General features: G+C 41.7%; 4 protein-coding genes and 1 long non-coding RNA gene across 5 annotated transcripts; 2 read left to right on the forward strand and 3 right to left on the reverse strand.

Moving 5' to 3' along the window:
• Nucleotides 1-59,706: 59,706 nt before the first annotated feature.
• LOC119031755 (GTP-binding protein 1-like) lies at nucleotides 59,707-74,083 on the reverse strand. The gene is made up of 14 exons (XM_037120473.1): nucleotides 73,944-74,083; nucleotides 73,430-73,620; nucleotides 72,828-72,939; nucleotides 69,092-69,272; nucleotides 68,526-68,709; nucleotides 68,096-68,260; nucleotides 67,857-67,980; nucleotides 67,357-67,471; nucleotides 66,452-66,596; nucleotides 65,537-65,719; nucleotides 64,872-65,007; nucleotides 64,549-64,727; nucleotides 64,320-64,466; nucleotides 59,707-61,709 (listed from the first exon to the last, which is right to left on the reverse strand). The coding sequence occupies exons 2-14, from the start codon at nucleotides 73,616-73,618 to the stop codon at nucleotides 61,596-61,598; spliced, it is 1,974 nt and encodes a 657-aa protein (XP_036976368.1). The 5' UTR covers nucleotides 73,619-73,620; nucleotides 73,944-74,083; the 3' UTR covers nucleotides 59,707-61,595.
• Nucleotides 74,084-75,510: 1,427 nt separating this feature from the next.
• lgals2b (lectin, galactoside-binding, soluble, 2b) lies at nucleotides 75,511-78,999 on the forward strand. The gene is made up of 4 exons (XM_037120830.1): nucleotides 75,511-75,586; nucleotides 77,099-77,172; nucleotides 77,351-77,522; nucleotides 78,556-78,999. Exons 1-4 carry the CDS (start codon nucleotides 75,584-75,586, stop codon nucleotides 78,700-78,702), a joined length of 396 nt encoding a protein of 131 aa, XP_036976725.1. The 5' UTR covers nucleotides 75,511-75,583; the 3' UTR covers nucleotides 78,703-78,999.
• Nucleotides 79,000-79,944: 945 nt separating this feature from the next.
• On the reverse strand, nucleotides 79,945-82,779 carry LOC119031895 (urotensin-2 receptor). Its single transcript, XM_037120712.1, has one exon. The coding sequence runs from the start codon at nucleotides 81,629-81,631 to the stop codon at nucleotides 80,561-80,563; it is 1,071 nt and encodes a 356-aa protein (XP_036976607.1). The 5' UTR covers nucleotides 81,632-82,779; the 3' UTR covers nucleotides 79,945-80,560.
• A 384-nt stretch (nucleotides 82,780-83,163) lies between these two features.
• Nucleotides 83,164-102,762, reverse strand: zgc:92360 (uncharacterized protein LOC436988 homolog). Its single transcript, XM_037120598.1, has 12 exons — nucleotides 101,044-102,762; nucleotides 100,786-100,907; nucleotides 98,135-98,265; nucleotides 97,177-97,268; nucleotides 93,563-93,645; nucleotides 93,357-93,469; nucleotides 91,433-91,579; nucleotides 90,868-90,951; nucleotides 90,541-90,603; nucleotides 87,057-87,128; nucleotides 85,124-85,355; nucleotides 83,164-84,243 (listed from the first exon to the last, which is right to left on the reverse strand). Exons 2-12 carry the CDS (start codon nucleotides 100,871-100,873, stop codon nucleotides 84,215-84,217), a joined length of 1,134 nt encoding a protein of 377 aa, XP_036976493.1. The 5' UTR covers nucleotides 100,874-100,907; nucleotides 101,044-102,762; the 3' UTR covers nucleotides 83,164-84,214.
• Nucleotides 85,251-87,050, forward strand: LOC119032058. The gene is made up of 3 exons (XR_005078767.1): nucleotides 85,251-85,387; nucleotides 85,514-85,670; nucleotides 86,906-87,050. It is a non-coding gene; the product is annotated as an uncharacterized LOC119032058 (long non-coding RNA).
• Nucleotides 102,763-127,279: the final 24,517 nt, after the last annotated feature.

Raw genomic sequence — 127,279 nt, forward strand, 5'->3', positions numbered from 1 at the left:
TTTCCCCGACTGTAAAGTGTGTGACCACTATGTGAAATATTTCTGATTGTACACTTACGCCCAATTAAATCAAAATGTAGCTACTTCCCCTTCACTCGGCTGTGTGCCGCTGATTTCCTTGCGCTGCTCAGCTTCTAATTCATAGAGCTATAGAAGCACAGCAGGCACTTCCTGCCTCCTTTGTTCTGCTTCATGAATGCGCCAACGCTGTGCTGTTAATTTCATCAGATGCTGTAACACCTTTTCCAAACAGATTCATAAAGTCCCTCAAACATAGTTCTATATATCGCAGAAGTCAGTGTGTATGCATTATTTTATATGATGTGATATATTGTTGGGGGGGGGAAGTGAATGGAATGAAGGAGATCTTGATGAAGCCATATTAAACAAAACTGATTGTGTGCATGTTGTTGCACGACGTGGAGAGATTACAGAGGTGAAGAAATGACCTCGTGTGTGTGAGAAATTAATGTGTGGCTCACACTGCGACACAAGATAATCCTAAAAGTATCATGCTGGATGTTATATATGCAAATAGTTTCCTGAGGCTTGTGGCGTGAGCACGTTTGCTCAAGTCTTTAACATCTCACGCATGTGATCGGGCTGGATTTCTTTCTGGTGATGTGAGAGACCATGTCTGAGATTGTTTCAACCAAAAACAAACAAACAAACAAACAAAAATTCAGTGTTGCTTCCATCTTGTGAAGCTCAGAAACTTTGACTTGCAACCTTCAGGTGGAAATTGACGCTATGTCCCATTTTTGTGCCCGCCAAGGAGGTTATGTTTCCAACCATGTCAGTTGATTTGTTCATGTGTTTGTTGGCTGGGTGGTTTGTCAGCAGGATCACACAAAAACTATCGCAAAGATTTCTGAGAAACTTGAATGGAGGACGGGTATTAGCCCAGGAAAGACTCCATTTATTCTGGTGCAGATCCAGATGAAGCGACAGGTCCATTAATGTGCTCTGACTTCTTTTAAACATTGCAAAATAAAAAATAAAAAAACTTCTCCTTAAACTCTTACGCACCTCTTCCTCAGCCCACCCTTTGTGCATCCCTCCCTCTGATTGGCTGCCTGCCCCTGTCAACTTTCACCACCTGTAAACCTTTTTCTCATTTCGCTGTTTTCTCAGATCAAGCATCCTCTGATCTCTTCCCCTCAAGCTGCATCATGTCTCGGATTCGCTGGACGGAGACATGCTTGATGTTTAATCAGCTACATTACTGCCCACTCACACAACACGCTCTCTTTGTTCTGTGTTGTTCGTCTCCGCCCGACTCGCAGCCCTGCACCTCCTCTCTTGCCCCCCCACACCTCACATTTCCTCCCTCCTCCCTGCCCTCCCCGCCTCGAGACCTCGTGGCTTTGAGCTGTTCGTGTTTGTCAGGTCCATTAAGACGAAGGCGCGGCGGAGGACGGGGGGAGCGGCCCCGACGCTTGACCCACTTTGCCCTCCCTGTCACTGGGCGGCCGCGGCAGAGCCCTCCGGGAGGTTCTGGATGTCTGCCTGGGTCTTTGCGGCGTGCGCCTGCCTAGACAGTAATTGGCTGGCTCGGAGCTCCACAATGGGGCCCTCTCCTGACAGCTGGTGGGTGGATGCTGCACACCAATTAGAAAAACAGAGAGAGACACGGGGTGAGAGAGCGATGTGCACTGTTTCTGTGATTACGCGACAAAGTGAGCGATGATGAAATGGTGGCGAGACAAGAGAGCACAGTTTGTACCTTTACCTTTCCAAATCCATGCTGGTTGATTGCCACAAGTGAGAAACTGACAGACACACGGAGACGATTCATATACAAAATGCCTGCACACACACTTATTTTCTCTCCAGGGCAGTGAAGTTCTTCTGTAAGTGCATCATATTTTTTTCTCACTGAGGACTTTTCAAAGCACAAGCAGCAGAAATTGCTGGCACTGACACAAACAGTGAAACTCAAAGACATAAGTATTGTGTTGCAGTATATCTACTGAAGTTAGCATGCTAGCCAGCTAGCCCTGGCCCATACTGTCTTGAAAAAGACACTTCGGAGGTGGACACTGACTTTACAAATGCCGGGTTTGATGATGCCTGACTTCCCTCCTGCTCCTCTCCTGCCTCACAGCTCTCGTCCTTGTAGTCAAAGTCAAAATTGAACCTGCTGCAAATGACTTCAGTTGTTTACCCTGTTGACAAACTGTGTTGGTAGGTCCTTGTCCGGCCTTGTTGACCTGGAGGCTGCAGACCGGTGCTGCTGCCCGCCAGTGTTCCCCCCTGGTTCCCCTTTGCCCTGATGTTCAGATGTTCTTGTGCTAACGGTGTGAGCACCAGCACTCCCCTGAGATCCCAGTCTGGCTAAGAGATACTAGCTGCATGACTTAGGAAACCAGCTCGCTAATGGCAGCTACAATAAGGAGCAGCTACCACTGTGACACACTGCTCCCTATACGTTTGGAGCATGAATGTAGCTGTTGGCCATTTCCTAAATATTGTACCTTTTTAATGACAGTCATTAAAGACACAGGATGAGTGTAGAAAGGAAAAACAAACAGCTTAGGGAGAGAACAAACACAGATGATACTAATTTAACTTTGAGTTACTGTAGCGGTGATTATGTAAATCCAACCTTAGTTAAACCATCTTGAAAATGAAGAAACAACACAGCAAGTTAAAAAAATCTCGATCCCTTGTTGCCTCTGAGCCTCAGCTGTGGTTGAAGGGTGTTAAATTTGGACGATATGAACAGAATATATACATCCTTCACACCTTGGACGGTGCCTGTTTTTATCTTTAGGAACTGCAGTCATCACTATGAGAACACATATTCCTCAGTCCTAATTTAATGAACAGATCTTCTGATGGAGAACATGTTTAAATGTGTGTACTTTTCACCAGCTTCTTGCATTCGATGTAGCAAATCATTTGCATGTTAAATATTTACAGATGTTTCTGGGTCAGATATCTTCCCCTGTGGGCAAAAAAAACCCAAAAAAAACTGAGCTGGAGATCAGCTCCAAATAGAAAGATTACAAACATGATAACGACTACATGAGACTGTGCAACATCTGCACAGAACAGTTAAACACATCCAGCACATTCACAAGTGTCATTAAGAATATAGTCTGCGATCCCCTGCAGCCAACATGATATCTGCTGGAGTAAACCTTGTTTGCTGCCAGAGAAATGTGAATATTCGTGGCAGTTCTTCCCACGAAGAAACCCTGAGAGGTATTCTACCCGACATACAACGTGTGGGCCTGACAGTATTTTCTTGAACCTGTCTTTGTACAGCCTGTCTGAGGAGTAACCTGGAGAGCTGGATAAGAAATGCATGAGTTCTTGCTTTGTTTTCTGAAAACAACACACAAGACAGCTTCAGTCAAACATGCTGCAGTCTGTCCAGTGTGATCATTCCAGTAATTGGGGCTCATTGGCAGATAAACAGTGGGAAACTTGCTGCAAAAATGAACTTGTGAAACACATTTATAAACAGAAACATGCGTTGAATGATCATAATTTACACAGCAAGTGAGAGAAAAGGATGCTGAACAGGTAAATAGATCTTTGTAACTGAACTTAAATAACGTTTCTGTGATCCCGTGATAAAGAAAAGTGAGAGTTGCTTTTGGAGAGTGAAGAGAAGCGAGTGCAGATTTTTTTTTTAATGCTTACCAGACCTGTAGGACTGCCATCTGTACATACAGTGAAGCATCATGACAACACTCACAGTCACAAACAGTAAAGTTCTGCCCCCACAGAGTGTTTCCTGCCGCTGAGGAGCTCGTCATACTTCAAAGTGCGAAAGACACTTTTTTTTTTGCATGGTGCAGGCAGACTCAGCACACAACTCTGAGTAAAGTTGCTCCCTGCAGACACACTGTTTTCTGTCACTGAGGACCTGAGATGTATTTCCAAGCAGACTTTATGTTTCTGCACACACTCACAGTCATGCAGCGGCTGTAATTGATTACCCAGCATCCCTTTGCTCTCGTTCGTCCTCTCTGATGTGTGTATTACAGATCTGAATCTGCTGCTTTAATCTCCGACTAAATTCCCATTTTTCTCTGATGTAAAGCTCCGGTCTGCTCCGCTCAGGAAGAAACAGGCTTCGACATTGTACCGCCGCCGAGTTGCTTTGTGATCATGTGGCGTGATACAGACTAGAGAGCGTGTGAATCTTATCAGCACACCAAAGTCTCCTCAGGAGCGTGAGAGGGTGGAAAATGCAGTTGTTTTTATTTCCAATGAGCTGTGTCATTACTTTTCCCTTCATTCAAGAGTCAGGCGAGTCATTAATGTTGACAATGAATTATTATTTTATCTGCGTCATACAGCTGCACATGCAGGCTCAACCAAGAGTGAAAAAAAATAGCACAAGCTGACAGACAACTTTTACTTAATTACCTTTGGACGAGTTCTGGTTTTGTAGCAGTGGTATGGCCTGTAGCCAACTCACCTGACATTTATCAGCCACAAAACTGAAAGGCGTAAGAGGTGAAGTGAATAACCTGGGTCATCTGGATACAGTACGTCGTTCTGCTGGGAAGCCTCGGGTCCTGGGATTCATAAGGATGCTACGTGATACATCACAAGTTCTAATGTTACATTTCTTTACTTTCTATTTTCTGTTCCTCTCTTGTCACAACACTGTGTTTATGCTCTGGTTAGGTTTTTAGCACAGAACCACTTGGTAAGCATGGATCAGCTTGTTTCCAGCCGCAGACATGGCTGGAAACATGGCCCCGGCTCTCCCGAGTTGAGGAACTGCTCAGAAATGGCCAAAAAACAATGTGACAAAGAGCTTTAGGCATCGACCTGGCCGTGTGGGGCGTGCAGAAAACAAAAGTCCAGTGGAGGTCCCACCACTTTGATCTAGGAACCACTAGGAACCTCTTCAGGTGTCCTGTGGAGTCTGGCACTAGGTTGTCGGTGGTGTAACCTTTGTGTCCTGTGGGTTACGAGGTGGGCCTCCACATGGATTAGAGTTGTTCCAGCATGATCTACAAATGCTTGATCAGATCGTGACCTGGGAAATTTGGAGGACAGGTCGACCACTTGAGAGTTTCTCGGGTCATCTGGATGACTGTTGCCATGACGGGTTGATTTGGACTGCGATAGCATTTGGGTGGATGGTGCAGGTCAAGCGTTTTCCATTTGGATGCCACGTCCCGGCAGAACATAACAAGATGATCAATGTAACTCACTTCAGCTTTGAGGACTTTTAATATTGTGGCAGATGGGCGTACATTTGGATGAGAATCTGTCTGTGTAAAACAGGAAAATGAGAAGCTGAGTTCAGGTCAAAATGTGTGGAGTTATGTTTTGAATCAGTTGAAGTGTTAAATGTGTTTTAGAGAAATCAGTGATTGACAACATGGAATAACTAAACGGCATCATTTTAAGAGCAGGTGTCACATTTTCAAAATGTTTCTGGAATTAAACGCTGGCAGGAGCGTTTACTGACACGTGCTTTTGGCTCTGGCAGCCGCTGTTAATAAATAACAAGGGCAGCAGTTTTTGGATCTGAATTTAAAGTGAGAGAATAATCCTCTCATTTAGAGTGGAGGACTTCATTAATAATCATCAGTTTTACAGTATTCTGAAAGTTACACCACACGGACTGGTTGTCTTCAGGCATTAATTTCCAAGTACTACAAAAATGCTGTCTCCTGGGATGCATTCATTATAATACGATTTTATTTCAACAGTCAGATTTAGATGCTCAAGTTAATATTAAGCAATAAAGATGTTCAACGAAGGTCCACTCTCCAGTTTACTGTATCACTGTAGGCTGTGTGGTGTTATGTCAGTCCATGAACCCAGTTTTTCACTTCACTTTATTCATTATTATGCTTCTTCAAAGTCAAACCACATCTGTATTTGCTACATGGTCCTTCGAATCCCTCACGCACCGATTCTTCAAGGATGTGGACCTGTTCTCCATCCTTCCCAAATCCCATGAACTTCATGTTGTAGTTACTGCACTTGGCTTACAGTGACAAGTTTCACCATGTCAATAAACACAAGTTCAACACACTGATATTACTGAAGACAACCAATTCGCCACAGTACATGTCAGCAAACATGGATGGTGAAACTTTCTTTTCTTTATGTTACAACTCTCCGTTTATTGAAGGTTCAACTTTAAATTTGATGTTCTGACAGCAATTTGCTTTGGTTCTCTGGTTTGGTCAGGTTTAGGCAGCGACACAGCTGAAAACGTCTAAATTTTCAGTGGTTTTACACTTACGAACGCCATCAAAACTGTAAAATGTTGGAAACACTGTCTCGATCAGCAGTCTCTCGCTTGGTAGTTTACTTGCTTGTAAATTAGCAAGTAAACTGTAACGCCACCGCCATGACCTCCACATATTCTAGCACGGGTGATATGAAACATAAGAGAAGTATTCTTCATTTGCTGATTAATAAAAGGCCAACATGTTATCATGGCAACTGGGCTGTTCAAATCCATCAGTGATTCAGACAAGCATAAAATCCTGTTTTGGACCAACAACAACTCAGTCAGGACACTTTAAAACCCTGTAACTCCCTTCCAGTTAGTTAGAACTAAAGAAGCCTCTTGGATGAGAGATGTCTTCAAGAAACTTAAAGTCCAGTTTCCTATGATACAGCACCTAGATTTACTATGACCTGGATTACTGAGAACCTTCATCAACATAAAATCTTGTTGAAAGTCTTCTTTATAAACCTCCTAAAGTAAGCCTGAGCAAATTCTCAAAGATTCACAAAAAACAAATAAATTACTAGACTTTTTGAAATTCAGGCAGCAACACCATAAAACACTCGAAGAAGGTGAATTCCTCTTTGTGCTACTGTGCTTTTATTGTACTTTAAGTGCCCAATGTGCAACTTAAATGCACATGTCCAACAGTAAACACAACAAAATGGATTTTTTTTTTTTTTATTTATTTTTTTTTTTTAAAGCAACAATATGCTTTTAGGTGCTTTTATCATGTAGAGAGCAAAAAGAGAACACTGAGTCAGGTTTAACAAAAAAAAAAAATAATAAAAAATTCAGATGAGGCACTCAAGGTGACCATGATTGCATAAAAGGAATTTTCATATCCAGCAGAATAGAAAAAGGTCAGAGCGAGAAGCACTCAGAGCTGTCATCATTCCTTTTTTCTGATCAGTGTAATTACTTTCTACCTCTCAGTCTGAGTGATGTACGTGTTTGCTGTTCTTTTCTCTGCAAAAGTGAAAGTGTCAAAAAAGTTTTTGCACTTTCTCCCACTTTGTCAACATAACTTTACAGTACAGTGCCCTTTGTTATCTATTGCTTTTCTATCTTTGTATTTATAGACTTTATAATCTAACTTATTGCGTTGAACCTATATAAATGTTGCCTCGCCACCTGGTGCAAAGGATCTTTTCCTAATGGTTCATAAAAGAGCTGAGCAACTCTTGTAATTTAGCATTTCGGCAGTAAAAAGCATCATGTGGCTACACAGATGTGCTCTGACACGTCAGTCCAATTGTGAGGCAAACATTTCCGTGATGGTGGACTTTTTCTTTTGCCATGAAGACTAATACACAAGACACAATTAACTCTCTGGCAGTGATGTGTGGACTGAAAAGTATCAGTACAAAGTTTCAATCCTAAAAGTTTCTGTTCAAGGATTGATTCTCATGTTTTAAGATTGATATCTGAACTCAGTAATGTTGGTTAAATTGTAGTCTATCATCAAAGGGGACACAGTGCAAAGGAATTACCTAATTGCCAGGTCTCATCTAAATAATACCCATAAACAACACGACCTGTACCCATACATGAGCAAAGCGCTGCTGACAGCTTGTATGTGAAGTGTGAGTGACGACTGTGAGCGACTGTGGCAACACCACAAACCTCGTTAAGCATCAGAGATTTAATCAACACAGAATATGATGAGGTTAAGCAGTGGATCTGAGGAAGAGGAGAGGAAATGTGCTGCTGGGTCGAGACGGACTTCAGTCACTGAGTCCTCTGGCCTTTCAGCTGCAGAGAGAGAGAGAGAGAGGCTGATAACAATGTTTATCACTGTCACCGACTGTGAGAAAGTGATTCTAGTGATTCTAGGCTTCAGTTTGTGTGTTGATGTTCAGTCAACAGGAATTCCCTGCATTCGTACACCTACAGAACGCGGCTTTATTCAGCTGTTGCTCAAAGTGTTGGTATTTTTTTTGGGGGGGGACAAAGATTATCAGAGTCACACACCCACAGCAGAACTCTGCAGGTGAAGCATAAGTCACACTCCTCTTCTGTAAATCTACACTAATGAAATCCCAGAGAAGGCATGCAGGATTTTTTTTTTTTTACACGTGTAATCAAGGTGACACACACTCCAACTACCTCAAATGTGTGATAAAGCTCAAAGGCTGTCATCATTAATTCCTGAGTTGAGAATATAACTCTGGATTCTCGCTGAAAGTCAGCATAATATTTTAATAACGAAACCCACCCACCCACCCACCGTCGACTGGGCGGCTTGAAACAAGGTGACACGGCATGTTTTATACACCAGGCGGCGTGAACAATACAGCAGCTTGGGATTGGGCTCTACATCGGAGGGCTGGAAAACAAAACGCTCACACACGCTGGTGTAGGAACGTGTGTGTGTGTGTGTGTGTGTGTGTGTCCGACAGTGTACCTGCTTAAATTGAAAATGTAAGCGACGAGGACAGCTGCCCCGCTGCTCGTACTGCTGCTGCAGCATCACTCAGCCAGAGCCCGAGGCGACAGAGAAGGAAGTGAGAGGCGGATAGAAAGAAAGAGAGAGAGAGAGAGAGAGAGAGAGAGAGAGAGAGAGAGAGAATGGAGCCACACAAATGAAATCCAAAAAAAGCCCCTGCATACTTTGTTATTCCTCCAAACTCAGGTCAGAGGTCAGAATGTCTATTTTTCCTACATTAATATGGGAACTGAATCGAGAGGATGCATTAGATGAATACATTTAGAGCAGCAAAACCACAACAATACTATATATTAAAGAGTGTACCCAGGCGGCAGCTAAGACTCTGGAGCTTTTTCTTCCTGCTCTGCCTGGCTGCCAAGTCGCTTCAGGAAGTGGGCGAGGGCGGTCTATTCCCGCAAAATAAGTTCTGCCAGAGGCCCAGTGACGACTCGCAGGGGTGGTTTTGGAGCAACTGTAGCTGTCTGACACGGCGAGCCAAACATGCACAATAAGTAGTTTGTTGTTCTGAGCCATTTCCTACAGACTTGTGTTAAGTCCTCAGAATTGCACGTCATTTCATACAGTGCAGAGTCTCTTAAGGGAGGGGAACATGACAGGACCATCTTGTAATGTCCCTAACACAATGTCTTTTAGATGGAGCCTTTTATTCAGGAGGACACTGGGTAAGAGTGGACCGTGTAACACAGCTAATAAGCTACGATTGCTTCCTGAAGTTCGCCGTTCCCTCAAATGTCAACACCGTCGAGATGTCCTGCACACTGTCAGAGGTGCAACTTGGCTTGTCACTGGCTGAGCTTGACCTAAAAGATCCATGAACTTGCCTCTCCAAATCCACTGACTTATTTTCCAGTGAAATAAATGGAGTCATTTAAATGTGACCACAAGTGTTTCTTTTTAACTGATTTATTCTTCTTCAAACCAAACAACACATGTTGAATGAGTTCATGTTACATGAGGACCTTGTTAGAAGTGTCTCAGCCCATCACCAGCAGCAGTGAGCACCAAGACTTCCTGACCTTTGACCTGAATGTGACCGAGCGCTCACACTCGTCCAGTGTTGTATATGAAGGCTTGAGTGAAGCACGGACATGTTCACTGACTTTATGACAGTGGATTACAATCATTGCCATTGCCGGGTGCTTTAGGGAGGAATATGTCCTGCAGCAGGCTGGGAAGTGGTCCTGGCATCCTGTCAGGAGTGGATGTAAACAATAGTGACAAACAGCTGACAGGAAGTCCCTCATGAGCCAAAACTGAGCCAAAATCAGATCACGGCCGGGGAAGAAAGATCCTCTCAGGTGCTGTGACACCCTCACTACCGAGGTTAAATCGCAGGGTGTTTCTGGAATATGAATAGGAAACATCAATGCCAGGGAAGATGACCCACAGAAAATGAGAGTCACTCCTCCGTCTCCCAGAAGCCCAGCGTCAAAAACAAAAGTGCAGCGTCTGCTCGCCTGCACAGGTGTTGTCAGTTGTTCTGATTGGACCTCTGCTCCGGCTGACGTGTGCAGAGTCGAGCTGACAACGACTTGAAAATGATACAAAAATGTTCAGACTCTTGATTGGAGCTGCAACAAATAAATTAGTTGTAAACTTAAAAAAACAATTGCCAACTATTTTTGAGAATTTTTATGTTTTTTTTTTTTTTTAGTCTTAAAAACTTCTCATATTCCAGCTTCTTAAATGCATTAAATGAATATTTTCTGGTTTCTTTCCTTCTTCTTTGACAGTAAACTGAGTGTCTTCGGGGTCATGGACAAAGCGGGACATGTGAGGACGTCATCTTGGACTTCATGTTCCACTGACACAAACAACCATCGATTGGGAACATAATCGACAAATGAATCAACAATGGAAATAACTGTTAGTTACATCCCTAATGTTGATGTCATCATCTCGCAGGGGAAGATCTGCTGAGCACAGCAGCTGTGACGAATGCACCGCCCTCACCAAAGCTTAACAGCATCATTAAATTGGTTTTCAAGCAACCTATAATTAGGTTTTTCCCGACAAATTACTTAACAGTAGTCTCTCTCTCTCTCGAACTACCAAAGGACAAGTATATCGACAAGCGTTGTAAATTCTAAAAATACGTCAGGATGCGATGATGCGACGGATGGTCCGGATTACAAATTGTGTTGCAGGCGGTTTGCAACATTCAACACAGGACCAGGAGACAGATTCATTCTGTTGATCCATGGTAATTTTTTTTAGGCAAGTTGTTTCCTGTTTTAAATCTTGTCATCAGGCAGAGGATGCACATGAGTGACCTTTCCTCAGGCTTGATCTGGGCTCCACACCAGCCCTTTCCAACAGACTCTGCGTGCTGTGTTCAGTATCCAGACAGTCTCATCAGTCTATTGTGTCTTCCACCAACAGAATTGATGATATTTCATCTTTATATAAAATTATGGATCGCCGTGAGCGTGGAGGCCATCTCTTACAACATGACATTACATTAAGTTGCGTCCTCCTCTTTTTTTTTTTTCCTCCCCCACTTGTACCATCTCCCTCTCCTCTTTCTCTCTCTCGCTTCACTGACCAATCACTCTCCCAAATTACATTCAATGGCCCCATTATGAATGATGACAAGGCACCGAGAGGACCTGGGCCTCAGAACAGCTTTAATCATGGAGAAAACGCACAGAGCAATGCACTAAAACTCCTGTCTTGTGCTATAGGCTCTCAGCTGAAATTAGGTTATCCACCCTGTAAGTGACAGATATTGATAGCTCAGACCATCCTGGCACACAGCTGGCTTTGGGTTTGTGTTCAGGATCTCTGATCTTCACAGTGTTCGTCCCAAGTATTGCTTTTTTTTTTTCTTCCCTCCTTCATATTTTCAGCCACAGGGGATGTAGGGATGACAATATTAGGGAGTTGGTAGGTCAAGCCCACCAATCTGGGGCTGGACAGAAATATCTCAGCCGGTACTGGATGGATTGCCATGAGATTTTGTGAAGGCAGTTAATGGTCATGAGAGGATAAATCCTGCCTGGTGACACCAGCAGGTCCAAGTTACTTCACAAGCAATCTCAAAGCCCATCGTCTGTCGTTGGGCGATGATTTAGCCAATGTGGGAAATTGCAAAGGCTCTGGAGGAGATATTTGGATAACAGGTATCGTGGTAAAACTTCCTCCTCTGTGAGCTGGTCATTTTTTAGTAATGTCTGTTTAATGTCTGATTGCAATTTGACAAGTGCATTCTGACTCTTTCTCTCCATCGGACTGTTTACCTACATGCATCCAATGCCCGTTCAGACGTGATTGGTCTACAAACCGCCTATAAATGAAAACCAGAACACCTCTAATACCAAACTGCTGTCCACTTCTTCCAGATTCTGCATTGCACGTGTAGATATCTGCTTTAAGTGATTCCTTCTCCAGTGAAATATCCCACAAATACAGCAAACAGTAGCTCAGAATTGGATCTCGACATGGAACAACGACTTCGGCCTCACGAACACAGAATCATGTCAGATGAAAGTAAATGTTAGCATGTATTTTGTATAATACAACATAAATTCGCTGACCACCTAGATTGATCTTGATTAATTACAAAAGTGATCCTCTTTGTAGTGTCCATGGTTTGTCCACATTATACTGAATATTCACAAAGTCAGAAGAATGACTTCCCTACTGAAGAAATGGGACAATCCTTCAAGCATGTGAATGCACCATAACTCTGTTTGCCATGTAAAACCGGAATTATGACTTTAGCTAACTTACAGTAATGATAAAAGCAAGCTGGGACAAAAAAAAGAAATATCCTGTGTCAAGAACATTGATTAAAACCTGACAAAATTAAAACTATTATTTTTCAGTGCATGTGCATGTGCATCTCTGAATCTGTTGAAGTTTTCATTCACATACTCTGGAGCAGAAAAGTTAACTTGTCTTAGAAGACTTAAATGCTTAAAGTCAAAGACCAAATACCTCCAGAGGTAAAGACATTCCCATCAGCCTCAGCTGTCCTGTTCTGCTAAAGTGCAAAGACAATAAACAGCATGTTAAACACTGTTAATGTGAGCACTGACATGCTGATGTTAAGGGGTTTTTTGTTTGCTTTTTGTTTTGTTTTTTTGCAAGATCTGCTGTGTTTCCTTTGTCACCCATTTTGATTGAATTTCATAATTCGAAAACTCTTAAAATCTGATTTTTAAAAAAAAAAAAAAAAAAACATGATATAGAAAAACTACTTATGGAACCCTGAAGATCCTTATTCAACCCCCAATCATGTGAAACAAACATCTTTATAAATCTATATTTTCCATCTGATGTAGAAGCCTGACAGTCTGAGCAGCTGGAAACAAAGTTCCCAGATAACAATCTGTTCACCTGATATAACTGAAAAGTTGATGTTTCAATATAGAAACACTTTTGGTGCCAAAAAAAGGTATAAATGCTGCATATTCAAAAACAAACAGGGCTTGATCTTCTCCAATTATTTCGTTGGGTGGAGGGTTGGCTGCCATTTTAAAACCGATAACAAGCCTCGTGCCAGAAAATCACTTTGTGTGAGAGAAAAAGTGACGTTTGTTTACCTGTTTAGTGCCGCCGTGGATTTAGAAATGAAATGTTTAGTTTTATATTCATCATCTGCAAACGCCGACTTGATGGACAGCGAATAAAAGCACTCCTCCTCTCTGCGACGGCCTAAAGAAGCTCCAATTAAAAAGGTAAAGCTCCGTGTTTTCAGGCTCATTAGCTGTAGAAAGAAAGTGTCATAAGAGAGGGATGGAGCAGAGAGGAAGAGAGAGATGAATCCCTTTGAAACAGCAAATCTTTCCCCCTCCCTGTCACAACAGTGTCTGTCCCGTCTCCAAACTATTTTTGTCTCCTGCCGGGATGATATATGCAGCGTGTTTTTTTTTTGTTTTTTTTTCATAGGAGGGTTTTAATTGAAAGCGTTTGTCTGTAGCAACAGCAGGTATCTTTTATACTGTCATGAATCAGTTTGATTTGAGTGGTTTTTTTTGGTTTTTCTTAAATACTGAGCTATAATATGCCATATGGATATGAGCTGAATAAAGTGTGTGCATGCAAAAGATGGAGTCAAGTTTTTATATTTGTTTTATAATCATATGTTAAATTAATTTGTCTTTGTTTGGTTCCTTTCACGTTTGTTTCTTCTTTAATGAATAATCAGGACCAGAGTGATCTTGATTTTCCCTTTTCTAGCTGTGATTGGTTGATCGGATGCTGCTGTTATTACACCAGGTACGCTCACCTGTGACTGAGGTGGAGGTGAAGACAGATCAAGTCGTGTTCTGTAGACTTCCAGAGCGTCTGCTTGGGGAGCGGACTTCGTTGGTGATCTAATTATCATTGCTATGTTGTGCAGCTTATTGTGAATGTTTAAAACAATTACTTTATTGAGACGTTATTTGATTGACTTCATTTTTGTGTGATTTTATGTGTCTAGTCTTTAAGCCCGTCTATCAGCAGTATATTTGTCCACTTGCAGACTTGATGTGATGACCGCAAATCTCAGTCCACAAGTCCGGAGGAAGGAGATTTGGATGAAGCCACCGTCGAGTCATCTGTGATCGTCTGTTCTGTTCTGTTGACTTTGTTCCTGTCGTATATATTTCGAGGAAAACTTCATCAGTTGATTTGGCGTCTCCTGCATTTGGGTCCATCCTCTTCCCTCACAGATTACAGGCACAGCAACGACAATGAGTATCCAGGCAGTTTTCAAAGTAAGACACCTCATGCAGAGTCTGAATCTACAGCTGACAAAAGTTGGAATTGCCAACAATAAACACAACACAACAGGATGAAGGAGGAAAAAAAAGAGTTCCACTTTGATAAGTGATGAACTGCTAACAATGCTCTTCTTGTTTAGCAAGTCAAAGTTATTCTAATGAGTAACAGTGATTAACTCATCTGCATGCAACAATCTGCAAGAGAGTGAGTGAGTGACGACTGCTGTTGGATGAGTTCATCAAAACATCATGTTCATCACATTAAAACTGCGCCTCCGTGTTTGTCTCCAAACTTCTTTTTAAATCATTATTATTCCAAAAATAACAATAAGTTATTCACAGCAGCGACGTACGCTTTACAAAGTCTTTGAACACACTTTAGGGATCGGCCATGTTAAAAGTTTTAAGCATGGGAAGGCTTGCATGAGTTGAGCCCACGAGACAGTTCCCACACGCTCGTAGTTCAAAGATTGTAAAAAAATAAAGCTACTGTAGGATCTGCAAAGCTCCGTCCTGATGCCCACCTAGGGCTGCATCATTTAACTGATACTGTATCATACCAACATGAAGTCCATTAAAGCTACGCAGACACTTTTTTGATTCCACAGCAAACTCCAGTGAGATTAAAATCTGTAACTGTACGGCTCTAATCATCGGACTCGACTGGCTTCCTGCTAAAACACTGGTGATCTTTGAGGCTATGTTTAATTTGGAGAGTAGCTCGCTCATTAAAGGTAAAGCAGTTTATTTTCAGGCTCGTTAGCTCTTTGAAATCTGAGCCGGAAGACATTTTGTGTGTGTGTGCGTCTGTGTGTGTGTGTGGAAATAAATGCTTTTGAAATGCGAGCTTCTCCTCCTGTCAAACAACTTCCTCGAGTTCTTCTTAAGTGTTCGATCATTTCAGATTTTTTTTTGTTCGTCTTTATTTTCTAGCAACGTCTGCAGACTTCTCTTTCAGAGGATTATTATAATTGAAAGTGCGGCGCTCTGATAACAGCAGGCGTCCCTTATTTTATCTCATTGATCATTTTGATTTGAGATCCTGTTTTTGAGAGCTGATGGTTAAAAAAAAAAAACATGCTGATGCTGAAGATTCGTGTCGGCAGCTAAACATATTTGTTTTGGGTTTTTTTCATATTTTTAAAGAAGGGAAGCTCGGTCCCAGCTGTCAACTTGCGCTTGCTGACTTTCCAGCTCAGACTCCACATTTTCATCAGATCCACCTCCACATGTACGCTTCTATTGTGCTGTGTTCTTACGGGACGTAATGAGGTCAGAGCCTACATGCTAGATATGACGTATGCTTGCTGTACGTTTATGTGTTGCAAGCATTAAAGAGATAAAATAATCTCGGCATGCTGGATGAGAAGGAGGAGAAGACTTTCAAAATAAAGCTGGGTGACAAACAGTGTAATGGCAGTGTTGTTAAACGGTCACTGTTTGGTTTGGTTCAGACACAAACAATACTCTGTTAGGTTTAGGAAATGATCATACAGTCAAAATAACTCAGGTCATTTACGTATGTTAGCAGTAATGAATCACTCTTGGTCACACATAGGATGCAACCAGGCTTCCACATGTGAGAACGGGCTGCTTATCCTTACCTCACTGCACGTGGCAACTGCAGTCTGGTTAAAATAACTTAACAAAGAAGTAAATAACACACACGGGATACAAACCCCGGTCTCGTTGGTAAAAGTAATGCATGCAGCCTCCTGTATTCAACGCACTTGGTAGAACAGGCTGAAAGTGAAATGCAGCTGATGGATACACAGAAAGTTGGCGCACCAAGGTTGTGCCTTGCGAGGGGAAATGGCTAACAAAAGGACCTGTTTTCACTCAAAGGAAGAAAAGACAGAGTTCCTGGTGAGAATCCGGTGTGTCCTCGTCCAACAAGTTAACACTTGAATGCTAAAACAGGACCGTATTCTTATCGCGAGGACCACATTTATTAAATTCTACTTTAATGAAGAACTCTTTAAACCAAATTTTAATTAAAAAGAATAAAATGATGCAAAATTCACATGCTTCAGGGGAAGAAAAAAGGACTGAAACAGATGAGATATTTGGATCATTAGAGCAAAAAGAACGAGAGCTGCCAGTGTTCAAATGGACAATTATGTGGCTGCGGTCATAATTACCTTCTTCTTGCTTAGTATTCAGTCTTAACACCAGCCGAGCCCTGACTGTGTCATTAATGTGTGTATATGCGTAGTCTGTGCGGGAGCTGTCAGTAAAGTCCTGGTTAATGGTCTGTTAAGTAACTGTGCAGCAATAAGATTTATAAAATCACAGCCCATCACATAAAATAAGAGCAAAAGGAAAGGAAACGGCGAGAAGAAGCATTGCAGTTGATGTAAAGACATTGTATGTGCTCATGGACGTAGCAGAGAAACCACACCAGCAAAATGCTCTGATGTTAAACCAGTCTCTTACCGATCCACATGCCTTCACACACACGCAGCAATAGTAGGTGCGACCATCTGTATTCGCTCCACCTGCTAATTAACGCGGTTCTGCTCGGTGCACACAGTCCTGCGTGGCCGGCGTTTTATCAGAGAGATTCTCGGCTGGTGCTCGTGAGGCCAATTTCAGAGTGTGATGAAGACAATGAAAACATTTGTTCCCCGAGCCGGTGGGCAGAAATGATGTCAGCCCTGTAATGAATACCTGTTTTTTTTTTTTTATTTCCAAATCCTCTGTTTGCGAGAAACCTCTCCACTGAAGTATTGTGTAATACAGAGATGGAAACAAAGAGAGAACACCAAAATGAGCACGATGTTATTGCACGTATCATTATACATTGTGTGTCGGTGTGTCCGGCCTCCTCCTTCTACATGCTTGTCACCCTTTATACTCCTTTTCCTCACCTCTCAGTTAATTGCAGATGGACTGCTGTGCAGGCAAATTGCACTGGAGCATGTTCCCGTATGAATAGGTGGTCTGCTGTGAGCATGAAGGCACATAGCGACTGGTACCCGAACCCACAGTATATGCTGACCCAGCTGCTCGGTGTTGGAAGTCCAACATAAAACCATCTGCCCTCTGGGTATGTTCAGAGGACCAAGTTCAGAAATGATGTGTGTCAAAGGCTTGTCCAAGATTTGAACTGGGATCTTTTTTGACACTGAGCCCCAAATAACTTATCCCATCACCTATGTGGAACCACGCAACCACTTTCGCCCTACTTCCAATCTTTGGCCTGAGCGATGGCTGAACAGTCCCTGGACATATAGGAACCACAAAACCATGTTGGCGTCTTGTAATTGCAATTTGCAGGTCTTGCAATCACTGGCGCAGGAGGCCTCGCTTTGGTATCGTGTACAAAATGAGTTTCTTTAATGGTTCACAGGATGTGGAGCTCTGCCAGACTGTAATAGTTTCCAATACAAGCCCGGGTTTTTGGCTCACAATTAACTGGAAGATTTTTTAAAACCAGTGACTGTCAAACGGATAAAATCTATCCGTTTTCTTTCTCTTAGGATTTCCTGATCACAACAAATAACGAATGAATGAAGTTCATGAATGAAGTCACCCCCGCAAGCGTGTTTCTTTATTAGCCACTTTATAACGGCACAGATTGTGAACTCCCACAAAGATCACTGACAACATGTTGATAACACTCATTTAATTGTCTGCTGGGTGTCTAAAACTAAGCGTAACGGCTTTCCAGTGGTGACTTGATGGATCATTTGTGTACCAAATGTGTTTGTTTTTTTTTCTTAGTTTTTCATGTCCACTAGGAGTAAATAAAGCTCAAACTTAAACATTAACTGTTGTTTTCTTAACCAAACTTGACGATGCTGAAGACAGAGCCATGTTTAGCAAGACGGCAGCAGCTGGGAGACTTTGGACGGACCATCTGAATAACGCACTCTTTAAAGATCAGTAATCACCATCAAGATGCCTTTGGGCAAAGCACTTAAGGATAATACCTGTCTTTCCTCAGGATTTTGTTTTTCTCACTTCAGAGAAAAAAAGACACTTGCTGATGATCATTCTTTAAAAGTAGGAATAAAACTAACCCAGTCCTGACAACCGCCTCAGCAGGACGGTCCATCACAGCAAACACAAGGCGAGTCTTCTCATGTTCGTATCACTTTCCACGATGTGTCAGCTTCTTGACACCAACAAGAAGAAACTGAAGTTCTCCTGAAGAAATAACCCTCACAAACACACTTGCAAACTTCATTGTCACACTTCTTATATTAACACAACGTGAGACAGGACGTCTCAGTTCGACAGCGCAGTATAAGAGCAGCAGACTGTGGTGGTACTGTGGCAGTTCACAGATCTAAGTGGCAGCGAAGACAGTCGCTGTGAAAACTGATGCTGAAAAAAAGCACATGCAAGCTCACCAAGTCTCCTTTTAACTGTATCAAGGTTAACAATCCAAATGAGAAGTTGTTACACCAGCATCGCTCAGGCAGCTAGAGGAGAAGAAAAAGTGAGCCATCAGTAAAGTGGGAGGCGACAAATCCAGCAGCACTGCTGTCTTTACTTCTCTGCAGTGATGGATGATAATGTGCTCTCTGAGAGTGAATCGCATAAAACGAGCATCAGACACGTCGCTGGTAACATCAGCTAAAAGCCTGGTGACTAGATCTCATATCAAGATTCATAATCCAGGATGATCACGAGAATAGTATTGACGTGGCAAAAGTAATTTTCCATTTTTCCATATTAAATATATTATTATAATGGTACATGGACACTCTGCACTCTATTAGGAGCCAGCATCCCAAAACTGAAACTAGTATGAGACAGCTTTTAAAAAAGGGGGATGAGAGGGTGGCGATGAAGTGTGTGCTGATTAAACTGATTGAATCTGTTGCTGTTGAGATATATGAAAGTGGCAGCACAAGGGTGTAAAACTTGTTAATGGACTTTTTCCTCGCCTCTGTTATTTTTGGGCCAGTTTGCTCACAGTAGAAGAAGAAGGAGGTCGGTGCTCATCGACCCAAACTGCCACCATTAACAAAAAAACCCCCTGCACTGCCTGCAAGGCTTGCCTCAGGGCAAAAGAATATGTGCTGTCTTGTGTGCACTGTTAGCTGGCTAATGAATCAATCATGGACAGTCACTGTTAGAGCTTGTTGGCAGACTCATTGGAGAGTCAGGCCTGAAAGAGAGAGAGATGAAAGAGGAGGGCAACGGTAGAAAACAACGATAAAAACAGTCAGAAAGGTGATGTGGCCTTTTCATGATTGGACCATTTGAAGGCCGATCGCCTCTCATGGGTCAAATTAGGCTATTATGTCTAGCTAACCGTGTGATTGGTCATTTCATTAATGTCAGTTGCAAACATGTCATATGGGTTGTTCTTAGAGTTGTTCTGGTTCCACTGTTGAGTCACCTGCAGTATGACTGAATGTTGAGTAAATCTGACCACCGAACTGTTTGTGTGAAATAAACACCGGCTGCGCAAACACCAGGCTGTGCAGTCATTTTAAGTGCACTTCAAAACTGTTTCTATTTATGCAGAATGGAGCTGTGTGTGTTTGTGCGACAGCTGAGCTTGACTGATCTCAAAACTTAGTCAGTATTTCCCTAAAGTTCCCTAAAGGAGCAATAGAAAGGATCCTGACTGGAATCATCACACACTGGGATGGTTGGTGCTTGGCCCAGGAGATGAAGGCCCCACAGGACGGGGATAAACCGCCTAGTAAAACATTGTTACCCCTTTACAGAGCATCGGTCATATCTGTGAAGTGAGAGCCCAGAAGGACACTCAAAGACAAAACCCACCCGTGCCACACTCTCTTAACCCGGCTGCTATCTGGCAAAAGATACAGAAGTACCACTGAGCAGCTTCTTTCCTCAGGTCGTGAAACTCATCATTAACTAAAATGTTTGGAGTTGTTTCACAATCCACTTACTCAGTCTATTAGTGTTATACTGCATGTTCAGTTTGCACACACCTGAAGAAAAGGTAGCTCCGATGGTTCACTCTGCTGAATATGTGCGGACAAGCCAGGAATAGTGGAGATGAGAGAGCTGGTGCCATAAAAAAGACAAAACGTCATTAGACCAGGACTGATTCCTACCATACAGTAATCCTGTGGTTGTAATTACTAAAACGGAGACCAGACGAATAGTGTGGGAGAGATGATGAGATTAAAAGAAGGATGGTTGAGTGCATGGAAGCTTGCTAGGTCGCAATGTGGAGGGAAAAAAAAAAAAAAAAAAAAAGATGAGATCGTGGAAGAAGAGAGCGCAGCGAGAAGAAGACAATTAGAGGAAGCGGAGGAAACGAAGGGTGAGCAGAAGATGGTTGAACGTGGAGCGGCAGTCAAAGAGATGAGGGAGGTAGAGAGGAACAAAAGATGGGGTGATGATGGAGTGGGAGAGGAGGAATAATGTGTGGAGATCAGCTAGAAGAAAGTGGATATGACAGGCAGAAGGAGAAGGGCACAGCGGAGGACATTTGGTAGGAAGAGGAGGGAAGTAAAGGTAGCAGGTCAGATGGTGCGTACCAGAGAGAGAGCGTGCAGTTAGCAGCAGTAAGTCATCCATCATTTCTGCGATGGATTTCTCAGGGGACCACATCTTATTATAGAGGTGTATGCAATATGTGCATCATGTGTAGTACAGACTTCATTACATGCTCCCTCTACCATGTGTGTCAGTATGTTGTGCATTACTATCTCCTCTGACAGTAACATCTCTTCACAGACGGCAAATTCTTTACGTTTGTTGTGCCTGGTGATGAAAACGATTCCGATATATATATATATATTTTTCCCCCTCCAGCAGTGACGGTATGTTTAATTCTCCGGCTCACTGGAGCGCCCTGGCAGACCAGCACCTCGGCATGCATGATACACTGCACGCTCACGATACTGTACGCTTACATCTGACATACGCTCCCTTACCCCTTCTCTCATTTTAATTGCATCCTCAAATGTGAGTTGGTTGATTAAAAAATCGTAGGGTTTAACACGTGAAGACGTAATCTCTGAAAACTCCTCAACCTCAGAGCAAGTGTGTCGCCCTCGCTAATTCTGGAGATAAAACACGGAGCGGAGAGGATGAGAGCGACGAGTCTTGCATGGCTGATGTAATAAGACGCCGTTTCGCTGAGTATCCAAAATGAGCTCAGATTATAGTCGAGACACTTAAGAGTTTTAAGAGCTTCCGTGCAAATGGGTTCATCTGCGCTGACATTAGCAGCGTCAGAAAGATAATTCTACTCTGGAGCTAAAACATCGCCGTGCAGAAGGTAAGGCACAACGCACAGTTAGCAAAACGAGATTATGATTCCATTTGAAGCCAATACGGAATAAAAGGCCACATACACACAGACAAACACACACACACACACACAATTGCATAAATCTCTTTAATCTCTTCACATGAGGCGGAAATGATTCAAAGTAATTATCATGAGAGAGGTGAGCATATATCCAGGAGTCATTATAGCAAATTACAGCTCCCATAAAGGAATTGAATTATTATATTAAATATAGATTACATTTTTTACAGAATTGCTTTGCAAAACCCTCCCTGTGCATCCAAGCCATAGGTTAACTCTATAATACTGTATAATCAACTGTAGCGTACGTCTGAAGGGATTTTCTCAGCTGTATATTTCCCCTCTTTGGGTTCTTATTTACATTCGGTTTGTTAATTCTTGACACCCATCCATAGCTTTAATTAAATGGCACACTTGAAAATAAACAAAAGTGCCGCTTAGTCGCGCTGTTTATGAATCTGGATGATTAGAGCAAAAGCAGCGTAGCTAATAAAGGATTATTACAGCCCAGTGTTCATAATACAGAAGTTTGTAATCAACTACAGGCTCAGATGCTGGAGGAACTACACTCAGAGTGTCATGACATGAAGTTCACTTTATGAGTGGAAGTGAACATGTCACGACTGTGAAAACTCATTAGAATGAAAAAATGTAGTTTATTTGAAAAGTGCAGAGAATATTCACTGTGATCATAACTGCCATCCGCAAAGTCCACATGTGAAAGTTTCCTCAGAGGAGCCACTTTACTCCGCATCGTGAGCCTATTTAATTAGGACCATGGAGGTTTCTCATCAGCTTGAGAATCAAAGGCTTTATCTGAGACCTGGGGGCCAGATGCGTAAAATATGAAATACATGTATGTGCAACAAAAGGTAACCTGTACATTCTCCCCTCTCTACTCTATCACACATGCTGTGAGGAGGGGGACATGAAAGAAGAATGAAGTCAAAAGAAAGTTGGGAATACTTCAATCAACGGTTATCAAAGCACTCAGATGCATACAGAAAGTTACACACTGTGAAAATACACCACAATGAGGCCTTCGTTCAATACTTCAACAAAAAATATCATCTAATTTATTTACTTCTACTGTCAAATGTAAAAGTACTGATGCTGCACTAAAATGGTCCCTCACTGCATTAAAGTTGGTTCATCAAAGGGTTGGTAAATTATTCTAGAAGCCTATATATAAATATAAATATAAATATAAATATAAATATGTGTAATTCAAACGCTCTGAAAAATGAAAGGGAAATAATCCAATATTTGCAGCTGTTGCCTGCCTTTAATAAACCCATCCAGTAGTTTAATCTGCAGATTATTTTTTGCTTAAGCTATCAGCAGACAAGTCACACATGAATGGAAGAGAATAACCCAGTACAAACGTACTAGTTTCACGGTGGTTAGTAATAAGACTAGCCAAGCATGTTGCTCAGCAGTTAGCTAGCACAGTAGCACAAAGCACACAGAATCACTGTGGCAATAGCAGACTTGTCCGATGGCTAACGTTAGCACAAAGCACACAGTATCTGAGTCAAAGAACAGTGGTGCTGTGTACTGCTGTAGATGTGTACGGATGTTTAATTCCGCTATGTTAAATAGTTTTTCACACATTTTACGTAATCTAAAAATGTCTGTTGTGTTATAACTATAGTTGTATCTGTTCAGTGCTAAAATAAGAACGCAAACAACACTTCAGTCTACGAGGGCTCACAAGTAGACCTCAGCGTTAAGAGCCTGTCATGCCTAAGTGATGTGATGTTTCTACCCACACAACATTTATATCAGTGAGGAAAAAAAAAAAAAAACCTATATATGAAACCCGTGCATGAATTCACATGTTCTGCATACACAGAAATAGTGCAGAGTTTAGAGCATCAAAGTAGGTTAGAACACCAATTTAAAGTTAGACGCATTAACTCAAAACAACACATTGTATAAGATAAAAAATCACAGAACTGCTCTGCTGCGAGGTTAATTAGGGTGCCTGTTCAAATACAAATGGGCGTCAAATTAAAATAATAACAACGTGAAGTGTCTTAGTAATGTGGTGAGTCACAACAACAACAGAACAAATACTATTCTTCCCACTAAACAAACCCATCACTGGTCCCTGGCACTATTAGTTATGTTTCTTCAAACAATTATTCAGATTTTATGCTTTAATTTGTCACCATCTGCACATGCACGTGCGCTCGCGGGGGCCATACATATTTTTATGTGCGGTACGTGGCTGTTCCTCGTCAGGTGACTGGTTTCATTTCATACCCGTGGGGAATTAACTTGAGTGATTAGCTGCAGATAATTAATCAAAGTAACAAGCCGGGGAAAATCCCGGGGAGCAGCCAGACACATCCTTCATCTGGAGGACACACTTCAATGAGGTCCGCGGAGACGAGGAGCTGCCAGAGTCCCGGAAAGATCAACCGTTTGCCATATGTGTGCATGTACGGAAGAGTTCGGGATTCGACTGATTGGCTGAGGAATGTGTGGGGGAGTATAAGAGCAGGTAAACTATGGTGCAAACTAAAACAGGTTGTTCAGTGGTTAATAATCTTCTGTGAGTTAAAAAAAGCAGGTTGCAGGTTAAAGCAGATTATGGGATACAGAAAAATGGCTATGACTGAAAATGACCCTCATGTCACTGTGGATCGCTTTGGTGTTTAATGACAGAGCTGTAAGACTATAAGTAGATTTGTGTGAATTTTTAAAGCTGCAAATATAAAATTTAATAAAAAAAGAACAGATGTAACACACTAAAATCTCTGTGTGTTAAATTCTGGTTGTGTTAATGCTTCGTGTTATTGACAGAAATTGAATTAAATATGCATGATTATGTTTCCATTAGTATATCATCACCTGAAATTAAAGCCTCATTTCCACCAAAGTACTTTCGGTATAGAAACTACTGAACTACTGAGAAGGTTGTTATTACAACAAGGAACTAGCTCTGCTTGAGAAAAGGCTGCAGGCACAAAGGTAAAATACTCTTGGAAAAAAAAACAGGAGTTTGGTCACTTGGAACAATCTGAGACATCTCATTTTCTGCGCGCAGATGTTGGATTTACCAATCAGTGGTCGGCAGTGTTTCAACACTGACTTTTAGTTTCAGATCAATGTGTTGGTACTTCAGCAGAAGGGCAGAACAGACTGGACTGTTTCTTTTGGTAAAAACTAGTAATTTTTGATGATGGAAACACAAAAATTCTAGGATGTAATGAACTGAACCAGACTGCTTCCTGGAAACGAGGTTGGAAAATTCTTTGTTTTCGTGAGAGAAAATCCTTCGAATGAAAATCAGCAGAGGGAGTTGGGCCTTTTCCACGTAGTTCACCATGTTGCACCGACACGTTTCAACAGTTTGCTCAGAACGCACAAACCAAATGCTGGCTCTACAGAGATGCCTTTGCATTTTTGGTGGCAACTGTAGGAGAGGGTAAAACGAGGGGTATTCAGTTGGTTACAGAAGAGATGTGTTGCCCGTGAAAGAGCTGGCTCGTGGACCTCTTCAAAGTGAAAGATAGGAACTGGTTTCTGTCCAAGAGATGTTTTTCGAAGAAACAAATACAAGACAGAATGATAGGATGCTGAAGATATTCACCAAATAAGTATCAAAAAACTTTGTATTTGTAAACTTTGAATTTGAAAATTAGACTCAAGCATGGTGAGACATTTGTCGCGCTGGCTGAATGTTAATTCATTTAATTGATCTTTGTGTTCACATACCCATCATAGGTCAAAATATCATAAAATCTGGCTGAATTATAAACGTGTGGCATTAAATATAAAGCTGTCCAGGAGCCAAAAGAGTTGGTTATATATGCTGAGTTTTCAAGAAAAATCTAACTTTGGCAGCTCCCCATGAATTTATTAATAAGACACCCAGGGTGACAGCAATGCACACTGATACCTGCACTAAGTGATTAAAGATGCTGTAATGACATTCATTTTGCCCTCGTGGGGGTTTTAACTGCCTGAATTTTAGGTTGCATTGGGTTGGAAAAAACATGCAAAACATGCATTAGTATAATCACAATGGAAGTGATTTGTGGCCGCCTGTAAATCAACTTGACAATCAATTCTCAACCAGCAGTTTGGATGTGTCACAAATCAAATACGTATTTATGTGTTTTCTTCAGCATGACCAAATGTGTTGCAGCTGACGAGTCTCCACGACAAACACGGGGCAGATATTGATAAATGTGCAGTATAAAACATTGTGCTCAGCATGTGAGACGCATGAGAGGAAGCTAACAAGCAGATCGATGCCGAAATAAAGCTTTTTGATCAGCTGATCAACCATCCGTCTTACTTTTAGCCCCTCCTTCCTCCCACGCCACGCTCACTCGCCCACTCCTTTTATTATGGCCTCACTCGCTGCAACCAGCATGAGCGAATTATCACAGCTGCAACATTTCTCCATTACTTGTTGATGCCTGTTGAGGAGCTCGTCACTCCTCCCCCACTCACTCATTACAACACCATCGATCCCGGACTACGCCGGCATGGTCACATGACCACACCTTGGGGAGCTGAGAGGTTACACAGGCACACACATGTACACGTACCTCCACAATCCACACAGACACACACACTTTGTAAAAATCAATGGCTTTGTTAAAACACAACAGCGGTAATGTGACCATATTTAACAGGCAGTTCCCACTGAGAGAAACTGCAGTCAGGTGACAGAACAGCATCAGAGACCCTGCAGAGGCCATCAGTATCTTGTTTAGTGTTAATAGCTCAATGCTTTAAAGGGTAATTCTACTATTTTAAACCTGTTCCCCATTTTTACTTATTTTGGGTTTCTAAATAACAAATAGGTGCAAAAACTGTCCAGAGTCTACAGAGTATTTCTAACATTTCAACAGTTTATTAGTTGAGATTCCACAATTCAACTGATTCAGCTGACCCGTAGATAATGAATATTTGTATAGCTGAGAGTGACTGAGTAGTTCAAACACAACTATTCTGAGAATATGTATGCTTGTTTGTAAAATGTCACATATATTCTATAGATAATCTGTTAATTGCCTACAGATGAAACAATTGAATTGTTGAATCCCAACTAATACGCTGTAAGTGGACTGTCCAAATAAAGTGTTTGCAAAAGGTTTTGGGGTTGATCCAATAAATCCAGCTCGGTGTCCGTGATCTGTGATGTATTCCTATGGGGAATCGTAGAACATCCACTTGGAAAAAAAAAAACGTATTTTTGCTGCATTCCAACAAACTAAATTTTCCAGTAAAGCACGAATGACCCAGTAAGCAATGTAATGGTCGGAAACCAAACCAGACTTCACTGACACATACACAGATGACGTCACAGCAGTATGTTGGTGTGCACAGTGGACAATTACCTTTATCACATTTTAAACATGTTGTACTTTATATATTGGTTGTAGTTTCCATTATCGTTTATATATTAATGTGAGTCTTTGCAAGCCTGCGGTACGTATCCTCATCCTGGTTCTTTATAAATGTGCTAATCTGTTAAATTAGCTCCTGAAGTCGCTTGTGAACGTCACAAAAGAGTCGATGATTTCCCAAGTTGTCCTGAGGATTTGGACTGAAAGTCAGAAAAGAAAAAAAAAGAAATCAACTTCCAACTTCCAACTTGCAATGGATTGCAGCACATGTGTCTGACAACTTTATGAAAAGGATCCCTATGGCGATAGACCTTTTCAGACAGCACTTTCTGACAGGGAACTGAAGCCCATATATCAACCCCCTTCAAAGCTACCAGACTTCTTTGAAAAAAACAATAATATTATCTTGCAGAACACAGGAGTTTTTGTCTAGGGGGCCACCCCCTCACTCTCTTCAATGTTCCAGACTCCTTTTGACACAACATTTATGTTATCTTGCAGAACACAGGAGTTGGTGGTCTGTGGTGCCGCCAACTCAAAGGCAATGATAGAGGAAACACTGCAAGAAAATATAGATGTTAACTCTGCAGAGTTTAAGATATTTCTGTCGATAAAAGATTATGAGGAGCAATACATTAATTTTAGTCTGCTTGATTCCAAGATGGTGGTTAAAAGTTTTCACTTTCTAAATATATTACCATGTAGTTAATATGCCAATAATGGTGAACACAATCCAATATCATACAATATCATATTGAGCTGGACAATCAAAATGAAGCCTATGGCCCTGTCTCCCAAACAAGGTTTTACCCTAGCAGAAAAAAAGAAAAAATACATTCAGAAATCCATTTGAGAAATGCTTGAAATAAGTTACGGTTAAATCTTAAGTGGTCCTAAAGAAACGTAATCCCAACCAGGCAATTTTGGATGTCGGAGGAACGTGAATGGATGTGGTATTAACAAATTCCCCACTCTATGTTTCCATATATTGACTGGTGAAGACGGTCAAAGATCTTCACTTCCCATTTTCCTCTCGCTTCTTGTATATCGGCCCTTGTGTGCGTTCTCTCTGATGAACACCACAAAAGCTCAAATAAAAGTTTAGGGGTTAATCTTTCTGTGTTATTACCAAAATGCTCCCGGATAGAGATCGATTGCTCCATCCAGGACAAACACAACCTCAAAAATGAGAGGAATTACCTCCATTACTCTCCTACACATGACACTTATTGTTGATGGTCCCATATTGCATTTGTCACCAGATTAGGTGGTGAGGCAGCTCCTGCTGGTATCGTCCAACTTTTATCTCCGCGTCTACCCTCGAGGGCTTGATCCCAGACGTTCCCTCCAACACACACATTTAGTTTCCAGCTCAATAACCACACTAACAACTCTCTCCATCCCTGCACGGTGCCTCAGTTTGTTTTATTCGCCTTTTAGCTATTGATTGTGTTTTGCTCCTCCTGACGTCTGGGAAATGAGAGATATGTCTGTTTGTCCCAGCTGTTATCTGCTGCTAATATATTACTTGGATTTTAATTAGTATTTTCTCCTATAAATTGGGGGAGGGGGAGTCTGCTGTTACTATCAGATAAGTCAGTTTGGATAAATGAGGATACTAATGAAGGACTATGTATTTATTTGTTTCGTCCATTAATTGTCCTCGGTTTCTGTATTTCCTGCTAATTCTCAGTCCTGTAATCCCATTTTTGCCAATAGTCATGTCCCTGTGCGCCATCTCTTCTTTTAAACGAGCAATTTCGTGGTGTGACTCTCAGGGTTTGAGTCAGATAATGTAGTCGTTTCCACATAAAAAATGGCCCCAGGTCTCATTATCTACATTTATCCTGAGAAGAAGAGCTCCAGGTTAAAATTCTTCAATAATGAAGCGTCTCATGGAGAGTTTATGGCTTCCGGCTTGGTGGGTGTAGATTGTTAAAAATGACAAAGAATTTTAACCAACCTTTGTGTAGAGTTAACATAAACCAGCTGCCCAAGAAGATCAAAAATACACTTTATACAGCTTCTATCAGCTAATTCAATGTGTCTGTTTCACTATAAAATGACTCCTGCCTGCCTCCTGCTATGTTCAGTTCCGAGAGGAGGTATATTTGCCTTGTCATGGTTGGTGAATGGTGTGGTTTACATGGATTTGAGGACCGCCCCTTGATTCTATTGGCTCTGACAGTTCAAAGAGTTATCAGTCATCTAGATACACCAATGGATCACCCTGCCTAACCTGTCCTGTGTGACTGACACCTTGCCACATTTACAGACCCCCGTTTCTTCATATACTCTGACCGATTAGCATCGATTCCGATTCTGATGCTATTATTATTCCAACCCAGTCAGCAGATTAAGCATTTCTGCAAAACCATAGACGAGTAAAATCAAACATTTCTTTATATTGCAACTTGATGTCTGTCAAGTTGTTTAGGTTGAGGCACACAGACAACTTAGTTAGGTCTGGGAAAACATCACGGTTCATCTTAAAAATAGTTGCTTTGGTTGCCACTATCATGGATGGAGATTATCCAGCCTCACATAGGAAATAGTCGGATTTGGTCGCCACAAAACCCACTGGTCCCCCCCAAAAAAAGTTCCAGTTTAGACACGGCACCAGCAACTCCTTCTCCTGATATGAAAGTCTACTAATAAGCATATAATGTGATCAAGATATAATACGTTTGATATACTGCTAACACTATATCCTGGCAACTGGGCTGCATCATTCATGTAGACCGTATAGTACCAGAGATATACTCTTTTCATTTTGGGCTGGTGATTTTTGAACAGAGGGCCTGTCCCAGAATGCCTAGGGATTAATGTTTGAAGGCTTTTCATCTGATCTGTGGGGAGCGACGAGGAAGATGCTGTAACCTGCCACCGTTTTTCGTGTCTTCAGTGGAGCAGAAGCTTCAGTCAGAGCGGAAAGAGCTGATCATTCATGTGCGTTAAATGTTCCCAACATCAGAACTTATACAGAAAAAAGGGAGTTTCCATCCCCCATCAAGCCCATTAACTCTCGTTCCAAAAAAGGCAAAAATGATCTCAAGCGAGCGTAAATACAAAATTGCAAAATTGAGGTTTCCCTTTTTTTTGACAGATTTTGCCATTTTTATCAGCCTTTATACCTCTCACTCAACAAAAACATGTCAATGGCATGGCTAATTTTGTAGGTGAGTAAAGTGAATATACACACAACTTGCTTCTTCACAGGAATAAGCTGAAGCGCCTTTTCAGTTGACATTATTGACACAGTTTTTGTTCTTCTCCGTGATCACGCTACACACCTTTACCCACCACCTCGCTACATGAACAGCAACGACCTCCTTTGCTCTGAACATTGGCACTAGATGTTAATCACGAAATGTGGAAAGTAAATGTTGTTTCTGGTGGTACATGGCCACAGGCACACGAGTCCATTCCCTTGACATTCTGATTTGAGATGTTGTCAAAGCCAAATATTGACACATAAAAAGTAAATTAAGGTTGGGACTCTTCTCTCCAGGGTTTTCTAATATCTGAAGTTGGACTGTTTTGCTGAAGTTCCATTAACGCCACAGGTCTCACTTAAGTCAAGGTATTAAAAAAGAATAATAACTGAGACATCCTGTCAAGCTAATTATACCAGAAATCTCTGGCCAGCCTCCCTTTAAGGGTGTCTCTCTTTCTTTGTCTGTACTTATTCTCTCTTGTCTTTCCCTTCTCTCATCTCTTTATCTGTCCATCTCCATCATCACAGGACGGCGAAGGGAAATGTTCTGTTTCTTCCCCCAAACTCATATTCCCCCTTCTTCCTGCTGTTTCTCCTCCCTTTCCTTGTGGCCCCAGCATCAATAATTCACAGTCCCCTGCAGAGACTACCGCCTGGTGGACTGATTAAACATGAGAGAGAGGAAGACGGAGAGAGACTGCAGAGGTGCGAGGGAGATGCAGGGGAGTGGGAATAAGGACAAGGAAGATGAATCAATGTTTGAAACTTGCACTAAATACAGACTGGAGATATGCAAGTGAGTAGAATTGAGTATGAGATATCCAAACCATCTTCGTGTGTGTGTGTGTGAGTGTGTGTTCCTGTATGAGAATCAGTTTTAGATCTTCAGACTGAACAACATTCTTACAGATTGAGGACAGTCTTCACTTTTTAGACACTGTTTCAGATTTGGGTTCAGGAATAACGTTAAGTTTTGGCCAATGGAGTTAAAGGGTTCAAGGCTAACAAATACAATCTGTGTGTGTGTGTGTGTGTGTGTGTGTGTGTGCAAACCTCAATATGTGCTGAACCAAGCCATCCAGAAAGCCCAATATTATCCCCATCACCAAGCAGGCATTGGGCAGCATAACTCAACCATCTCTGATTTACACAGCCTCACTAATGTACCGTCGTTAGGTGAAGGAAGCGTCGCATTAATATTGTCTCCTCTCTTCATATCTGCCACTTCCTCTCCTTCCCATTCGGTGACAAGTCACCCGTGAAGGAGCTTGTATCTCCAATCTTCTTCGAGCCTTACTTTTCTTTTTTTGGTTGAAGTCAGACAGATATTTGATTATTTTAAGATTGCATAGAGTGGATCGTGTAATGTGTTGTAGGTCTGTGTGAGTAAACCATCATGCAGCTGATATTTTTTCTGTATCTTGAATTTGACTCAACTGCAAGACTTCCCTCTATTAATAATATTTACTGTTATAAGTCACGTTAATCAGTGCATGACAGGTCGTTTTTACAAAAGAAATTAGAAATATCAATTCATATGTTTCATGAATAAATTTGTGAACATATCATTTGTTTAAATATTATATTTTTCACACTAACACACAGAATGGCATTTATTTCATTTTAGCAGCATCAAAAAACAAACAAAAAGAATGAAGAAAAATGCTGGCTGGTGTACTGAGAAAATTGGGTTCGATCGAGTGTTGTTCGAAACATTATTGGACATTTATTGACTTATAAACGGTGGGCCATGAAGTCAGAGGAAAGAGGGAATCACGTCCACAATTAACTCTCATTTACTGGCTCATAAAAAGCCAAAGTTCCCTGAGTAGCATTACTGTTCATGTCCAAATTGTGCTGCAGATGTCAACTCCTGACTCTCTTCACCAAAGAAAGTAAGATGAATAAGGGAGAGATCAAACACAATTAGACTAGAAAGCACAACAAATGTATATCGTTGTTATAGTTTAACACATCTTCAAACCTGAACAGATGTATTGGTTGACTGAAAATGACACCTGTCCTAAAACAACATGGCTGTTGCTGCGCACTCTAGTTAGGTTTAGACAAAAAATCATTATAATCCAACCTAAGTGAATTTAACATATAAGTCAATTAAGATAATTACTAATTAAAATAATATGCTTGCAGTTTGGTTAGGTGTGGGCACTAAGCCACTTGTTTAGGTTGACTAAACAACACTATATCACATCAAAATAAACATTTCACTATTTGATAAGGATCTTCACTGACTGCTGGTTTCTTCAGTGTGAAATCCATGTTAGTTTCCTACTTAGACAGATTGTCACTCTTTATACTACTTCACCTGACTTCCTCCTTTGCTGCTGTAATTATTACTACTGCCACTAGAGGGTGCTATTGATTTTTTTGTTTGTGTAAATGTAAGTATAGGTCGTATTAAGCTACTTTCACAGTCGACCTGTACAGTTGTCTTTCTGGTGAGGACGAGCTGTTTGAATGCAAAACTTTCTCTTTCGCTTTTATTGTGAATGTACCCAAGTCAAACCTTTGTGTAGAAGCATAATTACTACAAAAGAGCCACTTTTAAGTTTGACCTTATTTTCTTTTTTTGGGTCATTTCCATTTTTCATTTTCAATGGGAGTGCTAGGATCAAAATTGCTGTTTTTAAAACACTAAGAAGTCTTAAAGTCTTAAAAGTGGCTCTTTCATCGTAATTATGCTTTTAAGCGAAGGTTTGACGCCGGTTCATTCACAATAAAAGCCTAGATTGCATTTTGGTGAGAGTTTCACTTTCAATGATCTCCTGCAGGCTCAAAGTTTGCATAAATCAGTCATCTAAGTGGGAAAAAAGTTATTGTATTTGGGCACCAGCAGCCCAAAGAGCCTCTATCAGGATGTCGGACACAGCGTGTCACTCAAATGAAGCACTCCAAGCACCAAGAGAGAAGAGCAGGCAGGCAGAAATGTACGCATCCTGTAGTGCGAGAAAAAAGTCACTTCATGCTGAAGAGTGAAATGTAAAACTACTGGACTAACTGTGTTAAACTAATATATGGGCCCACTTCAGGCTGTGGGTGTAATGTGGCGAAGTGGAGCATCATCTCGTCCCTAATCCTGAATAATGGACAGAATTACAGTTTGTGACATTTGTTTTGACACAGTCGCACTTAATTAAACTGTGATTCACATGCAGGACAATAAATATTCACATTTCCAACTCAGGCACTAAATAGTGAGTTTATGGGGAAACCCCAAAGACAAAAGTAAAAACTTGATTTAAGAGTCTTTCAATATTTTAATGGTCTGATTAAGAGGTTTTCAATATTTTAATGGCCTGATATTTTACAGCGTAGATATTCTGCACTGTAAAATTTGATTTGAATGGTTTGGTGCCGCCAACATCTTTAAAGACTCACAGAATCAGTCAAATATTTTATTGTATTTGACCTGCTACAGAATCCGGCCTGCTGACTTGTCTTAACCGCTAGATTCAGAGTGCCATGAATATGCACCATACTGTTGTGCGTCTGGCATGCGTAGTGTGTGTCCATGGGGGGAAATGCCATATTGCTCTTGATGGAAGAGGAACTCTGCCTCTTGGAGCCTGGCAGCAGCCATTAAGGGTGGTTCTGATCCGGGATGATTTAATGAGGGTTTAAAAACATACCACCTGCTTGGGAGGCTCGGAGGCGAGGCAGAGGGATTAATATTTATCGGCGGTGCCTTGAAAGCTGTGGCAGATGATAGAAAGTTATGTTTCCGTGAAGTCTTCCCCTCTGCTTCTCAAATTTGTATTTGACCGTTAATAATTCAGCAGCGGACACAACTTTGCCGACTTGCACGTACGCCCACACACACGCCGATATATAGTTATTTTAAACTACTTTAAATGCATCTACATTCTTACACAATGATGTGATAAGACTTCCTGCTTGATTTCCTATCGCTCGCTCTCTTCTTCTAAGCAACTGACACAAATCTATTGCTACACTGGCTTACACTGCTGAGCCCACTTCTACCATGACTGTGAGGCGTCACCGCCCCTTAATGATTCCTGCCGATGCCCGAGGCTGCAGATTTATTAGTGTCATATTAGGAAGGAAATGGAAAGAATTTTCCCAAAGGGGCTGAGTAGTTTCCATTTATTTATGGGCCTGTGAGAATGGTAATATACTGTATGTGACATGGAAACAGGGAGTGTTAGCAGGTGCTGGAGGCAGGTGTCGTGTGTGTTTCCCTTGCATGTACTTACTTATGTGTGTGTGTGAGGAGGCGAAACCGTCATTAGATGTTGACAGCTGCGAAATGAAAAAAACATGTGATCTATATCATTTATATAAAACTTTATTGACTTGTGACCCATTAGAATGAAGCGATTTCTACTCGTGATCATTCGTTATGATATGAAAAAGTCAATCTAGTTTTAGTTTTTTCTGCTTTTCCAGTAGTTATTTCATGGCCCCATGAATTTATCCTGTGACCTTCACTTACAAGTCTGGATTTGGATCCACTGATTTACAAGACTGATGACAGTTTATGGAATAAATTGTGAAGAAATATTTGTGTAATTCACTCACAAATGATTTTCCAGCACTATGGTAAGCCAACCATTGAGCAATACGTCTCCACATGTGCTTAAACGCGTTATAAAATTCTATGTTTGCATGTATGTGTGTACACAGGCTTGTGTGTATTGGTATGGTGTGTACGTGTGTGTTTGAATTTTGCTGTAATTCATTATTGAATATGTCTTGCAGACAGCTACGTCTCTCGGAGGGTATTGCTATGATTCATTCCCTCATCAATAATGTGGTCATGAGGTCATCACTGTGTGCCGCGCTGCATGGCCCTGGGGTCCGGATGAAAGCTGTTTGAAATGAAATGCAGGCGTGTATTGCACACAAAATCAGATATATTTACTCTTTGTGGCAAAAAGTAAAAAGAGAAGAGAGGGAAAAAAGATCCGTGAAACATCACTGTATCACTGATGGTGGTTATGGAAGTAAAAGAAAAACCTACAAAGCGTTACACCAACTGGAAAACACGTTTTGCTCCGAGTTAGGTTTTAAAATGTTAGTACGGTCGACGCAGATGAGCTCCCATCAAATGTAAGAATAGAAAATAACATCATGTTCAGTTACAATTCTACCAGATGTCAGATTCACCTCAGTGTGATTCAAATGATTATTTTTGCAGCTTTCAGAGATCAATAATCACAAAAGTTTGTCCACTCACTTCAGACCAAATCATATCATCAGTATATGTCCCATGGTCAACTACAACTAGTACTGGAGATGTCTCTAATTAAAAAAAAAGTCCAGTTCTTGATGCCACAAAGATGGCTGGAAATTGTTTCCTTACAATCAACATGAGCTGTTTGAAAGAAAAAACATCCACTAATTCGCACAAATGTCTGTACGCTCGGTTGAGATTTGTGTCTTTTGCAGTCACTTAGCACAATGTGGAAAACAGATTTGTTGATTAACCTATAACATAGTGAACGTTCAACCCGCGTGACCAATCAGCTGTTTCCGCTGTCTGCTGGGTGCATTATAATCATTGCATTTCTTCGTTGTCTCTGGACATCATGCAACATTGCAGATAGTAGCTGACATGCACAAACGATTACAACTTGCCCTGTCAAAAGTAATTCCTGAATACTGCTCTGCATAGTGTCTGCTGGTATGTTTACCTCTCGCCTCTGTTTACTCTCTGTGACAGAATTACACTCTAGGTAGCCAAGTTAATTCTCTCAAAACAGTTTATGGAAACACACCAGATTCAAATTCTCATCATTATTTTTTGCAAACTTTCAAAAGTTTGCTTGAAATTGGCTTGATGTTTCATGGAAACATGATTACTGTTACAGGTGACAAGGCTGGCAAACCATCCTCTCTGCCTCTCTGACTTCAACAAGTCCTATCTATGTCAAACATGCTTGATATTTTCAAGAATTATTCAGATCATGTCACTCTAACAAATAAACTTTCATCACTGCACGCTCCCACGTAGATTATGTTCAGGGAATGTGACTTGTCTCACAGCAAAACTCTTTGCTGTGATCACCATTTTCCTCAGGTGCGTGTGTTTCTGTGTGCTTGTTCAGTGTCATTATTGTATCATGAAGTTACATCAGTTACTCGATGGTACAGAGAATGCAATTTCATGAGGCTGACAGCCGGGACAAAAAAAAAAAAAAATGTTCTGATGCAACACCAAAACATTTTTCATCTCTGAGGTGTTGAATATTGTGTCATAAACACGGGTTTGAAGAACAAACATGGACACAGAGATAAACTTTTCTTCACAGGATACTGACACGCTTCTACAAAAAGCAGAATTCAGATGCGCCGTCCCGCAGGATGCTGACTGATGTGACAGAACTCTGGCGCCGAATAAAACACTTCTTTTTTTTTTTCAGTGCTTTTTATGCCTCAACCTGAATAGCTGATGCTCTTTCAAAGTGATCCAGCACAAATCTAAAATGTTCAAAAGTAAAACTCTGTATTGTGCTGCTGGTGTTGTGTGGAGGCAGCATTTCTGCTTTAACTCACTCTTTGGAGCTTTCCTTGGTCCCCAGAGCCTCAAAGTCTGTGATGTCCACCCTGACCCTCTCCGCCATCCTCGGGTTCACTCCAGAGTTACATCTGTGGATATCAGATGTTCACATACATCTATGTATTGACTGAAGGAGAAGCTACTGCAAAGCGCAGACACCAGTACTACTTGTGATTACATCGACTCAAGCTGTGTGCTGCTGGAGCCTCCTGGTGATCACTACTGTTTGTGTTATAAAGGCACTTAAACATAAAACATTTAAAAGACAAAAGTACGATCATCTAACTGCTGCAACTGACAGTAACCACTGCAACTATAAACTATGATGTAATATGAAAAGGCTCATATGTCAGATTGAGGCCATTAAATGTAACTGCTTGATTTGACATGACAGTAATGTTACATAACCTGCAAACACACAATAGATGTTTCATGTGTTCAGTGAGCAGGAGAGATGAAAACACCCCCTGGAGAAAAAACATGAATGAATTTGGTCCTATTTTCATGAGGCAGTGGTGCACTTCTGCCTCCTGTGGTCAAAGTGAGTATTACAAAAGCAAAACAACCGAAGAAGAAAGATTAGCCTAAAATAAGTTTCACTTGGTGTCACACATGGATTTCATCTTTAAACATTTATTTATTCAGGAGCTGCAGCTGTAAGAAAAGAAAAAAAAAAATCTTTTTTTTTTCCTTCGGATGTTTTTTTTTTTTTTTTTATCCACATTTTCAATAATCAATAATCAAGAACTTAGAAATATTATCCTGAACAAAACTTTTATTTTCACTTGCTTTCACTCATGAAAAGAAAAAAAAATCCTTAAAAAAAAGAACTTTAAAACATTTGCTCAACTTCACGCATGAAAACATTTTTTTTTTTTTACTTTGTTTCACAGATAAAAAAAAAAAAAAAGAAGAAGAAGAAGAAGAAAAAATTATCATGAAAAAAAAATCACTTTTTGTGTCTTTTGTGTGTGTCTCTCTCAGAGGAGAGAAAACAGTTTGGATCAGAGTCAGAAACTGGATCATCAGTCCAAACTTTATTCCCACAGGCAGCCAAAACAAGTACATATCACCTTTTCCAGTGTTCTAAGACAACAAGCTGACAGGTGAGTGTGTTGTTCGTGTCTTATAAAACTATGATGTTACGGGTCAAAGCTGTAAAATTGAGCTTTGAAAATGTTCTCTAAAACTTCCAGAGAATTGTGCTCTCCCACATGTAAATTAATGAACATCACCACAGTTGAATTACCAAAGACTTTAACCTCCCAAATGCAAAACTATCGCTGCAGGCGATGAATTTAATCTAGAACAACACGTGTCTGCCGATCCATTGTTTCCCCCTGACTCCTGCCATCTCATAAGAAAATCCATTTTACACAGCACAGGGACATTTTCAAGCGTATGAAATCCATTCATATTTAAGATCTGAGTCCCTGAATAATAGAGGCCTACACACAGTGAAAGCCATGTTTGACCAAACGCTGTCTCCCAGTGCTCCGTGCTGCATGAGGACGATGGAGAGGAACTTTCATACATGGAGATTCAGGAGCAGCATATAAAGACAGGGAGATATATACTCTATCAGCTCTGTCTATACAGCTTTTAGTCAAAATGTGTATTTAAATCATCTAATCTAAGCAAATTTGCCTTCAATATTTGTAGCTGTGAAATTTGATTTGCACAAAAAACTGGGTAAAATGCAGTGTAAGTGAGCCGGCAGCATAAGATCAGGGGACTGTCAAGACATTTGTTTCATGCAAAATGCAGTAACGCAGAATTAAAGCATGAATCTCACTGTCACCTTCTTATTTCTGTATTATGTGCTGCAGAGGGTTAGATTTTTCACATCTGAGGTCTTGAACTAGTGTCACTCGAGATTTGATCTCAGGTATTTAATCTTTAACCGAAGAGCCAGAGAAAATAAAAGGTTTTGGCCTGATGATGGGGCTGTGGTTGTATCACCAACACTGTTACAAACCATCCCGATGCGATCGTGAATTCATTTGAATAGGATGGATGTCCATAATGACTACAATAGACCTTAATGATTGTAATATTCAAACAGTAAAACTGCTGCAAAACAGAAGCTAATGGAAGCAGCTGGAAGTAAACAAACCATTTCTAGGCATTTCTCATCTTACGGTGTCCTAACAATGATTTTGGAGAAATTGCAGCTCCACTTATTTAATCAATAAAGCAGCCGGGTACCTGCAAACCTGCACAATTTAAAAAAGGATTAATAGAAAAAGTTTAATTGATGACCTAAATGTTAAGTTGTTTCCATTGTTTGTCATTTTAATTAAACACAGACAGAAAATCAATAGACGCTGTTTAGTGAGCTGTGGATAAAAAGGCTGTTTTTTGAATTAAATGTAATTCTGCTGCTCGTGGAGAGATTTGAGGCTTCCAGTCAATACTGGAGGAGAGCGATGTCCTCTATGATGCAGAGAGAAAGTATAATGGAATCGGTTTATTTTCAAACAACGTCGACGCATCTATGTTTTAAGGTATTGTACTCAGCATTAACACAAACTGACACTTTACACGTTACCCCGGGATCAGTGATGGAGAGACAATACTGCAACAACCAGCTGAACAATTTCAACTAATGAGTCCAACAACAGCAACCAGATCTCTCGTTAAAGTGTCCTTGAGTGAAGACACTGAACCCTCACGGCCTCTCTCACTGAATAAGACAGCCAAATTAGAGACGGCTTTTGGAGATGGATTAAAAAATAGAATTTAAAAAAAAAGACACATTAAGCTCCACTGTAAAGCTTTTCATTATAAAGCAGTGAAATGTGCCACTAGTCCTAATCTGTTGGCTCCCGAACCAACATTTGTCTCATTTTGATGGGCTGTTCTACATGACTTCAGATGATTTGACCAGTGTCCGCTGTAGTTTAACTTTTAATTTGGATAAATCCTTTATAAGAAACCAAACAAGTAACAATTTTGAAAGTAAACTAGTTGCATAAAGTTGAGCAATTTGCAAAGGACAGATGTAAACAAATAATAAAATACAGGCTGTCCTCATCAGACGTGACCATATAGCTATGAAAGCAGCTTATTACGACTCGTATTTACCTTTCTTGTTAGTCAGCTGTAGTGTTATCATTACTGAAACAAGGAGGAAGTGAGGGTTAGTAGTAAAAACAGCGAAAAAGTCATTGTAAGGAGAAAGTCCGGGATGGACGGTTAGATTCAACAAGCACAGGACTTTTTATTCAGAGACCATTCGTGTCCAATGTGAGACCAGAAGTCGATGGTGAGTTCTCCCTCAAATTACTTACATACCAAAAGTACATTACTAACTGAAGGCAGAGTAGTAACACACTGATTTGAACTATAACCATGGTGTTTTCCTAAACCTAACCGAGTACCTCTCTTGCCAAAACCCAACAAAACTGTGACCACATGACAAAGGTCGACTCTGCAATGGTCATCTTACTTTGGGAACAGTGAGGAAGGTTCTCAGTTATCCATGTTTAATTCTACATGCTGTATCGTAGGCAACTGGACTTGTTTCAGTTTCTTAAAGATGTTTCACCGTTCATCCAAGAGGCTTCCTCAGTTCTGAACTGGAGGGGAGTTTCAGGCTTTTAAACTCTGTGTTGGAGTGTCCTTATAGAGTCATTAAGGACTCATGTGAGCTCCAAGTTTCAGAGATGTTGGGGCCACTGGCGGCCTTCATGTGGGTTGTAATGGCTGGGTGAGCCCAGGTGAATGGTTGTTCAGCCGCTTGGGGAGGGAACTGATATACGTTGTATTGGAAGGTGCTGGCAATCGCCATATTTTGTCATTTTGATATAAAGATGTGTTGAAATAGACACAGTAGAGGCTGGAACAACCTGACCTCAAATCCGTCCTGTGTCTCAGTTTCCAAAATCCCTAGAACTTCCCCAGAAAGAGCGAGCAGGGCTCCAGGAAGGCATGCAGATAGATCATTGGTCAAAAACAGTGACGTCTTCATTGACAGCGTGGAAAAGTAGAAGTTACAGAGAAAAAGCAGGAAATAGCAAACATTCATTCACAGAGGAATAACATGAGGGAAGAGTTCTTCTTTACTAAAGTCTCCCCAAAGCTTAATTTAATGAACTACTACGTCATGTATTATTCACTGCTTTGTGCTTTTTAATGAGTCGACATAACTAGCACGAAGAACAAATTAGGTAGCATTAATAACCAAAAGAAACATGCACGACACACTCAACAAGATAGAAATTCAACATTAACTGCAGCCACAAACAGCCTCCGAACTCTGTTATGATTCCTGCGACAAGAGTCGTGGAGAAGCTTTAAGTGGCTGTAATCAACCTCCTGTATTATGACAACAAATGTTTATGAAAAATAATCCCTTCAGCGAAGAAGTGCTCGGCACAGACATCAGATAAGGTGCTCGAAAGGAATGCAATGAATGTCTGAGTGCCCTAAGGAGACGATGGTATGAAACAAGAAAAAATGATTGCTAGACGATGTGTATTTTATTGACCCCAGAGGCATTTTGCACCAAACAAGTCCAAAGAAACACACACACACAGTGTTAAATAAAGGCAACCCAAGCAGCACTAATGTGAAATGTGAGCTGTGCATCAGCTGCTGGCGATGATGCAGATGTCACCGCTGCATTATGCCTTCAGGCCGCCCCCAAGGCTTGAGTGAAGCTCACCTGGAGAAGTGCTCTGCAAAGGTGTGTGTCAGGTAGCTGGCTGGCTGGCTGGCTGGCTGGCTGGCTGGCTGGCTGGCTACCACCTGTCTCTCTCCTCCGTGCCCACAGGGCCTGAGAGGTCCAACGGGCCCCGGGGCAGAGCTTGTGGTCCGGGCAGGAGGCGGCACCCAGGGGGGCTTCCTCTCTCCTGGCAGGGAACAAACACAGAAGCCTGCTTAGACAAAAATACAGAACATACAATATACTGCAAACAGAAATGTGCATGGATATTTCTTTTTCAAAAATTTTTATTGATAACATTTTGGACAAAGGCACCTCAAGGTCAGCTGTGAGCCAACATCCCCTCTGTACACACTGAAACATATTGCATGATATTCATCAGGGGGGATAATCTGAACAATGGGGAGATCTAACCCCCTTTTCATAAAATGACACGTCATTTATCAGGCAGCAAGAAGTTATTCATCTCAGGAAGATACATCAGCAGGACACTGATGAAAAATAATCTAAATTCAGAAAGTGTTCATCCAAATTGAGCATAAGACAAACAGCTTGACTCGTACAGAACGTGGCTGCACAGTATTGCTTCGGAAAGCCGGTTTACAAGTTTAGATTGTTTTTTTTCAATTCACAATAGACAGAATAGAGAGCATTTCTCAACACAGTCACTCGTGAATGGATTACCAATTAACTGCACTCTAACACCCTCAACACTGTAGAGTCTTACACAGATGTTTGTGGCAGCTGTAGTTCAGGAGGGGAAGCAGGTCGCCAGACTCCCTGGATGCACGTTGAAGGGAGATAATGACTTAGAACATGAGGTAGTGGAAGTGCACTTCAGCCTCCTGTGGTCAAAGTATTACAAAATCGAACTTATTATCATTATTATTATTATTATTATTATTATTAGTAGTAGTAGTAGTAGTATAAAAATATTCTCCAGATTTTCTGTTTCTTTTCACATGTTTCACAGATGAAAAAAAAATAAAAATGATTACCAAAAAATGTGGAACCGTGAAAGATTATCCTGGCAAAACATGTTTTTAACCTGATTTTTATTCTTTTATTATTATTATTATTATTAGCATTACCACTTTTCAACCTTTTTTACACATGGAAAAAACATTCTCCTGATTTTTTTTCTTTTTTTGCTCTCACATCTTGTGAACATGAACATTTAGATTTTAAAAAATACAAATGGAAAAAGGTACTGGGTACTTTTTTTTTTAATCACTGGATTGAGGAATCCAATTTAAATGTTAATTTTGTTTTTACCCAGGTTTTTCCCTGGATGTTTTCTTTATTCTCATTTTTCACCCTTTTTCACATATGGAAAAAATCTCTTAATTGTGTTTGTTTGTTTGTTTGTTTGTTTTCACATTCTCCCATTAAAAAAAATATACATATAAGGAACTTAGATTATTTTATTGCAAAATTGTTTTTTCACTCTCCACACATGGAAAAAAATCTCCTGTTTTTATTAGTTTGGACATTTAAAAAAAAATGAATAAATAAATAAGAAACTGAGATATATTATCCTGCCAGAACTTTTTTTTCACTGGATTCAGAAAATGGATCAATGAATGAAAAAAAAAAAAAAAAAAAAAAACATTTCTCCACTTTGCCCTCAGGGGCTTCCGTACATATGACTCATCGTGTGGCTCTTGGAGGTGTGAAACTCGTGTCTAACAGGCAGTGACACGGCACTTTTGGGTTCCTAACAGCTCATGTGTTATTCATCTCAGAGTGCGAGTAGTAAAAAGAATCCAAGCGGTGAGATCCTTACTCCCAAACGAGTTTATTTATTAATTTAGAATCGACCGGAGACAAACTGCAGCCGGCCTCCACCGCTGTCAGCGGAGTCGACTGTGTGTATTAGTGTGATTATTAATGACTTGTGAGGAGCTCGCCTCCGTCAGCAGTTTCTGCACGTCACAGAACAGAATGCATGTGCAATTTACTCCGAGCTTTTATCCACTCATTCATATTTACACTGATACAATACCTATATAATAACTCTTGTTCTGGGCAGACACAGCAGTTCAGTCAGTCACGAGTGATTTATGAAGCAGTGACAAGTTTAATCGAGTAAACATCGAGCAGCAAGAAAAAAAATGAGGAAATGATTGCGACTGAATCTAACTAATATCTACTTTGATTAAAACTATTCACTCTTACCACACTGGTGACTACCGACTTACAGTTCTCAATAGACTTTACCCAACACAGTGGATTAGAGGTTCTTTTTCACCTCGATCAGCGCAGATGGTCGAATTTGTTCTCGCTCGCTTCTTAGAAAAGTAGTAACGGTGACTTTCAGAGAGGCCGGCCGTTATTTAAACTCTCAAAGCTCTGCAGAAAGTGGAACTTTCTCTGTAAACTCACTGTGAACCGCATTTCTGTCATCTGTTGATTGGAAATGACAGTTGTCCTTTGGATGACACTGAATATATCTACAAGCTATCCACACACACACACACACACACACACACACACACACACACCTGTAATGAGGTCTCATCAGACAGTGCAGAGGTCTGCTCCTCCTTCCTCCACTGAACTGGAATGACATTTACATTAAGGCAGAGATCAAAAACAGATCAATAGACGTGACCGAGGAGAGGAGTGAGAATTAACTAAGACTTGCTCTCATAGTTCTCCTCTATATTCCTTTATCTGAATATTTATATACGTGTCACAAATTCATGAGGTTATTATAAGGATTGTTTGACAGTCTGATGGGTTTAAGTTAGCTGAGACGGACGCTGATAGGCAGACGGTTCATCCAATCAACTGTCAAGTATTTTTTGAAAGTGTCTGAGCAGCAAAACATCTGGAACATCTGGGTAATCGCACATCTATCGCACGTTTGCTTGTACCTGTTCAAATTTGTAACATCGGAGTCTGTTATCACTCTGATCACATGCAGCTATGTGTTTTGATGATCAGCATGTTGGTTTGTGGAACCACAGTTACCCTTCTTCAAAAATGAATAAATAGAGTTTTTTCATTTTTTAGGTTATTTTGAGGTGAAGTTTCTCCACATTGCTGCAGTGACATGTGACCAAATGTGTACTTGTGATAGAGTAAGACATCGGGAAGAAGATGCAATGATAATTGAAGAAATAACCTTTGAGGGAATTAGTTTGGTTAAAGGTCAAAGTCAGAATAACATGTAGACCTTTAGACTTGGTTTTGACCATAAAGTCAAAATTCAAGAAATTCAAGTACAATATTTCCGGATTTCACGCATGATAGGAGATGTTACCAAGGACGACAACTATTGAAGAAGATACAAAGACAATGATGAACTAACCCATGAAGGAACTGATTTGACGTGAGGTCAAAGGTAAGAACATTGTAAATAGACCTGTAAATCTACCTGTGATAGAGTAAGACATCAGGAAGAAGATGCACAGACAGTGCAGCAATTATAAAGACAACAGTGAGGTTGAAAATAAAGGAAACACGCTGTGTGTAACAGAAACATGCAGCCGCTGGGTTTAACAAAGAGACGTATCACGTACAGCTTCTCCTGTTTTCATTATCTTCGAGTGCTTCCTTTAGCTGGCAGAGACAAATCCTGAAAGGACGAGAGTGTGTGTACACACATTAATGTGCACATAGGTTTCCCTGAAATCAGGCATATTTCCAGAAACCAATCTAGCCGCTGCATGTTTTTCACAGATTTATTCCATTCTCCTTCCAAGCTCTGCAAAAAAAAAAAAAAATGCTCCGAGCAGCAGAATTAGATCATTAAATCATGATGCAAGAGTTACCTAACATCATTTACTGCGGAGCAAATCAGATTTGAAAACTCACTATGGAAGCCACAGGATTTGATTTTGGGGTAATCTGTCCACAAAACTGCAGATCATAATTGAACTAATGAGACTTTGTGCAGCTCTGCTGTTTCATCTGCTTAGAATAACCTCAAGGAAGACGCAAAGTTTTCTCTCAGCAGCTTTGCGAACACACGGTGTGAGATGACTTACTGATGTTGGACACAAGAAAGATGATATAACATAATGTACAACATGTGAAAGTGCAATCACTAGTTCACACTTGCCGCCTGCTTCTGGATGTACAGTACGTTGTGTTGCCAGAGAAGCTTGAAGAGACACATGGGGTTTCGAAAAAACTTCCTTGTCGTCTCCTTCAGAGTTTGCTGCAACTTGACAGTGTTTCTCCGGAGGCTATGGGTCAAAGGCACACTAACTTAGTAGGATGTTGGCACATAAACCCACACCGCTGCCAGCCATCAGCTGACACCTGATGTCATCTTGAAGGCATTAGTGAGACTTTGGCTGCTCTACCCTCATGAGATTTGTGTGCTAGGGATGCACAGCAGGAGCCCCGAATGTCAGCCCTGCTGCCTCTCCGCCCACGTTTTCATCTAAGAGAAGAGGAACTGAATTATTAACCGCGCAGTGCTACAGCAGATTACTCTAAAAAATATTTGCATTGGCTAATTTTTATCGGGAGTGACGCAGGTTATAGTGCACTGTCTTTGCGAAACAACTGACTGAAACAGAGCCGTGGAATGAAATGGGATATAAATAATAAATAATCCCTGAACTTGATTTCTTTTCCACGCTTTCTAACTTTATTACAAAGTTTTACAGCTGCAGCTTTGGGTGAGTGAGTGAGAGAATAAATGAGTTAAGAATGGAGGGAAAGAAGGGAGGAAGTGACTGACATCAAGGATACAGGGTGATGAAACAATGGCGGATACGTTAAGTCGGAAGACACGAAGGTGGAGATGTTCAAGCCAGAGACGGAGATGATTGTAATCAGGATGGCAGTGACGATGATGACGAGCAGAAGGAACAATTAAATCATACATTTTTGTTACTCGTGTTGGTTATGTTTCCTTATCGAGTACGTATGGATGAGACAAACATCAGGTGACTGTTGTTTGGAGTTAAACCGGTTGCGAAATCATTTATTTTAGTGATGGCTACCAATCACAGCTTTGCAGGCAGGATAAAGTGCAGGGATGGCACATCATAGCATGCAAATTTGGCAACAGCATGAGCAAACATCATCTTTTACAGCGACTTACTGCTGCATTTTTGTCGCTTGGGGTCTTGCAACCAAAAGACATAGTTTGGGGGACGTTTGGGATTTTGCTAAACAACCACGGATGCCAACGAAAATCTATCCAAAGTGACTGTTGTGTTTGCGTTATTGATATCATCATTTGAGGTTTCCCTGGAAGTTACAACAACAGGTAGGTAAATGAAATGCACTGTGACTTGAGTAAACGTATGGATTTCTGTGGGTTTGAACATGTTGGACACATTTTGGATAATGTAAGTGCAAGACTCAAAAGGTGTATCTCAAAATTCTAGCTGTTTTCAGACATTTCACTGCAGAAACGTGACAAATTAGGTCTTGATGGCATCCTGCTAGAGGGCATCTCAAGGTTGTGGAGAGTAAAACTGACTCTGTTTGTGTGTGTGTTGTGTTTGTTTTGGGTCGTTATAACTTCTCCGATTGATCGCCTGGGCTTAAAGCAAAAACCGAGCCGTGAGAAAATCTCAAAGTCAAAAAGGTTGTGGTCCTTAATTAGTTTCTGGAGCTGAGTCAACGACGTGAGGATTTAACAAAGTCTGACTGAAAATATCTCAATTATAAATCAATAATGTTATAACACGGCTTTAATACAGAGGTGAACTTCAACAGCTGCCAAAAGTTCATCTTCACAAGTTGCTCAGTCTGATTTCTGTGTGTCTGTCCACATTTCAGCCAACAGAGGATGATTCCTGCTTGTTCTTGAAGCGGATTTATTAACTGCTTAAGTGTCTTGTGCAGAACGGCAGAGAAAATGTATGAACAAAATGTCACTGGATGCATTTTAAACCAGACTAAGAGTCAACAGACAGGCCAGCAGCTCTGTGAGGCTGTGCTCAAGCTAAATGCTAATGTCTTTAACATCTTTAAGGTAAAGTGTTTACCGTCTTCATCACCTCTAATATCTGTTAATCAAGTACGACTGAGGCTGATGGGAATATCAGTGGTGTATGAATAAACAAATCCCAGCAAAACTTAAGTATCTGAAAAATATTAACTTGATGATGGCAGAGTGATTAAGTGATATAGTGATTACGATTCATCCTGAGGGAAACATGCACGACTGTACATTATATCACAGCAACTTGTCAAGTAGCTGTCGAGGGATTCAAAGACGTGTGATGAGTTATTTCCTTCAGTTCAAGTTGATTCCAGTCGACTCCAGTCCACATGTCTGAGAACGTATACTCAAAAATGTGTCGTTAGAAAGGTCAACAGGATTACAAAAACCCCTCTTATTTGTTGTCTGGAAACTGTGAATTTTAGTGACAGCGTGCTGGTCTGTGTGGTGGATACTGAGATATTTCTCGGGATGAGTGGAAAGTTGCTGGTGGGGAAGGAAAAGTTCAGGAATCACAGAACTTATGAGGACTTATAAAGAAATCAACCTTATGGTGGCTTGAGGGGAAAGGTCAGGGGTTCAACAGAGTCCGATTCTTCCTCTGGGAACCATGAACACAGACAAACACTGAATATCACTGAGATATTTGAATCTGAAAGTGGTGGACCCACTGACCCTCCATTGCCACCCATAGAGCCACAGCTAATTGGATTAGAGAAAAAGTTCAAAGATCGCAGAACTTGATTTTGAGGGTTCATCCTCTGGGCACCATGTCTGGATGTCTGTACCACATCTCAAGAAAATCCATCCAGCAGTTTTGAAACATTTCATTAAAAAAAAATTAATGTAAACCTCATGGTGGCACAAAGGGAAGGTTCAGGGGTCCAACAGAGTCAGATTCTTCCTCTGGGAACCATGAACATGTGTGCAAACTGTCACAGTGATCCACTGAAGTTATTTGAATCTGGCCCAAAGTGGTGGAAACACTGACCGTCCTCCCTCAGGTCAGTTGATCACTCGATTCAGTAAACACTGTTCGAAATACTCGTGAAGAGCAGTGGACCTGGAAGAGAGCTCGAGATGAAATCTTAGGGGAGAAAAAAAAAAAAAAAAAAACAAGCACAGAGCTTCTTGACATGTGGGAGAGAGACGAGACGAACAAGTTGACAGATGCAGGAACACAAGAGATGGAGACTTTGGAGGTTCAGACTTCCACTTGGGGAATACAGAGAGCCGCATGATGCAGAGTCACATCTTGGCTGGTGTGTCTGGCTCCCCCCTCGTCCTCCTCTCAGTTTCTCTGTGCTCCCTCAGAGCTGGAGGAGAGGAGGCCGACAGCCGGCTGGAGCAGAGAGACAATAGAAAGAGTGTGTAACAGCTGAATCAGGAAGAAACAGGGCCAAAAGCGGGAGCCGCCCTCACCTAATGAAGCGCCATAAATACAACACAACTTCCCCTCCTCTCTTTTCATCCTCTGTGATCTGTTCTTTCACTACCACACACATACACATTTACAGAATTACATATTCAATGGCTGCCTGTCCAGTGTCAGCTTTACTGAAGATAATGCTATTCCATGGAAACATGCCAAGCAAACACCGGCGGCACTGCAACTGGCCGCGTTCTTGTGCAGCTGCAATTTGAATAAATCCTTACACAACAATGACACCTGCTGGGCAACTGAGACGTGAGGGACACAGGAATCAACGTCACATGAGAGCTTAAACCTGTACTTGTTAAATCAGAGAAAATAAGAAGAACAAACAAGGTTTTAAGACCACATTAAGTGTGGTTTCTGGGTGGCAGCCAGATGTGTTGGAAAGGGAGAAAATAAACCCCATTTTATTTATTAACAGGGTTATTTTGTACTCTCCTCATTCTGAGTCATCATGGTTTTATCTCATCTTGTTTACTACAGCAGCTCTTTGACTAATTATAATCTGTGTTTTCAAAATGTCTGAACCTCATTTTAGAACGCTGCAGTTTTAAATGGTTGCAAATGAAAGAAGGAAAAAAGCTCCGGCAAAACGTTTCTTTTTGATTACCTGCCTTAAAGTGGCGTGAAACAGGTCTGACAGTAAAAATTCAACAAAATCAAGACTGGAGACACTTCAGGAATCGTACATCTCAGGTAGTGGAATACGTCTGTACATCCATCAGACGTAAGACCCAGCAAAGGGGTCTTCATAAGGACAGTGGCGAAGATGTCGGCGTCAGCTGTCAGCCAGTCGAGCCAAGAAGCTCTGAGCAGCATGAAATATTTAAAGTCTGACAAGTCATGTCTTTCATATTATAAAGTATGAACCCAGGCTGTCGCAGAGAGTCTTATATAGACAGATTAGGTATAGAAATAAATGCAAAATGAAGCAGCCCAATGCAACATGACTTAATCCGTCATCTTCTTGATTTATTTTCAGTGCTGACAAGGACGAGTCTATCACCTGGAACTTCTGGTTGGGTTTGGGTTCGTTTGGACACTGGAGATATTTTGTGTTCAAACTTTAATTTCCCCCTCAAAATTCCATTTGTCTCAGGGTGGAAAAGCTGCTGAAACGGGATTTAAGGACCATAATGGGGCGTCAGAGTAAAACCCAAACTAATGAAATTCATCTCAAGTTTAGCAGCTTTCTAAGTCCGGGTGACTCGATTTCGCAATAAATCTGCTTAAAGTGTAGAGAGCTTAAGTGAATAAATGCTTGTGAAATCCTCCTCTGTTTAAGAACCATGTGGGCGTCCTTGACTGTGCGAATGTGACTCCAGACTGGCTTTTGTGCTGAGCGGCTCGTTTCACCAGCCTTTATCCCTTTCATTTGCCATCCTCGCAAATCAGCAGATTTCTCTTTATTGACTCATGCGACGGCTCAACATTAAAGGAATATTTTCTCGGTGATTGAAAAACATAATACCCGAGGTCTTATCGCTATCATCTCACATAAAACACATTTTAAAGGCTATTTCTCTTCAAGAGCAAAAGAGAGAGTTCTTTGTGTTGTGGCGTACGCGGGTTAATGGCGGAGAGGATGCCCCCGACAAAGGTCCATGAAACGTATCTGTAATAATAACGTCGTGGTGTGGAAAATTCAACCTCAGTCTTCCACTTCATTTACAAGAGTAAGAATGGAACCTACTCAGCGTGCATAAAACCAGTTTAACAATCAGATGAGGTTTTAAACAACAAAAAAAACAGTATGTACAGGAAGAATTTTGTTTTGTGAGATCAGACATTGCCAGGTGTGATGCATCAATCCCCTCCTCATAGCAGAGAGACTGCCGGTGACAGAGGGGTTGTTTAGTGGAATATGTTATTTAATCCAGTCAGCCTGAATCATTGATCCACTATCTGACTGAGGTTTGTACAAGTTAGAATCTATAGGCCCCAACCACAGCTCTGAGGTATCGGTAACCTGACTGCTCTGTGTATTGACGGCTCCACTCCGCTGTCCATGGTGCTGAAGTAGCAGACAGAAGGGCGGGACTGTGACAAAAACAGGACCAATTACAAATCGATCAGTTTGGACTTGAGTCTATAACATTCTCTAAACTATAAACTACGGTAAATACTAATGGGTGATCATATCCACACACTGCTGCCTGTAGTATACCCATAATATTTTATGATTCAGTGGCAAGACATGACCTTCCTTTCTGATAAAAAAAATAACAAATCCTCGACTGTGTACGCCTGAATCTTCAAGTATATCCTTCAAGGATGTATAAAACTGTAACTCTGAGGTGCAGAAGGTAAAGCAGAAGCAGGAAGTCAACCTGATATCGAACAACCAAGTCGCTGCCAAGCCCCCAGAAACAGCCCTCATGGGGGCAATGTGACATAGTGGACAAACTGTGTAATTACAAGTCATGGTGTAACATTTGTTTTTTAAGGTTACAACCTCAGCAAAATGTCTTGTTTCAGACCATCTGGTCTGATAACATTTGGAAAGGTCAACAACCCAAAAGTGACTGTAACAACAACTCTGTAAGGAAACTCCCACACAGAGTTTAAAACCCTGCGACTCCCCTCCAGATAGTTAAGCAGTGTCTTGTATCAGAGGTGAACCTCCTTCAACAAACTGAAACACGTCCTGTTACGATACAGCACTTAAAAATCCTCCTTTAAACAACTTTATCTTTCAGCCATGGATTTTTCATCTGACCTCATATTACCAGCCATACCTTCACATGCATATTTATTTTCTTCTCACACTCACACAGTGCCTTCCACTGTTCTCATTTTTAATAACTCATTCCCCATCCCATTGTCTCTCTTCGCCCACTCATGTTTTCAATCAATACACTACTCCTTCTGCCTGTTGCGCTGCCAGCGTACTTCTCTCCATCTGTCTATCAGTCTGTTTGTTCTGCCTCTCTGTACAGTATATACCACCGTTGGCTCACTCCACTTCCATTCCTGTTGCTCTTCTCCGGCAGATTGTCGTGTTTGTCATACAAACGCTCATCGCGAGCAGTTTCATCAGTGCCAAAACCATCACATTGGCTGAATTAAACCTTTACTGGAGTTTACTGACTGTAAATATCAATGGACTGAAGCCCACTGGAAAAGATAAACAAAGGAGATCGCTCAAGTTAGCTGTGCCAGCGTCCCTTCTGCCACTCTACTCATTTAAAGGTGCCATGTGTAGAATTTACTGGGGTTTTGGCAGAAACTTTTTTCATCCGCGTATCACCTGATAGTAACAAAAGTCATGTTTTTGTTTCCTTTGTTGCATTTTATATCAGCAGAAGGAGCCTTCCCTGTTTTACAGAGCCATGTTTCTACAGTAGCCCAGAGCAGACAAACCAAAAACTGGCTCTAGAGTTGCATTTAGCATTTTTGTCGTGGCCACCAGACTAGAGTAAGATGAAAGTTACTCCGACGCTCTTATAAACCACATACTAGTGCCGGACTGTGTTAGCAAACTGCTACACACGTACTACAATAAAAAATGCTAAAGTAGGTCCACATTTCCATTCAACTGGTGCATTTCATGAACACTAGACATGACAACTGGGTTTCCTCCCATTCTTCCCATTCTGCCTCCATGCAGGTTAATAAAAGTAGTGTAAACAAGCAGGAAACTTCCAAAAAATGGAGATTGCTGTACAAAAAATTGTTATTAGTATCAGAGGTGTATGTATTTTTCAGATTGTTCAAATGACTTTCAGATCAGCGCAGGTATCCTTCTGCTTACATTTCTGGCAGGGCTGTAAATCTAATACCAACTTCAGAGGGCACACCATGAAATGTTCTCAAGAGCAATTCCTGAGGGGGATAGCAAACTGGTGTAAGGTATGAGACTTTTGCATCTCAGGTACCAGTTTTGCTGCGCTGTGTGGAGCCGAGCTTCTAATGACGTCTCATACTCATGGTCCATCAGTGTCGCTCAACACTGACAGAAGTAATTGTGTGATCAGCTCTCAGCTATTTTGAAGCGTCTTACTCAGTCTTTGTGGTTTGGAGTGTAGTTTCTCTCAAGTGTCCATGTGTGTCTCAAAAACAAGACATATACAAGAGATTTAACCTTCTTTAATTTAGCCGTGTTGGACACAACTGCAGCATATGTGTGGGGTCCCTAAAGCTGCATTACGATGGCACAAGAGCACACAATGGAGATCAATATAAGGGCTGAGTGACTCTGTCCATGTGAGTGATCGTTTGTACCCCTGGTTTACCCCGGGGGACAGACAACAACTGCTTTCTCTACAGGGACCCTGTGTGGGCATCTGAATACTTAATAAGGTTACAGGCCAAAATAATGTGAACACTCGAGGAATTTGAGGACACAGCCATACCCCACGTTTGTCTACCTCAGTTGTTTTAAGGTGACATGGAGAGCATGAAAACAAATCAAGACAAGAGAAAGAAAAAGACAACATGTTGATGCAGTTGCTCCAGAGTGTTGCGCTGTATTAGGAATGAGCTGGAGAGAGCAACTGAACATGAATATTGGATGAACACAGTCGTGTAGGATGAGACCTCCCTCTGATTTTGAACAGCGAGGGCAGGGCAGGGGTAAAATCTGAGGCTGTGTGTCGACACCATCATTTTGCTTCCTGCAGCCCGTTTTACAATGAAAAACCAGCTTGTTGTATCTGGTAACTTGCATAAAAGAATAGCAGATTTTGAACCAGCAGATTCATATTTGGATGTGGACGGATTACGTCTTATGTCAGATATACAGAGAGTTGTGCAGTTCCTTTATCGGCCAACAGATGCAGGGTCCCCCAAACTCAACTGCAGGTAAAGGGTGGATGCCTCTTTGGAAAATTGTAGGTGAATACGTCTTTGTTTTGAAAACTCAATGAAGGCATATTACCAGAAACAAGCTGCAGGCCTCAGTTTAGAGGCTTGTTTCAAAATATTTCAGGATATTGTATTTGTAATACATCATTTTTCTGTTCAGTGTGCAATGTTTGTTTTACTTTATCTTTGCAAACACACAACCCTTATTCTCTTGAAGGAGTACAAAGTACGAGTGTTCAGGCTGGCACTGAGTGGTGCCAGTTGGTTTCTAACTGATTGGATTCATTCTTGTACAAAAAGCCACAAGATAAGCACAACACACACACACACACACACACAAACACACACTGCCTCAAACTAATTAAAGAACTTGGCCCTTCTTTTCCATAACACGCTCATGTCAAAATAAATAAGAAAAAGCTCTTGTAGTCATGCGCTAAGATCAATTTAATGGCTCTTATTTCCCATTAACTCATCACAATAACTTACATTTAACGGTGGGTAAATCAGACACAAACTACTTTCTGTCCTTATTCACTGATGTGATGTGATGGAGTTCTTGTTATTAACTGTAAACTCTCTGAACTTCAATTAAGACACAGAGGAGTAACGCTGCATTTCAATAATTTAAATGTTTTTGTACATGACAACAATTTTTGTTGACGACCTGAAGTAGCGCGCAGCCTTTCTCTTCATTGAAGTTGAGCTCTCGTCTTGGTGTTACTGCAGTTCCTTTGGTTCTCAACAGAGATGTATAAATGACTTAATGCCTTTTTGAGAAATAAGTAACCTCTCAAACAACCACTTAATGGCCTTCACACCCTGCCAGTGAGATCTCAGTAGTTGTAATAATTTATCTATTGGCCCGACTGTTAGCTGAGCTGTGAGAAATCACAGAGTCAGATCCAGTTAAATCCCCAGACCTGCAGTTACTGTATGAATCTGATTCGCTACAGTGGTTGTTCATATGGATTTTAATTTGTTTACACATGTGGGATAATGCTGCTTTCATACATCAATAAAAGCTGGTAAATTTCCAAAACTTTGACAAAGTTGTGTCCACAGCAACATTAAGTTCCTGCAGCCAAGACGCAAAATACAGATGATTTCAATTCTTTGATTGACGGCCATACGACACACTAACGGTGTCAGCAGTGCAGTAAAGCTCGTTTACATCGCCACCTACTGGTTAATTTGATTATATCAATGACTATATTCCAACACACTGGTATGTGTGAGGCAGATATGACATCCCTATAAACAAATGTTCACACCTTTGACTCTGATTCTGTTTTGCGCTTGCATTTTTATGTTCTGTCTGTTCTTCTTGATGGCTGAATCACGTATAACGTACAGTTTATCTTTCCTTTCAACTTCTTTCTTAAAAAATCAGTCACGCCTCTTCATCTGCTCTATATGGGCGAGGAAGCAAAATATCACTTTTGACTTCTCAAAAGAAATTAATACTTTTTTTGGCACAGTTAGCTGCCGAGGATGATGCGGATGCTTAGTCATACTTGGTTTCCAGACTGCGCTGGATTACTCTTAAGTCTCATTGTTTTGGGATTTAGCTAATTAAACCTCGCCCAGAAAAAAAAGGGGGTTGATTAGTCGAAATAGCTTCTCCTCTTAGATGATTTTTTTTTGGGTTACATGCATTAAAATGACTTTTTCATGCTGCAGTTTACAGTTCACACGGGGTGGAAATGACGCTTGAGGATATGCTTCTACTGAAAGGCACGTGCAAACGTACGTGTACAAGGAAACTTGTATATGTGAGGATAAGATTCAACTTCATCCCGATTATAAGGAAAGAAGCTGGTATGAATGTCTGTGGAGTTTTGTGCTATGGTTGCAAATGTGATTGCTTCTCCACAAAAACATTAGATCCTTTGAAGAAATTTGAAAAAGGGTAAAGTCGATGTTTCCTCCATCTTGAATCTGCAGGCTGTGTTGTCCACCGACTAATTGGCTTTTTCATGAATAACGGTGTAAACTTTTTTCTTTGTTGTCACCGAGCCAGAAGCCTCCAGCCTTCCACCATGTTGAGGACAGAGATAAAGAAACAATGCCTCGGCCCCAAACACTGGCAGGAGTCCATTGTATTAAGGCGGCATATGGAGCGTGGGTGAGGATGGACAGATTCGTCTCTACCTGAATGCGCACAGACACAAGATGCAATCAGGCGAAATGAGAGACATGGTGGAGTTGGACAACACGACTCCAATGAAAGGTTCTGCTGCACTTGTTGAAACATTAAGACCTAAATTAAAGAATAAATCTAACACGATCTTGAGAGCAACGTTTGTCCTTCTGCCTGACCCTTTTATATTATTATAAGTAAACATTTTTCACACATGTATGAAACCGAGTGGAAAAAAATTCAGTAGAATTTTCTTGAAAAAGTTCCGTTGGATATCTGAAAAAACATCTGTAACCCCAATGCTCACCCTCATTATCTTATGATTCTGTAAATTTTAGCTTTTTGATGTTTTACAGCATGCTTTATGATATACAGCAGTCTATAACCTACATATAAGCCCGGGTCTCCGCAGTGAGGACAAAGCCTCTGCACATGTGACGCCTGCTCTACCAACCAAGCTAAACGTTGCACCATGATTTTCTTTTCTCATGTAATTTTTTGTATACTTTAAAAGATGGTGAGGGGGGAAAATATCTTGGAAATATTTTTATCTCCTGGACCATCTGTCCTGAGGAACAAATGTTTTACTACTACAACATACAATACAATACAGTAGTAGTTCATAGCTTTTGTTTGTACGCTTCACAGTACAGTCATCTGCTGAATGCTGTGATTCAGATCTGAGGATGTGAAGGGTTTCCCTCATTTGAAATCTTCTCACATCATTTTTACTCACAGCATCATCTTGCCATCAGTTGCATTTGTTACAGACCTTTCAGCGTTATTCTCCCATTGTACTTATTGATCGTCACCCTGAGTATGAGCATTAAACATAGGCTATAAAGACAAATGTAAAGTGGAGAGCTATATATTAGATCTGGACTCTAAAGCTGCTGACTGCTCAGCTTGAGCCTGGCATCACACTCAATACATATTTGCCTTCTCAGAATCTGCAGTGAAGAAATAACAGTCATTTAATATCATGCTTGAGATGACACAATGACTGTGCATATTTTGACAGTGAGCCCATTCAGTCCAGCAGACTCGATGATGAGGCGCTCGCAGTGCAACGGTGTCTGTAAGCCAATGAAATCGGAGGGAGGGATGGTGATTAACTGCTGCTGGTGTGATTCTATCAGGGAGAATGAGTCTCAGAGATTAATACACAAAGGGGAAAAAAAAGAGAGACACGGTATGACGGGTTGTTTTTAATACTTCCATAAACCGTTAGAGTGCGACTCTAAAACGCCTCCGCATTCATCACGTCGGTCATCGATCCCCGGCTCTGCATCAGAGGCCGCTCTTATTTCCATTTTTATACCATCCGGGCAAACACAACCTCTGAAAATGAGCTGACAGGTTCACAGAGGGAGACTTTGATTGAAGTGCTACCAAAGCAATCAGTTGTTACAGACTACCATATTAAGGCCTGGGGGAGCGGGGGAGTGGTTTGAAAACAATTATGACTGGAACGTTGACTCTTTCTGAACTATTGAACACATTTGATTGAAAGCTCTTTGCATCGAAAGCAGGCGGCCTTGCAAAGTGTCCCAAAGCTATAAAAAAAAGTTTATTTGAGTGAGTGTTTTTGTAGGAGGATTTCAAATGATTAGCCACTCAACTGTAGACCAATATGGTTGTATCGTGTCCAGGTTTAAAAATAACAGATGACAAAGATTCAGGTGGGGAATAAATCCACATTTTTGGTTTGGTTCCCTGCGTCATCAAGTACAAACTGGTATATGAATGAAAAGTTTAAAAAGTTTACATACACTTGCAGTAAAGAACATGTAGTTCATGGCAGCTTTCAGTTCCAATGATTTCTACAACTCTCATCTTTCTGTGATGGATTATGGAACTACTATGGAACTATAATGTACTACTTTGTCACAAAAACAACCATTCATAAAGTCATGGTCTTCTGAAAATGTGGCTAAATCAACTAGGTCATAATACACATACAGGGATTCTAATACAGGTGTAATTAATTTTAATGACAACTTACTGAAGTTAATGAATATCCAAAATTTGTTATCTTATAATATTACAATATTACATAAAACCATCAAAACCGTCAAAAAAAGGACTTATATACCGAAATGTCGATCTTCTGAAAAGTAGGTTTAAGGTCCTATACTATAAAAAACACATTTTCTCTGGTCTCTACAAATATAAGCTGGTCCTCCCTGAGCCTGCCAACTCCCAGAATCAGGAAAGCAAACGATTCCTGCCTGGTCTCTGCAGCCCACCCACTGGTAACACGGTGCTCCTACAGGCTGTTCACATTCAGCTCCTTTCGTTACGTAACGACAGGAGAGATTTTCAAAGGCCGACCTCCTCTGCGAGATTTCTGAGAGGGGGCGTCCATCACCGAGGTAAAGTTCGGTGTGTCCAGCAGTGAGACAGCAGTTTCACAAAGTCATTGCTCAAAGCTAGACACGCAAATTGCTCTGTTGTTGGTTGTAAATATCAACATCAGTGTCTATATTCTGTCCCAGCTGCAGAACAACAGAAGAGACAGTGGTTGCGTTTCATTTTTAACGACAACGTGCCAGCTGCGGTTCATCTTAGCTTGTGTGTGTGTGCTAACCACTTCACATCGGACTGCTTCAGTAACAAGGGTCAGTACAAAACTGGCTTTGCCTCGACACTGACCCTCGTAAAAGGATCAGTCCCAACCATACCAGACCCAGCAACTGCACCTGAGCCACAGGTAAGTGTCGCCGTGGTCTGATAGAATTTACAGTTGCCTACAAGTATAGTGAAGTAAGCTGGAAACTGGCTAACTAGTTAGCTCCGCTTCAGTCTGCTATGTAATGGCGTTTGAAGCGAGTTTAATGTTAATAATATTACAATGGAGCTTGGTTGTCACAGTACAAGGTCTGGAAACATGTGCAGACTGGAGACAGAGATGATGCGAACAGTGTCCAAGAGTTTGGAGACTGAGTTGGAGACAAACACAGCTTTTGCTAGCTGTTAGCCATTAGCGCGGTGTGGTAGAAACTGTAACAAAACATACAAACAAACTAACATTATACAGACACACTAACCATTCTGAAACGTCCTGCTGCAGCCACAGAGTTTGTACTTCTTCAGGAGCCTCTCCTTCTGGGTCCGGTTCTGGGTGAAACTAGTTCGGTTGAACGAAAAAATCTCAGCAAGCCATAGCAATTCATCCACCTTGCACATGCCACCGCTAGCAACAGGCTAGTCTTCCTGAGAGGGGCGTGTAACAGGCAAATAGGCGTTGACAGATGGAGCTCATTAGCATTTAAAGGTGCAGGCACAGAAACAGCCTGCTCAGTAGAGCTCAGTTAAGCGACTTTTAGACAGCTGAAATTCAGTTACCCCACAAATCCTCAATGGGGGTTCACGTCGCAAGTTGGCTGTCCTGTCAAGCATAGTAACACCATAATCAGCAAACCAGGTACTAGTGGTTTTGTCACTGTGGGACTTGGACTTGGCACCCACCTAACTGGTTTAATAGTGCTCCATACTGTATGACTTCCTTTTCGGTGGTTTTTAGTTGACTCTTGACCATCCTCACCAGTTTTCTCTCAGCAGCAGGTGATTGTGTTTTATTTCTGACTGTTGATCTTGTAGCTGTTTTGAAATGTCTCCAAGTGAATTTCCTGACATGCTCAAATCAATAACACACTTTTTCAGATTAATGCTGACCTCCTTAGACTTTCCCATTGTAATGTTTGTGGCTGAGTCTAGTGTGGTGTATCAAACAAGCCCTATTAAAATGGACTCAGCCATCTTCAATCAAAATCACTCAGAAGTTAAGAGGCCATGCTGAATGAAGTTTATACTGACTACTACTTAAACTTTAAATAGACAGTGATGCAACGAGCAAAGACGTCAGGAAGTCCCAACACCCTGTTTCTAGCTCGCTCTTATTAGAATTAATTTGCAATGCACATAAACCGAAAGCCTTCAATCTAAAAACGATTCTCCAGGTGTCAGTTTTCTATAACATCTTTATTTAAAAGGATTTACAACACAAACTGGCAGCACTTAATTTAAATGGCATCTTTTTTTCCACCCTCAGTTTTTTTTTTTTTTTGCATACATACGCACATAAATCCTGCATCCCTTCAGGAACACAACTTGCGAGTAAAACAAAATGTCAACGAAACAAAAAAGGGGGAAATATTCTGACAGTTCAGTGAGTCGGACGAGGCAGGAAGGAGAAAACAGCCGTCTCACTGTGAGGCAATAAAACCACGTAGTTATCCTTCAAATATGAACCCAACACCAGGAATTAAACTGTAACAAAATGTGGCGAGTCAATTTGAGTTTAGTTCAATTGTGATCAGTGGTTTAATTTAGATTATCTTGTTAGAGACAATATGAAATGATGTGTATTAGTTCTCTTCAGCAACACTACAATGTTTCTGTGTCATGGTTTATCTGGTGAGTGAAGTCAAAACCGAATCAGGTACAAATATCTACAAATCGAATAATCCAAAAACGTTTTCTCTTATCGTATGAAAGTAAACTCGACACTCGTCAGTAGTTGACCTGCGCAGGTTAGAAATTTTTGAGGCCACATTCACATTAATTTAGAGTACAAAGACAATGTGCAGACTTAAATATGTTCTTACTTGGCTTTTTGACATTTAAAGGTGTGAAACATGTTTGAGTTTTTTTTTTTTGCATTAAAGCAGTAAAAAACAGTGGACAAGAGTATCATCTTCTGGATTTTTGTTGTATCAAAACAGAAATGTGTGCTTATGCCTCATTGGCAGAAGAGAATTCCTAGAAAACAGACCTGGTGACTTCACAACAGCTTGCACAACATGACAAAGCAATTTTTTGCTTTTTTTGTGGGGGGACGAGGGTATTTTGGATCTCTTTACTCTCGGCTGCGTGAACAGCATGTTGTAAAACTGCAACACTGGCTAAAAAAAAAAATAGGTGGGAGAACGATGATAAAATGACCTTTTCTATAACAGGATTAAAGTTGAGCCGTGGGAGATCAAACGGATGAGAGGCTGCTGCTCTTCATCTGCGAGGGGATGTTACATGACAGGTGAACAGAGCGGTTAAGTGGCCACGAGTTCACGAGAGGAAACTGGCAACACAGGCCTCCAAACCCAAACAACTGTTGCACCAGTGAAGCAAATCCTCAGAGGGCGATTTTTCAGGGAACTTTTAGTACCATCCAACAGAACAGTCGGGTAAACTGACATCACATCTGCTCGTCTCGTCACAGAACATGAACACACATTAGGTTGGCATCAATTCCCTTTCAGTTCAATCAACTCTTAATGCAAATTCAAACTGCCAAGACTCTCTCATAATGAGAAAAAATAAAATACTGCTCCTCAACTACTCAACACAGTAATAAGTGGACTTCAACCATGATGCCATTGTGGGAAAAAGTTGCTGTTATGAGCAGGATGTGAACAGCGGATGTAGAATGAAGAAGACGAGAACAAAATGAGGCTGTGGAGGGTCGGGAAAGTGACAGGTTGCCTCTGCGGGCTGGGGAAAAAAAAAAGACAGTTAATGCTATAAGAGAAGTTCTGATGAACTACAAATAAGATGGACACCCCCCACACTTGTTTTAAAATAGAAGAAATTATATAATGTCACCTACAAAATTGCTAACTAAATAAAACCTCATCACATCTTCACCCGCCCAATAAACCCCAGTATAAATCAAATTGACCTGATGTGGAAAATAATTCTTATGATTGAAAACGGTTGAATTCTGACTTTATATTAAAACACCCACATGAAGTCAGTCATTGTAAAACACCACCAGAGGGCCACGCTGTCACTTTCCCTCCCTGTCGAGGAGATGAGGAGAAACTAAAGGTGGTGTTTATTTTAATTTTTCTTTTTAGGCTGTGCCCGCTGCTCCTGCAGGCACGGCTGTAGAGATGGGTGCAGCGTTCAGGCCTTTCCCTCGATGCCTCTGGCCGCCTCTCCTACGTCCTCCACCTCCTGACTTGAGCTGTGGACAGACAGGAAACACCACAGTGAGCCGACTTTCACGTTATATCAAGTTTCGAAGAAGACAGTTGATCAAACTGGTTGATCCACAACAGTTCAGATGTTTAAACGGTGCATTTCTGAGGTACAGGGCTGCATTCCTCACTTAGAAAGGTTAGGAGAGAAAGGAAAAGTTTCTCCTAGAGGAAGGAATAAAATGAAAAAGGTGAGTCACAAAAACACGTTTAGTGGAAATAAAAGAAGGAAAGCTGCCTTCATATAGCTTCAATTAAGTGTCGGAATAACATTTATAATGCAACAATTTCTTTCTTCCTAAAAGTTATAGTTCTTAAGATTAAATTGTACTAGAGGCTAAAACTGGCAGCACTTTACTTTGAAAGTTTTTCTTAAATTTACTAAGTGTAAGAACTATGTCTGACATTTAGCAGGTTTGGTCTCCACTATTATACAGTGCTGCATTGCATTTGTTTTCAGAGGGCAACTTTAAAATATTCTGAAAATCCTTAATGAAGTAAACACATGACACAGTGTAAAACAAAACACAATGTGATCATGTTGCTAATCCTTTTTGACATTTACTCAATTGAAATCAGTACAAAGAGGATATTTTTTTAAAAGATATTTTTGTAAATATATGCTTATTCTGAATCTGATGCAACAATACGATTTTAAACAAGCTGTGGCAGGGGAAAGAAAAAAACTAGAAGCCTTGGGAACACTTGGTAAAGACGCTGTTGGTAAATAGAGTTTGTTTGTGGAAGATTACATTCTCTTTTTAATTCTACACAGCTTCTTTAAAAAGGTAAAAGAGTGACACAAAGTAAACTTTGCTTTAGTGCAGTACACTACAGAGCTTCTACAAAGCTTCTTTCCTCCGGCTGGGAGTCTATCCTCAGCACTCCACCATAAAAAATAGTTCTAATTCTATGACTCACACCAAGATAAGTTTTAATCCCAGCCGGTGACAGACATTAAGGATATTATAATATTACAGATATAGCCGGTCTTCTACTCTTTAACATCTAGAGAGAACTAAATTATTAAGACTTCAAATTAAAGTACTGTAAGTAATATGCACAGTCAGGGAAAAGGGGAGAAACATTATCCAGCAAGAACTATAAATTGATCTCTTTTAAAAAAGGAGAGCACCTCATCTGTTTCTAAATCAAAAAAAAAAAAAAAAAAACCCAGTTCAGTAACTTCAGCAACGAAGCATTTAATTGCCAAGAAGTGCAAGCTGCTCTGTGACCAGCAGTAAAACACTGCAGTCGTACTGGAGCAGCTTCCAGGTGAGGCTCTTTAAAAACCCTGCACACAAATCAGACCGTACCGAAAAGGAGTTGGCATGCTCAGGGAAAAAAAACAAAACAAAGCAAAAAAAAAAAACATTAGCTCATAAAGTTTAGGGGGGAAGAAACCAACAACAAAACAACATCCAAGACTAAGAAGACAGGGAAGCTTGTTACGACTCCCACAGCCTGCGCAGACTTCTTTACCTTGTTTTCTTTGTTGCCATCTTTACACAGAGCCTCCTCCTCTGCCACTGTCTGACGCAGCATGCCAAGACAGGGAGAGGGAGAGAGGAACGCAACAGAGACAAGTAGAAAAGCCAAGTGTTAAAAGTTGAGCAAGTTTAGCATGAAGGGCATGAGGATCGGAGGGGCAATGAGGAGGCGAGTAAATAAAGAATGATGAGGGATACAGGTGTAACCTTACAGGAGGGGTAAAGCAAGATATCATGAGCACGCTGAGGAGGATATTGAGAAAAGATTTGGTGGAATGGGAGGAAGAAAAGTGTGAAACACAAAAGATAAAAGGAGAGAGGGACATTAACTGGCAAATGTAAAGAGTCAAAAGCAGGAAGAAAAGGAAATGTGGCATTTCAAAATAGTAGCATCAACATTCTGTTTCAGACATAAACAACAAAAAAAATCCTCATTACATCATTCAACGATAATATCAGTTTTTTTTTCTTTTATAGCAGTACAAAACGGTGATTAATCCAACAATGCTTACATCACAATCCTGAGGCCACACTACAGACAAGTGTTTAAAGTTTAAAAGACTGCTGAAATATTGATGGAGGGCAGGACAGATACACATCAGTTCACTGTACGGGGAATGAAAAGCCAGCAGGCCAACGTCAGTGTTAACTTCTCTAACACTCTCATATTAATGTTAACTTCTCCAACTGGCTTAAGTCAACAGTAGCTTCTCCAATAGGCTTATTTCAGTGTTAGCTTCTCCAACAGGCTCACATCAATATTGACTTTTCCAAAAGGCTATATCATTGTTAGCTTTTTTTTTTTTTAAACTGTCTGACAACAGTGTTAGCTTCCCCAACAGTTACGCTTTGAGTAGTCTTTCAATCGTTTGCATGTAACTGCCATACAGACCTAACAGTGGTGCTGTCATTTTTGATTTTTCAATCTAAGACAGCGTCAATGCCGTCCTAATTTAAGACTCCTGACTCTAATTCATAACCTAAGATAAGACTTAGTTTTTTCAGATCTCAGACTTTGTTTCTGTAATGAGGCTCCAGGATACATACAACACAAGATGTCTAACTTAATACACATTATAAAGGCTCACTGAGCTTGGATTTACTCACCGGTAGCTGTGTTGTGTTGGGACTCGGCGGCCGTGCTGTTGATCCCGCCTCCTCATTGGCTGCCGTGCCTTCTTTAGAAGTCTTCTTAATGCCCAGCATCTTGGCCTGCTGGGCCTTAGCTGCCTGGGTGTTCACTGACTGGAGAAGCTGGAAACACAAACACAGCCGGTGTCAGTTGACCCGGTCCGGTCCTACAATGAAATACAGACATTATTGTCAGCTCCAGTACCTTTGTGATGGTGCCCACAGCTTTGGTGCGTCCCTCCCTGAAGACCAGTTTCTGGTCACAGTGCAGGTACTCGGGGGTCTTGATGAAGCGGAAGTGGACTGAGGCCTTGTCCCCTGTCCGTAGGCAGTCTCTGTTCATGGTCAGGATGGTGGCTGTCTGCCTGATGCTGCCACAGTGAACTGTTGTGACAGAGAGAGTGTGACCCAGTTACTCTTGGTTGGAATGTTTCAGGGTCACCAGATGGATTTTATGGGTTCTTGCTTTAGCCAGACTCTTAAGTGCAACAATCAGATTTAAGGGAATTTCCCGGCGGTGCCACTCACCCATGGCCTGGTATCTAGGGGATATCGTGGTGGGGTGGTGCAGGACCAGAATTTCAGCCTCAAACTCCCAGGTGGCCTGTGGCATCAGCTTCGGGGACACCATCACCATGCCTTTCCTTATAGATGAACGTTTGATCTGAGACACGGAGAGAGAACGCACAAATAAAAACAGCAGGAGCAGAAGTGAGAAATGAGGCTCGGAAGGTTGATGAAGCCAAACTCAAATTAGAGACAGAACTACCTACACCCACATGCCAGGATTTGCATGCATTATAAAACCGATAATAATGTTAGGAAACTAATTCATATGCACATCACACCCAAAACTTTAAAAATAATTATCCTTTTCAGAAGTTTTTGAAAACTTTACTTTGTCTGGCTGTCTATGAGCAGTTTTTGTAATAGTTCAAAATCAATGACAAGTTTTGTCTTGGCACCGATTAGGACTGTAACTAATGATTTTTATTGATTAATCATTAAGTCTACAAAATGTCCAAAAAAAAAAAAATTGCTTCTTTTGTCCAACCAACAGTCCAACTTGCTTCCAACTTCTGATTGAAGTTGGAGGCAGAAAATGTCTGAGAAGGACTGAAAGAATGACTTAATTACTTTCATTTCATTTTCCTTCCATCCCCTAATTGATTAACTGACTGACTGTTGCAAACCTTTTTCAGGGCGAAGGACGCCGTCTGGCCGCCGCGGACCTCTCTGACAGGCATCCTCTTGCGGTGGATGGATTTAACAGCGATGGGGATGAAGGTGCCCAGTGGGTCCGGGCCTAAGAGTAGTGTGTCGTTGAGTCGGATCATCCCACGTAACGTAGTTCCTGAAACGACTGTGCCCACACCCTGTCAAAGAAGGTCAACAATGAGTCTCAAGAGTTTACTTCCCTTTTGCCTCTGTGGTCATCTGCAGACAGTCTCTATCAGTCTGAGCCTTCAGGCGTATAGTTCTCTACATATTATGTTTGTACAATGAGGATTTCCTACTTGGAAGAATAAATATAAAAACAGTTCTAGCTATGACACTTCACACCTTATCATGATTTTTCACAGCCACAGTCTTCTTATTTTTAGAAGATATTATTAGGGGTTTCCACAACTCTGTCAACTGCTTTCATTCAAACAGCATTTAAAGAAAACAATCTTTTTCATTTGAATACAGCGAAAGGTGTAAAAATGCAGAGAGCGTGCTGCTGTTTATATTCTACACTGCTGATAGAAGCAGTGACCATCTGTGCTCATATTTACACGCAGCCTTTTTGGACAGTGAAAGCACAGATTCTCTTCAGTGTCTCTTTTCAAAGACACTTCACATGACACACCGCGCCTGAGAGACAAACTGGCTTTTATATCAGTCGTAACCTGCAACAGCAGAGACTCTTAACTGTTGTTCCCCCTCAGGGCCTGACTTCAACATTTAGACCACTGTCAACTATTCTGTTTGGTCTCGTCCACTCTCATGTTCTTCAATAGGAAAAGCAAGACAAGAAAAAAGTGAGACTGTGCAAGGAAATAAAAATAAAACATATCTAACATCCACCAGTGCACAGCTGAGTGTGCGTGTGTTTTATTTCATACCGGTACTGAGTATGTGTCGTCTATCTGGAACTCAGCAGGCTCGTCGTTGTTGAAGTTGGTCCTCGAGGACAGGAGGTTGAGGAACATCTTCAGCAGGTCCATGTTCTCCCCCGTCACATTTGAGATTTGAAAAATGGGACACATCCTGTGGAGAGGGAGGGAGTCATGAGGAGGAGGAGGAAAGCATGGCTGTTAATTAAGATCCTCATCAACTCAGTGCTGTAATTACAAGACAAAAACAGCACAAATACAGAAATTACAAGCTGTGACTTCAGGGCCAAGTGTCAGCGAGCTCACCCCAAAATAAAAATTATATACTTTTCCTGTGATGTTATTTGTCAACCAAGATTGTTTTGGCGCGAGTTGTGCAGTTTTGGAGATATAAAATACACATTAGAATAAACTCAACAGCAAAATCTTCAGAATTCATGACCCACAGAACTTGCTGCCATCTACTCAAGGACACTATTAATGTCTGACACTGTCAGGAGCACGAGCCTCTTCTTCGTGACTCGGTCACTCACATTTCAATATTCTACATTGATAAATAACACTACAGGTATGTATTTCTAGTTTTGGGGTGAACTGTCCCTTTAAGAGTGGACCCTTCCATTCTGAGGGCTCGTTACAGTGCTCATTATCCTCAGAGACGCTGTGTGCTTCAGACATTTTTTATATACGACTGAAGTGAAAATTGAAGGGTATCTTTCTTTTCTCATTTTAAAAATCGTGCATTATGTGACATCTGTGTGTTATCTGTCACAGGGTATTTTTAGCTGCACCACATGTTCAAGCCGAGCCTGGAAGAACTGGTTTCAACTACTATTTATCTCGTAAGTGCAATGAGCTGCAAAATTCACTGCAATCCCTCAGCCCTCCTCCTCCTCCCTTTTCTTTGCCGGTACCTCTCAGAGCTGAAGTTGGAGGCTGTGACGATGACATCATCCTTGTTCTGGACCAACACAGGGATTTTCCGGCAGCCTGGTGACTTTAATAACCTCTGTAATAATTTTAGCGTCTCTGTGGATACACACACACGCGGACAGATTCACACAAAATAAGTCACGAGTGTAAATTTAAAAAAAACAAACACAGCTGACACAATGTCTGGGAAACACTACACAAGTGAACAGACTGCAGATATATTAAAGATTATGCTTCAGGAGTTGGATTCAAGGAGACAGATTAGTCCTTTATTAGACATTCATTTCTAACTTCCTAATTTATATGGTAATTATTAAGCATATGTATAGAAGAAGTTAGCGTCTATATATACACACAGAATATGAACTTCAACCACAGCTTATCTTATTTTATCAGGTGTTGGATGGAGATGTGATGCTAGTAATTAAAGACTTCTTTGGGGGTCTGTGATTTGAATTGTAAGTGCGCAGTGTCTCCGTACCTTGTAGGATGTTGGCTGGACACATGTCTATCTTGGTAACCACTACAAACACAGGCACGTTGAGGGCGAGGGCCAGCCCCAGATGCTCTTTGGTCATGCCAACGATGCCAGCGTTACTGCCAACCTGAAGGATAACAGCAGAGGAGCAGGGAAACAGAAGGGGTTGAAAATTGAAAATGACGAAAGCGCTGAGGCGAGCACACAAACGTGCACTAACCAAAAGCTGTCCACTCTCTCACCATGAGCATGCAGAAGTCGGGCAGGTGTCCAGTCATGCCGAAGACAGTGGTTTTGAGGTACTTCTCGTGGCCGGCCAGGTCGATGAAGGTGATGACTTTTGAGGATTTCTCACAGATCTTGGTCCAGTCTAGGCCGCCACCATGACTGTCTGGCTTGTTCACCACCTAAAGGAGCAGAAGCAGATGGAGAAAAAAAGACTTGACATGAAGTTCACATTACAACCAAACTGTGCAAACTTAGCTATTAACTAGCAATATCATTAAACATTATACGGCCCAAACATTGCCTCTATCCAATCGCTGTTCTTGATAGAAAGTACTTAGAGGTCTTGAAACTTATAAGGATGGGTGCAATCACTTTCTTCTTTTTGCTCTTGCTGTGCTCATTAACTGCTCGTACATTAGGTCCTGATCAATAACAGAAGCCCACCTGTCCCTCCTGGTCAAAGCCCAGGATATCGTTGCCCACACTGCTGGTCCTGCCGCTCTCCATTTCATGTTTGTGTCTGAAGAGCTTCTGGCGAGCGAATCCTCTGCCATTGTCCAGCTCACCGTGGGTTAAAACCCCCAACAGAGTGCTCTTCCCCGCGTCCACGTTCCCTACCACCGCCACTCTGGAGACAAGACGAAGAACTTGAATAGCCAGATGGATTCATTTAACTTTTAATTTGCATGTTTTTCTTCTAAAAGGAACATGCCCCCTGAGCCCCAAGTGCAAAGTCCACCACCCATAGTTTCTCAAACTCCTGTAGGAGACACTAAGGTACACATCCTCTCTCTGCCTGCAAATCGATTTCACTGAGCCCTGTACCTGGTTTTTGGTGTGTTTTTTTGTTCCTATCTGTTCCTGTTCTTGTATTTTTTATTGTTTTATTTTAACAGGGTATTGCAGCGTGGTAAATGTAACAAATACAACAAAGAACAGATAGTGCCAACAGCAGCAAATGGGAATCCTATTTATTTTCCCCATGTCTGATCATTTTCTCTAAACGCTACCTGACTTCCAAGAAATCCTGCTCGCCCACACGCCGGCGGATGAGGTAGTCTTGAATCTTTCCGCCAGTGTCTGTCCTCTCCCTCAGCCAGATCAGGTCAGCCTCGATCTGTTCACATAGCGACTTCACCGTGGCCACCGACGCCTCCAAGTCCTTATCGTCCAGACCGTAGTCACCTCCATCTAAACAGGGAGGAGGAAGAGGTGGAGGTTAAGAAGGAGCACCAAAGAGAAACTAAGGGTGGACAAAAAGAGAGAGTGGGTAATGTTATAATATACATCTCCTACTCCATGCACGCTTTTATAAGGAGTGCCACCGCCTCAGGTTCTGTTCAGACCACATCAGGGAGCTGTGTGCGAGGCTGTGCTATGGTGTGGGAAAAACTGGGGGGAGAATCATCATTTAGTTCGTGAACTCCGGCTGGTTGAGCTTCCAGCCTGGCAGCTAAAAGTCGTCCTGGGAGGCTTTCTCCATCCACAGCAAGTTTGCAAATAAATCTACATCCATTGCTGTTGTGGTCGCCTGGCAGCACAATTTTGTTTGAGGCACAAAGCAACACAATAGAAACTCTGAGCTGTTTGGCAGGCCTCTGAATGTTCGAGCACATGTGGTTTTTTTTCGGCCTTTGTGAACATTTCTTTTTCACCCTGACACAGAACATGTCACGTCAATCAGCACTTACACCATCCTACTGAAGTTCATTTCTTATATTTACAGTGTATACATTTTGTGTAAACAGCAACAACAAAACTATTACCAGCATATGTGATTTACAACTGCAGCGAGATGTCGGGTGGCATTTCTCCTCAAGTCCATTCTGTTCTATTTCCTAATGTTTCTATTTCTCACCAGCATTCCCTGTGGTCTGGTACAACACAGCCTAAACACACTACCCACACTCAAAACTAATGAGAGGACTGGTGTTTTTTTTTGTTTTTTGTTTTTTGCCTCATCGCCTGATTTGGTCTTAATGAGTCCCAACAGAGCAGAGAGCATATACTTGGCAAATGTCAGGGCTATCGTAAGGCCTCGCCCTGGGAATGTCAGTAATTGGTATATGACAGGGTGGTGACCAGGAGGACAAATACCACACTGGAGGTAGACTTTGCAGAAGAAAGGAGGAAATAAACAAGTGGTTTAAGGGAGAGAATGGAGTAGGTGTGGATATGAGAAAACCTCACACATCAGGTTGACAACACCTATCAAACAGAAGCAGATAGCTTCAGGCACAATCGCACAACAACAGACGTGGAGATTTTGCCACGGGTTGCTAAATACAGATACACTTTCTTGTGTAAATGTACATTTCCAAAGAACTACAAGAGGTGTATGTTCAGTCAGGGAATTTTACACCAGGCCTGAAATCCATACTTGTTACTTTATGATTGAAGAAGTTCACTGCTGCTTCTCCCTACTGGTTATACTAGACTGAGAAACGGAATCCACACCAGCGAGTCAGACAGACATGAACTGATGAACTACTGACAGTCACAGTGCTGAGCAGGGAGAAAATGACACCCTTTCACACATGCACTTTGACCGCCTCCCTCAATAGGCCACACAGGTCACACATGTTGCTGTAACAGGCAAAAATAGCCGTGGTTGCCAACAAAAGACCTCAACAAGACAAATGGGGTTAGCTGGCTGGGAGGACACACCAGGCCACAGCTGAAATAAGTGATGGCTCTGCTACTACACACTGGTGACTTGGCCTTTCCCTAAATATACACCGAAAATACTACTTTCCCCAGCTACTTACACACACCTAAAACAATATCGTCCATTGCCTTGTAAACACAATATTCAAGCTCCATTATCCCTATCTCCCAGGTAACTTTTGCCCTGGTTTTCCCCTGCTGAAAATTTAGACAATCTCCTCTAGAAATCTATCTGGTAAAAATGTTAAAAGTCTTTGGTGCCATCTATAGGATGTGTCCACAACACACACACACACACACACACACACACAACAGATGACAAAAAGGATTATATTCTTCGCCAAACTAAATTACTGTCCTCTCAGTGATACAGGGTATAATATAACAAGACATCTTCACAGCGGAACTTGACAACATGAAGCCCAAAATAAAACAATTTTTTCTTCCAGATGCTGACGGATCATTTAATCCCTTGACTTGTCACAAATACTGTATTTGGCAAAACTTGTGATGATATAAAAAAATCTTCATGCGAGTTTAAATCTGAGTTTAAATTTTTAGAAAACAAATTTTATTATCAATCAACTGCCGTACTTTCAGCTATAGTACATTTTTGTTTTGCCTGTCAATAATCATATGATGAGATTTAATTATGTTTTTATTTCAGTAAACAACCCCAAAAATAAGGATGCTGTATTAAACATGAATCAATCAGAATGCATTCATCTGCAAGTTAAGTTGTGTTTGCTGGTTTTTGCGGTTTCATGACATCGTAATATCCTTCATACAATCATGAAATCTGCTTGTGAAAGTCTTTGGAGGATGGCCCAACCCAATCATGATACTGTCACCTGCCCGCAATGAACTTGTCGACCAGTGAAATGTTCCACACAGGTGTTTTATGAGCGCTTCACAACTTTCCCCGTCTTTTATTGCCCTGTCCCACCTTGTTTGAAATGTGACGCTGCTGTCAAATTCAGAATACACATATTTACAAGTCTCAGTAAAGTTGATGAGGTAAAAAAATAAATGTACTGTCTTAGTACAGTTTTCAGGCAAATTATCACATTCTACAGTTTATACGAAGAGAATTCAGAGCAACATCTCGTTGTCATCATTTTGAAAAAAAGATGTTGAATATATTTGTCACTGTTATCATTTGGGAATTTAACACCAGTGTAATGTGGAAACACTAACAGCTACTGTAAACGTTGGAAGGCCTGGAGGCATCAGCTATCAGTAATGGTCTGACCAGAGCTGAGTGCAAACGAACCGGGTGTTTGAGGACAACACACACTTCACTGTTTAAACTTCTGAAACGACCAACAGAATTATCTTTGCCCTACTTTTCACACGTGCATTTCCCTCTTTCTCACTGTGCAGGAGGAAAAATTATTAATACAACCACATGTGGAAATTTGTCAGTTCAGTGCTCCAGACATAAAGCAAATACCTTCCAGCCCATCACTCTCTGAATCCTCCACTTGTGATGTTGATGCTGAATTTGAATGTTGCAACAACATCAACGATTCATCCCTTGGTCTAAGGGAAGTCTGGTCAAATGTCTCGGTCAACAAAACAAACAAAATTTCGGAAGCTTCAGAGCAAAAAAGGGTCACAGCAACATTATGTAAAACAACATAAATAGCTGTGGACATTAAACAAAATGAGATGGCTCCATACATCTTGTCTGGTGTAATCCAAAATCCCAGAATGATTTGAAAAGTTTTTGAGCAGAAGTCTTCACTGTAGCTGCTATGATTAACGCGCTGTCTGAAGTGGGTGTGCAAGCTCCACACGACAAGGGTGTAAATAATGTCTTTTCCAAAATCAATGTGTGCTTCCAGAGACTTGGACTATGCCGGACTAGCTGTTGTTTTTACATTTTAAAACAAGTCCCCATCTACTTCAGCTGTTCAGGAGAACACTGCAGTGCTGTTCTGCTCCGGACATATTTCGTTGAATACAAAACCTACCACAACTTTCCATCGCCATTATGGGAGTGAGTAGACGATGGTTGAATTTTCATATGTGGGTGAACTTTTAACCACAGGGTGCACGATAATAAGTCGCCCTCACCTGAACCCATCCCGACCACATAGATTGTCTCTCCACAGCCTTCATCTATCCGCTCCCTTAGGTGTCGTAGTAATGAATCGTACTGTTCCCCTGTTGGACTCACGAGGACCGCCTGTGAAGTGAGACACAGGGAAGGGAACAACAGGGACATAGGTATAAAATGTTGTCAAACAAAAACAAGCGAGTCAAACAGGTCTTGTTGAGGTTGTGTGTTTAAGACAACCACACACTACTGACAAATCGTTTTGTTGTTTTTTATTATTATTATTATTTCATGGCTTCCTGCTCTGCAAATCATTCAATAACTGTGACAGTGTTCTGACAATCTAGTGACACAAGCTGCTCCTGCAACCTTTGCACATACAGCAGATGTACAGCTGGGTAACCTGCCAGCTGGCCGCTCACACACGCAGAGCAATATACGTGTCACTTTCTGCTGTTTTGTACAGTCTGCACTAAATGCGCTGTGTCAAGCTCACATGCGACATGGATCGTGTAAAGTCACTGCACAACATTCGTTCGCTGAGTCAAAACGAGCCGCTGCTCGGCTGGAACGTCTCAGAAATTAAACGTTTCTGGGTGCAATTTACAGTGAGGCCCACCTTGCTGCTTAAGTCTAGATGATCCGCGGACTCGCCGTTAGTACCCTCGCCGTCTTCAGAGCCCTCTTCGCCGCATGGATCGTCGACACATCCCCGGTCCGGTGCAAACATACAAGCGGGCACTACGGACTCTGCTGCTGGTAGTGCACCCGGGCATAGCGCTGGTTCTGCCGTCGCTAACGACGCCATTTCTAGAAAGAGAAAAAAATAAAAAATAACGCAAAATAAATCAACTTGCTTGTCTTCTTTGCCTGGCAACACTAGCTAACCTTTAAGTTAGCCATTAGCACAATACAGAAAGTTAGGTTGAATATCACAGCCAGCTAGCTAATGCTAATCAAACATCGAACTTGCTGTTATAACATGTATCAATCTTAAAATACAGAATAAAACAAATATATATCCATAGCCGTAAACTATCAACTACATTTTTTTTCTCATTTCTCGGTCACATTAATGATCAGCACGGACAACTTAGCGACATAATTACATATCTAATGCAATGAAAGCTTACCAGAAGTTGCTAACTAGCAGACAAGCTAACTTAGTTGTTTATTCCCGTTAGCCTCGGTTTCTGTGCACCGACTGTAAGGACACGCCCATCACAGAATGGAGGCAGGGGATTGGCTACAGTACTAGCAGCCACGCCTACTGTGTTGAAGCCCAGCATACATCAGCGTGTTGCTGGAGTGAGACCCTGACCTACTTCCAGTCTCACACACACTGTGACATAATAATGATATATTAATTGAAAGTGAGAATAAAACATTAATGGGTTCCTCTGTCAATTTGTTTATTTTCCCAAAACCTCTTCTCTTTTGTTGTTGTTCTCCAAGTAATTTTAATCAGTCAGGTGGTAGAATTTGTTTGATTTTCATAAATCATGTTTTTTCTAGTACAGTAAAGGGATTATCGATTAATCTGAGCTGTTTTCTGTTTTCCTTTTTCTTAAAAAAAAGAAAACAAATCTGTTTAAAAAAAAAGAGTAATGTGTAATTTTATATCATACTAACATACAATAAATGTTCAATAAATGATTTTGTCCAGTCGATTTTTGGAGTTTTGTGTAAAATGATGTCAAATTGGCTTCTTTTCCTCTCCTTTTTTTGTGTTGTCCTAATGCACTTAAAGGAACTAAACACGTGTATACCAAAACATTTGTAATTGCAACACTTTTCTGGGAGAAATTGTGCATTTTCTGGAAAAGTTCCTGGGGTGCCAATACTTTCGTCCATGACTGTATATGCACATGTCCCATATCTGCCATCTAAATATCAATACACATGTTGAATTCCGCCTCCTTCTCATATACAGACATATTGTATCAGTAATGTTATTTTTACAGTTTTTCTACATATTTGTATATATTTCATACGTTTCTTCTTAAGTAGCTTTTCATGGCGCATATTCCAAGCTAGAAATTCTTCTTGGGGTAATTAAGCCTCTTTTCTCACACACATTGTAAACCCAGGGTTAGTCTAGGACCAGGTTTATATGATTCACACTGTACTATACAACGCCTTTTGTCACTGTCTGTTGGAACACACAACTAATGGTAGCACCACAAACTCTGTGCTAACTCTGCCCCTGAGCAAGGCCAGTAAGCCCTGGGCTAAAGTCGAGATAAGACCACTTTGGAACATGCCAACTGTGTTTCTTTGAGGGATTACATGAATAATTGAGAGTAAGAATTATAACAGGGACTGTGAAATTAACTAAATGTCGCTTAAAACTGGGTTGTCAAATGCAACAGTGTCAAAATAAAGGTCAGCGCAACAATATGATCAACCCATAAGTGTAGAACTTGTCATTAGTAAATGAATAGCCAGTTACTGAAGTTAGTTCTGAAGACAGCCTGACTTTCCTTTCCTGGATTTTTTTTTTTTATATGAAATCAATTTGAGGCAAGCAAACCATGTGAATATGTGTCTCCTACTTCAAATGTCTATTCTTGGCAGGTGGTTTCACTCCAAAACTACAACCAACATCCCAAAAATCAGAATAGTTTTTTCATTCAGGGGCAAATATCCTTTTTTCTTCACACCCTTTTCCCATTGGCTGCCTCCTTCCCCCAGCGTCAGCAGGTATATATAAACCACTCACCTGCCTGCAGAGCTTTGTCACTGGAGGCACAACCCACTGAAGACAGCCAAGATGGTAAGTGTTGTGAAGTGATTCATGTGATATCTCCTCATCCTCCTCATGGACAGATATCTGCAGTAAGGAATAATAACATAATGAATGCAGTGTTTCTCAGTTACTTCAACTTTTTACAACCATATTTCATGATCTGATTTTAACATCTAATGTGTCTCATTGGATTTTATAAAACACACGCATAAAATAGATACCGTATGTGTTGATTTAAACAACAATTAAACAGACATTAACATTTCAAATGTATGGGTGGGTGTATTTGCAAGGTGGAAGTGAAAAAGCAAACATTATCTTTTCTCAGCCTTTAAAACTGATTCACCAGGTTTGTGAAGGATCTGATGGCGTCATTTTCAAGGCATAGCAGCATTAACACCTTTCTGATTTACTGAGGTATTGTTTCTGTCTGTTAATTGTTAACCTTCGTTCAAGGAACACAGGAATTCTTCTCACTTTTTGCCCAGGAGATAACTAACTAACTTGTGTGTCTCAGTGGTTAACTCACAGTAGAAAGTCCTGTTCCTCTCTGATTCCTGTCAGACATGCATGTTTTTTGTAAGATACTATACAATCACCTGGGAAAAAAAAGAAGACAAGCAGTGTGTTGGGATATTACCTGAATAGTTATGAATAGTTGGATGACTCCCATTAATGCAGGGATTCATAAAGTTAATTAACTGCACCCGTCAGTCAATGATAAGCCAGAAATTATGTGATATAGGGAATAACTTAAAGCATGATAACAGAATAAAGTGTGTGTGGCAGACTGAGGTATCTGTGGGAGTGGTACAGGTATATACGGGTCAGGATGTTGAGCTTAATGTGTAACCATCAGGTGACATTCAGCATGTAGATAAATGGGCCCGTAGTGACTGGAATTTATTGCTTCATTGATTAGTTAAACTGTGAAGAAAGTTCCTGGTACGACAAGAGTTTTGCTTTTTTCAGTCGTGTTGTATTTGGTTGTCATATAGGCACACACACATTTTAAAGAGGTGTGTAAGTGCTACCTGTCTAACGTCTGCAGCTCGATTGTGCCATAAGTTCCACGTTGGAAGCGTGGGCGTCTTTTTATGGTTTTACTGTCTCTATATGACGACCACATGTCAGCGAACAAATACGGCGCCTTCCTGTTTCAGTACTTTATTACAGCTGAGGGGTTCATTGTTCTGCCCTGGTTGATCATCAACAGCTCAGATAAGAACACCCATGATGAGTACTTTCCCCATCAGAACAAACTTTGAACACGATCATGTCTATGTGCCTCTCAAATAGTCGTAAATTATGAGACAAAGTGTTTTCATTAACAAGGATTAGAGCTTAAGTTGTCCTGAAACCAAAAAGACAATAAGCTTTGCAAATTATCATGATAAATTCACAAGTTAACTCGCTCGTCAGTAGAATTAGTAACCACCTTGAAGCTCTGAATGTTACTCATCCATCCATGTATTCAAATCATCTCCCTTCATTTCCTCTCTGTCATTTCCTACTTCCTTTTTTTTTTTTTTTCCCTAGAAAATCAGGGACATGACATTCAAGGAGGGGCATGAGTTCAAGGTCCGCATCAAGCCCAAAGACGACTGCAACACGTAAGTTCTCCTGAGAGAACTCTGTGAAAATATTCCCGCTCAGTTGCATCAATTGTTGTCGCATCTGATACGGAAGAAGTCGATGATTTGTACTGAGATAAAGGTTAATATTTCATCCATCACTTCCCCCTTTTTCATTGCCTTCTCTCGACCCCTGCGTTCCTCTGCCCCGTTGCAGCTTCGCCATCAACATCGGCCATGACGCTGACAACATTGCGATGCACTTCAACGCCCGTTTCGATTTCGGCGGTGACGAGAACACCATCGTCTACAACTCCAAGTCCGGGGGCGACTGGGGTGAAGAGATCCGTGAATCAAATTTCCCCTTCCAGCGCGGAGAGGAGTGCAAGGTGTGTTGGGAGGCCGTGAAAATGTTTGACAATTGTCCGATTACATCTGATACCAAACAGCTGCGAGCATATATTCAAATACAAGGTCACTCTTTAACCTTGAGTTTACAATGAGACAATGCACATTTTGCTAAATATCAATCTCTGTCTTCACATGGACAACAGAGCGCTGCAGGGATGTGTTTTTGTAGGCTAATCCCAGGAGTTAGCATTGCCCTGCGCAAAAGCTGATGGGATTCATCCACTGGCTTTTGGATTATTGCAGCAACTAAATCCTGCATCACTTAATTACAACATAATGGCAGACACTACAATAGTGGTGGGACAAGAAGAGACAACACAGCAGTATCTATCTAAACTTAGATAAACCACTAAAATTCATGGGCTGATTTTATTGTTGTCAGTTCAACTTTTCATTTGTAAGAGGAAGTACAAGTTACTTCTCACAGAAGTTATACAGTCTCACAGTTATCAGTTATCAAGATGAGCGACAGAAACAGAAATTGATCTGCTTTAAATAGTTCTTGAATTATTACCATTACTTTAATGATCTGTAATCATCCTATTCCAGAGACGACATAAAATCTTTAGTTTACCCACATATGAAATAACCTGGTTTTTTTTTACAGTTGCCTCACTCCTCTTCTGTACAAAGGTGTCTGAGGAATTTGTTACGGTCTCATCTTTGTTTAGACAATAACGGCTCAAAGCTGCTTTTAGATGTGATTACAGTTCACACACAGACCTGAAGAATATGTTTCTGCAGATCACTGGCAAACTACTTTAACTGTATTTATTGAGTTCATTTGACCCAAGTTCAAATTGCATAATGCCTTTTTCCATGAAGAGGTTATTGGTGGGCTTTGTGTGTCTGTTGTTACACTGTTGCATCAAAAGATACTGAGCGACAATCATGACAGGGTTTATAGGCATATAAAACTTAACAGCCGCTGAGAGAGACAGACAGTCTGTCTTTTCATATGTTATCTTAACATTTCAGTGTCTGAAATTAACTGAAACTGTGTTTTCTCAGTTTTACATCAACTTCAACAACGAGCAGTTCTACATCAAACTTCCTGACGGCTCCATGATTAACTTCCCCAACCGGCTGGGAGACGTCAAGTACAAGCACTTCGATGTCAGCGGTGACGCGAGGATCATCGGCATCAAGATCAAGTAGAGGTCCAAACGCTTTCTCAACCCTTTGACTCCCGACCTGACCACCGTTTGTTTTTGTTTTGCTGAAACAGTCTATTTTACATGACAGAGCCCTGCTTATTTATCTTTTCTCCTGCTGAGGCTTATAGAAGAAAAACTAGACATGTTCACCTACACGGAGATGCTGATGTTGTAATAACATGAATTTGCCTCAAGAGGGAACCACACAACATGTTACCCTCATGCTCCTGCTTGATATCCCATCAGTCACTGGGTTTGTTAATAAACGCTGTAGGAAATAAAGGAGTTTCTTCTCTGACTTTATATGCAACATTCATGAAACACAGACATTATATATAAGAAATCTAAAACAAAGATATTATCTATACATCAGTCAATTAAAAAAAAAACACACACACACTTGGAAATTGTTTCTGAGTTTGTCACTGTCAAATACAGAGAGAGAATTTGTGACATTGGTACTTAAAATTCAAGCAAAACATGATGTAATGAAGCCTCTAAAGACAAGATGTCAGCATACATTTAAGACAATTAACCATTTGTCTTGACACAATGAAAATATTGAAAAATGTTGTTAATATGTAGGAACATGTGCTTCAGTTTAGCAAATGCTAGCACCATGGTCTTGAAAATTAAGGCTACAAGTTTTGAATTAAATCCTGAATGCCACACAAACAATAAACACACATGTCTGGATTCAAAGAAAAAAGTAAGGATTTTTCTCTTAACATGTGGAGAAATGTGCTTAAATGCACATGCAAACTCAACATGAACGCACCTGGCAGGCAGGTTCAAACCCCTAAACTATCAACCAACATCACCTCATGTCTAAGCAACTGCAATTTAGCATCCTGTGTGATTGTAGCTGTCTTGAAAAAAAGTTATAACCCTGGAATGTTCTTATTTTAAGCTTAATTTGCTGTGACAAAACAGATCATTGAGCTTTAAATAAGCGTGGAGATAAATGATCAGCATCTGCTCTGTCATTTTAAAGATAAAAAGACAGAAACAGGATATTGCAGAAGGAGGAATAAGGAGGCATAACATGTGACAGAGGTGAGATGAAGTAGATTCATATGGAGTCAATTTGCAGGTGGACTCAAAGAAGCTGCGGCCCGAGGCTGAGGAATGTGGCACGATGCAACCACATTCCCTGGAAGCATATGAAATATCCTTTAGGGTAAAGTGTGAGAGTTTGTGTGTGTGTGTAAGGTGGATGGCAGTGGAAGGAGAGGAAAGGAAATACAATAAGCAGTTTTTCTTTTATTATTTGATTCCATTGTCCAACTATTAGTTTCCTTTCTACAGCAACTGTTCGCTTTGGTGAGTTCTTGTGAATAGTGTTTCTTCCAAAAGTCCCATTTTGTAGCTTTGCCAATGTAAATTTTATTTTATTTTTTTTACTTGGAAAATAGCCCAGATGTCAATAAAAGAGCCCATCAAATGTGTATTTGTCAAGAGAGTAGAACTGGAGATTGTCAAACAGGCAGAACTGACAGGTTTTAACATGCAGGGATTAAAGTTAGAATACACAATTCAGAACACAAATCGAATAAACTAAGCTCTGTTTTCCCTCCTCCCAGAAGATGTGCAAATGCTAATCACTTCCATGTTTTCAAACACCCACCTGCTGTTCTCAATTACTCTGAATCCTCAGCAGGTCTGATAAATGAGCTGGAAATGTGAAACATCACACTGCAAGTTTGTAGAAAGTGCTACTTCAAACAACAAGTCTCTCACAAAAAGGATATTTTTTTTTTTTTTTACAAAATTACTAAACAAAAAGTCCTCCCTCAGACTGATGAGGGTTTTACTAACGTTCTTTCGTTCTAGTGTGCTCGAGTGATTGTTTCATCCCGCTAAAGGTCCTGCAGTGGCGTCGTCATTACTGACCCGGGGTCAGCCCTGCTTGAACCCACGGACTGACCTTTCTGCGCCAAGTAGTCTTTATAGTTCCGGGTCAGAAGAGTGTAAAGAAATGGATTGATGCAGCTGTTCCCATAGGTTAGACACGTGACAAAGAAGTTGACGTAATTATGAGCAGCGGGAGACAAAGCTTTGAGGGACTCAGGAGAGAACAGTTTGGCTAGCTGCCACCCCCAGAAAGGCAAGAAACACGCCCAGTAGGCCACCACGATGCTAAAGATCATCGATATGACCTTTTGTTTGAGTCCTCGCCGTCGGGCAGAGCGGCTGCTTCCTCCTAGGCTAGCCTGCGCTGTCCAGTAGCGCCTGGCGAGCCCCACATACAGCCCCACAATCACCAGTCCAGGAACTAAAACACTTGTAAGAAACAGGACAGTGATATATGCCTTAAAGGCCTCGGGGGTCCAGGTGGGGAAGCAGATCCTCTTAACCAAACCAGCCGCGGTTGGTTTGCCTACCCTGAGTCTGATCATCACCATCATGGGAAGAGTTAGCACGAATGCTATCCCCCAGATAATCCCCGCCACTAACCGTCGTCTGCGGGATGATGACCTGTGTGCGCTGAAGGGCCTAGCAACGGCACGGTAGCGTTCAAGGCTCATGGCGACCAGAATGAAGACACTGGAATGCATGGTGAGGAGGTCGAGACTCAGGAGGATGCGACAGCCGGCCTCGCCAAACAGCCAGTCGTGGGCGAAGTAGGTGCAGACCACGAAGGGGATGGTGGAGAGGTAGAGCAGGTCAGCCAGAGCCAGGTTGATGATGTAGACGTACATGGAACCCGTGCGCCGCAAAGCAGCCGAGCGCGTAACAATGAGTGTGTACGTGTTGCCTGCCACGCCCATGGCACACATGATCATCAGCGTGGCGCCGAGCAGGGACGTCACCCAGAGGCCACCGCTGCCTCCACCACCACCACTTTCCTGGGATCCTCCATCTTCAGCTCCTGGGCTCAGGACAAGTCCCAGCTGTGGAGTGATGGTGGCATTAGGAGTGCAGTTCATTGCAGGTTTACAGATCAGAGGTCAGAGGTCAGGCTCTAATGCTCAAGAGTCGAGTAAAAGAGAGATTTATGGCCGTTGGCTCTTAGTTTAACTGGAAAAAGCTTTCAAAGTCAAACAGTGAGGTGACACACAGATTTAAGTTGTACAGAAAGTCATTTTTAGAAACATATGCAGCACAGTCCAGGTGAAAACAAACATTTCTCCCTGTGCAAGAATTGTTAAAACCTGTACACTGGTGGAGCTAAATCCAAGATATATCATCGGTGAGAGGCAGAGATGACCAAAACAACTGTATTAATCCACAAAGAAGATGTCAGCACGTCTCTGACATGGTCAGCAGCTTCCGTTACTGCGTGGCTGCCTTCAGCTTGCAGCTCTCACCCCCCCAAAAAAGGTCCTCCACACAGCCGTGATCCCATATTTCTCCAAAGTTAACAGCGTAAAAAAGCCTCCGGCAAAGATTTTCACCGTCCATGAAGCCTCAGACGTGAGAGACACTCTTAGTATCAGAGTACAGGGATTTCTCTGTTGGTCCTCAGGCTGAAGTGGATCTGTCAAGGGTCATTTGGGAGCAGCAGAGTGGCACGGTGAGTCAGGACGCTGCCTTTCAACTTCCAAAATCTCTGATAGAAAACTCCCACAGAGCCGAGGCGTGCTTGATCGAGAGACTTCAGCCGGTGACATTTCCGCGGAGAGCCTCCTTACAGGGAGTCATGATGTCACCTTTAATACATGAGAGAAAAAAAATCCACTTTCCCATGTTTTGGACTAAGTCAAACTTCGTCTAGTCTTCTGAGACCTTTGTCTTTATCCAAACGATCCATGCTGACGGCTCACTTCCTCCACGAGCGATGTGATGCATGGCGGTTGAACCTTCAGCCTCCTGTTTTAATGGAAGACTCTTGTGTCTTGTGTTTTTTGGATTTCTCCTGGTCGCAGTCCTCTCTCCCTCCTCTTCTCTCCTCTGTCCTCCCTTTTTCTCACTAGGGTGAAAACTAGCATGGGCCTATAGATTTATGAGGTATTCCTCTCTGGCCTCGAGCTGCTGGTGTGCAGTGTTGTGACACGGGTTCCCCTGGCAGTGGTGGACGTCCACAACCAGCACACGCATGCATAAGCACAACAGCCTTGTATATATATATATATATATATATATATATATATATATATATATATATATATATATATATATATATATATATATATATATAAAGAAAATGTGTTTAATGTTTTCCTTATGAATTTTTCAGCAGCTGAGTTGACGCGAACTTTACACTTCATGCTCTGAATATTTTTCTCTAAAATGAACAGTCTAAACTTTTCTGTTTTGTGGAAGATTCCTGGCTCTGCATTAAATCCAAGTTGGCAGCTCACTGGATTTTAAGATGATGCTGTAGGAGACCTGATAATATTTAGAGACCTGCGTTGGATGAGCTCAGCGTGGAGCAGTGATAATATAATTACAATTTTTTGTTTTAATTATTTAATAAACTACTGAATCTAACACAGATGTGTACAGAGATTCCTTGACAACTTCCAAAGGAAATATATATATATATTTTTTTTTATTAGTGATCATCGATAATTGCATATGCTATGGCAGTAAGTTGTGGTCAAGCAAAGAAATACATACAATATGGAGATTACCTCTTTGACCAAAACACAGAAAAATGGAAAACAGCAGCAAAAAAGTCAAATAAGACAAATGGCTATATCTCTATAGAAAAAGAGGAAAAAAATAATTTATGACTGGAACTTTTTGTTTGTTTTAACACAGATTTGTGTTTTTATACTGTCCGCCACACGGAGGCGCTGTCTCACCACCTAATGACTCGCAGTATTTCCAGCCTTTTTATCCCAATGCATTCAAAATTTTTCTGAATCTTAAAAGAAAAAAAAAAAAATCATGATATGAACTGTACGTGTAGTGTTTCTGAAGATATTGCTTCTAGACTGTAACATCACCATAATCAGTGTGATGCAGCTGCAGCTCATGAAGTGGGCTGCAAATGTTCTGACTTAAAGAACTAGTTACAAAGTTTACATGCAACAACTGATGAATTACATCACTTTTATTTTAAAAAAGAAAGAAATCTGAATCCGTAGACACTTTGTATTTTCTGTCAATCGTACCGGTTTGACCTATTATTAGTATTAGTAATAGTTTTACCGAATTATCACATCACACTTGGATACAAAACACTTAGAACAAGAGGACTGAGGCAACTCTCACATTAAAAAACGCCATTTTCTTGAATCTCACATTAAATGTCTAACAAATTTCAACCACATTATTTTAACATGATAACAAAAATAAATCAATTTACATGTCGTATTGATTACCCAAATACAGATATGTCTCTTAAATTTACCAATTAATATTGCCTTAGTCCTCATGTTTATCTTTTCAACACTATTAAGTACCTTTGTGACCAGTCTGAATACATTACTGATGAAGATTTTGCAACAATTTCCCCCAAATCACTAAGGGAGTCGGAGGCAGAATGGATGCTGGAGGGTCTTGTGTCAGATCGGTGGCGGGCTGAGAGAAGAAGAAGACGGTCCCTCAGGCGTCTGTGTCCATCAAGGCCTGTGCTTGAACAAGGCCTCCACTGAAAACAAATCAGAGTCCAGAGTTAGAGTTAAAGCTCTCTTACCCACACAGACAAATCAGTAAATAAGAACATTATTGGATCCCACTGCTCTTTAACACAAGATTAAAAAATTATCCTTCACTCCTTTTAACAAACAGCAGAGGGTTCAGGTGTTTGCTAACCCGAGTGGAACCGTTTTTAGGTTTTTGTTTGGTTGGTCTATTTTGCCACTTTGCTCCAGAGTGAAATATCTTCAGAACTGTGGGATGGATTGCTGTGACATTTTCTTCAGACATGGGCGATGACTTTCTGTAGCACCACTAGAAAGCCGACATTTGTGGTTCAGAGAGAAATCTCTCCACAACTTTTGGCGGCCATCAGCCTCAGCTGATCTTGTTGGACTTCTGTGGGAGGCGAACATGTTAGCATGTTAACGATGTCAGTGTGAGAGTGTGAGCATGGCAGCCACTCCCATCTTTACTTGTCCTTTATCTGAAAACAACCACCTAGAATAAAAAAAGAAATCAGCCCATTGATAATGTCTTCTTCTTCATCCTCTACGTTGTCTTCGTCTTCTTCATTCTTCTTCTTCTTCTCCTTCTTCTTCTTCGGAGTCCATTGCTATCATTTCGACAACAATTTTGTCTCTAGGACAACTGCCAGTGTTTCGGGGCTTCAGGTGAACCAACAGGTATCTAGGCCAAGACTTCCTGTTCTGTGCTATGGTCATTGTTTACAGTCCAGTTAACAATATGAGGACTTCACATTCCTGTTTATAAAGAGCTTTTTGATGTGAAACTTTAAAACAATCAGAGTTACTAACAAAAGAAGTACCCAGCAGCTAAAAGCTAACAGCTAGCACATCTTTAATGACCGTTAACATGTTCCTGGTTCTCACTTGTGTACTCCTGCGGGGACATCGTGGCGCTCATGACATCAGCGAAGTGTTTCAGCCAATCCTGCTGGTCGCTCTCTGTCTCACAAGTAAACAGGAAGCAGCGGTCGGGCGTTTCTATGGTGATGCCGTGTTGCCAGGCGCCGTTGCAGTGGGCAGTGGCAGGCAAGCCGGGGTAGACGTTGTAGCCGTGGTCCTTGCTGCCCAGAAACACCTCACCTTTGGCGAAGGCATCCTTCGAACAGAGTGAGGAGGGAAGACACAGAGGTCAGTGAGTGCAGAGGCTCATCATCTTCATCATGTTATTGTGGAGACGCTCTCTTTCCACTGTAATCTTAAACAAAAGGAATTCATCTGATGAGTAAAGTAATTACATTTTTGTTTTAAATACAGAATGAACCAACCAACAACACAGAAATACGCTCGCAGCGTGGCTCTCAGGATGTCAACGTCTGTCATTTTTAACATCCTCCTACTCTGCTGGTCCACCACGTTTGATCAAACTCAAATATCTGAACAGCTACAGGACAGATTTCCCATCATATCCATGGTAACAACCAGTAGAACAGTATTGACTGAGGTGATGTCCTGACCTGACTTTTCCTTCTGCCTGATAGTGGCGTCATTTCTTTGTTTCTGCATTGTCGTGTCTAAAAATTACTGTTACGATACTTTTCTTATTATTAACACCTGTTCTGAGGAGCATCACAGGCATCACCACCCTTAATCATTTTCCTGGTGACCTCCCCAGGAAACTCATGGATTTCCTGACATCCTTGACAAAGACAAGCAGCAGATATTTATTCCTCCAAGTGGAAAACAACTGGGAAGATCAGTTTCTCAAAATAACTGCAGATTGACGGTCTTAGTGACCAACTGACTGCTCGATCTGCAGCACTACAGACATTAACGTTCCCCTCAGGATGAGCTGTAATCACTTTGGTGACGGCCGGGTCAAGATTTTAATTGATCCCTTACTTTAGGTTTATCATCCGCCAAACTAATCTGGCTGTAACATGAAGCTGACATGATTTATTTGTCTCAAAAAGATCTGATTCTATTGTTAGCAGAGTGTGAACAAATGTCCCCTTTACATGCACGGTGAACCATTGTCTACACAACATCTAACACATGCATAATTTAGTCATTATCCAAGTGATCGTGTTACACTCGCTTTGAGCTTCCTCCACATATTCCCAGTCGGCACGCGGCTTCACTAGACTTCCTCTCCCTTTCATCTACCGCAGTTTTCTCATCTGGCTCTCTCGGGGGACGTCGGACATTTCAGTCACTTAGCACCTACAATTATTGCACCTCTCCATTGAACTCTTACATCAGCGGCAAAGCTGAGCTAAATCTGGCTATCTGATGTGTATTTAACCGGGTCTTGGGAAATCTGGATCGGCACCACTCTCTCCACGAGTCACTGTGATAACCTCTGGAAGGAAAACTCTCATCGCTCAGCGACTCCGAATCTCACTTTCGCAACATCTCCAGACTTCAGATAAATCAGGTTTCAAGTTTGCACATAGACATGTTTTATAGAAGTGTCTAGTGTAGAAAAAAATACTCTTCAGGTTAGCGTGCCACTTCTCTTTGAGGCAATCCATACTTATCCATATGTATAATAACATTACGTACGAATGAAAGTACCTTATATCAGACTCTCCCCCGCTGAGTTATGGCTTCATATCCCCAACATTGTCGACTTAAACTAATTTGCTTGATGGAAGAAAAAAACCTCCCGCTCCCACTCTCCATGGTGCTCATTCATTTCTTTTTCAGAAAACATGAAACCCATCAAGCCACCACTGTCGGAGAGGTCGCGATCAAGAGCCGCAGTCACTCAGGCATCGACAACTGGCTCGAAATACAAGCTGACGCCTGTCCAGAAGTCTGTCTGATGGGTGTAGGTGTTTGTGTGAAGGTGCCGTACCAGCGGATCTTTGAAGTACATGAGTCGCCTGCGGTCCAGAGTGAACCAGCGCTTCTTGAAGCCTTCCGTTTGCTGCGGAGACAAACAGGTTGACAGAAGCAGTCAGACATGAGGTGACGGGAGACGGAAAAGGCTCAAAGAGAAGAGGCGAAACCGTATACGGACACAAAGCAGCATTGTACTCGTGCCAAAGGTGGAGTCTGTCTGGCTTTTTAATGGAAAAGTGATTCACACTCTGCTCTTAAATCGACTCTTTTGTATTAAAAATTCATGTGCCAGATTTTCCTGATACTTTGTCTAACAGTGTGAATTATTGAAGTGGCTCTGGCTGCAACTAATGATTGGCAATTATTTGTCCAATCTTCTGTTTGGTCTGGGCTCCAGCGAGTCCTCAGCTGAATCTCAGCTCTGTTTATCATTTCCAAGACACTCAGTTAAATTTGAGGCAGCAGCTTTTCTTTTCTGCGGGCTGCTGTTGGTGTGTTTCTTTCACGTCTTCCGAAAGTCTCAGTTTCCTCAGTAAAGCTGGCCGGCTCACTTTGTTTCTTTGACTAAGTTATGAACATGTGATGTGGCGACAAAAAACACTTGTAAAACTGGCAAGAGGGTTGGATGTGGGTGTCTCTGCTGGGTGAGACAGCTTCAAACATTGATCTGACGCTAAATTCTGAGGCTATTACATCAAAAGTTCTCTTAGAAATAATAAAGATGGCAACTTCTGATCAACTCATGTCAAATTAGGTTACAGATAATTGAGCTGGTTGAACAGATACAGATAGTTAATGATGTACTCACCTTTACCTAGTTTAGTCTGATCTGATGCTCTCTGAGCCCAAAGCGATGTCTTTACATGATTTGTTTTGTCCAAAATACAAAAACCTTCCATCTACACTGATGTTTTCACTTAGAAAAGCAGCAGTTCCTCCTGAGAAGCTCGATGTTAAGTTTAGTTTGTTTGAGAGGGGACAGTGCAAATGGATAAAACATACGGGAACAAAATGTCAGAACTGGCCAAAAGGCTATTTTTCACCAGAGGTCCTCTGGCCGAGGGGCTTCTTAAATTAAAACAGAGCAAAGATCAAAAAACAAAACAGGACACAGAACTACACAAAGTAAAACTGAAGACAGTTGTTGAGAAAGTTAATCCAGAGCACTTTTGTATCACCAACAAAACTAAAACGCTGAAAACTAGATGGAAACTTTGAGAGCAGAGGACGAGTTTGTGCTGCTGGTCTTTCATTCATCTTTTCTTTTCTTTACTGACCCTGAATCATTTTGCAAGCCTTATTTTATCTTTGACGAGAACATTTCCCTGTTTTTGAATCAGTAGTGTGGCGCTTCCTACTGTAACCGATGTTTGACAGTGAACCTGATCTCATGTGTCCTCGTTAAGAGTCTCACGGTTCTCGGTTTGCACCTCACATTTAAAACTGTTTGTTTCTTTTCTTTTGGCAGTTAGTGCTTATTTCACCACTTTCATAAAACTCTTGAAGTTGAATGTCTTCATGAGTGCAGTAAAAAAAAACAAAAAACGGCAGCAATTGGAGAATCTGAAGCACAGCCCCTTCTGAGAGTTTACTGAAGTGCTCTGGCTCTTTTCAGGTTCCCCGACTGCTGCCAAATTGTTCTCACGGAGGTGTTTGATATTCTCGTCGTGGTGTAAGGCCAAACAACAGACTGTTCCCTTCTCAACTCGCTCGTGACTCCCCACCGCAAATATGTCTCCCACGTATGTGAGGGAAATGAATTACGACAGTCATTTAGCAAATCAGCCCCAGCAGAGCAGGTTAGTGAGCCCTTTCATCTCTCAGCCTGACAGACGGAGATTAAAACCAGAGTCTGTGTGAGTCTGAATACACAACCAGTCGTGTCGCTGAGGATCTGGTTTCTTGCCTCGGTAGGTGTTTGAAGCACCTGCATGTGTGTAAATATGCTGATACAAAGGTGTCGGTTCAACAGTGCATGACTGCATGGATATGTACAAAAGCGTCTTTGTGTGTTCGCTTAATCCAAACACACGTCTGCGTTCCTGCATGTGTTTGAGGTTTTTCTGACACCTGAGGATTAATTGGATCCTCAGCAGGAAGCCTTTTATTCCCCTCTCAGACGGAGTGACAGGCAGGTGGACGCTGTGGCGGGCAGGTAGGACCTCTCAGCTGTCAGTCAGCCTGACGTGCAGCGGTGGAAAGCAGCCGTGCTGACGGGTGGGCTCGCTGACCTCGCAGCCCAGCTCCTCTCACGTTAAAGAAGGGAAGGAGATGAGGAGCTGGGAGGAGGTTTGAGGAGGGAGCTAGTATCCAACTAGTTAAATGGATTTCTTTGTCATTTTTCTTATTTGAGAATCATCGGATCATAATAATCCTCTTAAGTTGTGGTGTGCAGAGATTGGCCACCTGTCGAGGGTCACTCGAAACAAATAGGGGGCAGCAGATCACCAGATTAGAGGCCAACTGCTGCTTACTGTAGTCTCTGTTAGCTGAACCAGGCTCAGCATTCCCATTATGAACAAGCCCTGACACCTGACTGGGACCAGAGTCTGACTATGTGGGAAGTGAAAAATGGATTGGAGTTACCGCTTTGTCCTTGCTTGTTCATGTCTTTATGTAGAATAGAAAATATGCGTTTCTGATTTTTTATTATTTTTTTTAAGTTATGTTATGTTTTGAAGTTATACATATTCTAACAGTAACTGGGCAGCATGTGATTTGCCCAACTAAGACACTGTTCAGCAGAAAAACGCCAATACAGCCCTGTTCAGAAGTGAGTGTAAGAGTTAGTTGCAGATTGTTATCACGTGAATACCCCGACTTCATCTTAGCATAAGTCATCTTGTCATGATTACGCCCTCTCTTGAGCCAGTGTTCGGTTTGTCCCTTCTGGGCTACTGTAGAAAAAATATGGTGGTGCAACACGGCAGACTCGGTTTTATTTAGACTACTGTCTGCACCATTTTATGAAATTGTTATTGAAATAAGTGCCGATTCAATGCAGGAGTGGAATCACAGCTTTCAGAAATAATGGTTGATACATTTAAGCTGGAATTTTATTTTAAAAGCAGCGAGGACACGTTTCTCGTAATTACTGCTGACTTCCTTAATTCCTACAAATCATCAACACCCTCATGTATTTATCCTGAGTGAAAGCAGTTTTAAATTGACTTAACTGACTAATGCTGTGATTAGTTCTGTACTTCCAGGGGGACGTAGAGCTAATTAATACCTCTGGACCTCAATTTACTGCTGTCCACTTTATTTTTTCATACTAGCTTTGACATCCTCAGTGTGACTTCTATTACACAAAAATTTGCATTTACTGATTTATGAAAATGTCAACCTGCACGTTTGATAATGTTACTGTAAAAGTTAACATCTACACTGAGAGAAGCACAGGAGGAAATGACGACAAAAGAAGAAAAGTGTGCATTTTTTCAAACTAAATGTTCACAGTGTTTATGTATCTGTTTGTGTTTTCTTGTGTTACTTGCCCTGGGACCCGTCTTTTCCATGTATCCTTCCTTTAAAAAGTTCCGGGTAAGTCTGGGGAGCAGCTGGAAAAAAAAGCAAGTAAAGCCAGGGGATTAACATCCACACCGAGAGGATACAACGGGTTGTAAAGTGCTGCAGATCCATTATGGGAAGACTGGAGGCCAACATTTCCAGAAATAGAGTTCTGGCCATCTCAGTCTTAGTTATCTCACATAAAATCAATGTCAATACCACTTTAATCTCACCAATCATCAACAGTAGACGTCCTATTTCAAATAGTGCTTATATAAACATGGGTGTGTGCGTGCGTAGTGGTGTGTGCTCACCTCGGCATCGGTTGCCCCAGGAAAGGCCACCTTTAGATAATGAAGCTGAACTGCACGAATCGAGTTCAGCCAGTCTACGATCTCCTAATGGACACAGATGACGAGAGAGACGGTGAGGAAATTATTCAGTCCTTTGTTTTTCACCTCCCTCCATCATTCTATAATGCAGCTCTGACACAGCCAGCAATGATATTTGCAGAGCAGCAAAGTTTAAAGTGTGCTTTTTTTTTTTTTAAAGTCTGTCAGATTGGAACATTTAAACCTTAAAATCAGAAAATTGGTACATGATTTGATGCTGTTCTGTGGCAGACTGTTAACTCTCAGATGTCTGAAAAAAAAAATAACACCTGACAGATCCATATTGTTCAATATTCATAAATTAAAAAAAACAAACAGAATGATTGATGTGGAGCTTGAATGTCATCTGTTACTGGATTCCTTCAGCCGGCGGAAAATTGCTTCAGATGGTTTTAAAAAGGTTTGGAGACTCGCCCACAACAACACAAACATGTAGCTTCAATGCTTAATGCGATGGATGATACATTTCCCATGTCAGCACTCAGACCTTGCCGCTGTCGTGGTAGACGAACATGTTGCGGGTGCTGTAGTCTTTGAGGTAGGTGATCTGCAGACCGTTGGGGTTTCCTATCTTCTCGGGCTGGAAGGTTGCGTTAATGCTGTCCACCTTGATGACAGCTTTGGGCTCCTTAGCCTGCATGAGAGGGAGGAAACAGAGAGCAGGAGGGCTGTTTGTGTTTGTTATTGTATTAAATTATAACTTCAGATGTGTCCATGAATCCAAGGCTGATTACTTTGAGAGAGAGAGCTGATCATTTATTCTTATTCTGTTGGATGTTTCTTGTAGTTGTTTCACCTTGATAACCTTTTATTTTTTGATATAACTGTTTAAAGGTTCAGTGTGCAGGATTAGCAGACTTTGCAGGCTGCAACCAACTGAATACACCTCGTCTTGCCCTGATCTTAAAGTGGTGACTACATTTACCAAAAAAGAAAAAAAAAAAAAAAGTCACAAAGGCCAATAAAGTTTGATTTGCTGGGTGTAAACTGAAAGTTGGCTCCAAAACCCTGCAATATTCCTCAGGATGTTATGAATATTATTGTCCATGTTTGCCCAAATACATTGGACCTTTACGAAATAAAATGATGAATAACAAATGAACAGACTAGGACCAATTATTAACCTCCTCCTGATTTTATGGCTTTAACCAAGTTGTTTTACAAAAGATTTGGCTGCAAATTAGCCAGAGAAAAAGTGTTGATATGATATCAAGGGTTGGAGCTGTTTATGTTGGTCTTTCTAATGTTAAAAAATATATATATCTAGAGCAATTATCTACACATCCGCAGTCTGCATCACTGATAACCACTGTGTCTGCGACGGACACTAATCCTAGCAAACCTGCTCTGCTTTAATCTGTCCTGGCTTGAATTTTAATAAGCATCAATGGGAACAGAATGTGTGTCCGCACGTAGCTCATGTCCTTAACAAACTCAGCACTCTTCATGGTGTAAAATCTAATTGGATCTCATATGAGCGTAGCTGTATTTCCCAGCATGAACACTGCTGAGAAGCAGTGAGTTTGACTTGAGTCAGACTGTAACTTGAGCCTGAATATATCACACACACACACACGCACACACACACACACACACACACACACACACACACACACACAAACCTTCTTAATGTAAACCGGCTCACTCTATAACCCTAAAGCACCTGGGCGACACTTATGAGGGCGTTTTTGTTTTAGTCTTTGCTACAGCAGTCGCTAGGAGGATATGAAGCAAAGGTGAAGTATTTCACAGGAGAAGCAGTCCTGGAGAACAGGACGAAACCTTCACAGTAAAAAGACATTTGTACACAGAGACACATGCGAAGGCACAATGGAAATCAGTATTCTGGAACTGAGAGTGACAGCCTTTTTTTCTAGTCTTTATAAATATTATTCCCACCTCCCCTCAGCTGGCTTCCTGTGACAAACAAAGTACTCCCAGTGCCTCCAGCTCTAATTGGTTTGGGTGGTGTAAAGCTTAGTGAATCAGCCTCACTGACAGAGACGACAGGCTGCTGGTTAAGCTTGTCTGAGCACGCTCAGACGCAGCAGAGACAGCAGGTACAGATACATTTTGTAGGCTTTTGGTAGATATGTATGATTATAAAGGTATCTGTGTGTATGTGTGTGAAAAATACTGCAGCATGTAATGTGGGGGTGTTGTCTGCAGTATAGTGTGTGTCTTTAAAGGGCTCTGTAATTAAGGTATTTGTGTTGTGGTTTCGAGTGTGTGGGTGTTGCACACGTGCTGGAAGTGAACCATTGCCTTCAAACAACACTAACTAGGATGCTGTCTAATTACAGTACTTTATTGGTATCTCACAGGCATGGTTTTGTGTAAGATGTGTGTAGACAAAGTGTGTGTTTAGCTGCTTGTGGCCATTAAAAGTCTCATTAAAAGCTGCCGCTTACGTCATATTTGGTGAAATACTTCAGAGTGCCCTCCATCTCTGAGAGGACGAAGCGCCTGCTGAGGAACTGCCCGTTATCCCGGCCCCTCTTCATCAGCATGCCATCTCGAGTTCCTGCAGGTAAACCAGTAAAGGTCACTCATTAGCATGAATAAGTTGTCCTACATGCATGCAAGTGTGTGTCAATGTGTATGTGCACACACGCACCTTCCTCATACGTAAAGTTCTTCCCGGGTTCAGAGAACTCCTTCCTCTCGTACTTTGCTCTAATCCACTGCTCCCTCAGCACCCTGAGCACACACACGAACCCATGAAACATCAATAGAGCGAGCTTGTAAAAGGCACCATGTAAAATAAGTCTAACAGACTTGTGGTAGATGAGAAAGAGGCTGGGTGGCATAGTGAGGGCAGATACATCAAAGCAGAATACAAGTCGAAGGACCACCAAGTATCTTTGTTCATGTAGTTTCAAGTTAATATGCTCATGTTTGCTCAGGCAAAGATACCACCCGACTAAGTGAGAGCAAAGAAATGTGTATACAAGTGTATAAAATGAGAAGCCTACAAGGGAATAACATGAGGAAAGTCAATCGTAATGCTTCTGTGATGGCCTTATTCCTAGGAAGACATTTGTGCCCACTGACCCAGTTGATAAACCAATGGCAAACAATATGAATAAGTGGAATTCAAACATTTTCACATCCCATGAAGAAGATGAGATGTATGTTTGGAAATATTTGCCTTGTATGAATATTTGCGTTCAGACGTTCACAACGGGCCTCAAGTTGTGCTGAAGAAAGTTGGAAGAAGAAAAAAAAAAGAATTAGCCGTATCGAGAACCCAAAATGTCAGCATCAAACTGACCCAAAAGCCTCTGAAGTTTAAGTTCTCAGGTCTTATTTCATGTTCTGGTAAACCTGATCCAAGTATTCCTGTAAAATGTTTTTGAAATTCTACCTTTAACTGACAGCAAACCTGGCTCCGGATCAAAACACTGTCTGATGTGCAGGTTGTAACTTGACTCTTACAGCAGATTAACTCTCTTTGACTCTTAAGACCTCTGAAAGTTTAAATGGATCAACTTCAATCCGGCTGACTCAGCTACTTTTTCATCAGCTGAACCTGGAAGGAACGAAGAGTGAGAGATAAAGAGCTTCATGTCTCGCTCACCCACCTCCTCCTGCACCAGTCTGTACTACTAACAATCAAAGAAGGTGCCACGTGTGTGTGTAAATAGATGTGTGTGTGTGCGTGTAAAAAGATAATACACATTTGAAGTAATATCATGGTAAAAGACCTTAAAAGAAGCTTTTCTATTCTATTTTTGTTTTTGTAAAATGACCAGAAACAGAAGTCCCCTCGTAGATAGTGGAGAAATGTAGTGCCCTGTTGGCAACATTGATGTGTATGTGTGTGTGTGAGCAGGGTGTGTGGATTTGAGCTGTTTTTACAGATACAATGAGCTGCTCCTTCCATTCAACAAACACTACATTTGTCTTACGAGCGAAGACATCATGAGACAAGACATCACATGACTGTGGCAGCTTACCATGTGTTTGTTTATCATTTTATGCATCTCTTTTTCTCCAAAATTCCCCTGCTGCACATTCATACAATTCCAAACATTCCTGTATGAGAGCAGCCTCAGGAAGCCACATAAACACACACACACACACACACACACACACCAGTCGCAGTAGCCTGTATCTACAGGTAATCTGCTAGTTGTCGACAGGAGAACGCATGAAGCAGCCAGACAGTCTGTAAAAGTCTTTATCTTCTCTCACACTGGCAGTGAAATGCACGCTGCTTCCATATAAAGGTATTAGTTGTTCTAAGCATACTAATGAGACTGCAGCACTGTAAAGTCAACCTACATCAAGCAATAGTTATCTACCTCGTGTCAAATCTCAACAGTAAGGTTGCATCCACCCTTAAGATCACGGCGCCTTCATCCTTTATTCAGCTGACTTCACTTTGCAGGTAATGATAACTGGTGACTAGGTAACATTGCTAACAGTTTTCTCAGACACTGAGGTGTTACACAGACTGATGAAAAACACAAAACCAACTGTCACAAGTGAAGTAACTGACTTCAGGATGAAAAAGCACTATGGTCATTAAGTTTGGAGGCTAACGTTACTGTAGAGTCGACAGGAAGTGAAGAGGCGCCGTCCCTGAAACTGACGAATGTCACACTACACTGTGCAAGTAGTGAGTGAGTTTACGTAATAAGAATGTTTTTGAATCATGTCCACACTAGCTGCAGTGACACTGGCTGACACTCTGGTTATTCTGTGATATTACTTTGAAATGACTCAGAGGAGAAAACCTTGAGTATTACGGGGGTTTGGGGAAAAAAGTATTTCTTTAACTTTCCATACACGTGTAACATGCTTTCACTGGAAGAGGAATCAGACAAAAGATGTCTAAAACATTGACAGAGAGAAGCAACAAAAGCTGCTAGAGACTGAAAGAAAAAATCTTTAAGGGTGAACAAACAGTTAATAAGAAATGGTTCAGGCTGAGAACGCGGTAATGTTCCACGTCAGGGATGATGATACTGCAGTCTGAAACACTTAAAATCCTCAAACCGCAGGTGAATAAAGATCAGCCGGCTCTCCTCTCTTGTCTCGCTGTATTTCCACTTTATTAATCAACGTTCTGTGCTGACTTAACTGCTGCAGGAATTTCACTGATGCAAATAAAACGCCATCACATAGTCTACCTTCCCTCATCATTACTAATAAAGATGATGAGGCGAACGCTGTTAACATTCTCTGCACCCCTCGTCTCAGTATTGAGGACGAAAAACCATTTTGGATAATGGCTCCAGTTAAAACAGCTACGAGGAGCTGCCGTTTCCTTGTCCGGCCTCATTAGAGTCAGTCCAACCAAAACACAAACGCTGGGCCTGCACCGAGACACTTCAACAGGATGACGACGAGAGTAACAACATAACGACAGATAATCCTCATTATCAGGTTATCTGTCACGGTTCTGAAGCCAGAATGTCAAAATAGTCACAGTCCAGACTTGAATCCATTTATAATCCATGTAACGACAACAAGGATCAACCCTCGCACAGACACTCCCTCCTCTACAACCTGACCAAGAGTGAATCTGCCTGGTTGAAAAGAGGAAATTTCCCGAAATAGAGAACTCATCCAAGAACGTGCGAATCACCGCCATGAGGTGCTCCTGCGGAGTGATGTCACATGTCCGCGTTTCACACTGAGGCTTTTCAAAACAGAAACACAAGGCGAGCTGAATGATCTCCGAAGGCTCCACACGAATCTCTATTGCTCGGCGTGTGACAAGGACAAAGCTTTCAACCCTGCAAGTATTATTTCAAAACGAGAACATGACACCCATCCGCTTATCTGTGAAACTATGCACACGGAATAAAAAGCGTTCAATCTTAGTCACACACTGAGAACGTCAATTGAGATGAGCGAGTTCTTTCTTTCTTGGCTACAAAGGAGGATATAAAGGCGTTCGTCCTTCCTAATTCACCCATTTCACTCTTTATTTAACCTCGAACTGGTAAACAATTCAAAAGACAAAAGTGAAATCCGGTGATAACGTCACAGGAATAACACCTGGAGAAAAACCACTGGATGAAATTCATTTCCTTGTTAAGTTAGGTTAAATCTTCTCTATGTTTTTTTATGCATAAACTCATCATTTCTGCAGGCAAACACACACATGTGCAAAGAAAAACAGGAAAACATATGCACGTATACACATAACCCCGACTTTACAATGTTACAAATTAACATGTACATTTTATGTGTGCGTGTGTTGCTGTGGTCACTCACTGGCAGTCTTTGTGGGTTGGTTTGTAGTAGTAGACTGGAACAGCCGCCTCATATTTGCTCTTCATCAGGTCGTTACCATTCTGAGCCATGAACTAAAAACACACACACACCAGAGACGGATCATTCAAGGATTAATGACGTCTTGGCACATTAGCTGACAGCTTTACAGTTGAAATGTGCTCAACAGGAGAATTACTCAGCAGGACTTAAAAAAAAAAAAAAAAAATCCTAATCAGTCTTACAATGAAGTAATAAATCAGAGAGTGGAGACTGTGAATGCAACACATATTTTAGATAAAGACTGACCAACATCATTTATTATTTGGTTTGTGTGAACTCCCCCTGCACAGTTACAGGAACACAGTGGAAATTACTGGGCAGGAATGTGATTTTCTAACATTTGAAATATTTGACGTGTGCTTTAATTTATTTCCACATAAATAATTAAGATTGAAGAAGGGGAACTTTACAGCTCACAGTTTGGTTTGGTATTATTCTGTCAATAGTACTTTTCCGTGATCGCCGATGTTGTTGGATCAATACTCCATCTTTGGACCGGGAATATCATGCATTAGAGCACATGAAACACTTTCATAAAGGAAGGACTGGGGGAAAAGATATCTTAAAAAAACTTGATGGAAAAAAAAATACTTCTACGTGTATTTTTCAAATTTAGCAAAGTTACATTAAAATCGTGTGATGTAACTTCACATCTTGCCATTTCAAATGTTGCACGGAACGTAAATTTTATGGAATTATATTGACCGCTATGTTAAAGACTCTGATCGGTTCACCAAAACAGTCACATAAGTACATTTACATCAGTGTTCCTCATCAAAAGTTGATACTTCTTTAAAGAAAACGTTCATCATTCATTCTCTTTCTCGCCGTGAGTTTGAGAAGACGATTCATAGAAATAAAGTGAGTTGAGGTTTGCTGGTGGCTCCTGTGGTCTCACCTGCACCTCGTGGTCCTCCCAGTGGGAGAGGCTCAAGGACTTGACCTTGCTGACGTCGGGGATGTTGCGGTGGATCCCGGAGCAGGCCAGACAGATGAACACCCCCAGGGAGCAGGAGCCCCAGCTGGGATCTGCAGAGAAGGAGGATGGCGAGAACAAACGGAGTATGAAGACACGGAAAGAATGACGGGTATGAAGGGATAGAGACAGATGGATAGAAAGACTGAGGGGCTGAGAGAGTTACAGCAGCAACTATCAATCATTTTTTGTTGTTTTTTTTTCTTTTTGTCACACATCTTCATTACTTAACGACCAAAATGACCACTGGAGAGGACCATCGACAGGCATGGTGGACCTTCCTCGTCTAAAGTGTGAAATCCTTTAATGTCCCGCAAGCGGGGAAGTTTGTTAAATGGTCAGAGTTTGGTTACATTTAGGCACAAGGACCACTTTGTCAGGTTGAGGAAAAGATTGTGGTTCTTCTAACCTACAACCGTGACTTAAGTTACCTCCTGCACCCTTACAATCCTTCGTACAATGGACAATGGACATAAGTACAGGTTATAATAAGCTGTTAGCACAGACAGCCCGCATAGCGTAGTTCTTCTGGTGAGGCCGGGCTGGAGAAAGGTTCTGAGACCTCAAAATGCAGCCAGCAGAAAGGATGATATTTTTAAGAAAAGACATTATTAAACTTAGTAAAAACCAAGTCATGGGAAAGATATACAATTAGTTGAAGGCAGAACCTTCTTAATTATGAGATGCTATATCCAGAGCATGTTTTTGATTTTCTTCTCTAAACAGACACATTTTCTGGAAACTGTCCAGTTGGATGACACATGTTCAGAGTCGTCTTATTATGACGGCACAACAAAACAAAAAGAAAAAAAAAAAACAGCCAGTTGACCTAAACTTAGAGACCATTAACAACCAAATGAGACGAGACGTTACAACACAGTCACTTATTTTTACAGTGTGGAAGCTAAAAGCCAGTCTCTGAACACCTTCCTATCCGGGGGAGAGTTTAAGCTCCACCACCCACATGAGGAGTGTGTGTTGCCTCTTCAGGAGCAGTTAGAGGTTCTTTACTTTGCTTAGGGGCAACACAATGCAGTTACTTTGGTGGAAAGAAATCAGAAATTTTCCAGGTCAACACATCTGTCACGTTCTTCTTTGAGCCCTGCGACACGAGAAATGATTTTCTCTTTGCTTGGACCACACCTGTCTTATCTCCCCGCCGTACACTCTGCACCTCGGCAGCAAACAGCACAGCTTTTGTGTGAGACGCTTCCTTGTTCTTATCACAACCGATCCTGGACACCTGAGCATGCAGGGCCTTTCTTCATGGACAACAGATTAGAATGTGATGTGTCTGGTTGTTTAATATTCACGTTAACTTGTTTTTTTCTTCTTGCTACAAAATTGTTTCACAATGCCAGTGAGATTTTGGAATAAAAATGTCGCCGCCGACACATAGATGTCTGTGCAAACTCTCCAAAGTGGCTCTTTTTTGTCTCTGATCACAGGGAACAAGAGGAAAAAAAAGAAAATTCTGTGCCCGACTGTGACCAGAGGGGCTGAATATTTGAACGTGGCAGAGAAAAAGTTGTCTCTGGGGCAGTTAATCCAGTGCGGTTCCTCTGTAGAGTCAGTCAGCCTCCCTTAGATAAATAAACGTTTAAGCGATTGAGAATTTGTATTGTGATATTATCTCAGCTACAGCAACACGGTGCCTCAATGCCTGGATTCACTGATTGCTCACTTTGACGAGCTGAAAAGTGAGTGAGCAAAGTCAGAGTGCAGTATCTGCATTTATTAGGTTGCCTACTATAGGTTATGGACACGATTTCTTAGTATATTAACGTTTAGGACGACAATTTGCAGCAATTTATATGTATGAATCATGTCGGTGGCCCTCATGTGAGCAGACTGGAAAGTGATGGAAAAAGAAAAGAACTTCCTCGTCTCTCGACTGACACTACACACACACGTTTAAAGCTGCTGGACTGTGAATTTCTTCGTTGAGGACTCTGGTCAGATTTTCTGCAACAGTCCAGAGGACGTAACTCATGTGCCAACAGAAGCTAATGTTAGTTTCCTCTGGCACAACCCAGAAGTCCTACAGAGCCACTTTTAAAAGGGTTGGGAAAAAATAAAAAAATAAAGGTTTTGACACATTTTGTGCTTGCCTGAAAACTTCAAACCAATTCCACATTAATCAGTTTCTTCCATTAACTCTCCCTGTAGGACAGTTTACTGTAGTATCTGCAGTGGATCAGACATTTCAGCTAAAGACCTCCACAGTGAGGCTGGGAGCACCAGGTGAGGGTGTGTGCACCTCGACCCTGCCTGTCAAGACATGTTGGACTCTGAAAAAGTTTCTTCTCCACCACAGAATAGTGAAAGGCTCCGGCTCACTGTTCCCTCCAGGAGAGCTCTGCTCCCTCAGTTTGTCTGCAGCTTTATGTTAAATAAAAACAGCAGGTAGCAGGAGGTTAGAATACTTTTGGCTGGTGTCCTGGCTGTGTTGGCACAGGTAGTCCCCCCCCCCACCGCACCTTCTTCACGTCACTTCTCGACAACTCAAGAGAAAGAGGAAGAAGAAGAAGAAACACATTTCACGGCTCTTAAAGACATTTTCTCCATCTCACCTGGTGCGCCGCAGTCTGCGCAAGCGTCATTTCCAGGGTGCTGCAGGATCTCCCTCAGTGCGCGGGTTGCTCTCTCATTTGCCGACATTTCAGTGTTCGGATCGGTTTAATTCCTGCGCTTTCTGGGAGAGAGAGAGAGAGAGAGAGAGAGAGAGAGAGAGAGAGAGAGAGAGAGAGGTGGAGGGCGGGGAGGTGAGGTGGGGTGCGCAGCAAGCAAGGTGTGTCTCCTCGGGCTCGACTGCCCCTCTCGGGTCCCACCTAACGGGCAAGTCCGCACAGGTACGCGCCCTCAGGTGGAAGAGGAATCAGATCATACAGTTTTCACAGAGGGGTCCATTCTGTCCTCTCCCTCTGCTGCGGGCCCGCGGTGCTGACAGCCTTCAGGGGAAGTGGGGCCCGGTGAGCCTCGTCCTGCCGAACTCTGGACTCCAAACAAGAACCACCGCCACGGTCCCGGACTGCAGCGTGCGGAGAGGAGGGAGCGCGGCGGGGATGAAACCCGACACTGAGGAAGTGAAGCGCGGAGGTTGTTCTAACATGCTTTTCCGCATTATTCGAGGTTTAGTGGCGGCACGCAAATACAGCCACATACCTGACGGAGGCTCAGAGAGGACCAATCAGATCACTGCACCTCGTCTACCTGCTGTAAAGTGTTTTAATTAAAGGTGCATGCTGTAGTTTTGAGGAAGAGAGCTTAAGAAAGAGACCTCCATCGACTAAACCAACTCTTTGCTCTCACGACTGAATGAACAATCTGACCTTTAATTACAATTTCATACCTTACATGTACCTTTCTAGCTTCAAACCGTGTTCTGAGGACCTTATTTTCCTCTTAAACTACATACTGTCCCTTTAAAACAGTATGTTTATTGGTTCATTTCATAGATTTTTTTTATCTGGATAAAGTTAACTAAAGCCAAAGTGCTTTACAGGGACGTACAATTACATTAAAAGATGCTGAAGAGTTCATTTAAAGTACATTAAAATCATTAAAACAAGCATTAAAAATGGAAAATAAGTGCAGTACGAAGTCTTGAAATTGCTTCAGTGAAAATCTGCAGCAAACAGAAAGCTCCTCAGTCTTGATTTGAAAGAGGTGAGAGTTGGAGCAGTTTTCTGGGAGTTTGTTCCACATGTGAATAACAAGTGATCACTGCTCCTCCACGTTTAGCTCTGACTCTCGGGGCTGAGAGCAGACCTGAACCCGACGACCTCAGAGGTCTGGATGGTTCATAACGCAGCAGCAGAGCAGAAATGTACTCTGAAACCATTCAGTGCTCTATAAACCAACAGCAGGATGTTGATGGAAGATAACATGATGTGGTTGAGTGTAAATTTTACTATGCAAATGTGACACAGGCCACGTTTTAACATGGTATGAGACGGTTTACTGTAGTGCAGTTATTCACCAAGGAGCAGCAATGGAAACACGTGCTTTTGGGTTAAATGTAGTGTCATTCAAAAAGGTTATGTTTTGGTACTTTATGTGATTACTCTGTGTTCTGTTACTTTATACTTCCACTCCACTGCATTTATGATGCAGATATTGTACTTTTACTCCACTACATTTATTTGATCATGTTAGTAACTAGTCACTCTGCAGGTTGTGTGTTTCATCAGAGCCCAATTTTAAATAATTTAACAGATTAATAAGCAGAATGCTGAATATCTGATTGGACAATCAACCAAGCATGCAATCAATCAACCAGGAGAACACAGTATCTGTATAAATACATACATGTAGATACACTGTATGTATAAGTACATTTTATATGAGATAATTTAACCCTAACTCTAACTTTCACTCAAGTTTTATTAGTATGAGCCAGTCATATTTTAACACCATATCTTTTTGTCAACTATGACTTTTGGACACTTGTTACATCACTGATGTGATGATGTTTTTCTGACGAAACTTACCTTTTTGAAACTGTCATATTTTATTTATAATAATTTATGTAGCCCAAGTATGTGGAAACGTTGGTCTGGGGCTGTTTGTCACATTTAGGAACCTCTTAGTTCCACTCTGGAGAAGTCTTAATGTTACAGCCTGCAGTTATATTTCAGACAACAGTGTGTTTTCAAACTGTGTGGTGACGGTAAAGTTACCACACAGTTACCGTCATTAGTTTTCCACATGTTCTAAGTGGATTTCCACACACTTTTGGCTTTTGTGCCCTGTTAAATCTAAACTTAAAAATAACTCCAGTGTTACATATAGGGGAACATAACAATAAAACAATACAATAAAACCTTCTGAATTCTGTAATATATTAAAACTTGGGGTTTAAACTCAGTAAGGGTCGATTCACCACTGCATCCCTGACAGTCTGTGGCTGTGTTGTGGCTCCATGTTTGGTCAGTAGGTGGCAACAGTTCACCACCTTTCTGCCCATAATGAATTGAAGGGGTTCAGCTCTGTGTGGTGCAGGTGTGGCTGTATCTCTGTAGTGTGAATATATCTGCTCTGTAACCAAATGTCTCCCCTCCTGTCAGCTGGATGGAGAGTGTCAGATATGCAGGCTGGTAGGAAGAAGAACACACTCAGGTTAAACATTTAGCTGATATCACATACTTATAATAATAATCAGCAGCAGCTCGATATACTTCCCATTTGAAAGAAAACGATAGGTGAAGTCCCGTTCACTACCTCAGCGTGTTTGCCTAAGTGAGACAGATAGCGGCTCGAGGCTGATTTGACGGTCAGAGAACAAGTGGGGTTGGATGTCATTCTGCAGGAGTGGATTTCCCCTGTGATGGCAAAAGGCTAATGCCCCGTTACAGAGCTCATTTGTCAACACCAATCCAGCAGACAGTAGCTTGTCTATTCTGTCACACCCCGGTCCCTAAATCTCCCTCATCTCTCTGCCAAAATTCAGAGCTCTGGATGCCAACGACTGTCAGGCAGCAGGACGGTGACACCTACTGGATTGAGGTTAAAGTGTGTGTGTGTGTGTGTGTGTGTGTTTTAGAGAGAGATGAGAGAGAACATCATCCCTACTTTTTTTTTTTTTTTACCTTCCACTTTTCTTTGTCTTAATTTTCTCTTACTATAATTGGGTAATGATTCATGTTAAAGCAACCGATGCCATGTTTTTAAAAGCGCATCTTTAGGGTAAGACATCACCCCTGCAACAAGCCACAGTGGCTGCATTTACATGGAGCCTAATAATCCGATTAGAATCCGTTTGAAAAGCCTGAACTGACAACAAATGCACCACATAAACCTATCAAAGTAAAAGTTGCCCCATGTGAACAACAAAACCTGATCAGATTTCAGCTGCGTTCTACCTGCGCATGCCTGCCATCTTGACGTAAATGCATAGTGACATATGTTAAGATGATAGAAATCCATCTCCAGGAAAGAGAGCTGATCAAACACGTGCCGAAAGCGCTAAAATATCTAACAAGGAAGAGGAACGCATTACGTTAAGGCCTCCTGCAGCAGCCGCAGCTGCTGTTAGAACACCTGCAACAAGCGCTACGCTCATTTCTTAGAAAGTTGAACCCTCTCACATGGATGACAAGGCGTCAAAATATTCACCAGCATCTCTGTGTAATTAATTAGTTAGTTGGAGTAATTGTTGTTGGAGATAAATGGGCCTTTTTCACTCTCTTGGTTGATGTTATCATGCCATTTTTTGTGAGTGTTAGCCAAAACTCAGCCACTCGCTTTGTCCAAAATTCCTTACCGACTCACTGTGCAGTATACTCTAAGACAGTATGAGATGTTTTATTATCTTAGAAACCAATAGTAAACAAATTGCATACTATTTAAAAGGGAAATATTGCAGTAGACCCGTGTCAGCATTGCTGCAGTGGCAGCAAAATGACAAAAATGGTGGTGTTTCTTCTTCCTCTTCTCCTCAAAAACCACACTTGTGACGTGCAGTGTGTGGCTGTGTATTTCCCCTTTATTTGTACCAACTATTCGGAGCTAAACCTGCCCACTGTATCTCCTCTCTGTCCATCTCGCTCTGATGATTTATATGCACGCAGTTGGTGGCATTTTGAAGCTGGCTGTGTATGACAGCGACTAAATGGCAGCAAGTCGAGGCCATTAGTATGTGTCTTGCTGGGTGCTTCTGACATATCATGCCCTGTCTGTGGCCCTGCCTTTGAGTCTGGACTCTCAGTCTATTCTGTGATATACAGCCATAAATTAAGGCTACACGAGTCGACCAACAAAGTTTCGAATCAATCGTCTGACCTGGGTGCTAAATGACAGGAGACTTTTCATTTGAATGAATCGTTTCGGCTCTGACGTCAAGTCTCAAGAGGAGGTTTCAAAACTGACGAACATGACGGTCAGGAAAAAAAACAACTAACTGGAACACAAACAGAGTAATTGTGAGCTTGCAGCATCAGGCAGAAGCAGCATCAATAGACATCAAGGGCAAGGACAAGAACACATCAAACAGGCTTTGAAAACCCGTGGCTACTGACCTGGCCTTCATTAAAACACATGCCAGCTCTTCTGCCGTTTGGATTTACAAGCAGATCATTACACCTCACAATGTGGTGCAATCCACTGCTACACAGCAAAACATCAACCTTTTTAGTACTGGGGTGTTTGATCCGACGCCGGTTTGAGGTTCATTATTTGTCATGAGCACAGCGGAGACAATGAAGAGGTAATTTGCAATGAAGTTGTAAACAACTGTAAAATAAATATATCTGCACACTGACGCATGTACAGATATAAACAGGTCAAATAAATACATATACAGAAACATTACAAACAACACAGCTCATGGGTTGAGGTGGTGGCAGGGGTCGCGTGTTACGACCAGTGGTGGCAGTGTCGATGATATGTCGAGATTTTAAGGAGCTCGATCCATTGCTGATGGTGAGCATAAGCGAGCATCAAATAGCAGTTGGCGCGGTACAGGAGGATGTTTTCAATCATACTTCAGTAGAGAAGACGCAGCAGGTGCAGTGTGACTGAGAGCCCACATTTTGCAGATGGCAGAGAGTCTTTGTTGGCAGCTTTTATGGATGTCTGCGGTGCTGTGATCAAAGCTCAGTTTATTGTCCAGGTCTGGTGCTGAGGTGCTTAAAGCTCTCCACTAGCAGGCCTTTAATGGAAGTGGGACAATGAGTTGTGGAGAGTTGGTCGCAGATGTCAAAGATTAGCTCCTTCATCTTGGAGACTCTCAGGAGGAGATGAATGTCTGTGAGCCAGTGAGTGAGGTGGGCTACAGGTTGTTGGTGGGTTGTGAGTCTGTGAGAGTGAGTGTGGCTTTGTCAACAGAATATTAGTATAAGTTGTAATGGGATAGGATCTAGAAAAAGTCATGGGTGTAGAGTACATAAATAAAATGACTCATAGCGTTGGGGGGCTCAAGTGTTGGTTCATAGCTATTGTTAGTTAGTTTGCTATTTGATCAGCTACATTGTGTATGACAGCTAAAACAGCTCTGACCTGCTGAGGCGTGGGAGACTTCTGGAGGTGTCCTGTGGTGTCTGGCGTTTGTAGTGGATCCTTTGGGTTCAGTTGGTTGGGGGTTTGGTCGTTCATGAATCAGACTTCTTCCAACATGTCCCACAGATGCTCGATCAGATATGGATCTGGGGAATTTGAAGGCCAAGCTTTTTGTGGTGTGTCAGTGGATACTGTCCTGCTGGGGGAAGCACTGCCATCAGGGAGGGCCACTGCCCGAGGGGGTGTATTTGGTTGTTTGGGTGGGTGGTGCGTGTCAAGACCAAAGGATTCTGTTTCAAAAGTTTGACCAGATGTGGCCAACGTTTATAGCTCGAAGCAGCCATGTTTTCCCCCGGGTGTTACTCCATCATCATCGTATCTCGGCCAGAAGACAGGTGCTGCTTCCTTTTCTGTCTGCAGCCAGCAACTTGGCATCTGCTGCCGAGGCTCCTTTATGGGCTTTTATCAATCATCTGGAGCTTGAGACACTGCAAAGGAGCAACAACAACAGAGAAACTCTGGGAGAGAGACAACGGTGACGAGATGGACGGATAAAAAAAAGACACAGGTACACAAAGAAAGCGTGATAGGCTCAGAGGGAATGGAGAAGAAGGGAGAGAGAAGGACAACCTGAGAATGGATGAGAGGTTGGGTGAGATAAAGAGAGAAAGTGAGACACAGACCGATCCTGAGTAAACAACGGAGACAGAAAAGAGGAGACAGACAGGGAGGGAGAGGACAAGAGTGAGAGACAGACGAGGAAACAGGGAGAAAAGAGAGACCAAGAGAGGAGAGAAGAAAGGGGAAGAGAACATATTACTCGTGGCAGACTCTGTCATGGAGTTAATGGGGTTTTGCCACTTCCTATCATCCCAGTGCCTTTTGAACCGTGGCCTTTGCATACAGAAAGATCATTAACTCCCAGCTCTGCCTCCTCCAGGGGCCTCGTCTCCGACATGTCAGCGAGAGCTTGATGCCAGCCTCCCTGCTTCCGTTTAAATATGCACAACATTACTTTATGTAGCAATACACTCGAATTAGCAGCCCAAATCACAAATTGGGGCCATAACACAGACGAGCACTGTTCTCTCTAATTGAGATCTTGTAGATTCACTCTCGTTTAAACATTTAGCTCTCGGATATTCACACGCTGGTGGGAAACAACTCGAGGCAACAGTAGAGAAGTGACGTTAATAAACTTGGTTTAAAATGCAACAAAGCAAATGGATTGTGCAGATGTAATTTTTACATTTTGCTAAATCTATGTTCTCATTACTGCCCTTATTTGCCTCAGTGACAGGTAACTGGTGGACACACAAACTTAATGTTTTTGATTTATTTAATTATGAGAACTTGACATCAGCCAAGACAACGTGTCATCATGACACACAGGAACTATTTTGACTTATGTGTTAGCGTTACATTAAACTGTCTTACGTGCTTGATTTTGACATTAGCTCATGAAACCATAATTATTAGCCGTTTTTATACCAGGCAGCAAGCTGCAATCTGGCCGTCCTTTTTGCGGCTAAGTCTGCGGAGACCTACAGAGGTCACTTTAAAGACAGGTAAGAAAATACTGAGGTGATTTACAGCAGCAATGACCAGGACTATGACTCCAGGGAAAAGGAAAGCACAACAGGAAAGGATCATATTTAATTCAACTAAACCAAAGGTGATTGTGGTGAGACAAACTAAGTCAAATGAGTTTGTTTATGTCGAGTTTGAAAACTCCTCTTCTCTGTGAAATTTGTGCCTAATAATAAATATTGATCACGAGAGCCTTAATGCTTTGTCGTCACCACCACTCTCCGTCATTCATACAGCTGTACGGATTCATAAATCGCATCTGCAACCATCTGACGTCTTCATTAAAACGGGTAGGACATTAATGCCTTGCTTGGGGGGAAAAGTACGGCCATAACCAGTTTAAATCTCCAGGATGCCTGATTATATAAGCAGCTAATGTTGCAATAAGCTCTGGGTCACAGACTGCACCCCCAAGCTGTTGATGCTGAGTGTAGCAGGGCTGGGATGGGAATAGATAGGTAGGATACATACTGGGTAATCAGGTGGATAAATCCTCAGTCAGGCGGTGGAGATGAATGAGGCGGAGAAGGAGGGCCAGAGCCAGAGGGAGGTCACTGTCATACATCCCCCTCCTTTCACCTCTCCTCCTCCATTTCAGCACATTCACTTCGTCCCACGGTGCTCTGAGCCTGAACACAACTCACACAGGTTGATTCAAGGTGTGTGTGTGTGTTGATTTGTGTATAACTGAACACCTGATATATCAGAGTTTGAGGGAGGAGAAAAGGGAAAACAACTCTCCTGTCTTCTTCTCTAAGCTTGAAATTGATTTAAAGACAATCTTTATGGTTACACAATTAAACACCTCGCCTCGAGTTCGACAGGAGGAGAATTAGGCACAACAAATAAGCGAGACAGAAAGTCTTCCTTGTGCTGCCTCTCCTGTCTTTTTCTCAGGGGAAACTTTAACATTTCAGTGGTTTTCCTGATAAAGACAAACTTACGCATTCTTATCTCACATTGTACTTTAAAATACTGCAAATTACATTGCTAAGATGGTGTCAAAAATATCCCTCTTTTCAAGTCACTCACATTTGTCATTGAATCATATAAGGCTGCACCAATCAGTATTTCATTATAATAATTATATAACTGGAATTAATGTATTATGTAAAAAAGGTTGCTTATGGTGAAGAACAAACAGAGAATTATCATCTGGCTGCAGCAACACTCAGATCACAACATGGATGTATGTATGTTTGTATGTCTAATTACTTAGTACAATACAATGTCGTCAGCGTACATTTCTGCAAACCACGGAAATGTGGAAACTTTGGATTTTTATGTTGGTTAGGGTTAGGTAAAGATGTAATTTTGACTTTAACCACGGCCTTTGTCAACACAATCACGGCTGGACATTTTCTTGAGGTCTCCTTAAAATTATCCAGTGGTGTCACGGTTATAAATGGTAAAACGCTGTTGCTCCTTGTCAAAAATATTCAGCGGTTTCAAAATAACAAATAATAAATCACATTCTCAGACTGCAGTCAATGACTTGGCATCCTTTGTGCCTGTAAATCCACCATCATCCATTTGGCCTCCTGTGAAAATCAGGGGATAAACATGAAATGTAAACTTGATGACGCGTTTTGTAAAACTGACTCATGGACACTTACAAATATTAACTTCATGGCCGACTGTCTACTGGGCAGTTGTGTCTTTTACTCTGTCCAAAAATTCAAAAATAGGTTGTGACTATATTAACATGAAGCTAAGAGCACTTATTCGTATGTCTTTATTAAAAGTGAAGAAGTCAGATGGAGAACTCAGACAGACGCAACAATCCACAACTCGATAAACGGCGTGAGTGCATTATGCACAAGTGATATCTGCAACAGCAGAGGCAGATAAGAAGCATCCTCGTGGGACACCAGAAGATTATTTACATTCTTAAAGAGAGAATTTGACATCTCCTCTTGCAGCTCAGCCCACCCTCTTCACCCCTCACTTATACAGGCTTTCCTGCTTTATGTACTCCCTCCTTTTGTTTACACCTCCCCCTCTTTGCAAACACGCTGATCATTTCGTGTTGATGGAGTACATGCAGAAGGGCATGACACACGGATTACATGTTTAAGCCGTGTTCCTGCTGGAAATAATGCACGGCTTCTATTTGTGGAGGCGTTGGCAAACACGTTCACGGTTGTGTACCTGCCTGGTGATCGTGATGGTGGAGATGGATCACAGGGGAATATTTATGCAGCCGTGTTTGCCTGAGCATCTAAGCCAGATGCGCTTTTGAGGAATATACTGATGATGATGCTGCATGGAAATGATTAATGAACCAAATAAATGATATATGTGCTATGCTTGATGCATGCCACAAGCTCCTGTAGCGCGCATGTGAAAGTCAAGGTTATGCAGCTGAAAGGATGAACAGATTAAGTTGTCGGAGGAGGAGGTCTGTTCCTCCTGCAGCAGAGACTGCCGAGAAATATTCCTCACAGGAAACCATATGTCAGTGTCAGCTCCATGCAGTGTGAGGGCTCTGTCTCGTGTCAGCACCTTGGAGGGCAGAGGTGTTAGCTACCATGGCGGGGGGGGCGAGTCATGATGGCACAAACTCTCCTGTAATTACAATGTTAAGTTAACAAATCTGCTCTGTGAGGAGAGGTGGGAAGTCAAACGCAGAAAAAAATGAGAGATGTAACAAAGCCCTAGACGTGGAAATGCAAATTGAATTAATAAACTTTGAGTTTCAGTCATGTTTGATTTGGTGTAGTGTGGATTATTACTACATTTCCCAGATTCCTGGGGTCAGATAACACTAAAAGTAACAGGAGATCAACTGGTGGATCTGTTTACAACATAACCAGACAAGTTCATGTTGTTTTAATGAAGACTTAGATGCAGTTATGATCGCAGCTTAGATCTGATTCTGGCAGCAGTTTTCTACACAACAGCAGGGCAGAGTAGTGTTAGTCACCTCGCTCAGAAGTCGGTGCTCTTCTTGTTCCATTAATACCTGCAAAATGATTCATATAAGCCACAGACAAAAGAAATGACTGTAGTTTTGTCTTATAGATGGAGTTTTGATGAAGGAGTCTAGCACTAAACATAAATACATTTGTGTTTGCTGTGGCTGCTTCACAATGAAAGCCATCCATCCATGCCACAGCATGAAGCAATGCATTTGCATTGGCAGCAACTTACAACAGCTCTTATACGACTGTGGGAGAGTAAACATTAAACAGTGAGTCTGATATCAGTGAGATAATATAAAAGAGGAAGGATGGATTACACTCATGCCTTATGTTCTATGTGCATACCCTTGTGTGTGCCATCCAGTTTGAACAGCCTGTCCTCATCAGGAGAACGACCATAAAGGTTAACTGTGAAAGCAGATTATTATGACCCATATTTGCATTTCCTGTTGCGGCGACCTCTATTGGCTGTGGTAATTATTACAGCTGTCAAGGAAAAAGCCAGGGAAGGTAGCATAAACAGCGATAAAGTCCACTTAAGGAGGAGCTTGGCAACGAATGGTCGAGTCAAACAAATACAGGACTTTCACCTGTGTGACCGCCGTCCTTGTCCAATGTGGAATCAAAAGGAAAGGCTGAATTATTTCAACTGCTGTCGCAAATACAATTATTTCATTCATTAATTTGGTCCATGATGGAGACGTGAATGTAGATAAGAGTGATGCCAGGCTGCCAGGCTGACAGTGATAACATAGTGAAAGTGAGTTTAATGAGTTATAACTTTAAATCTTCACTTTGTTTTTTGGAGCTGACTGGCAGCGGGAACAAAAAAAGAACAACATCATTTTGGACTACTGATTGTTAAAAACTGAAATGAATTTATAAAATGATTTTCCCTCACTGCTCGAAGTGTTTGCTGAATAAATAACCCAAAATAGACACTGTCACAGTAAACAGTCCTGAGGAGTAGCAACGAATTCAATATGATGTGTGAAGTCTTCAGTGTCTTTTTCAGGCTGTTAGATACAACATGAGGTGTGTGTTGCTCGTGTGTGTGCATCCAGTGAATAGAAGAGAAAGAAAGAAAATAGCCTGTAACCTTAAAACAGGTGCTGCACTGCATGGCATAATACCTGCCTATTATTCATGAGACAGACCAAGACATCTAATTTAAGACCATTTTTTTCTGACCTTTCCTGCACAATGACCTTATTCCTTTAACAATCTACACACAGATACACAACATTGTGTTATATACTGTTATCTGTATACTATGCCTTTTAAGGATAATAGAGGAAGCAAATGCAGCGACCTGCAGCTTCGGAGTCCTATTTTGCCACCACTGGGTCAACCGCTGAACTCCCAGGACGGTTCGAGTTGGAACAGATTGAATCAATGAGCTGTAAACGGGGGAACTCCAGCAACTTAATATTGCACTCTCACACTCACTGGAGACCGTTTTAAAAAAAGAATGGTCAAATAAATGCAGCAGAGGCCAAGATGTCTTGGCTTTCAGTCCCCTGTATGGGAATAATATAAAGCTTTTCAAGTAAATCCAAACTTACAGCAACATCAAGGGTCATACAAGTACTTTTTTTCCCTTCAGCACCTTCTTAAATTACTTGCAAACGAAAGATAAAAGCGTAAGACATAAGATGTAAACATGACAAAAGTGAATCAATAAATTAATCACCACACCAAGTTATTCACATCGATCTAAGACTCAGGTCCCTCAGGAAAGATCCTGAATAGTTAGGTGTGTATTTACTCGCCTGTTCTTCCCACTTCCTCTGAATTGTGTAACGACAGTTCTGACATTAAGAAATCTTTGTATTGAGATGCAGAGATATCTGCTGAAGTTAGCACGCTAACCAGCTAGCTACTCTACTGGGAAAAACAAAGATACCTTTGGGGGATTCAGAAATTGGTGGGAAAGGAAGTAAACAAATGTAACTAGAAAGATGAAACACTGGATGGCACAAAAACAAGATAACACATGACCTGTTTTTGAAGTCCTTCTTGTGTCAACTGGTTTTGTGCTTCAGATGGTAAGTTCTGGGGTTCTGGCCCACTTGGCCCTCTTCACTAGCTTCAAATGTTCTGTTACTCAGACTCTCTGATTTAATAACAGGGCACTGTAATGTTAACTTACTACTGTTGATTCTTCTAATCAATTCAGTCCTTCACACGTACGAAATATTTAACACCCAGAGGAAGCAGATGGCATTTACCCAACACTGCATCAGGAGCCTGAGAGATCCGAGACTGCTGTGCTATTGATCTTAGCACGGGCAGGGAGAGACGATGGCAAGTGTCCAGTTTTTTATTGTGTTTATAGCTATCAGAGGATTAGATTAAAATAAATCACAGGTTGCCAAATTAGATTTTATGATTGCTTCATTCAATTAACAATCCAACTGGAATCTCATACTTCCACGACTCCAGTGAGGCCTGTTCATCTGCTGGCCTCTGATGGAGCTGCAGTCACAGGGCAGGGCAGCTGCATGTTGAGGCTTTTGTTTCTTGGTGAAGTTTCACTGCAGAAGAGACGACTAAATACTTTTAGCACTGCAGTGATCACCGATAGTTGTCTCCCTGTCTCAACAAGGGCAGTACCATCCACCGAGAGGCTTCAAGACAAGTTTACATCAAAGATTCACATATGACAAGTTCAAACCTGCAACTACTTGTAAAAGACTGCCGTCTGCATCAGCCTGAAACCCGCCAGTTTACAGCAATGTGACAGTTTATCCATTCCAAAAAGAAAGTCTGACTTGACTGTAACATGGCCTTTGTTTAAACACTCAGAAATATAATTTCCATTCACGTAACTATTTTGGCTCCCTTGGGAAAGTCATGATAATGATCTTCTGTTGAGTTAAATCAAACTTATTTAACGTTCTTTTTTTCTTTTTTTTTCAATATAATCAGCATTAATATTCAAAGACAATTACCCTACATTTTACTTAACAGGACCTGGATAATGGATAGAAGGGGGCGCTGACCCAAAAATAGGTCGAGCACCGCTGTTTTACATCACTGTGTCGTGTTTCATAAGGATGTTACACCAGGTCAAAAGAAAAAGCTTCTTTCAGCATCGTGATCCAGGTAATTTAGTCATTACGGCCTCAGTCAAGGCTTCGAATTCAGCGTCATTAGCGTTTGGAGCTGTGCAACTCAATACATCTCTGGATTAAAGGCTGTTTTTTTTTTTTTTTTAAGACAAACCTTCCTACAGCAGTGATCCTCAGCTATAATCATCCACACGATTGTCCTTCTCTTAACAATTTCCTCTCTGGTCGACTGCCTCTCGTTTTGCTAATGTCGCTGTTTTTCTCTTCCCTTCACAGTTTGTTCCTTTGTGGTCCCGTCGTCATCATGTCGTGTGCAGCAGATATCTGCTCAATCTTGATTAAAAGCCAGTTTTCAGTCTAATGTGTGTTTGCATGTCGTCTTTAAGGACCAATTTAAAACCTTATATTGACTTTTTTTTAAAGTGAGGTCTGTTTGCCCAGTCGGCACTTCTTCCAGAGAGCTGTCAGACGGGTTAGACTTGGTGTTAGGATTAAGGTTAGCATCAGGTTTAGGTTGAGGTTGGTGTATTTATGTTAGTATTTAAGATTAAGGTGCAGCTCAAAGAAAAATATAGAGGTGCAGGTGTGTGTCTGCACACCAGCTGTGGGACTGTGTGTGTGTGTGTTTGGGTTTGCACAAGATATAGACGGCTGAGTTGTTGGCAGTTATATTGGATGAGTGATAAATCTTTTATCTGTTCAATTTTATTGCAGGTGTCAGTGTCTGTGTGTGTGTGTGTGTGTGTGTGAGAGAGTGTGTGAGTGTGTATTCAGGATGCTCGCAACAATTTGACATTTGGGCGTGGGAAAGGAAAATCAAACTGCGCTCTGCTTGGGTAGCATCTGTTTCCTCCGTCTACTGGCAGCGTGTGTGTGTGTGTGTGTGTGTGTGTGTGTGTGTGTGTGTGTGTGTGTGTGTGTGTGTGTGTGTGTGTGTGTGTTTCCTCTCTGTGAAGTAAAGATACAGACCAACAAAGGCGTCTTGGATGTTTCCCTTCATTATTTACCCGCCTGTGCTGGAGTTTGTGAGTTACTGAAGAAACATAATCTCCTCCTGCAGGTTATCGTCTGTTTACAGATTCAGAATATTCAATTTAGAGCTACTTACAAAAAAAAAAGGAAAAATACATCTCCCTGTCTGTGAACAAAGTCATTTTAATCAGTAAACATCCAATAACAAACTATTGCAGCACTGAGTTTTCACTAAACCCTCACTCGCTGTTTCTATACATGTTGATGCTAATGGTGGCACGCTGTCCTTTCTAGCCCAGTGGCAGACAAACTTGTATATGTAGTGTTCATATTCTGTTGTGCATCATACCTTGATTAGCCTCTGTTTTGACAAGCTGACAAAACATACAGAATTAGCTTTTTGCACTTCCTGTTTGCAGTCCAGCCATGGATGTACAGATTATCACCGGATTACTTTGATATGGAGGAAAACTTAAAAAACGTTTTTAGAAGCATCTTTCTTTCTGTTATCTCTGAATGGACTTTATTTTGCGATTGCACACCAGAGATAATGACATCCTCGGAAAAGGTGGGTCAGACTGAATCTAAAAAATAGCTGTGTCATGTCAGTAGGTTTAGATTTGAATAAGATGAGCTGGTCAAATGAGCAGCCAAAATACTCAGGTAGGTAGGTGGATAGATAGGTAGAGTGCTTAATTGGGCGATGTGAGAGTCTCTCTAATGACTCTGCAGACAACGTGAACAAATACGAGCGCTCCACCCTCCTCATCTTCCTCTCCCTCTCTCCGTCTTTCCATCCTTCAGATAACCAGATTACGGTGTGGCTGTGTGAGGCACCTCTAACATTACTTTTACGTCAGCTAAATAATTACTTTGCCCCTGCGTGGTACGTTTGTCAGCACGGAGACCCCGCCTTCTCCCTCCCGCGACAGGGTTTTCATTGCAACAATAGCTTTCATCACGGATGAAGAGCTACAGCGAGCGGCTTCGTCAAGCTTCAGTCTATTTTTACTGAAGCATGCTTGTGTGAGCGAGACAGGGAGAGGGTTGAATCAGTTAAGATTTTTAATGTAGTGGGATCAGTGTGTGTGTGTCTGTGTGTACATAAGGAAGTGAAGGAAGGAAAGTCTGCATATCAACACCCTCCCGCTTTTAGAACAAAATGATCAAAAAGCTAATTTGAATTCATCCTTTTTCCCTCTTGTGCATGCACGGCCGTAGGGGTGCACACATGTGTCTAATTCCACTCCTCTATACATGTCTAACATCGCTCTGATGTGATATTAATGGCAAGAGACAACCACATCGAATCGGTAGGATGAAGAGAGCAACAAGAGAGAGAGAGAAAAAAAAAAAAAAGGACAGCTGGATTGTGTCTGGAGTTCATTATGAGATGAGGAAGAGGAGGGGAGGCAGAGAGAGGAAGACAAAAAGAGAACAAAAACACCATGATTAGGTCTGACTTGATAACACGACAGTCTGCAATTCAAAATAAAACATTTTCTTCCCTCCATCTACATTAACTGTCACCAACACACAAAAAAAACACGACTTAACTCCCTCTGAAGTCGCTTGATATGGCAGCTACCGCTGTTAGTGTCGGCTGTGAGAGCCGAGGGCAGCCAGATGAACTGTGCTCACAGCACTCTGAGGCACTTTGGATAAAAGTGTCCACCATTGGTAAAATGCTAACTGTTATTGAAAATTAAACGCCTGCTGCCGAGGCATCCACGAGGATTAGCAATTTTCACACGGAGAGGCATGGCATTTTTAAGAGGTTTATCTGAGTTATGTAATGTGGATGGAAAAATTATTGCCCATCAACGTGACGGGAGGAGATAGTGGGAGCCGCTGTGTGTGTTGCCTCTCAGAGGCTTTGGTCTGCGGCAATGTATGCGTTTTATGAAATGAAGAGCAGAGTTGAATGTGAAATGTGGGCCGAGGCTTAGACCCCACATGATCTGTGGCACATTGCTTCTATGGCGAAAAGGGAGGAGGATGAGTGGTGTGTACTACGTGTGTGAGTGTGTTTGTGTGTCATTTAAATCCCACATGAGAGACTGTTTTATTGTTTGATTCCCCGTCAAGAAGCATTTTGTGTTTCCGCCCCTTTACCTGATCACCACACATCGCCTCAAACAATAATATGGTCTTATTTTCTATTGTATTAAAGATATAATTGTGTATTAAAATGTCTAAATCCAGCCATACTTTTGTTATGTATTTTGAGCTGTTTACTTATGTTATCCCAAATGTTTCCAACGATATTCAAACCCAAAGAAGCCAAAAGTTTACTCAAGGTAACAGTGTCCCCTATTCCTTATTCCAGGATAGGGAATTAGGCAAAAGAGACTAAACTTGACGTGGATGAAACTTTTAAACGTTACCTCCTGTTCACCTCTGGGTAACTTGTGTTTGTTTGGGTTTTTCTCCTGCAAGTCTGAGCCAGAACACTTTACTAGTAGTAAGCTAGCAAGCAGTGGCACACACCGATGATGTGTGCGTCTGGGATTTTAAATTCAAGCCAACTCTTGCTGAACTCAGCACTCACCAGAGAGATGCTTTTTTTTTTAATGTTGCTTATGTAGTAAAGTACATTTTCCCTTCAGCTCCTGCCAGCAGTCAGCATTACAGTGCACAAAACACCTGACAATGGAGGTCACTGATCGCTGCTGCAGTCAGGTTGATAAACAGGAGTGAAGATAAATCCATATTTGAATCCCAAAAGTTTCAAAGTACTCTCTGGGCTCCGGATCAGAGCAGAATCAAATATGTCTCCAGGTGTTTATTCCTCCGGGAGGTCTGGCTCCCCTCCAGAACCGGCCCTCTGCTCCCCCCGAGCCCTCCCTACCACCACTACACACCGTTCTTTCCTCACCCCACTGTTGTTGCGTTGCTTTGTGTTCATCCTTGGTAAGGTTTCTTTTACATGCATCACGACAAGCCATGTAAACATGTTCACTCCACCCATTGGTCAGACGAGTCTCAAGTCAGTTCAGCTCTGGCTCCACCGCCTGAAACCAGCTCTCGACTTCAGCCGACAAGATGGAGGCTGCAGCTGAACACAAACCTCGGCATTAAAAGCATCACTGTCAGTCACGTGACATGTAGGGTTCGAGGCGTTAGACTGAGATAATCACACTTACTGGGTCCTCTCACTGAAATCACCCTCATGTGTGAAATTAATGTGGACGTATGCAGTGAATCTATACACAGTGTTGGGTACTTACTTCTCTCTCAATAGGTCCAGCTGTGAACCCTCACCCACACCTACCCACTGACTGATCCTCAAGTGTTTAGCAGCTCATACCTCCTGAATAATGTGATGTCATGGACTCACGTTCAGGGGATATCCATTCCCATAAAATATGTGTACTGTAGCTCAGATGGCCGCTGTAATTTTCTTTTCTTTTACTGCTCTATTTCTACTGAATGCACCCACACACACAAAAAACTCCACTGTCGAAGCCACAAAGTAAGCAATCGTGGCTTGTTGGTGTTTATATTCTGTATTTGCTAACATTTCTTCTGCCTATTTACAAAAGCTCTGTTTCTCAAAGAAAGAACTGCACCAAATATTTTTGACTCCGTAAGCAGATTTTTTCCTGTTTAATCAAGTTTTTCCATGCTCACGACAGAGAAAGCTTGCAGCACCAGTAAACATTTTGTTAATCACCAGTGTGTAGTTGTCACAGCTAATTCTAAACATCCAATTTAGAAATATTTCCTTCATAACACAATCTGACTCAAACTTTGTGAATATTACAGAATGGAAGGATCATCGTTAAAGGTCCGCGTCTGTGATTCTTACTGCATTTCTCATCGGTGTGAGGTAACAAAGAAAAAACAACTTGCCATCATTTTAAGTCTTCTTACTCTCTTTTCTGGTGCCGGTTAAAAAGGGCAGTGGAGCTTTTTTTTTTTTTTTTTTTGAATGGCAGTAATTCATCTGTCCATTTCATCCATCTCTAGTTGCAAAGCCAAGACTGTGAAATGGCCAAACCTGGCAAAATCTGATTGGCTGCTGGCGATCAATGGCAGCGACAGTTTGAACAAGATGACAGTCTTATTACCCGTCTGAAGACCATCTGAAAATCTGAGTCACACCCATGAGAACCACAATCTGACTGGGTTTATATTCTGACACTGTACAGGGTGGGATATGATCCGAGTTCAGCTCCTGCCCATCCACCTTTTCAAGGGAAAGATATCATATTAAAAAAGGACCAATACGTATTATATTATATGATACAAAAACACAACAACCAGGCAGGTAATCGTAAAATGTCAGAGAACACTCAAGATGTCCCTCTTATCAAAGAATAGAGGAACAACCCGGGGTGTGTTTGGTTTGTTGGTAACACAAATACACCGGCCTTCACTGATGCTGCTCACGCACACACACACACACACACACACACACACATCAGACTCCCACAGTGGACATCCAACCATAACATGTGACCTTGGAGCAGACCGAGGGACTGATGTGACCTGCAGTCTGTGAGTCAATAAGATGATATCACGCAGAATAGGGGGGTTCGAGGGATGCGGTGAACTCACGGTTCACTGATTTGATTGGTTCAGAGACAGAAGCTGTCCACTCTCATCCCGCGATACCATTGTTCACTGGTCTGCACACAAATTACGCCTGATTGAGGATGGACTTCTTCCTCTCTCGGTTTCCCCTCTTTCCCGTGCTTCTCCCATGTTAATGCCGTCCTCCGTAATCACTAGCTCTCAGCAAAATCAATGCTTATGCGGTGAGGCTGTCAGATTGACCATATTTAGGTTAATAGATTCAAATTGGTGGTTCCAGAGCGAACTAGGACAGAGAAAATGCAGATGGAGATGCAATAAAATGATTACTGTCTTTAACCGCAGGCGGTATGAGGGAGGATGGGGGGGATGTGAGGGTGTGTTAAGATAACATCTCAGGGGAGACAGGACTACATACAGGTTTTACTTAATGGTCAGGGTTAGTATGATCACCCCCTCAACCCTTTCTTCAAACCTGCATAACTTTTTGCCTTGACACGTAAGGATCAGCATGCAGGAATCAAATCAGAAACCTAAAAAGCAGCTTGAGCAGGTGTTCAGACTGAAAATGTCAATGTAAGTACGGGTAATAAGATAACAAGTGATGTGCTCTGCTGTATACTTTATCTAACTCCAGTTTAAAACATACATTTCATCAACCGCTCTCTCCCGACTGTCCCTCCGCTCATTAATGTTCGGGTGCTGCAGTGCTCAGTGAAGGACTCTCCGTCCATCCATCTGTCTGCCGAGGGGGTTCAGAGCTCCGGGTTAATTCCGTCGCTCTTAGCCTCTTTCCTCGGCAGACTCACACTCTTCACTCCTCTCCACCAGGCCAGCAGATGTTTGCTGTTAATTAACAAGCTGATGTGGCAGATGTAGAGGTCGAGAGCTTGATGGTGTTCGCGGCTGCCATCTCAATGGGTGCCAGATGAGAAAAAAAAAAATATATAAAAAAGGTAGAGGGCTCTGTGTGCTGGACCCTGAGGGGGTTGGTGCATCAGAAAATACATCTGTGGGTCGGCTGTCCGTGCTGTAGAGAGGTCAGGGCGAAGCACCGCGGCCAATTAGCCGGCTCAACGAGAGATGGACCTATCTGCTGGGCTCTCGGAATTCAACCTGCGATGTGTTACTCAATCTGCACCAAAAACAACATGGAGGAGCGTGGGTGAGGTGAAGAAAGACAAGAGGTGAAGACAGACAAGAGCCGCAGGCTGATGAGCTAAACCTCTTCTTCAGGAGATTAAGAGGGGTGTCCGGTTGGATCTAAACAGTCATTGCTCCCAAGAACTCCAATTTCACAGACATGATGTCTTAAGAGGAAAGACAGGGTGCCAGGTTGGCGTCGACTGTCACTGATCAATGAATCCAACTATCACCCGGGCAAAGTTAATGAGTTCACAGCGGTACCAAAAACATTTAAATTCTCAAGGAGCTACAAGTAAACATTCGTGAGGGCATCGTATTAAATCTGAGTCCAACATGTCAAGCTTTAGGTGAGAAGCGCCCAACAGTGTGAGAGGAGGCCTTTCAGCAGACTTTTACACACAGACACCATTAACTTCCATCCGGTTGTGCTGCTACACTGTTTAAAGACACATTCTTCTCTTTATCAGTCGGAAGATTTCTCTGATGGAGCTCTCCTGCTGAGCTAATGAAAATGGAGCGGCTCGTGAAGGAGAAGATAAGAGAGAGGCAGATAACAGTAAATAACAAGAAATCCAAACCGGAAGCCATCATTTTTCTCCTTATCTATTCCCACATCTGTAAGGCTCAGAGATTAAATACAGTGAAAGGCTTTTTTTATTTTTTTTGTCTTCCTGCAGAAAGTCAGAGGGCAGCTACCAGCACTGCAGTGAAAGACAGCACGAGCATCACGTCACTGCGCAGCGCTCTAATTAGCTTGCTAACCTGGAGGAACAAAAGGGGGAAAATACTGGCTTGAAGAAAGTTAGAGGAAAAAAAAAAAGTATAAAAGATGTTGAGTTATTCCCTCATGGTGCTGCTTTCGCAGTAAGATGAGTGCTCACAAAACCTGATCATTCTGTGAGATTTCTTTTGAGACACCCACAGGCGAAGAAAAAAAAAAAAGAACAGCGTGTCCTTGTTGAAAATAGTCTAATAGAAAAGCTTCAGTGTAAAACGTAACACCGTAGATGTTGATGTGCATCTGCAGGTGGGCAAAGTAAAAGCTGCAGAAGTTGTTGTTGCTATGTCAAGTTTCCCAGTCTGCAGCTGATTCATTTTACAATGAAAACCTTTCAAAAAAGAAGAAAAAAAAAAAAAAAAGAATTGTGTGTGATGGCTACGTACTCACTGCCATGTCAAAGTCTGCATCTCCACCAGTTGTAATACAGTAACGATTGTTCCAGTGAGCATGAATCAGAATCAGAATCAGAAAAAGCTTTATTGCCAAGTACGATTTTACACATACGAGGAATTTGTTGTGGTGATATTGGTGCATGCATCAAATAACTATTAAGTTAGTTCTTGATTAACTTAAATTACAGATGAGGTCAAGGATCAGACTGGTGTAAAATAATCCTTTTTGGGTGCACATGACCGTGTGTATTCCCATTCTGCAAGTCGCCAAAACTCTGCAGTGGGTGTTTTCTACCTTTACGATTGAAAACCTACATAATGTGAGAGTTTTGTTATTGGGAGCATATATTTGGCCAAATACTGAGAATTCCTCTGTGCTCACACTGCCCTGAATATCTGTTTTGAACGGTTAATATCCATCACTCCGTTAGCTCTGACGAAGGTGTCAGACTGTGAGGATGTCCCTCTCCAGACATGTCTGAAGTTCAATCCTTCTTCACGTCATTGCTGTATATCAGTTTATTCGCTCCAAGTTCACAAGTGAAGTTTCACATGTTAAATAATAATTTGTCATCCTCTGGCTACATTCAACATCTTTCTGCAGCAGGATCACTGGGCGTGGTGCACAAAAGCAAACTCTGCAGAGCTCCAGGGGAGATGAAGATGCTTTCTGTCTTTGTCAATCTTATTATGTTATATTTTATACTGAAAGGTTTTTATAAAATGTTCATACCTCAGGTGTATTTTCAACCTGTGGGTAACGCTGTTCATGTACCATGTACCTTGTGAGTAGAGGGAGTAGATTATCAAATATGATTTTAATGTGTTGGATTTGATCACTTTTTATTCACTTTGAATCCATTAAGCACAGCTTTGGGGGAATCTTAAACGTTCCCGGGTCACACAGACCCACAGTCTCGCAGGAGAAATTTGACTACCAGCCCCAGAAGAGTCCTTGAAAGTAATGAATGTGCATTAAAGAATCTTTCAGAAAGAAATGTATAAGAAAACTACGGCTCCAAACTGTAAACAAGCATTTATGTGATTCTACGTACAGATGTGAGATGTGACACAGATACGTAAGGATGATATGGGCTGCATGTGACACGGTGGGATTATGATTGCTCTGTAACACTCGTCAAAGACCCTCCTCCTCCTCCGTACGAGCACAAACACGCACACGCACGGACGTATTCACTCTGTCCGTGGAAGGAAAAGTGACAGGGATGTGGGGATGTCATCACGCCGCTCTGTGGGAGTCATTATCATGTAAATAGGAAGAGAGGCCAGACAGAAGACCAACCCGGTGACCTTCTTCTCATTTAGCTGCGCTGGGCTTGAGTCCCCAGGTTGATGCCTATTTTGTCTTTTGTAATAGAATGCAAGCGGGTTACTGCGATGGTGACCAACCAGCGCTCTCCTCCTCCTCCTCTTCCTCCTCCTCCTCCTCCTCCTCCTCTTCCTCCTCCTCCTCCTCTTCCTCCTCCTCTTATTATGCCTCTGTCAAGCCATTTAGCTTGGGAATTACTATTTAGCTGGAATTACAAATTATGTGATCGGATTTACACAGCGATTCACTCAACGCTCGATCACACTGATGTGCACAGGCAGGCATGCACCATCAGACACACACACACACACATACACACACACACACAGGAGTGCCTGCAGAGTCATTGCTGTAATAACATGCTTCATTTTCGATCTCTCTTCAGCCTGCTCACACCTACATATGTGCTTTAATATACACTTATACACAGGCACTTAATATTATGCACACGCTTAGCATTTGACGGCAAACCTTTGCACCAAATTAAATTAATTTAATTGAGTGGAACTGCCGCAGTCATAAATATCACTGGTGGGGACACAGCAGATCTCTGTAACTATTGGGTTGAGTAATTTTAGTGAACTCTGTCACATCATATTTGCACCGTTGACACCGTGGGCGATGACTGCGTGCCCAAAAGTCCAAAATGGAGGCATCTGGTTTTAGCTAATGCTGTTTCATTCAGATACACGTCTGCTAACACCCTCAAGCCTCCTGAGAAGGTTCCTAAAAATAATGTTTTTATTCAGTTGGGTTGTCAGTGAAATTGTCATTTTTATTTTTCAAATTTGAGTTCTGAAAAGTGTTTCTGCGAGCTTGGTTGTTTATTTAATATGTTCTGGTGTTAGTAATGTTGGTGAGCTCAGTCTTCCATCACTTAAAATGGAAAAACATGAGGTCATAATTTTTCTACATCGAAAGTTCAACATGCAGCGTGTTAAGATACAGCCACAATTTTCAGTTTAAAACATAAAAAAAAACTGAACCAACATTTTCCGCGCCAAGTCAAGGATGCTTACGTGGCTGCAGAGATGTCTACTGAAGTTAGCATGCTAACTGGCAAGCCACGTCGTCTCATATTACAACATTGCCCTGCAAAAGCGTATAGTATGATAGCCCTCGCAGCTTTAGCTTGGAGATATATATGAGTGACAAGTGTGCGGTTGTGTGTAGTAGAATAATAGATGAGAAGGGCGGGTCTTGCGAGCAACCCATAATAACGCAGTTTGGACAGAATCCAGGGCCATTAGCGGTAGCCATGTTGCTAGAGAAACGCTTGTGGAAGTCGTTTGTTTATGCGTTAATGTTGATGGATGGTAAGTACATCAGGAAGTCAGAGCCACCATAAACTTTCCACTGTCAAAGTTGTGAGTCAGTGGTTTTGTCCAGCGATGCTGCGGTGAACACGATAAACACATCCACTTACAGTAAGACACTAATAACTGCTGCATCTGGGGGAATTCTTTCTGTTTTCACACGTTACGGTGTGACTTGATCCTAACAGAGCTGCATGCAGCTGCCCACATACTGCAGACATCAGCTGGATGTGTTGACGAGCAGAGACACAGACGCTCGAGGTGGATGACTGTGAATTACCTGCCGACTCGTGTTTCATTCAGCTCAGCTCAGAGACTGATAGTTACTGAGTATGTTGTCTTCCGCTGGTGAGAGATTCTCGTTCAGACTCTTTCCTACGTGTAGTGAACTTCCTCTAACAGATGCATATGCCTACACAGATGTCTCTACAAACACTGAGAAGTGCAAACATGTTGGTTTCTGTGAAGTCTGTCCATATGTGAAAGAGTCAGTGCATCTGCCTCTGCCAGGCCATTCTCTTCTATTGTCTCTCCGTCCCCACTGGCTGCAGAGGGAAGACGTCGGCGTGCCAGACCGTGCACATGCTTGGCATCGCCACGCCGCTCATATTTAAGCACTTTCTCTCATTGTCTGTGCTGGATGTTTGAGCTTTACGTTAAGCTGCAGATATGGTGGGGGAGGTAGGGGCTGTAATTGCATGTCGTGCTGTACAGCCTCCACCTTTTCGCTGCCCTCGGTAGCCTCTTATTGTGCAGCGCACACCGCTTACAGGCAGTGAAACACACGTACAGCCATTCCTCTGATTAATTGGCTATCTACAGCCCACAAGTTCACTCTCTGTGGCCTGATTATGTTCTTTTAATGGGGATCTGAATTAAATTGAGAGGGCTCTTATCTTGTTACCGCACTGTAAATCCTATCAAGCGGTCACACATGGTTTGTCGGGGATGTGTGTTCAGTCCGATTACACCAGAAGTAAAGCGAGTGCTGCTGCTGACCCTGTTGCTCCTTCTCATTTTGTCACTTTTATACACAATCTGCAGCCTTTGAAAAATCAAATTAAATTGCTGTATTATTCTCTTTATTACTAATCTACGTGTGAGACCGCCACATTTTTTTTTTCTAAAGGGGCTAATTTTGTGGTTATCACATTATGTTCCAATCCACTGTTGGAGCGACAAAGTCACAGATGGTGGGGAACAGAGCTGGTTTTGTAAATGAGCTTGTGGGTCGGATTCTTTATCTTAAATTATTCTTCAGAGGAAAACATTTTCAAGAGGCATCCTAGATGAATCATCCTCATTATGAAGTTCAGCTGTTTGCTCAAGTGACCAGCCCGACTGGAGTCACTGAAGTAGAGTGAAGTCAGCGCAGAGGGACTTCTAAGTCTGCGTCTGATCGCTTGTTACTGAAGCTGTGTGGCGTTCAACATTTAATGGTGAACATTTGATGAACATTACCTCGCTTAAGTTCCCAATTAGGAGGTGCTGAAGCTGACTACAGGTGTGCCTTCCAGATGTGGCAGGTACAAAGATGCTGCTGGAAGCTTTTGATGAATGCTGTTAAGTCTGCACTCGTACACACTCATACATAAACACATGGAGGTAAGGAGTGGCATGTGGAGCAGTGAGATCGAGATGAAGCTCCTGAAGACATCACAGCTGGGCAACACCTGGCAACCTGCAGCAGCTCCATCTGTCCGTGTCACGGTTTGCAATGTCTGTTTGAACATTTTGGAGAGACAACTCATGAGTCAAGGCTGCACTTTTATCTCAGAGTTGTTTACTCCTGAGCTTTAACACGGTTCACAGAAAAAAAGATGACTCAACATATTTATTAAATGTTTGTCGGCGCTGTCAAAGATATAGAAGAACTGCAGTGAAGGTCCTGGATCAGTTGTTCCAAAATCAATGACGTCTGGAGAAATGAAAGGCACGTATGTCATTTTCAGACAGTTTTTAGAAATTGAAGTTGTACACACCTTCTGCACAAAATCACCAATCAAAAAGAAATGAATAAGCTGATTTCATTCAGTTTAAGATTAACTGCACAAGATGTAACCTCTGCCTCCAGGGGGCTCTCTATCAGAATAAAAGTCAGGTGTAGAGTAGAGTCAGACCTTTCTGGAGGAATAAACACAGTTTGATCTGGAGCTGTTCACTGACGGGAGGAGAGCAGAGAACTTTTTCAACTTTAGAGATAAAAAAGAAATTGATTTATCTTCACTCAACCTTGAGTAACTCGTGGATTTCTCTGCTTTTGAACATTGTTGGATAATTTAAGAACACCTCAAAAAACTTTAAGGTTTTGTTTTCAAAAACATAAAGGAAAAAGAAAATCTTCCAATCTGTATCTTAAATAAGAAAATAGAATCAAGTCAATTATTTTTTTGCATGTTTTTTCTGCATATTTGCTTGTTTTAAGATAATTAAGCCTCAAAAAAGGATCATAAAAAAGGACAAACATGGTTTTATGGGATGTTGCAGTGTCACTTGCCCTCCTAAAAGCAACATGTTGGTAGTTTCTGGTGGAATTCGGAATAATCTGTGTTGATGTGTCTTGTTTTCACTGATATTATTGGTCTAGAAGCTGCTTATAAGCTCTATTCATAAAGAGGAGTTTTACCTCCAGCTACACCCAGTTTACATCCATCCATATATTCATGCATCTATCAATTAAACCATCGATCCCTCGCTCCCTCATTAAGCAAATAATTGACAGGTCCATTCCATCTGCCTCCATCTATCAGCCCTCCATCCTCACCAGCTTTATTGCTACACATCTGTCAGATGTCGAATCACTCTGCCAGCAGGTTCTTGGTCACATTCCTGGTCATTTCCAGTTGATCAGGCTCTCATTACAGACTGCTAAATCAAGTTGGACACCTATACCTGCGAGCCCGCTGTTTGAATCCATGTTGCCTTTGATTAGAGGATATACAGCAGATGTCCCAGGAGATGCTCAGGTGTGTGAGTCTCAGGTGTGAGGGCTGCTTAATGCAAAT

Source organism: Acanthopagrus latus, chromosome 1 (assembly GCF_904848185.1).
Source record: "Acanthopagrus latus isolate v.2019 chromosome 1, fAcaLat1.1, whole genome shotgun sequence".
Classification (NCBI taxonomy): Eukaryota; Metazoa; Chordata; class Actinopteri; order Spariformes; family Sparidae; genus Acanthopagrus; species Acanthopagrus latus.

Excerpts from the sequence above, each read along its gene's own strand:
- LOC119031755 (XM_037120473.1), bottom strand. The coding sequence starts at position 73,618 with ATGGCGTCGTTAGCGACGGCAGAACCAGCGCTATGCCCGGGTGCACTA. Across the intron at positions 67,472-67,856 it reads TCCAGCCAACATCCTACAAG|AGACGCTAAAATTATTACAG; the intron begins GTACGGAGACAC and ends GTGTATCCACAG. Across the intron at positions 65,008-65,536 it reads CGTCCTTCGCCCTGAAAAAG|ATCAAACGTTCATCTATAAG; the intron begins GTTTGCAACAGT and ends TCCGTGTCTCAG.
- lgals2b (XM_037120830.1), top strand. Across the intron at positions 77,173-77,350 it reads CCCAAAGACGACTGCAACAC|CTTCGCCATCAACATCGGCC; the intron begins GTAAGTTCTCCT and ends GCCCCGTTGCAG. Across the intron at positions 77,523-78,555 it reads AGCGCGGAGAGGAGTGCAAG|TTTTACATCAACTTCAACAA; the intron begins GTGTGTTGGGAG and ends GTGTTTTCTCAG.
- LOC119031895 (XM_037120712.1), bottom strand. The coding sequence starts at position 81,631 with ATGAACTGCACTCCTAATGCCACCATCACTCCACAGCTGGGACTTGTC.
- zgc:92360 (XM_037120598.1), bottom strand. The coding sequence starts at position 100,873 with ATGTCGGCAAATGAGAGAGCAACCCGCGCACTGAGGGAGATCCTGCAG. Across the intron at positions 91,580-93,356 it reads AGTATTTCACCAAATATGAC|GCTAAGGAGCCCAAAGCTGT; the intron begins GTAAGCGGCAGC and ends CCTCTCATGCAG. Across the intron at positions 85,356-87,056 it reads TGTACTTCAAAGATCCGCTG|GATGCCTTCGCCAAAGGTGA; the intron begins GTACGGCACCTT and ends CTCTGTTCGAAG.